The 144179-nt window shown below is 43.4% G+C and overlaps 1 protein-coding gene across 1 annotated transcript; it reads right to left on the bottom strand.

Moving 5' to 3' along the window:
• Positions 1–50074: 50074 nt before the first annotated feature.
• On the bottom strand, positions 50075–107069 carry LOC137532672 (ETS translocation variant 3-like). Its single transcript, XM_068253469.1, has 5 exons — positions 106751–107069; positions 88239–88295; positions 81422–81659; positions 55712–55827; positions 50075–51445 (listed from the first exon to the last, which is right to left on the bottom strand). Exons 2-5 carry the CDS (start codon positions 88282–88284, stop codon positions 50247–50249), a joined length of 1599 nt encoding a protein of 532 aa, XP_068109570.1. The 5' UTR covers positions 88285–88295; positions 106751–107069; the 3' UTR covers positions 50075–50246.
• Between the last annotated feature and the right edge of the window lie 37110 nt (positions 107070–144179).

Below are 144179 nucleotides of genomic sequence, written 5' to 3'. Positions count from 1 at the left end.
ACATGCAGTCCCCTAATGGCTTCCATAAGCTCAGCACCTCCTGTCTGTCTCCCCTCAGGCTATAACTGTTCCTCAGTCTTCCCCTCATTCTCTCTGCCACCTTTAGCTGGTTTGTTTTGCCTCTGAGGTAGGGGATCGGTTGCCTTACCGGCTTTTAAGTCCATATCTGCAGCCTCCGGAGGGTCTAAGGCCGTCCTTTCTCAGTGTGCAGGGTCGCGGTCGGCATCATCTCGGGATGCTCCGTGCACGAATCGCGCCAGTTTTTCTGCTGGGCCTCCCTTCTTAAGGGGACCGTATTTCGGTATCTCTCTGTCTGGCAGGAGGGTCTGTTGCAGCGATCCTCTGTACCGGCAATAGTGAGCGGGAATTGCAGGGATGTGGCTAGATTGTGCTCGGACCAGAGCGAGCAGGGAGAGACACGTCCTCACTCCATGCGCGCTAACCACGCCCCCAGATTAACTCCCTCCAAAACCTTATTGAATAATAGGTGTAAATGAGGTATTAGCAGACTTGCATAAGATTTGTATACTTCAGAATGAAGTCTGCCCATGCCTGGTGTTTCCCAGGTTGCATTTCTGCAATTGCTTATGATATTTTGTCTGTTCTGTTTGCCTCTAGCATGTTTTGGTCTATATCTGACTATCTCACTGATATAAGAGACAAGTTCTTCCTTTATATATGTTGATTTAGAGGTAGTGTTTTGTAATATAACATAAAGTGTCATTAATAGTTTGTGGATCTATTGTAATCTCCCTGTTGATTAAAGGTTATGTTAACGCAATATCAACACCAAACAAAAACAGCCAATCATCTGCAGACATTAAATGAGATAAAAAGGTCAGACTGCCCAGTCATTCAACAGTCTAATAATAGTTCCATTAGCAAGTTGCAGAATAAATATTACTCATGTAGTGTAAGTAAAGCTTACTGCATTAACTAGTTGCATAATACTGCATAGGAACCATTTACAGCTCGGGTACCGGAATGGAGGAGCAGCTCATAGTCTAGGGTCACACCCCAGTGATTCAGGCAGACTGCTTCTTGTGGATTTGAGGAATTACTACACAACTCAGTGAATCAGCCATTTGACAAACACATTAAACTCAGAAGAGATTGCTGATCAGTTCTGCATCCCTGAACAGCGATTGCGTTTCATCTCACCGACTTAGTATAAATGGCATACCTATGACTCAGAATTTCTGCTCAGTCCTACAACAGCAGCTAAAACCTGACAAACATGCTTGGAGATGTATGCATATATGCACATTGAAAACCTGCTAATATTGTTGAAAGGAAAGTCAATTTTCTTCATTCAAAAGAAAAAATGACTACTATTAATTATTGTTAACAATAATAATAATAGTAACTACTACTAATACCGATAATAATAATATAATCGATGACAATAATGACATTGATAATATATATTTATTTTACACTACTGGACAAGAATACCCCCCTTTTTTTTTAAACTAAAATTCAAACAGTTGAAGCTATGCATAGCTTGAAAAGGTAATGGTACAAATGTAAGTGGTAAATTGCCATAGGTACTAAAACAACAACAACAAAAAACAAGAAAAAAGTACAGTTACCACAAACTGGAGAATAATTTCAGAGTTACATAAAACTGATTTTTGTAAGAAACAATAAATGAGTTAACAACTCCAGCCATAGACGTTGATCAAGTCTTTGAAAGCAAATGTTTTTGCTACCAATTTCTACAGGTGTTCCATTTCTTTCTGATTACTGTACAACTCTCTTTCTCTCTGGTTAAAAGTAGTGTTAGAACACCACTCTGTGGTACAATATCCTCTTGAGCATTAGGTAAACAGTAGAACATTACAAAAAGTACTGTATTGCTACGCTGAGCGCCCTTAACGCTGTGAGGGAAACATGTACCTCCATACCTCTACCACCCTTATGTGCCTGTGTGGTCTGTCTCTGCATCTGCAGCCAGTGCAGAGACAACTTGGACTTGGATGGAGTAGCTCCGCTCGCTCTACTAGTCCGTCTCCACCCCCCTCCACAGTCACACTCGCACTTCCCTGCCTGCATGCCTTGTGAATGGCTCTTGAAGGCAGCGGCAGAGAGAGGAGATTTTAAGAAAAAGTAAACGTGGCTGGGCGCCCTTGGGGAGTAAGCGCCCGGGGGTACATGTCCTACCCAGCCCCCACCAAGCTACGCCCATAATTGCTATAAAAATGGTGAGAAAAATAAGTTTTTCACGTTGATATAGAGTTAGACCATTATAACACTTAATGTGGGGAGGAAGGGGTGCTAAATGTTATAAAATATTTAAAACCGATGATCTGTACCATTTGGGTTCCCATTGTTTTCTGTGTGTTTTTCTATTTGAAGGTCCCTGTGACCCATTCTCCAATGTTTTACTATAAAAAGTCTCTCAAAAACTGTGAGAGTCTCAGATAGGCCTGGTGCACACCGAGCGGTTTTTGAAGCGATCCGCAAACCGCTTCCGCCTTGGAAAATGCTTGGTTAGTGTATTTCAATGGGATGGTGCACGCCAGCAGTTTGAGGTTTTTAGCAAACCGCAAATGTGGGTCCTGCAGCACTTTTGCGGTTTGCAGAAGCGTTTCTGCCTCAATGTAAAGTATAGGAAAAGCTCAAACCGCTCTGGAAAATGCTAGATCAGAGCGGATTTCCAGGTGTTTTTGTTACAAAAGCTGTTCAGTAACAGATTTTACTGTAACAATATTTGTAATCTGCTGCACAAAAACACTCTCAAAAACGCTAAGCATGTTTAGAAAATCGCTCTGAAATCTGCTCCAAAACCTCTAGCGTTTTGAGGATCTGCTAGCGGTTTTGGTGTGCACTGGGCCATAGAGAGGCAAGAAGACCCAAAGCCACAACAGCATCAGGAAGCAAGTTTCTGAGCGTCAACAGCTTGCGTGATAAGTGGCTCATAGGACCACAGCTTCAAGCGCAACAGCTTAATGGTTGTTGTCGTAAGAAATTCTCAGTTTCAAGTGTAGCAAGTAGACTTACAGGTTTGACAGGTTGAGTTGCAGCAAGAAAGACATTTCTAAGATGTCAACATAAGAAAATTAGGCTTGCCTGGGCCATTAACACTGACAACGGACTACTGAAGATTGGAAGAGGAGGTTATGGACTGATGAATCAAAATTTGACATCTTCAGGTCATTACAGAGGATTTTTTTATGTTGTTGAGTAGGTTAAATTAGGGTTCCTTAGTGTGTGACATCCACTGTCAAACATGGAAGAGAAAGTGTGATGGTCAGATTGTTTTGCTGTGCCTTGTACAGAGTGACATCACTCTTTTCTCCCCGCTGTTCCCCACCTCCGCTCTGTCTGGGCTATAAGAAAATTGTTGCTAATGTCCACAAATCTGTGGACATCGGAGACCATTTTCTTGTAGCCCTGCTCTAACTACAGATGAAGCGGAGGCAGGGAGCAGAGGGGAGAGAAGAGTGACGTCAGCACTGGAACGCGGGTATCTTGCGAGTAAGCTGCCTCACATGCGCTGCTGGGGGTGCCTATAGCTGAGCTGACTTTCTATACTGAGGGCACCTATGTCTGACTTCCCATATTCAGTGCACCTATGCCTGGTTACCTAGACTGGGTCACCACCTATACCTGGTTACCTATACTGAGGGCAAAACCTGTACCTGTCTACCCATACTGTTGCACCTATAGCTTGCTACCTATACTGAGACACCACCTACACCTGGCTACCTATACTGGGTGGGGCACCTATAGCTCACTATCTATACTGGGGGCACCTGTACCTGGCTAACCTATACTGATGCACCACCTATACCAGGCTACCTATATTGAGGGCAACTATACCAGGCTACCTATATACTGGGGAATCACCTATAGCTGGATACCTATACTGGGGCAACTATACCAGGCTACCTATACAGGGTTGCTCGGGTAGTGCTTTTTATTACCCGCCCGGATCCGGATACCCAGATATCTGGATCCAGGTATCCGGATCCGACCTTGCGGATATCCAGATCTGATCCGGATATCCGACCAAATTACCCGCGGGTACCCGACCTATTCGGGTATCCGGATAGAAAACCCGGAAGTGCCCTTTAAATAGCTTTAAAATGGTTTTTGGGGTAAATGATGCATGTAGCATCAGGTTTTTTTTTTTTTTAAAGGGAAATACTAATTAATTATTTGGTGGACATAAAATGAAAAAAAAAAAAAAAAAAGCTGTCAATTAACATCAGGACTAGGTTCCAGACAACGGTCGTGCAGCCCACATTGTGTCCAAAATCCAATCGCACAACTGGGACATGACAGTTTTCAGCCCAGACACCTCCCAAAAAATGACATCGCAATTGTGTTTTGGGTTGAATATAGGTGGCGGTATCAGCAGCAGTGGCCTGTGGCACTGTGGCGGCCAGATTGGGGAGGTGAAGATTCTTCTGCGGCCTGAATGGGATGCTGTGGCTTTTCTCCCTGTGGCGGTTGGGAGTTGAGTGGTGCGGCTGGTAGTAGCGGTAGAAGGATGTGGTGGGTGCCGCATTCCACGGCCACTGTCTGCAATGCTGATCCTCCGTGCCAAACCCACCGACGCATCCTCCTCAGAGTCAGAGCGGACATCCCCATCCTGTAGATGGTAGTCACGGTCCTTCATCCCATCATCAACATCATACCCCCCTCCTCAAAACCCAGAACATCCTCCTCAAACGCTTTGCGGCTAACAGCCCTGAGTTCAATCGCGGCGCGTGGAGCGAAATGTTCGCTGACTGAGGGTAGGCTGCCCGCTGGGGTCGACACTGACACGGGAGACCTGAGGGTGGCTGTAATGTTGCTCCCTGTCCTCTTGCCTTTGCTGCCCCTCCCCCAGCTGCCGGTGCCAGCAGACATAGTACAACTTATACGTGATGATGTCACCTGATGATGTGTGGTACTCTTACTTTAATAAAATCGGGATTGGACTTTACATCAAATCAGCACGGAGTGACAGACCGCAGAGTAGAGGACAGACAGTGCACACTGTGTTATGGTGGCAGCCTGGCGGGTACACACGGCGCGTTCCTGCACTCGATTTCCCCCTCCATTCCCGTCGACTCGATTATTTCCGACATGTCCGATTTGCGTTTTGATGAATCGTTAGGTCGATTTCGCATACTTTACATCAGGGGTGCTCGGATGTGCCTCATCCACGAATTCGGCAATCCGCGTGGTTGCAAAAAAAAAAATCCGCATTCGGCCCCGCCGCATGCGGATTTTCGTCCGCGTCCACGCAACCACGCGGATTTTCTGCCATCAATGGCGTGATCACGCGTGGATTCCCGCCCGGAGGCTTTTAAAGACAAATCACCACTGTAAATGGGGCTATTAATTGGTAATACGTGGTTTTAAAAAGGGATATACGCGTTAAGCAATCAAAGAGGTGAAGGCGAGTTCCAATGGCACTTGGCGGCGAAGGTACCGCTGGAGGAGGATGAGTGGCTGACGCCAAAAAGGCCCCAGAGAGGTTTTTGTAATTTGTTTATTTTTTTTTTTTTGCAGCAATTAGCAATGACATCGCAGCAGAGTTGTCAGTGGACATGGGCAGTGTGAACGCAGAGTGCAGTGGTGGTAGCAACTGAGTCAGGAGAAGGACTATGTGGGCGGTCAGTTCAGCAGCACAGAAGGACCAAGGCAACATACTGGTAGTAGTAGTAGCAGCACAGCGTCATAGTGCTGGCCAAAAAATTAAATGCACCCGGTGACCCGGGCAGTGTGAACGCAGACAGAGTACATTGGTGGAAGCGAGTGAGTCAGGAGGAGGAGGACAATGCGGGCGGTCAATTCAGCAGCACAGAAGGACCATGGCAACATACTGGTGGTAGTAGTAGCAGCACAGCGTCATAGTGCTCGCCAAAAAATTAAATGCACCCGGTGACCCGGGCAGTGTGAACGCAGACAGAGTACATTGGTGGAAGCGAGTGAGTCAGGAGGAGGAGGACAATGCGGGCGGTCAATTCAGCAGCACAGAAGGACCATGGCAACATACTGGTGGTAGTAGTAGCAGCACAGCGTCATAGTGCTCGCCAAAAAATTAAATGCACCCGGTGACCCGGGCAGTGTGAACGCAGACAGAGTACAATCACTCACTGACTAGCTAACTGTGTACAGTATAAGAGCAGTGTTAGCAAAAAAACGCTTTGTTTTTAACACAATAAATGCACTTGCTCAAACAACAATGGCCTGGAGATAATCCTCTCAGCACCACAGTCTAGCAAGGACAGAGCTTTTCCATCATGGCCGCCGCTTTATATTCAGGAGGGGAGGGCATAGCTCCCCTCCTGTGATTGGTTGCTAGGGCCTGGCTGGGGCCCTCTGATTGGCCTGCAATGTGTCACTTCCGCATAGTTTGACGCATTTCCGCTATAATTTAAGTAGGCCTCAGTTATTTGGACTGAGTTAGTCAAAAAGGCTTGGAGTGCAGATCGGCCCTTTAAGGGGATTTTCTCTGAGAGAGAAAATCTGCAGTTCTGTCAGCAGAACTAGAACATACCAAGAAGCTGTTCTAGTACAAGGCCACAGGTCTCCCTGACCGGCGCATGTACCGCCACTAGAACAATAAACATCAGCCATGTTATGTAAATATCCACATTCCTGCATATAGGTCAGAAGCCTCATTGATTATTAATCAAGTAGGTGTGTATGATGACACCACGAGTGGGTCCACCAATAGTCTGATCTAGGGGGTGGCGAAGATGATGTTATATTTAACTCTTTCCTAGTCAGTATTAAAGGCTGAGGGAGCTATGGGAGCTCATTCTGCTCTTTACTTTCGCAATAGCTCGCAAGGCTGACTGGGACCTCTAAGTATGTGCTTCCTTTCTGTAATCTGATATAATGTATGCTGTACATAGGTAGTCTAGATGTAACATAGAGTAGATACAAGAAGACCTGGGTACCTTCAGCAGGAAGGTACTCACGCAGCTGTAACGCAACATGGAAGTCTGCTTTGCCAGGAGATGATAAACTGTATCTATCTGTATTTCTGTTACTTGAATAAAATAACGTAAACATTGAAGAAGCCTGAGAAAGTCTATCTCCTGCTTGCTGTGTGGAGAGTCAAGTGATCTCACAGTCTGTGAGACGTAACTGTAAGAAGTTACTGGTGTCGAAGCAAGGTGATATAGAAGCAGGTTCTAACAATGGTGCTGAAACCCTTCCCTGCCTAGCAAAACAGGCAGACAGAGGCCGGGGCCGAAGATGTTTTCAAGATATTCCACAGCAAAACAAGCGGAATAGACGCGGACTGTAAAGCTTATCAAGCTGAGACTGATAAGTGGTGTGGGGAGTGTGCGTTGCGTGAGCCAAGCAAGCACACGGGCTGCAATTCGAGGATCAGCGGCGAAACTCTTGGATGTTAAACTTTGACTGTAAGTGCACAGCAGTCAATAGCCTAAACCAGACCGCAGGTGATTGGAATGCTCCGAGGCCGGCTGGCAGCTGCCGCTGGAGATCGATCCGCTGAGCCAGTGTGGGTACACAGAGATGACGCTCAGGAGTTCCAGTATTCCACTCAGTTTCGTGGAGAAGTTGCCAAAAGCTGGTCAAATTGGCAGGCGTACGAAGTCCGCGGCTCAGGCATGTATGATTTACGTTGTTATATGGCGTTATCTGTGTTGTATTTGGTGTTATAACAAGGAGAGGATAATGTGTTAATGTGTACATTCTGTGTTAATTGCAGTGTGGAGGCTGCGGGCTTCTCATCTCTCCCGTGCGTGTTGGGAGGGGTGAGGTTAGGAGCAGCTCCGTGGTAAATACGTGGTGCTGTTTTCAGAGTTTATGTACTTTGATTTTTCTTAGGATTCAATGTTCCTGTGTTGCTAGAGCGTACATAGTATGGGTTTTAATGTTTCTGTACTGTATGTTACGGTTTAGAATGTGGTTACATCCACATTTGTCCCAGGCATGTTTTTTTCTGCTGGTGGTATTTGCTGCGTTTGTTTTTTTTCTCTCTTTCGTTTTCTCAGAGAAGCTGCCTGCGTAGGAGTGGTGACAGCGAAGCTGCAGTCTGTTAGTACTGGATGGGAGGGAGAGGAGAGAGAGATAGCTGAGTAGACAGGAGAGGGGAGTTGAGACAGTTGTAAAACTTAGAAGTAAGTTTTTTCTTCGGTGAGCTGGCGGTTTTTCCAGAGCCCGATCAGTGTGTTTTTTTTCCTCTCTGTCTATAGTGGAAAGCGTAGTGAGATGAGTAAGCTTATCTCGTTCCAGTCAGAGCTGCTTAAAGGCTTTTAAATGTCAGCATATGTCTAATGTTGTTTAGTCAGCTAGGGCTGATAAATGTCTCAGAAGAAGTTCTAGCTGGGATGTTAACAGTTATGGCCGTGATAAGAGGGAGAAAGATTCCTACATTCCTAGTCTCTGGGGATCCTTATGCCTGATTGCAGTTCGGATTACAGCTGAGACATGACGGAATGCTGAGGCTGATCTTTGTGCACTGTGTATCGATTGTGTAATTGTGCATAAAATGTATGTTCTGTGTGAGTTTGTTTTCTCTCCTAAGGTTTATAGGATCGAGAGGCTGCTATGGGAGCAGCCATCTTAGCTGGCAGTCCAGGACTCAAAATGGCGGCAGTGGAGAGGGCCCGCCCCCAAGAGTCATGGCCCCCACACGTCATGGCAGGGGGGAGGAGGGGCTGGGGGATCCACGTCACGTCAGGCTGTGCTCGCGGCTCTGGGCAGAACAGCTGAAAGGGAGGGGGGTAGAAATACAGAGACATGCTACTGTGTGTCTCGGTTCTCGAAGTATTTCCCCAGAGTTTTTCCCTGAGTCCATGGAAAGGAATGCCAGGATACGTGCACCAAGCTATTACTGTAAGATTAGCAGGAGCACGGATAGGAAGTGTGTCCCAGCTAGGTGCAGGGACACACGTAGCAGTGCAGGTCAGAAAAGTGTCTGTACTGAGTTGCTTACGGGATTATTCCTGTAAGTGGGGCACCTTAATGGGTGGTGCAGCATGAGTTCCCAATAGAAGGAAGGGGGGACAGTGCATCAGGGGGGTGCCGGAGGTTGGAAAAAAGGGAGTTGACCAATCCGGGTTTCCGTCGCCGCTGCTGCAGAGCGGTAACGTTTTTTTGTCGTGGATAGGGCCAGAGCTAGACTAAGAGGTCTATGCTGGGCTGGGGCTGTTTTTTTTGTGCGTTTTTTCGTCCACTGATTGGTCAAATATGTTTTTTCCAGCTCCTATCAATTGTAGAACAAGAATTGACAGCAGTTCATGGGGCAATTATACAAATGAAAGAATTGCCATGTGCAGAGTGACAGTGTACCAGTACGGTGTTTGCCATGTGACTACCTGCCACGTGGGCATTCAGGGATCTGCATACAGGCATGTGACGCTGGTATGCTTAGCCCTGCACCCTGGGTAGTTTAAGTGTTAAATTCTCCTTCCTACAGGGAGGCAGCCATTTTTTTTTGCAGTTTAGATAGTGGCACGGCAAACATTGATCAGAGGGTACAACACACAGAACTTCTAGCAGAGCTGGTATCGCGATGAAGTTCTAGATAAGTTAATGCGAAAATGAGTAAGAGCATTGCAGGCTCACCTGCAAAGCAGCAACAGGTGTGGCATCCGTAATCTGTGCATGCGACGGCCGCGCATGGACAGATAGGGGGGGATGTGGAGTGAGCTGCAATGAGGTGAGAGCTTCCAGAGGTGAAGTCCGCGGGAGCATATTTTAAACAGGTAAGTACTGAGGATAGTACTGAGGTAGGGGGGTGAAGTTTAACTCCAATCTACCAATAAGAGTAAACAGAGTTCATGAGAACCATAAAGCAACGAGATCAATTACGATATACAGTGGAGGAAATAATTATTTGACCCCTCACTGATTTTGTAAGTTTGTCCAATGACAAAGAAATGAAGTCTCAGAACAGTATCATTTCAATGGTAGGTTTATTTTAACAGTGGCAGATAGCACATCAAAAGGAAAATCGAAAAAATAACCTTAAATAAAAGATAGCAACTGATTTGCATTTCATTGAGTAAAATAAGTTTTTGAACCCTCTAACAATAAAAGACTTAATACTTAGTGGAAAAACCCTTGTTTGCAAGCACAGAGGTCAAACGTTTCTTGTAATTGATGACCAAGTTTGCACACATTTTAGGAGGAATGTTGGTCCACTCCTCTTTGCAGATCATCTCTAAATCCCTAAGGTTTCGAGGCTGTCTCTGTGCAACTCTGAGCTTGAGCTCCCTCCATAGGTTTTCTATTGGATTAAGGTCCGGAGACTGACTAGGCCACTCCATGACCTTAATGTGCTTCTTCTTGAGCCACTCCTTTGTTTCCTTTGCTGTATGTTTTGGGTCATTGTCGTGCTGGAACACCCATCCACGACCCATTTTCAGTTTCCTGGCAGAGGGAAGGAGGTTGTCGTTCAGGATTTCACGATGCATGGCTCCGTCCATTTTCCCGTTAATGCGATTAAGTTGTCCTGTGCCCTTAGCAGAAAAACACCCCCAAAGCAAAATGTTTCCACCCCCATACTTGACGGTGGGGATGGTGTTTTGGGGGTCATAGGCAGCATTTTTCTTCCTCCAAACACAGCAAGTTGAGTTAATGCCAAAGAGCTCTATTTTGGTCTCATCAGACCACAGCACCTTCTCCCAGTCACTCACAGAATCATTCAGGTGTTCATTGGCAAACTTCAGACGGGCCTGCACATGTGCCTTCTTGAGCAGGGGGACCTTGCGAGCCCTGCAGGATTTTAATCCATTGCGGTGTAATGTGTTTCCAATGGTTTTCTTGGTGACTGTGGTCCCTGCTAATTTGAGGTCATTTACTAACTCCTCCCGTGTAGTTCTAGGATGCTTTTTCACCTTTCTCAGAACCATTGACACCCCACAAGGTGAGATCTTGCGTTTAGCCCCAGAGCGAGGTCGATTGATGGTCATTTTGTGCTCCTTCCATTTTTGAACAATCGCACCAACAGTTGTCACCTTCTCTCCCAGCTTCTTGCTAATGGTTTTGTAGCCCATTCCAGCCTTGTGCAGGTCTACAATTTTGTCTCTGACATCCTTGGACAGCTCTTTGGTCTTTCCCATGTTGGAGAGTTTGGAGTCTGCTTGATTGATTGATTCCGTGGACAGGTGTCTTTTATACAGGTGACTAGTTAAGACAGGTGTCCTTAATGAGGGTGACTGATTGAGTAGAAGTGTCTAACCACTCTGTGGGAGCCAGAACTCTTAATGGTTGGTAGGGGTTCAAAAACTTATTTCACTCAATGAAATGCAAATCAGTTGCTATCTTTTATTTAAGGTTATTTTTTCGATTTTCCTTTTGATGTGCTATCTGCCACTGTTAAAATAAACCTACCATTGAAATGATACTATTCTGAGACTTTTCATTTCTTTGTCACTGGACAAACTTACAAAATCAGTGAGGGGTCAAATAATTATTTCCTCCACTGTATATTGCTCAATTTAAAGTGTACAGAGTACAAGCCGCAGGGCGAATCCCAAATCATTAATAAGAATTGATTTGTTTGTATTTTGATTTCAGGAGTTGGGCAATATGGAATCGAGACAGCTGCAGTGCTGGCAGCAAAGATGGAGATGTCAGTCGGATAAGCGAAAGGTTCCAGATGCCAATCTAAGTTTGGAGAAACACGAGATTCCTGAAATTGGAAATAGACTAAAACACGAGATTCCTGAAATTGGAAAGAGACTAAAACACGAGATTCCTGAGATCGGAAAACGTCTAAAAAAACTGACTGAGCAAAGCATAGTGCAAATTGCTAATGTTTTTCTTTCCCAAGGTGGTGCTTTTATAATGAAGAGTACTGTGCTGATGGTGATCCTAGGTTGCCATTTCGTCCTAGGAGAACGAAGAGAGGACATTCTCGTGTATAATAAGGGGTTAATGAGAACACAAGTGCCAGGTGCAGACAAATTTCATGGCACAATGTGGGTGAAAGATCTGAAAGGTCAGGTGTGCTGGAAGGGTGACGTGAACGGCAGTGTAAACCTGCTATTGAATGTCACACTCCCAGAATCGATGCACCGATCCAAAGGTTTGTTAAAAGGTACATTGCAGTACAATGGGTACGTGCAAAAGGTGGAGTGTGTGATTCAGGGGTACCTTGTCTTGGTTATGCAGAGTGAGATGGTTCCAGATGGGAGAGGAACAAGCAAGAGGCGTCAATTCTCATACCAGAGAGACGCAAGGGACAACATCACACTCTGGAGCTACCAACAGAGAGTGCCTCTGAAACAACTATACACACGTAAAGGCTGGAAAGCCGAGGGTTGGTGGTTCTCGAAACACGAAGTAAAAATCGAGATCAAGCCACATTTCCAGGTGACAAAGAGGGTGGGGAGAGCGATCCCGGGGGAGGGAAAGCCAACACAGGGAACCCCATCCACACTACACGGGTCACAACAGGGGACGATATTACACAGTCCATATGCAGCCGCTTATCCTCATGCTAGGTGGGTAAGTGAAGAAGTACTCTTAATTGAAAGATTGCAGAGAGTACTGTCTTCCCGACCTCAGGTACATATTGTGCCTCAGGACGTAAGGGGGGAAGAGGTCCAATCAGGACAGTTGGGGGCATATTTTGTCAGGGAGATGCTTAAAGATCCTGTCCAACTGAGATTGGACAAGGGGAGGTATATTAATTTTTCTGGAGCAGGATCTTTTGCATGGCAGCTTCGAGATGTTTGGGTGAACAAAGGGAAACGGTGCAACATTCCTTTAGGCACCGCCACTTCCTTAGTTCCCACCTCAACCCGTGTCTCACACCAGGACCTGAGAGGTCAACCTTTTTTGGTGCTAGACGGGGAGGTGTAGCAAGTAGAGTTGTCCTCATGCGGGCAATTCTTGCAGAAGTACCTGCGTTGGCCGGGGCAAGTCAAATTTAGTGAAGAAGCCTGCGGGCTCAATAACGCAGAATGCGAGGCTACTATTCAAAAGATCCACCCTGAAGCCCAACCGATAGTTCCGGTGGCTGAAGGAAAGGTTTGTTTTTTTAACATAGTGTCTAAGGATACATTCAAGGTATATTCTCATAATTGTTCCGATAAAGGGGAGTTTCCAAGGGGAACATATTGGGTGAGCGGAGATCCCATATGGATCCAGTCATCCAGGTTGGATGACGTTGTTTCTCAAATGGTTAAGAGAACTCTAAAGTGCAAAGTTTCACGGGTAGTTCCCATCCTGAAAGAGAACATGACATGGGACGAAGGGGAACAGGGTTTGATCCAAGACGACCACATTTTGTTACAAAGGTTAAACAAACAGTACACTAAGTTAGAGGTAAGATCTCACCATGATACAGGTGATCTTAACGAGGTAGAACACAAAAATGAGCAGGTGAGTGCCAGTCTGACCTGGTGGACAAAGGTTCCGGTGATGTTCCAGGGACACTCGGACTGGGCCTCTGCAGTTCCAAAGTTCTTTCTACACCCACTGGTCGTCTGGATGGGGATGACAACGTTAGGCATCATTATCCAGGTGAGGTTGCGTGTTAAAATTACGTAAAACAAATTAACCTGGTCCAGAGATTGGTGCCTCATAAACAATCTCATGAACCGATATTTTCAAATTAAGGGATATACAGGGTTACGGGTATAGGTTTAATAGTACCGGTGATGGAGTTGATTGTATAAAGGCGCTCTTTTAGAAGGCACCTGGCACTGCTCCATTGAGTAACAAACAAACGAGTTTCACTTTTCTGTGGTCATGCAAGTTTGTGAGTGATACGCAAGTGACGCAAATGCTGAGCATGTGGTATAGAGGGACTTAGAAGTAGGGCCTCCCCAGAGAGCCTGGTTACAGGAAGACCAAGAGGTCTTGCTCTCTCTCTTCCAGGGGTAACCACCTAGAGCAGAGAAGTCGTGTGAGCACGAACATCGAAAAGTGAAACATAAAGGAAAGAAACCAGGTACGGTTAGGTTCAGAAGTGGGGATCTGCGGATCAAGCCTTTTTAGGGGGGATTGTTATAATTTAAGTAGGCCTCAGTTATTTGGACTGAGTTAGTCAAAAAGGCTTGGAGTGCAGATCGGCCCTTTAAGGGGATTTTCTCTGAGAGAGAAAATCTGCAGTTCTGTCAGCAGAACTAGAACATACCAAGAAGCTGTTCTAGTACAAGGCCGCAGGTCTCCCTGACCGGCGCATGTACCGCCACTAGAACAATAAACATCAGCCATGTTATGTAAATATCCACATTCCTGCATATAGGTCAGAAGCCTCATTATTAATCAAGTAGGTGTGTATGATGACACCACGAGTGGGTCCACCAATAGTCTGATCTAGGGGGTGGCGAAGATGATGTCATATTTAACTCTTTCCTAGTCAGTATTAAAGGCTGAGGGAGCTATGGGAGCTCATTCTGCTCTTTACTTTCGCAATAGCTCGCAAGGCTGACTGGGACCTCTAAGTATGTGCTTCCTTTCTGTAATCTGATATAATGTATGCTGTACATAGGTAGTCTAGATGTAACAGAGTAGATACAAGAAGACCTGGGTACCTTCAGCAGGAAGGTACTCACGCAGCTGTAACGCAACATGGAAGTCTGCTTTGCCAGGAGATGATAAACTGTATCTATCCGTATTTCTGTTACTTGAATAAATAACGTAAACATTGAAGAAGCCTGAGAAAGTCTATCTCCTGCTTGCTGTGTGGAGAGTCAAGTGATCTCACAGTCTGTGAGACGTAACTGTAAGAAGTTACTAGTGTCGAAGCAAGGTGATATAGAAGCAGGTTCTAACAACCACGACTTCAGCGCCGGGTTTCACGAGCGTGAATGCGGATTTCTGTCCGCATTCACGCGAAGCCGAAGCAGATTTTCGTGGTTGAAAATCTATTCACGGCTTAGCGTGTCCGAGGCGGAATGCGTCAAAATGGTCGTGAATCCACGCGTAAGCGGGATCACGACCTGGCGGTGAGCACCACTGCTTTACATGCGAATCGACCTAACGATCCATCGAAACGCAAATCGGACATGTCAGAAATAATCGAGTCGACGGGAATCGAGCAGGAAATCGAGTGCGGGAACGCACCGTGTGTACCCGCCAGGCCGCCGCCATAACAACTAACTGCAGTACTAACTGCAATACAATAACACAGTAAAGGCCCATACACACGTCGGATTTTAGCGAACGACCCGTCGTTTGAACGTTCCGTCGTTCGGACGTTTTCGCGTCAAATCCGACGTGTGTACAGACTATCGTTCGGGTGATAAGACTGGTTACCAATGATCCGCCGGGCGGATCGCTGGTAACCAGTTTATCACCCGAACGATAGTCTGTACACACGTCAGATTTGACGCGAAAACGTCTGAACGACGGAACGTTCAAACGACGGGTCGTTCGCTAAAATCCGACGTGTGTATGGGCCTTAATCCTCCTATTCCCTATACTGTCCTGCTGGCCTACACAGACACAGACAGGACCTAACTGAGTGAATGAAAGCAAACAATTACAAGCTAGCTAGCTAAAAAAACAATAGAACAATAGCGTAGTGAAGATGTTTAGCACTCAAAGCTTTAGGTTTATCACTGTATAAAGCACTTGCTAAGCCAGCACTGGAGCAAGTCTGTCAGTGACCAGCCAGCCACACAAGCAAGGATGATCTGTCTCATCATGCCAGCCCTCCTTGCTATACAGGGGGGCTGGCCAGGGTTCCCTTCTGTAATTGGGTGCCAGGACTTAGGCTTGGAGGCCTCTGATTGGCTCAATGAGGTCCGGTGGGGCTGGCCAGGGTTCCCCTCTGTGATTGGTTGTTAGGGCTTCTGCTGGGAGCCCTCTGATTGGCTTAATGACATCATCTCCTTACTAGTTACACTATCCGGATCCGGATATCTGGACAGATACCCGCGGGTATCCGGATTATGCAGCTAACTATCCGGATAGAATACGGATAGTGCTATCCGGATAGTGGCCCAGGTGTCCGGATCCGGATCCGACCCGGATAGCGGAAAAATGGTCGGACACCCGGGTACCCGGATCCGGATGAGCATCCCTGCACCTATAGCTGGCTACCTATATTGGGGGAACCTGTACCTGGCTAGGGCAGGGGGGTGAGCTGACACAGAGGGGGAACAAGAGGTGACACAGGGGGACAAAATCGGCACAGGGAGAACAGAGATGAGACAGGGGGGGCATGAGGTGACACAGGCGCACAAAAGAAGCACAAACTGAGGTGTCACAGAGGGGGACAAAAGAGGCACAGGGAGAACTGAGGGGAACAAAAAAAGAACAGACTCAGGATAACAGACCTACAAGTCTCATCTTATTTGTTACCTGGGACTACCTGTATTTTGCTAGTATTTGGCTTCACCCACATCATGCCATGGTCACTAGAGATGGCCCGAACCTCAGATTTACGGTTCGCGATTTAAGGGCAGAAATCACATTGAATGCTAAATAGCAGGCCTAAAGTGCTTTAAAACATCTTGCATATGTATACATCAATCAGGGAGTGTTATTTGAGTACTGCTTCACACTGACACACCATCACTGTGTAATGCACCGCAAACAGCTGTTTGTGTTGTGACTGGACTGGTGAGCACCATGGCGAGATTGCTCTTCCTCACTCAGTGATGTCAGGTAATGTCCGACTGCCTTATCAACTTTCGATGGTTCCTTCTCTACCATTGTTCAAGCTTACATCTATTTTTTTTAAATTACATTTTCTGCTGGCTGTTCAGTACCTGTAACGAGAATCTGTTATGGAGGGTAAGTCTGCCATTGTGAGTGACCACAGTAATGGCCAGGGAATCAGGGTTAGATTCCGGTCTGGAGTGGGAGCTTGAGAACCGGCTACCACCACCACACATCCAAGTAAGGACCCATTTGCTGTAAAAGTAATGTACCTGCCTTGACCGTGCTTTGCAGACTAGGCATCTGCGGTCAGATGAACCCTTGACCCAATGCTGTGTACTAGAGATGACACCACTTGCCTTTAACGAGAATCTGTTATGGAGGGCAAGTCTGCCATTCAACTTTCGATGGTACTTTCTCAGTAGCATGGTGACCACAGGTAATAGCCGGGGAATCCTGGTTCGATTCCGGTCCGGAGTGGGAGCCTAAGAAACGACTACCACCACCACACATCCAAGGAAGGCAGCAGGTACGCTGTGGGCAAAGGAGCAGGAACGGCTACCACCACACATCCAAGGAAGGCAGCAGGCATGGCATGCACGTCCCAAGGAAGTGACCAAAAATAACAATGCAGGAGGAATTTCAAGGCCCTGCTGTATATGAGATGAAGAAACTTTAAATCCTTTAACGAGAATCTGTTATGGAGGGCAAGTCTGCCATCCATTTAAGTGAAAGGTATGCACTGACTGCCAGGTATAATACAATGTGCAGCAACAAGTTCAAAAAATGACTGGGTCTCCACCTGGATAAATGCAGTATCGCTGAACTTTCTTTATTGCACCATAGTGATAAAAAACACGACGTTTCGGCACACAGGCCTTTATCAAGTGTTACAAAATCAAATGGATACTCACAATTATATATTGCACTACATCATTAAAAATTCACGCCCCTCAAGAGGGCGGGCACAGACTTAAAGAACAAGTGGCCAAAAATATTTAAAGAGACAGCATGGTAAACAAACTCTCTATAAAAAGCATTTTAAATTAAACTCATCATTCAGTCCATTAGGTGTCAAGGTACTCAACCTATTGATCCACCTATGTTCACATCTAAGCAAAGATGTCTGTCCGTCCATTCCCTCTATAACCGCGACTTTTTCAAGAACGCACCATCGCAATTCCCCCACCATGTGATCACAATCATAGAAATGTTTTCCTATAGGGGAATCAAATTTTTTATTAGGATCATCGTGGTACTTTCTATATAAACGAATATTACTGCAGTGTTCATTAATTCTTACTCTGACCTCACGGGAGGTTTGACCAACATAACCCATCCCACAAGGGCATTTTATGTAACACATGAAAAATTACCTCTAATATTAATCTTATAGCCCTTAGTGGGATGTCTAATGTGGTCCCCCCTTATAATACTGGAACAGTTTTGGCAACTCAAGCATGCAAAAGTTCCCCTCTTTTGTGGTAGGAAAGTGCTTTGTTGCACCGTACGTTTCTTAATATCTGCCCTTACCAATTTATCACGCAGACTTTTACCCTTCCGGTAAACAAAAGAAGGGGGAGAGGAAAACACCTTGGACAGTAAAGGGTCTGCATCAATAAGTGACCAATTCTCCAAAATGGTTTTTTTTACCAGATTCGCATGACTGTCATATGTGGAAATGAACTGTACTTTCTTAAAATCTTGCCCCTTGGTGCTTTTTTTTCTCAAAACTTTCCTATCCATCTGTGCCACAGTTTGTGCGACACCTACAACTTCTTTCGTATCATAACCACGTTCAGTAAAATCTTTAACTAATTTCTTAGCTTGATTATCATAAGCCCTGTCATCCGATGTGATCCGCCTTGCACGAATGAATTGACTCTTAGGGAGACCCCGTATCAAGGAACGTGGATGACAGCTTGTTGCCAATAAGGCATTATGCCCTTGTGGGATGGGTTATGTTGGTCAAACCTCCCGTGAGGTCAGAGTAAGAATTAATGAACACCGCAGTAATATTCGTTTATATAGAAAGTACCACGATGATCCTAATAAAAATTTGATTCCCCTATAGGAAAACATTTCTATGATTGTGATCACATGGTGGGGGAATTGCGATGGTGCGTTCTTGAAAAAGTCGCGGTTATAGAGGGAATGGACGGACAGACATCTTTGCTTAGATGTGAACATAGGTGGATCAATAGGTTGAGTACCTTGACACCTAATGGACTGAATGATGAGTTTAATTTAAAATGCTTTTTATAGAGAGTTTGTTTACCATGCTGTCTCTTTAAATATTTTTGGCCACTTGTTCTTTAAGTCTGTGCCCGCCCTCTTGAGGGGCGTGAATTTTTAATGATGTAGTGCAATATATAATTGTGAGTATCCATTTGATTTTGTAACACTTGATAAAGGCCTGTGTGCCGAAACGTCGTGTTTTTTATCACTATGGTGCAATAAAGAAAGTTCAGCGATACTGCACTTATCCAGGTGGAGACCCAGTCATTTTTTGAACTTGTTGCTGCTGATCGTTTCACCCTTAAGGATCCGGGTGTGGACTGGTTGACTCCCTGGTCCCCTTCATATTGTCCAGTTGAGCTCTGGAGACCGTTTGCTACTACCATAATACAATGTGCAGTCAAAGATGCAGTGAAAGGTATGCAGTGACTGCAAACAGCTGTTTGTGTAGTGACGGCTGTGCTGGACTGGTGCGCACCATGACGAGAGTGCAGGTGATGGCAGCTTTCCAGCCCATATAGTTGCCAGGCTGAGGTAGCTGAATGACAGAACAGTGACTGTCCAGCTGATCAAATTTGGTCTGTCCACAATGAAGCAACAACTTTATTATCTGTAGTGTGCCACCCCCCGAGACACTCCTATAGCCGTCGGTCATTGCTTCATTGTGATATGCAAGCCCTTTCACCGCGGCAAGGTAATGATCACGAAGGAAAATTGGCACATGTACATGCCTTTTGTTTCGTTGCTGCAGCTGCAGTGCAGCCAGAAAAATTAGGCAGGCATGTACACGCACCAGAAAAATTATTATAGTGGCCGCTGTTAGCATTAAAAATTCAGGAATCCACCTGGAGTCCTGGACCCTGTTGGTGGTAGCGGAGAAGGCAGTCAAGCAGCCTGTGGGCAGAGTTGCTGTGTGGGGAGCGACTTAGTCTTGGGGAAGCCAGTCACATGGCGTGCAGGCAGAGATGCTGTGTGTGGGGACTGACTTAGTCTTCGGGCGGGCAGTAGCCCTCTGGGATCCATGCCTCATTCATTTTGATAAAGGTGAGGTACTGAACACTTTTATGACTTAGGCGACTTCTCTTCTAAGTGAGAATGCCTCCAGCTGCGCTGAAGGTCCTTTCTGACAGGACGCTTGAGGCAGGGCAAGACAGAAGTTGGATGGCAAATTGGGACAGATCTGGCTACAGGTCAAGCCTGTGCACCCAGTAGTCCCAGGGTTCATCGCTGCTCACAGTGTCTACATACACACTTAAAGGGGAACTGAAGAGAGATGTATATGGAGGCTGCCATGTTTATTTCCTTTTACGCAAAACGAGTTGCCTGGCAGCCCCGCTGATCCTCTGCCTCTAATACTATTAGCCATAGCCCCTGAACAAGCATGCAGCAGATCAGGTGTTTCAGACTTTAACCACTTCCCGACCGCCGTATTGACAAATGGCGGCCGGGAAGTGGACCCCGCAAAGACCGCCGTATTGACAAATGGCGGCGGTCCTTATAGGGGCATGGGCGGAGCGATCGCGTCATCAGTGACGCGATCCTCCGCCTCCGCCTGGCGCCGCTCACCCGCCGCAACATCCCGCCGGCCATACGGAAGCGCCGGCGGGATGTTAACCCGACGATCGTTGCATACAAAGTGTATAATACACTTTGTAATGTTTACAAAGTGTATTATACAGGCTGCCTCCTGCCCTGGTGGTCCCAGTGTCCGAGGGACCACCCCCAGACCCCTGTTTGCACCCAATCACCCCCCTAATCTCCCATCAATCACTCTCTGTCAAGGCACTTTTTTTTTTATCCCCCCCCCCCTGCCCCCTGCTGATCACCCCCCCACCCCTCAGATTCTCCCCAGACACCCCCCCCCCCCCATGTACTGTATGCATCTATCCCCCCTGATCACCTGTCAATCACCTGTCAATCACCCATCAATCACCCCCTGTCACTGCCACCCATCAATCAGCCCCTAACCTGCCCCTTGCGGGCAATCTGATCACCCACCCACACCAATAGATCGCCCGCAGATCCGACATCAGATCACCACCCAAGCGCAGTGTTTACATCTATTCTCTCCTCTAAACACCCACTAATTACCCATCAATCACCCCCTATCACCACCTGTCACTGTTACGCATCAGATCAGACCCTAATCTGCCCGTTGCAGGCACCCAATCACCCGCCTACACGCTCAGATTGTCCTCAGACCCCCCCTTATCAATTCGCCAGTGCAATATTTACATCTGTTCTCCCCTGTAATAACCCACTGATTACCTGTCAATCACCTGTCAATCACCTATCAATCACCCATCAATCACCCCCTGTCACTGCCACCCATCAATCACCTCCTGTCACTGCCACCCATCACCCGCTGTCACTGCCACCCATCAATCAGCCCCTAACCTGCCCCTTGCGGGCAATCTGATCACCCACCCACACCAATAGATCGCCCGCAGATCCGACGTCCGATCACCTCCCAAGTGCAGTGTTTACATCTGTTCTCTACCCTAAACACCCACTAATTACCCATCAATCACTCTCTGTCACTGCTACCTATCAGATTAGACCCCTATCTGCCCCTAGGGCACTCAATCACCCGCCCACACCCTCAGAATGCCCTCAGACCCCAGCCCTGATCACCTCGCCAGTGCATTGCTTGCATCTATTCCCCCCTCTAATCACACCTTGAGACACCCATCAATCACCTCCTGTCACCCCCTAGCACACCTACCCATCAGATCAGGCCCTAATTTGCCCCGTGTGGGCTCCTGATCACTTGGCCAAACCCTCAGATCCCCCTCAGACCCCCTTCCGATCACCTCCCTAGTGCATTGATTGCATCTATTTTCCCCTCTAACCACCCCCTGAGACACCCATCAATCACCTCCTGTCACCCCCCTAGCACTCCTATCCATCAGATCAGGCCCAATACAACCTGTCATCTAAAAGGCCACCCTGCTTATGACCGGTTCCACAAAATTCGCCCCCTCATAGACCACCTGTCATCAAAATTTGCAGATGCTTATACCCCTGAACAGTCATTTTGAGACATTTGGTTTCCAGACTAGTCACGGTTTTGGGCCTGTCAAATGCCAGGGCGGTATAGGAACCCCACAAGTGACCCCATTTTAGAAAAAAAAAGACACCCCAAGGTATTCTGTTAGGTGTATGACGAGTTCATAGAAGATTTTATTTTTTGTCAAAAGCGGAAATTGATTTTTATTGTTTTTTTTTTTCACAAAGTGTCATTTTTCACTAACTTGTGACAAAAAATAAAATCTATGAACTCACCATACACCTAACGGAATACCTTGGGGTGTCTTCTTTCTAAAATGGGGTCACTTGTGGGGTTCCTATACTGCCCTGGCATTTTAGGGGCCCTAAAACCGCGAGGAGTAGTCTAGAAAACAAATGCCTCAAAATGACCTGTGAATAGGACGTTGGGCCCCTTAGCGCACCTAGGCTGCAAAAAAGTGTCACACATGTGGTACCGCTGTACTCAGGAAAAGTAGTATAATGTGTTTTGGGGTGTATTTTTACACATACCCATGCTGGGTGGGAGAAATTTCTATGTAAATGGACAATTGTGTGTAAAAAACAACAAACAATTGTCATTTACAGAGATATTTCTCCCACTTAGCATGGGTATGTGTAAAAATACACCCCAAAACACATTATACTACTTCTCCTGAGTACGGCGGTACCACGTGTGGCACTTTTTTACACCCTAAGAACGCTAAGGGGCCCAAAGTCCAATGAGTACCTTTAGGATTTCACAGGTCATTTTTGTTTCAAGACTACTCCTCACGGTTTAGAGCCCCTAAAATGCCAGGGCAGTATAGGAACCCCACAAATGACCCCATTCTAGAAAGAAGACACCCAAAGGTATTCCGTACGGAGTATGGTGAGTTCATAGAAGATTTTATTTTTTGTCACAAGTTAGCGGAAAATGACACTTTGTGAAAAAAAACAATTAAAATCAATTTCCGCTAACTTGTGACAAAAAAATAAAAACTTCTATGAACTCACCATACTCCTAACGGAATACCTTGGGGTGTCTTCTTTCTAAAATGGGGTCATTAGTGGGGTTCCTATACTGCCCTGGCATTTTAGGGGCCCTAAACCGTGAGGAGTAGTCTTGAAACAAAAATGACCTGTGAAATCCTAAAGGTACTCATTGGAATTTGGGCCCCTTAGCGTACTTAGGGTGTAAAAAAGTGCCACACATGTGGTACCGCCGTACTCGGAAGAAGTAGTACAATGTGTTTTGAGGTGTATTTTTACACATACCCATGCTGGGTGGGAAAAATACCTCTGTAAATGACAATCTTTTGATTTTTTTTACACACAATAGTCTATTTACAGAGTTATTTCTCCCACCCAGCATGGGTATGTGTAAAAATACACCCCAAAACACATTGTACTACTTCTCCCGAGTACGGCGATACCACGTGTGGCACTTTTTTGCACCCTAACTGCGCTAAGGGGCCCAAAGTCCAATGAGTACCTTTAGGATTTCACAGGTCATTTTGAGAAATTTTGTTTCAAGACTACTCCTCACGGTTTAGGGCCCCTAAAATGCCAGGACAGTATAGGAACCCCACAAATGACTCCATTTTAGAAAGAAGACACCCCAAGGTATTCCGTTAGGAGTATGGTGAGTTCATAGAATTTTTTATTTTTTGTCACAAGTTAGCGGAAATTGATTTTTATTGTTTTTTTTCACAAAGTGTCATTTTCCGCTAACTTGTGACAAAAAATAAAATCTTCTATAAACTCACCGTACTACTAACTGAATACCTTGGGGTGTCTTCTTTCTAAAATGGGGTCATTTGTGGGGTTCCTATACTGTCCTGGCATTTTAGGGGCCCTAAACCGTGAGGAGTAGTCTTGAAACGAAATTTCTCAAAATGACCTGTGAAATCCTAAAGGTACTCATTGGACTTTGGGCCCCTTAGCGCAGTTAGGGTGCAAAAAAGTGCCACACATGTGGTATCGCCGTACTCAGGAGAAGTAGTATAATGTGTTTTGGGGTGTATTTGTACACATACCCATGCTGAGTGGGAGAAAGATCTCTGTAAATGGACAATTGTGTGTAAAAATTTTTTTAAAAAATTGTCATTTACAGAGATATTTCTCCCACCCAGCATCGGTATGTGTAAAAATACACCCCAAAACACATTATACTACTTCTCCTGAGTACGGCAATACCACGTGTGGCACTTTTTTGCAGCCTAACTGCGCTAAGGGGCCCAAAGTCCAATGAGCACCTTTAGGCTTTACAGGGGTGCTTACAAATTAGCACCCCCCAAAATGCGAGGACAGTAAACACACCCCACAAATGACCCCATTTTGGAAAGTAGACACTTCAAGGTATTCAGAGAGGGGCATGGTGAGTCCGTGGCAGATTTCATTTTTTTTTGTCGCAAGTTAGAAGAAATGGAAACTTTTTTTTTTTTGTCACAAAGTGTCATTTTCCGCTTACTTGTGACAAAAATTAATATCTTCTATGAACTCACTATGCCTCTCAGTGAATACTTTGGGATGTCTTCTTTCCAAAATGGGGTCATTTGGGGGGTATTTATACTATCCTGGAATTCTAGCCCCTCATGAAACATGTCAGGTAGTCAGAAAAGTCATAGATGCTTGAAAATGGGAAAATTCACTTTTTGCACCATAGTTTGTAAACGCTATAACTTTTACCCAAACCAATAAATATACTTTTAATCAAAAACATGTTTGTCCACATTTTTCGTGCTGCATGTATACAGAAATTTTACTTTATTTGAAAAATGTCAGCACAGAAAGTTAAAAAAATCATTTTTTTGCCAAAATTCATGTCTTTTTTGATGAATATAATAAAAAGTAAAAATCGCAGAAGCAATCAAATAGCACCAAAAGAAAGCTTTATTAGTGACAAGAAAAGGAGCCAAAATTCATTTAGGTGGTAGGTTGTATGAGCGAGCAATAAACCGTGAAAGTTGCAGTGGTCTGAATGGAAAAAAAGTGGCCGGTCCTTAAGGGGGGTAAAGCCCTAGGTCCTCAAGTGGTTAAAGTCAGATATGACAAGACTAGCTGCATGCTTGTTTCTGGTGTTCTTCAGATAATACTGCAGAGAAATAGTCCAGCAGTGCTGCCAGGCAACTGGTTTTGCTTAAAAGGAAATGAATATGGCAGCCTCCGTATACCTCTTCAGTTCCCCTTTAAAGAGAACCTGTACTGAGTAAAATTATTTAAAATAAACACATGAGGTAACTTCAAATGAACATTACATAGTTACCTTGCCATCAGTTCCTCTCAGAAGTTCACCATTTTCTTCTGACAATGATCCCTTCCAGTTCTGACAACATTTTGTCAGAACTGAAATATATCAGTTGCTGTCAGTTACAGCTGAGAGGAGAACTGATATGTCCATGTTTCCCTATGGCTCAAGTAGGCGATGTTACAGTTTAACAGTGTGCTGACCAGGAAGCTGTTATGGGGTAATAGCCATTTTCAAAATGGAGGATGGAGAATTCCATTGATCACAGTGGAAAAACAGGACGCGGGAGAGGAAAAATAGATTGAGGAGAAGACTACACAGGAGGTTAGTATGACTTGTGTATGTTTATTTTAACTTTTAATTTTCAGTTCAGGTTTTCTTTTAGGCCAGGTAGTCTGCTACCTGCCGGTCCAGGCGTTGGTGGAGGGTGGATCTGGAAGGGCTAAAGCGAGGCGTTTGACTAAAGAATGTCCGCATGTCCTACATCACCCATGAGATCGCTGGAGCGTCCTGTCCTTGCCTGCGTGGACATGGGAGAAGGATTACTGGCAGTGGTACCTTTATTGCGTTGTGCTGTGACATCACCCTTAAACAAATTGTAAAGCATAGTTGCCAGCTTGTTCTGCATCCTTTCTGCCTTCAGGTGAGTTGGTAACATGTCCGCAACTTTGTGCCTATACCGAGGGTCTAGTAGCGTGGCCACCCAGTACAGCTCATTACCCTTGAGGTTTTTCTTTTATACGGGGATCCCTCAACAGGCTGGACAGCATGAAAGACGCCATCTGCACAAAGTTGGATCCAGACTTACTATCCATCTCCTCTTGCTCTTCCTCAGTGACGTCAGGTAAGTCCTCCTCCCCCCAGCCACAAACAATACCACGGGAACGTTGAGCAGCACAAGCCCCCTGCGACGCCTGGTGTGGTTGTTCTGCTGCCGCCGCCTCCTCCAAAGAAACACCTTCCTCATCATCCGAGTCTAACTCCTCTTCCCCTCACGACTCTTACCCCCCCCCCCCCTGTGCTGCCGCAGGTGTTGAGGAAACATCTGGTTCTGATGAGAATTGATCCCACAACACTTCCTTCCATAACTGTTCTTGTTCACTCTCCTCCACAGCTTGATGCACCACTCTACACCTTTTTAGAGAAATAATTGCGGCCTGGCATCTTCCACTGCGGTGTCCCAATGGCCACAAATTTACGGAAGGCCTCAGAGTCCACCAGCTGGTATGGTAACAATAACAGTTCCGCCAAGCCTGCTGTCAGATGCCGGGCAAGGGGGTGACTGGCAGAAATTGGCTTCTTCCGCTCAAAGATTTTCTTCACAGACACCTGTCAGGAACCGGCCCGCGGCACGCCTGCGTATACGGTTTCCGACTGCGGGTTTGACCAGATCTAGCGGGGAGCAGCCTTATTCGAGCTACAAACAAGGCTGGGACCTCTCAAAAGCTCCTTACTGCCACCACTAGCGGTTTGCTAGACACATTCACTCAGCTGTCGAGTGCTCAATACGCAATCCGCGTTTTCGTTTTTGGGTCAGCTTTGCGCTTAGGCCGAATACGAGAACGCCACGCACACACACCCAGTTGCAATCTTACACTATAGTGAAGCACAACCACTAACAGTCGTTCCGAACGATACTGTTAGACTTCCCACTCAGCTGTCGAACGCAGAAGTGCCCCATACACACAATGCAATTACAATTTCATATGGTAGTGTTGCTCAAGCATACAATTAGGCATGGACTTATAGCCTAGAGGAGACTGCAGTGTAGCTGTGTATGAGTGTTAGTTTAGTACAGCAGAAGTCAAGCTTATTAAATAATAATGTAATATTCCAGGAAAAAAGTGGAACAATGCAGAACAGAATATATACAAAAGATTACAAAAAACAAAATAAAAAGGTACAAAATTAAGAGTTACAAAAATACACACAAGGATATTTGCATAGAATAAAAATGGGATATAAACGTACCAGCGTATCGATCTGGGCGTTGTTGCGGGAGTACGCACTTTCTGGTCAGGAACCAGGTTAGTTCTAGCCGTGCTATCTCCAAGAACTACGAGTTGTGGTCATCCTAGCTGCTGTTTTATACTGTGAGATATGCCTGGAGGCTGCAACTTCCTTGGGGAGGGGAGGAACTAGTTTTAATTAAATCTCAGACATAATTCAATTTCCAGAGATCTAACTTCCATGTATGAAAAGTGTATTATAGCACATACATGAAAAGACTTCCCTAGTCCAAGTTACAGGTGACAACCCCATTGTTGACAGTATTTCCTAGCTGATCAAAGATAAGGATATAGCTGCTATTGGCCTGATTAGCCATCTCCTAATAGATGTAATTTACAGGATATAGTTTGCACCTCCACCAATAATTTAATTTCCTCACAACGAAATAGTGTTTAACACACAGGAGGCACTTCCTGGCTAGTCTAGAGTTCTTCACAATGCTTTAACAGCCTTCATCAACAGAAGTGTAAATGTTTCAGTTGTCAATGACTTCCAAGCTTCAACTCCAGATAAGGTAGAACAAAACCCTTCACTTCTGCCATTGTCTAATTAACCAATGTCTTTGCTGGAGGCTAACACCCCAGCTCTATTCACTAAAGTCCCTTTAGATGCAAATATAGTACAGCCAGATGACAATCGCTTCAAAGCAGAATACACGAGATATAGCAGACAAAGTAGACATAAAAATAACAGAAATATGATCGTGTATTCCCTATCATCATCAGCACCCCAATATATCACCACAACACCTGTCTGCTGTGGACAGAGGAGCAGGAACCGCTCAAGGGCAGAGGCGGAGTGGAGGAGGGTGGCTGTGAAGGTGCAAGGGAGAAATAGGCTGAAGATGCTGCACCTGAAGGAGGAAGAGGAGGAGGGTGGCTTTTCCTCTGGTGCTCTTCCCATTGTAGTTTGTGCCTTTTCTCCATGTGCCTTTGTAAGGCAGTTGTCCCTACGTGGATGTTGGTCTTTCCACGGCTCAATTTTTGTAGGCAGAGAACAGATGGCAATGCTCTGATCTACGGCAGACACTAACAATTCCAAACCACTGAGCCCCCTTGGGGTGTGGGCACTATGGTGGCCTCAGCAGCTGACGTTGAAGGGCATATGTTGGCTGGCTGTCCATAGGTGGTGATACATGGCGCCGAACACTGCCACCAGCTGTTTCTGACGAGCTCCCCCTGCTTCTTTCAGGAACTAATCTCCTCCTACTCCTCTCTGACTCCCCCTCTGAACTGTCCCCCTGTTCATCTCCTCTATTGGGAACATACATGGCATCCGTATCATCATCATCATCATAATCATCCTGCCCAGCTTAGCTTGCCTCAGACACCTCCAAAACTGCACCAACAGCAGGTACTTCATCATCCTCCTCCTCACATGTTACGTCCATAATGTCGCCTAACTCAGACATATGAGGTGGTGCAACTTGCTTAGCGCCTTCAGCTGGTTGTAGCAATAATGGTTGTGCATCAGTGATTTCCCCACCAAATAACTCCTGCGAACTGTCAAATGGAATGGATGTGGTGCTAGCAGTAGCGCTGGTGGCTGCGGAAGATGAGGTGTTCTGTGTTAAATAGTCAACCACGTCCTGACAATCTTGGGAGGTTATGGGACGTGCCTTCTTCTGAGCACTGTACTTTGGTCCAGGGCCGCACGAAATCACATCAGCACAACCTCGCACAGACCTGCCACGTGATGGGTATTACAAATGTGCACCTGTCACACACAGACAGGTAGTGGTCAGGCACAGCGACACTGCTTGCGCTCGCGTAGGTAGGTGGGTGGGTGCACTGAAGGGAACAGGTAGGTATATACAGTGATGGGTATCACAATGTGCACCTGTCACAGTAGTAATTATACCACCAAGGGGCCAAAGGCCAGCTGCGACTGACTGAAAGGGATGTATATAATGCAAGTGCGCCGCGCCACACACACACACACAAAAATTGACTAATACCGTAGCATAAGAAGAATGAATGCGTGCACCTTCCATCATAAGACTTTGGTTTATTGTTTCAGCGAACATCCAAACTTTCAGCTCTATTGGAATTGTGCAACCAGGTAATCCTCCATATGTGGTGCCTAGTTCTGGAGTGGTGTGCAGAGGTGGGGGTTACAAGCACATGTGCGTGTAGGTGAAGGCTGTTTTGAGTCTATACAGATGCTTGGTCACGCTGCGTTCCATGGTGGAACGCAACGTGACCAAGCGTGCCGTCACTTACCCGCACTCGTGTTCGTAACCCTTACCTCTGCACACCACTCCAGAACTAGGCACCCCATATGGAGGATTACCTAGTTGCACGATTCCAAAAGCACTGTAAGTTTGGATGTTCGCTGAAACAAACCAAGGTGTTTCTTATGACGGAAGGTGCACGCATTCTCTCCTCTTATGCTACGTTTTCATTACCTCTGTACCTGTTCATTACTACGCGGAGCACACCTCAAGACGTTCAGCATCAGCGCAGATCGTCCAGGAGTGGGTGAGACAAACTAGTTTTTTTGCCTTTTTCATTGCATATGTAAATACAGGTGCATTTAGGGAGTGCCACACACTTTTCCTTTCATCTTGGATTTATAAATTGACTATTACCACAGATAAAAAAAAACAGAATTAGAGCTTTAATTTTCACCTGCTTAATAAAATAAACATAATGGAGAAAAATAACAGTCTTCCTTTCAATATCCCTAAATTTAGTTAAAAGCCATGCATGGCAAAGCTCTGTGCAAAGGGTAGAAAAAAAAGGGCATTTTCTTAGGATACCAGAGTCTTGAACTTTGTAATTAATACAGCTTATGATTCCAAAGAGACTGGCCGGCGATTTTTCCATTTATTATTGAATTGGTCACGACGATGGAGTGGCGAAACTAACAGAGAAAGTAAAAAGCAATAGAGAAGGAATGCCTCGTCTAAATGAGATCTGAGATCAAGCAATTAGATGATCAATACCGGTGAAATTGAGTAATCTCACAGATCAATATGGCCGGGCGTGCAGGGCTTCTGATGCTCAGGAGCTAGGCAGCGTGACAGCTTCTCAAGCTCAACACACAGCTTTATTAACAAAACAGCAGCTAAAAGATGGAGACATTCAGGAAAGATTCATCCAGATACTGATACCACAATAAAATATAACAAAAAGAAAAGCTTTTGAGTAATTAAAAAGTTGCATATTGTTCTAAGAGATTGCAGTATTTTTTTTTTTTTGGCATCAATCCTATCAATCGTGTTAAGTATCAGAGGATTTTAACTTTCATATGTTAGGAACATATAAAAGTTCACTTGTAGACTTTTATAAGTAGCAAAGCATTTCATTCTATTCTGTGTTATAAAACACTTTAGTCAGGTGAATTGATTGCTTGTGTGGGTCCTTTCACACTGAATCCATGGCGTTCGTCGCAGTGTACAGTATCATTGCATCGCAATATGATGCAATGATATTACTATGGTATGTTCCCATTGGGTGCGGAGCAGTGGGTTGTGACAGGTAACATGCGTGTTTACAGTAGCAGTGAAGCATACTTTCATTGTACTGTTAGATGTGTGATGTGCCCATACAGTGAATTAAACAGGTGATGCGACTTTTTGGATAGTTGCAATACTCTCATGGAATAGGCATAGTGTGAAAGGACCATGATGGTTTCAGCTGGCAGTCTGCCTGCAGATACCAATGGTCATATTAGGTGGAGTGGCATGTATTATCCTGTGTGCAGAGAAGACTGGTATTACCAAAAAGCACCAACTGCGAGGCTAAAGTAATCAGCAAACAATATTCAGTCCCAGATGGATTTTCATACGTCTATATATTTTAATGGATGCAGAAGATGGAGGAGTGGGGGGGGGGGGGGGGGGGGGGAAGATTCCAAATGGAAAGCTGAATGTACACTCAAACCACACTGCTTTTCAAGCATAGCATCTGTTCTCTTGAGTATAGGGGGTCCAAATGCAATTCACTTTTCCTTTTAAGTTTTCTCCTAGGTGATATTTTCACACCTTGTCAAATACCTTTTAAACCATTTATAAACAAGAAAAAACTCAAAATATTTTCATAGTACTTTTTCATCTACTTTATGGTACTTTATTTGAAAAAGGCTAAAAAATTATTTTAAACAGAAGATGAAAAATGATCTCTTAGGAGAAAAAGTGACTTACATATGGGCCAGAGTCTCTAAAAAATTTTCCTCTTTCTGTATACAGCAACAACCCTAACTACTTATAATAGTGGACCTGGATCTCTTCTTGCACAGAACACAAGAAAAACACAGAGAAATGCAGCGTGTTTTTTAGAAGAGTAATTCCCCCTCATTTTCCAGTAATCACAAGTGTACTTAAAAAAAAAAAAGGGGGAAACAGAGAGCCCAATATGGTGTAGTAAGTCAGATAAGTGGAGATAATGGTTAGTGAGATAGGTATACTCACAATCATGGGTTACCGCATAGGCAACCACTGAATAGGCAGGTGAGGAGATTAGACCTGTCCTCCCTCAGGATTAAGAAGTCGCTCGCTGTAGATCAGAAGAAAGGGGTAGGTCACCCCTCCACCAGGTGTGGACACAGTATCACAGTAAGAGAAGAGGCGCCAGCAGGATAAAAGTAGCTAAAACCTTTAACATTCACTTGGAGGAAGTGGTGGACTTACCTCCAGAACAATGACTCAAAAAACTGTCTAATTATAAACATTATATAGTTGGGGTACTATATAATAAATGTTTATAATTAGACAGTTTTTCAAGTCATTGTTCTGGAGGTAAGTCCACCACTTCCTCCAAGTGAATGTTAAAGGTTTTAGCTACCTTTATCCTGCTGGCGCCTCTGTTCTCTTACTGCGACAAGTGTAATTTAATCTCTCACCTATGTAAGCAAAGAAATGCAGCTATCCTCTGCAGACATAGCTAATATGTACACACAGGATGTTAACCCTTTGTATGCTGACACGAAAGCAGGAAGTAGACATTGCAAAATTATTGCAGGAGTTCTGTAAATTGTAACAAAGACATTTTTTTCTTTAAGACTAGTTACACACCAGGACGTTGCGTTTAGGGGACGTTATAGGGCACATAACGTGGCCCTAACGCAACGCCTGGTGCTCTCTGGTGTGGACGTCGGAGTGAGCCGCGTTGTGCAGCTCACTCTGGCGTCCGTGATGCGTACTCTTGGACGCATGCAGCATCACATGGTCCCGCCCGGCCAATCGCCGCACAGAGCGGCCGCTCCAGGAAGTAAACACTGCACGTCACTGAGTGCAGTGAATATTAATTATCCATGTGCCCAGCCACTCACCCCTCCTCCCCAACATGACTGAGCATGTGCAAACAGTCTAACGTGGCTTAGCCGCGTAGAACGCACAGCATGCAGCACTTTGTGTGAACAGCCCACCTGTGTTACATTGCTGTGCGTTGGGGGAGCGTTACAGGCTGCACTAACGTGCGCCTGTAGCGTTCCTGTGTGCAAGAAGCCTAAAAGGTTATTATGCAGTTTATCTTTTAGAGCAGAGAGGAAGTTCTGAGTTCAGGTCTGCTTCAAAAAGTACCTAAAGGGAGAAAGTGACCCTAGAAGACTTCCAGAACATCAACCAGAAAGCAAACAAAGTGAAAAAAATAAAATATGAAGGTTGTGTGGAGTAGCTCATTAAAGCATACCACATCTGTACAACACGACGAAGGCAGGGTGATGGCTTGGGCGTGCATGGCTGACAGTGGCACTGGGACACTAGTGTTTATGGATGATGTGACAGTACAGAAGCAGCTGAATTAAATCTGAGGTATTCAAAAACATACTGGCCCATGTGCAATTCACTTTTTCACCTGGGTTTTCAAAATGGTCAATAAAATGCTTTTTAACCCACCAAAAAAAAATAAATAAATAAAAAAAAAATCACTCAAAATAATTTTGATAGTACTGGTCACCTACTTTTTCCATTGCAATATCCTGAAACGTTCTTCTAAATGGAAGATGAAAATTATCTCCTAGGAGAAAACTCAGGCGAGAAAGCTAATTGCATATGGGCCACTGTCTGCTCAAATCCAACTAAATGCAGTCAAACTGATTGGGCAGTGTTTCATAATACAGATGGCCAATGACCCAAAACATACAGTCAAAGCAACCCAGGAGTTTAAAGCAAAGACGTGGAAAATTCTTCAATGGCCAAATCAGTCACCTGATCGTAACCCAATTGAGCATGCATTTCATTTGTTAAAGACTAAACTTCGGACAGAAAGACCCCAACCAGAACTGAAAGCTGCCACAAAAAGAGCTGGCAGAGCATTAAAAAGGAGGAAACCCAGCATCTGGTTATGTCCATGACGTCACTTCGGCTGTCATTGTCAGCAAAGGTTTTCAACCAAGTATAAAAATTAACAATTGCTTTCCAGTTATTTGTCGGATTACTTTTGAGCCTGAAAGGTTTGCCTCTTAAGAAGAGGCTCTTGTATAGACAACAAAAACGTGCCTGGCAAATCCATGCATATCCACGCGACATATGGGCTTTTAACGGTTGTGATATTTGGATTTGAGTTTACTGAACATGTATAATCTATGTGCTAGATAAAATGACGTTTTTCCTGTTGCTCACAGTGATCGTTCTTGCAGGTAGGCATTACCATCCGATGTTAAACTTTTTCAATACTTTTACACTGCGTGTTTCCAGGTTATTCCTTTTCTTTGCATACATTTGACAGGAATATATTTTGTCTGGAAGAACTGGCTATTCTTCGCTAGCACAGTAGGTGGTTAAAAACTGTATGGCAACTGAGACCAAGACATAAAACGTGGACCTGAACTCTTGCACAGGACAGAATGAAAACAGAGACATGCATCCTGTATGTATTTAGAGAAGTTAGCCTGTCTAATTCCCCCTCATCTGTGACTTATCAGAAGTCGATCTCGGCTGTCAGCTGGCTACCTCAGTAGAACAGCTAATTTGTAAAGAGACGGTTAATATGTCTGCTTCCATGAAAGCAGGAAGTAGACATCACAGATTTATTGCAGGATTTGTAGCAGCTGTAACAAAGAAATGTTTTTATTTAAATGTCATTATGCTGTTGCTTATGTTTAAGAGCAGAGAGGAAGTTCATAGTTCAGGTCCGTTTTAATGGCTAAATCAGTAATCAATTGGACAGAATTGAAAAGTCAATGTATGCACATGTAGCTTTTCCATCTGGTCCTGTCATTTGCAAGTTTCTGGCTCCTGTGACAAAAGTTATCATTTGTTTGCACATCCGCATAGTCCGACATGGTGAGGGCCTGTTTCCACTAGCCACCGCGCGGCTGGTAGATGCGTGGTGGCACTTCCAGGTCTGCGGGAATGCAGACGAATCCCAGAAGCCAGCCGAATCGCTAGGGCAAGCGACGCCATTATTGCCTATGGCAGAGTTTCCCCGCCCGATTTGCCTGCGGGGAAACTCTGCGGATTCGGCCCAGTTTCCGCCCTAGTGGAAACAGGCCCTAAAGCAACTGATATTTAACAGCCTGTCTGATTACCAAAAAAATTAAACAGCTGATTGGTTATCTGTACAAGAATTTCCTTCTGATCAAAAGGTCCAATAAATTATTTTGTAAGCACAGATTGGGTGGTATGTACCAATGCTAGCTCCTTAGGGGCAGAAAGCATATGCAAGTGAATCAAAATCTTTAAGAGCCCATTCACACTGGGGAAATCGCAAACCACTAGCACATTTTCACTGTACATTTTTGTGATTTGAGCAATTGTGATTCACTTTAACATTGCTATCTCAAAAAAAAATTGCTGCATTTACCGCAATCCCGGCAGCAAGATCACGGCCATATACTTTACACTAGTGCTTTTAAAAGCGCTACCGATCCACGGTATATGCTCGCAAATCACCCCAGTCTAAATGGGCCCCTAAATGAATTGCAATATCAACTTAGGTATTAACTTTCATAGAATTCTTTAGTTTCCTGAATGAAAAAAAAGTAACAACAAAAATTGTATTTTTAAATTAAGAACTTACAAAATATTACAAATGAAACTTTGTGGAGTGCTACCTTCTGGCTGGACTAATAGGTTTAGCTACCTGGTGACTAATAAAATTCCTAAATGACATATTTGCTGTTAATTTAAGACCTCAGGATTCTTAAAATTATCCATATGAATCTATCCAAACCCAGTGACTCACTTATGTCTTGTGACTGGCTGAGTGCCATGCTAGTGTGGGAGTACTTTCTACCAACCAGGAAGTGAAGTGGATGACTAGACTGTAGCAGCAGGGAGACATTAACCCCCACCCAACCACCTAATGTCGATCAGCGGTGGGAGGGCGTTCGCTACAGGACCGCATAATGCCAATTGGAGTCAGGTCCTGTAGACTGGGTTTAGTAGGGAAAGCACACATGCACAATTGTTCCCTGAAGAGACACAGAGCAAGCTCCGTGATCAGTCTGCCAGCCCACAATCGCGGCTGACAGGCTGTTAACGAAAAAAAACAATAAACCTCTTTGTTTACATCTGTACAGCGCTGCAATCTAGGGCAGCGTTGTACAGGGGACACTTAACTGTCCCTCCGAGCGGCTCACAATCAAATCCCTCTCATAGGTTAACGCCCATGAGAGGAAGTGGACGGCTCGCTATCCACGCATTTTTTTTTAAGACGGCGACGCCGTCTTATTACCGTACAGCGCTGCGATCTAAGGCAGCGTTGTACTGGGGACAGTAGTGTGACACAGCTGTCCCCCTGAAGCCTATGACAGCCGATCACGCTGATTGGCTGGCGGGGGGGGGGGGGGGGGGCTGTATACAATAAATTTAAAAAAAATAAGCAAAAATACTAGAAAAACAAAAAATATTGATAACTAAACAAACATCCAGGGAGCGATAAGACCCCACCAACAGAGAGCTCCGTTGGTGGGGAGAAAATCACTTGTGTGCTGACATGTGCAGCCCTGCAGCAAGCCCTTAAAGCTGCAGTGGCCTAATTAGTAAAAAATGGCCTGGTCTTTAGGGAGGCTTAACACTGTGGTCCTCAAGTGGTTAAATCAGAAAAAAGCAAATGTAATGTTTCTTGGAGGATTAGAAGGAAAGAACAGGTTTCCAATGAACAGGAAAATAGTTTGGTATACACCATATTTAGTACAGTATATAGCAGCACTGTACAGAGCAGGGCTGTGGAGTCAGAGTCGTAGAGACGGAGCAATTTTGGGTGCCTGGAGTCAGAGTCGGGAAAAAATGCACCGACTCCTAATGAATTTGTAACTGTAATTAAAATAGAAAATGATAAAATGTTCTATTTCTCAGATAGTCATTAAAGATAATGTATATATACAGTATATATACAGTAATAGCTGTGTTCAGTCCACAAAAATGAAATAAAGCAATCAAAATGAGTTACTTGTGCTGCTTCAATAAAGCAGTCCCCGTATTTTTAAAGTCAGATATACATATCTGATTGTGACTGTATACATGATGTGTACACAGGAATCTCATCTATACAAAATAACATCTATGCTGTAAGTATAAAGCCTAATGTGTAGCCGTGTCACTAATAGAGATGGTCACTGAGATGGAAATTCTGCATTGATGCTGGTTTATGCAAATGTATGCACTCTCTTTGCTCACGAAATCAAATAAATTGATATGTTAAAATTTGGTTTGGTGACTATGAATTAAAGGGTACCTGAGGCGAATTAAAAGAAAAGTTTTATACATACCTGGGGCTTCCTCCAGCCCCCTTCAGTCCTTCGATGTCCTCCTCCGCCACCTGGATCTTCTGAGTCCAGGTAATTCAGCCAGTCAGAGCAGTCTGGCTACGTGCCGCTTCCACAGCCAGGAGCGTTCTGCACCTGCACAATAGTTCTGCGCAGGTGTAGTATGCTCCCGGCGGCGGAGTGTGTGCATGCGCACTACACCAGACTGGCTCAAGTACCTGGACTCCTAGCAGAAGATCCAGGTGGCGGAGGACGACAGCGAGGGACTGATTAGCCTGAAGGGGGGCTGGAGCAAGCCCCAGGTATGTATAAAACTTTAATTTCATCTGTCTCAGGTTTACTTTGTTACACAGTAGTACTATACTCTACATATGCTCTCCCCACAGAGCTGCAGGGAATCCACTGAGAATGTTGTGCACATTGAACACAGAGGTGTTGTCTATCACCCATAAACCTTGTTAAGATTGTGCATGAAGAATGTGTAATAGAGGAAGAATCTCCTCATTCCCCTGCAGAGTATCTGCACATCATTCTTACATGTACCCACACTTACATTGCCTAGGGCCTGATAGATGTTCTTTGTTCCGGTCTGTACCTTTTACAAGTACTCTTACCAAGGACTAGTTTTAGCCTAAAGGGAATAAATATAGTAGTCTACATATCCTTCTTACTTCAGTTGTCTTGTAAAATTCCTAAGCGATGGCAGTTAAAAGACGAATTTCACGTTACATACTGTTAATCAACAAAATTGTAATATGCAAATTAGAGGAGTCAGAGTTGAGTAGTCGGTGGAATCCTTAACTGAGGAGTCGGAGTCGGTGGATTTTTGGACCGACTCCACAGCCCTGGTACAGAGTACATAGCCATATCACCAACTCCCTCAGAGGGACTCACAGTGTAATCCCTACAATAGTTATTTGGTCTTTGTAAACATGTAATTAAGGCACAAGGGACATTTGGGCACAGGGTAAAGTGAAAACTGCTCACCTTGCTCCTGCAAGAGTCCGGGCAGCTCTACTTACTATTCCCTTCCAGGCTGCCATTGACTCGGGGGTAAAATGTAATCTGGCTGCCAGTTATTGCTGGCATCCAAATGACACCGTTTTTATTATAATTTGGTCTCCGTCTTTTGAAGGCACCCAAATTATCGAGTACCATCAAAAGGCTATATAGTATAACCATAATTCATATTATGGCCTATAGTGGTGCCTGGTGTGCCCAAATTTCCAGCGCAGTTTTGCCCGACTTGGTTATATGTCCATTATAGTCTAGGGCCAATTTTAGGGAGAAGCCAATTACCACATCTATGTTTTTGGGATGTGGGGAGAAAACTCACACAGACATGGGGAGAACAAGTGCAGCTTTTTAAAAATTATATATATTTTAGCCAGGTCAACATCAGGAGGGCGTTTGTAGGTTCTCCTGTTTGTGTGGGTTTCCTCTGTGCACTCTGGTTTTCTCCCACATCCCAAAACCATACAGATAAGTTAATTGGCTTCTCCCTAAATTGGCTCTAGACTATGATACATGCACTACATGATACATACATAGGACTATGGTAGGAACTAGACTGAGTCCCTCTGAGGGACAGTTAGTGACAAGACAATATATACCTCTGTGCAGTGCTGCGTAAGATGTCAGCGCACACAAGATTTTAAGCCTCTGGCAGGGTCCTACCTTCCCTAGTGTAGTCTACATGATCGTGTGCTCCTTTCCTATGACAGCCTGTACTTTTATTACTGGGCCTACCTAACCAGCCCATGATTATATCTTGGACCATTTGCCTTGTATAACTTTGTTCTATGATGTATAACCTTGTTATATCTGTCATCCTTGCATCATTGTATATATTATCCAGCGCTCCGTAATAAGTTGGCATTTTATAAATACAATGAATATAAATATATATATATATATATATATATATATATATATATATATATATATATATATATATATATATATATATATATATATATATATATATATATATATATATATATATATAATTATCTAAAATGTATGTCTCGATGCAGACGGCTGTGCGTTCGGAATGCAACGCATACGAACGCACGCCATCTGCGTTTCTATGCCTTGCGTGGATCCCATTCACTGAAAGTGAATGGGACAGCCGCGAATTTTTGTGGAAAATGCGTGCAGCATGCGTTCCCGGACCGCATAGGTCCGGAACGCAGGCAGTGTGACTGAACATCTGATGTCGTGCGTGTCAGCCTCCTGCACGCGTTCCCGAAACGAGTGCAATGTGAACGGGGCCTCAGAAGTATTTAGTTTGCAGAAAGGTATTAGTTGGATGTGCTTCCTGTTTGAGCCATTGTAAAGAGGAAAGATTTTAAAACAAACCGTTGAAAAGTCCTAACTGTGGGGCCGATTTAACAAAACTGTGGCAGCTGCACAGAGCAATCAACAAGGCTACACATTACCGAAATAAGGAATCTGACTGGGTGCATTAGATAATTGCAGATCTGTTCTGTATTCCTTTACACCACGCCGATATAAATACAAACATATTGAAAATGCAAGAAAAAAAACACAAAAACATACATTAATGAAAAGGGAATTTTTATTTACGTTTTTTAAATCTTAAAATTTGAGGTAAAATACTTTACTTCCAAATTTTATACAAAATACAGAGCTATCACATACCCCTGGGAAAAATATGTATATTATACATATATTTCTATATAACATTACATCATATATATAATATATATGCCAAAAAGGTTTTTTTTTTGAAGACTTTATAGAAACTGGAACGTCTAAAGGCACTGCACAGATTAGCTAGTATACAGTTATGTACATAAGACGCCCACCTCAATCTGGCGAGCTAGGCCGGCACACATTAGTCATCTCTCCCCTGTATGAACACTAAACAACCCAGAACACAATAAAATAAGGGGAGAGGAAAAAAAGTGAAGTAACCCCTAAAATATTTCTAGAAATAAAACTAAATATTTTTAAACAAATGCAATGCTGGAATTAAAACTGGGACAATCAACCAAGTGTTAGGCGCCCACAGCAAGTGAAGTGTAGAGAAAGCTGGTAAATGAGAAGTTATGCCCATCTGCTTGCTACTTGCAGTGCTATCAAGTGAAGTATCTGTGGAGGAATGCCTTCTATGGAATATGTATTTACAGATGCAGTTTTCTTTGTTGAGGAGGTGGATATTTTGTGAGGAAGGCAGTAAGACCAAAAGATGGCGTTAACTTTCTTCTTTGGTATGGGCAGGTGTATAATACTTAATTTATGCCAAAAGCCTGTCACTCTTGCATAATAGGGGCAGGGCTAGCTACTCTCCAGTTGTTACTGCTGTCTGTGCCCTGGTTGGGAGAAATTCTCATTTCCTGTACCATGAAAACACGTTGCAATGTAATGCCTAGTGTTCACTAGTGATGAATGAAAATTGTGCTCTTCATTTAAAGGGAACCTGGATTGAGAGGGATACGGAAGCTGACATTTATTCAATTTTAAACAATTGCCTAGCAGTCCTGCTGATCCTCTGCTTCAAATATTAATAGCCATAGATCCTGAGCAAGCATTCAAATCAGGTTAGCCATCGGTAGAGGAAGGGTTCAGCTTAATAGGGTTAGGTTTAGTAAAAATATCGATATCTATTACCAATATTTAATTGTCAGCACTGCAATAGTAGAATATTGGTAAATTTACCGATATTCTGCTATCAGCCATTTTTGGGCAACCAAATTTTCTGGCACCTTTTTCATGTACAGCTTAGGACTGCCAGGCAACTGGTATTGTTTAAAAGGAAATATGGTAGCCTCCATGCACCTCTCTTCGGGTCCCCTTTAAATTTGTTATACTGGCAATGGAAAAATTCTGATGCAAATCGGAATAGGGAACCTCTGATTGTCAGCTTGTAAATGTATGCACCTGCCATGAATGGAGACAGTTTGGGCTTTTTCTAATTAGGCCCTTCCATGCATGGGTTTTCTGAAATGTGAACAAGAATTAAAATTTTCCCTGCTCACTAGTGTTCTCAGGACAGGAAGTGAGGGACAATTTAAATCCGCCTTGCATAGAAATCATGCATGTTTGGTTTTTGTGCTGGCGATAGATAAAAATAGACATGGTGAAGATGTACATGTGTGACTGGGCCCATAGGACTGCATGGATCTGCCCATGCCCATTGGTCTGCTGCCATCCACCCAGGAAACTTCCCAACAGCAGATCTAGTGTGAACAGAGCCTTACCCATTATCCAAATCAAACAATGTAAGAGAAAGTTTGGTTGGAATAGAGCTTTAAATGCTGGGTTCTCACACTGTGTGATGCAGGAACCTACATCTTAAAGGGCTTACGGCAATGGACACTGTGCGTTGTAACACACGTCTATGTCAAGAGTGTGCACACATCCACACGGGGCACACATCCACACGGAATCCAGAAACAGCATACAGAGTTAGGATAACGCAATCCATTATAACCTATAGAGATTTGAACATTCTCATAATTGAATGAGCAGTCAGTCCAGATGCAGAACTATTGTGCAATGCAACACGCATAGTGTCAATCTACCCCAATTTACTCAGCCACTAATTTCAGAAACAGTCTTCAAGAGCGAAAGCCAGCTTGTACACAGAACCTGCATCGCTCTGAGCTGCAGCAATGTTCCCATTCAATAAAAATGAGCGAGACATAGCTGTGCTGTGGAATAAAATGCATGCAGCAGTGCATTTTCAGAGCACTGCATAATAATGCATTATTAGGAATGCTAGGCATTGCCTTCTATGCAATGTTGGATCCCCTTGGGTACTGCACACATATGCATTGTTGTAATTCACACAGTAACATGTATAGTAATAACAAGCCCTAAGGCAGTCACTACCATTTTAGGCCTCTTGCACACTACATGCAATTCCGATTTTTTTTTTTTTTTTAATTATACGATCAGATTTATATATATTTATATTTTATCGGAATCGCATGCAGTGTGCAAAAGCTTGTAGAAGAAATTTGACATGTATAAGTAGGAAATATAAAATGCTGCATTTAACAGAGAGGGATGTGCACCATAGGCTGACAGCTGTGCACCACAATAGACATTATCAGGCACCTTAGGCTTAGTACATATAGTGAATTCTGCTATACAGAAAAAAACAAGTGATAACTGATCACACATACTAGCTAATATATCATACACATCCTGCAGTATCCATGCGTGAGTGATGAATAAAGTGTGACAGGCTCTAACTTGAGAACACAGGATCAGATATAGAAAGCCATGTGTATATATATATGTATAGAAGGGCCAGGCAACCCAGTCTGATTAGAGATCATGAATTTAGTCCAAATGAACAACTGCTTGATAGACAGCTGTGTATCTGGCTATGTGTACTAAGCCTTACTGAGTGCAGAATGCATTTAATAAAAGCTTCTGTGTATAAACTAGTGCAAACAGTCCTGGTGCAGCCCCTCACAGCTGCATACCCACTATCATTTGCAAATGTGTAACAGAATAAGAGCAGCCAACTAGCCGCTATGGGCTGCCATACTTTTTCTCCTACTGCTTAAAGGGAACCCGAGGCGATAGGGATATGAAGGCTGCCATGTTTGTTTCCTTTTAAATAATGCATATTGCGTGGCTGTTCAGCTGATCCTCAGCCTCTAATACTTTAAACCATAGACCCTGCACAAGCATACAGTTCAGAGGTCTGACAAATCCAGCAAGATTAGCTGCATGCTTGTTTCAGGTGTGTGATTAGGACTCTACTGACCAGAAAGATCAGCAGGACTGCCAGGCAACTGGTGGTGTTTAAAAGGAAATAAATATGGCAGCTTCCATTAGTCTCACACCTCTGGTTCCTTTTAATGAAAAGGCTTAGTGAGAATTTGGGATTCTGTTTAAGAAAAAGCAAATAAACCTCCCCCCCCCCCCCCCCCCACACACACACACAAAATATTCAAACACTGGTTGTAAGCTGTGGCCCATTTCACTTGGTTGATTGCACATTTAGTGTTAAAACATTCCGTACATACAACAAAAACAGGTTGAGCAATCGTGCATTACATTATCTCTCCCTTAATATTTGGCACTTATCTGAAGATGAAAAATTCACCTTCAATTTTAATTAGGAGTAGAAGGGACATAGTCCACCAGCAATTTGTACACTCTTGCAACAAAAAACCTTTAACACTAGAGGGGGATCTTTGTTCAAAGCAAGGTTGCTTTTAAGCTCAGAGTCTTTCCACGCATACTTAAATAATGCATTACTGGCTAGTCCAGTGTGTACAAGGCCCTGAGATCTCTCTGAAACAATGGGAAAGAAAAATCAAATTGAAGTGCAAGTTTCACCTTTTATACATAAAAAGGCTCCTGCTTTTAATAACTTCTAAATGTTAATATCAAGTTAATTAAAAAGTAGAAACACACGTTATACAATAGCAAGCCTACACCTGTCAAAGAAGCAGCATCTACATACATATACCTGGGCACTTGGGAAAAGAGAAAGGGTATCAAGCTTTTGTGTAATTCTCTATTCTTCCACTAGGGGTCAATGTCTTCCAAAGTCCAAAAACCTCGCTGACTAGGAAACTGCTCCCACGTGTTCTGCAAGGTCTGTTTATCCACTCCTTTGTTCCTGAGTAGAATAAGTTACTGTGTGAAGTTTACAAAAACAAAAAAGTCTCTCTCAAAAAGACAAATAGGATATCTTAAAGGAGATGTATAGTGATTGGGTTTCCTTTTTGGTTTATTTATAGGCTGGGCATGAAACTGATTAACAGTTAATCCTTGTCAGAATAAAAAAAAAAAAAAAAAAAAAAAAAAAAAATTAACCACGCCAACTGAATCAGCAGGTGAAGCTTGAAATAAAAATGATCACTTATCTACAGCATTCTATATTCCTAAGGAACAATAAAGATTTTAAAACTGTATTTAGTGCTAAACGCTTTAAATGAAATATGCCATAAACCTTTACATTTCCTTAAAAGGGCTTAGCAGGTACAGTGCTATTTTAGTCAAATTTAGTATGAAGGGTTAATTTTTAATCAAACACCACCTGCTGAAGGTGTGAGGTAAACATTAGGATGTACCATCTCACAACTGAATTTTTCTTCATTTTACTTTATAAAACATTTACATGGGGGGGACAAAATGAAAACAAACACTATACATTCCATTTGAAGTGATGTCATTAATATTTTGTTTTAAAGGTTGATACAGCAGTACTTTTAATACTTGATAATAACTTCATACACCAAAAAACTCCAAGTAAGCAGGCAGGCCAGACATAAAAAGCACCGTGTGATTGTTGCAAACCATAAACCAATCTTGAAGACAAAAAAAGTTTCTAATCATGCGGGCGGATGTTTTCCTAATCCTGAAATTCATTTCTACAGGTCATAAATCGGAGAATACAGGGAAGAGGAGCTTTTTATAAGTAAATATCACATATTTACCTGCCTGCGGTCTAAAAACTTACTCCGGGGCAATAAACACCCCCACCACGCACACAGTTCAATATTGGCTTTCACCATTGGTTTGTCCCTAGTCAACACATTTTCACTCTGTTCTGCACAAACTTAAGGCTCCTTCACAATATATACACATTGCGCATCCGGAAATATAAAATTGCAACACAGTGACGTAAAGTCGCAGTGCAGACTGCCACTGTGAACCATATAATGCAGCATACAGCCCAAAAAATCTTTACGCTTGCACCTGCAGGCAGTGCAATTTTCCACTGTGACTCGTCTCACTGGACTGCAAAACAACCAGTGTGCAAAGCCCCATTGGAATAGAATTACATCACGTTTTGATGCGATCATATTGTGCGCAGTGCCGTGATGCAATGGACAGTGTGAAAGGAGCCTAAGGGCATATTCACAGTGAGACGTTGCGCTTTAAAGCGTTTTAGTCGCAACGTGTCTGCATTCAGAGGTAACACACTGTAAGCAGTGGGTTACCACAATGCAACATTTTCAACGCGACGATAATGTTGCACTGTGAACGGCCCATAGGATTATCATTGCAGTGCACTAAGCTGCGTTATAAGACTTTAAAACGCAGCTCCGTAACGTGGCACTGTCAATGCGACCTAAATGCCAGGACTCGGCAAACCAAAGAAGGTGCTAGATCCCCCAGCACAAATAACTGGTTCCCAAATGAAAATATTCACTGAATAAAACAAGTTATGGAGCTCTTACAAACTGCAGAGAATTTCCCAAAACATAATCTTTACACATACCTAGGTGCCTGCAATACTTTGATGTTCTCCAAAGCTTATTTATAAACATTTTATAATTTCAAACTCCTAGGTAGCAAGCATAAACAAAAACAGTGATTATGACTCAAAGAATAAAGCCACATCCAAAGGAAAGCTTCAAGTTGGCAGGCAATTAGAAGAAGTCACTGCACACGCGGAATAGTGGAAGAAGGCGTTCACAGGCTGGGCAACAGGTTGGACAGCATTCCTGGATATGACAGTAGGAAACTGCCTTCTTCAATTCCCCAGAGTGATTGAAGATTCAGTGTCAGCACCTGAGGGAAGGTGTCCCATTTCTCTTTGTGTTAAAAATCAGAAGTGGATGAACTTCACATTTTTATGCGAGGATCAGAATTTTAACCTCAAAAATTTCCAGATGAAATAGAACCCTCCCCCTTTACAGAAAAGCTACCTTCTTCAGCCTGAAACAGAGCTCCCTTCCTCTTTGGCATCCTGAGGTGTGGCATTCTTGTAGTCTGGGAAAGACCACCTCACATAAACCTTGATAGTGCGTTTGCATTACCACCTACATACTTGCCATGATTGTCTGTGCCTATAGCATTATCACATGCAGCACTTTTCAGTGCTTCGGACTGATGCTACAAAAAAGGCACAAGCCTTGTTCTGGAATGCATAACATACTCAGGCAAAGCTTTAGCCTATTGGGCTGCCACATGATCCTTGTACAATGGTGATGGAGTCAATCATAACTTCTTTGAGGAAAATGGAACTCAGCCTTAAGACAGTACTTATTGCCCCCTGATCAAAAAAAGCCCAACCGGTTATGTCCCCTTGATCAGATCCAGGGACACTTTCCTACAACACCCAGTTAAACACACCCACGTTTGTAATTTTCAGCTCTGACAACTTCCCCATATTCACCTGAAAAAAAACCTGCGATGCATATTCATGAAGGAAATCTTTATGGGCACATCTGATCTGTAGGATCATTGCCCTTTCATATCTATGTCTGTGACCATAGAATGGAAGAGGAATGGATATGAACAGCAATGCTCAGATCTTTTCTCCTGATCACAGATGTGCAAGCAAAACATTCACTTGGATTAGCACCTATGAAAGGATGAAAAAAGGCAGGCATGGAAAAGCTGATAAAGCCATAGAGTGGGGCCAACGCAGATTGCTGGGAAATGGGAAGCAAAAGGAGAACAATAAACATCCAGGAGATTAAATACATTCAAGCTAATATTTCACTTATTCTGTAAGGTACCTTTGGCCCAACAAGGCGCCTAGCAGGGCAACAGGCGGAACAGCTAAGGTATGCGAACACCTACTGACTCACTCTCTGCTGATGTTGGGACTGTTCAGACTAACCCTTACCCATTATGTAACTTCCATCAGGTTACTTGTTTACTAGTATTTTCTCTTTAAAGCGGTATTGCCACCATAATACACTCAGACCAGCTGCTGTTGAAATTTGATTTTTAAGTGATAAAGATGCTAATCCTGCATTCAAAACTTGCAAAACTTTTTCTGCTGTTATGGTTTGTAGTTATCACATACTTTAGGAGCACTGGCTCTAGTGCCAAACAGTTGAATTCTGGGAGCTCTTTTTATCTATAATATATTCCTCCTCTTCCATTTATTTCCCTGCCAGCTGCTTATAAGAAACACCATCTACTTGTGTTTACAAACAAGGCTGAGGTGATTGGTTGTGTAAATAAGTATACACCTCAGTGGGAGTTTCTGAAGACTCTAGGAGGAGGGCAGCTAATGAATACACAATAAGCAAGAGAAGGGAGGGGGAAAAACAAGAGTCAGGGAGGATATGATGTCAGCATTAGCTTGGCAAGATGGCCACTGCCTGCCTAGAATAGGGTTTTCTGCCTTTCCTTTATAAAATTCACAGGAATCATCATGTGGATAGCACAATACATTTATTTAAGTAGAAGTAGTATTTATGCTTTGTAGCTATCACATACTTTAGGAGCACTGGCTCTAGTGCTCCTAAAGTGTGTGTGTGTGTGTGTGTGTGTGTGTGTGTGTGTGTGTGTGTGTGTGTGTGTGTGTGTGTGTGTGTGTGTGTGTGTGTGTGTGTGTGTGTGTGTGTGTGTGTGTGTGTGTGTGTGTGTGTGTGTGTGTGTGTGTGTGTGTGTGTGTGTGTGTGTATTTTTTTATTTCTAGGTTAGCATGGATGTCGCTTGTTCTTTAACCTAAAGCTCCCGGTTGGTTTAATTTCTCCCTAAAAAAAACCCACCATAATAAAAATTAAAGGGGGGTGTATAACAGTCTCAAATTATGGTTAACCCCAGCTTGTTGATACTCCATCAGACTGGCTCTATTAAATGGACAGCAGAAGCAGGGCTCATGTTAACACGTCATTAAGTCTTGCTACAAAGGAGAGTTCATAGCTTGGAGCATCTTCCACTGACGACAGTCTCATCCTGTGTACTGCTGTGTGTCAGGGAGATCACATTGCAGTGAGAAATACCTCCAGTAAAAAGGACTATTCAGTGGGAAGAATCTCCCTTTTCACAGGACCTAAACATCCCAGAAAGCATTTCTCAAAGAAAACAAAACAAAAAACAGGGTTTCAATTTCATATCCTATGATAACCTGTGCCAGCTCCCTGCCAGGCGTGACTGGTCTATGCACTACCCATTACCTTGCGGGCTCAGCCAAGCCCCATTGGTTGGATGGATTTTTTTAATGAAATAAGCAGCTACACTGCATTTGCAGTAACTAGATTAAAGCGGACCCAAACCAAACATTTTTTTAATGCAAAACATTTAGTTGCACCACTGACACATACAAAGATAAATAAACACTCCTTCAAGCCTATGAGCATTTCAGTGCATGCTTTTCACCCCTCTTTTTATAACTAGGGTCATACAGGTGGCAGCCATTAGCAATTCCTCCTTTGCTGGACACCATCTACTCCACCAGTTTGCCGGAAAAATCCCGGCAATATGAAAGGAAGGGAGGGGTTTCTCCAATAAATGTAAAATATTTTATATTTGTCATCATGCGGCTGAAAAAAGGCTGCTATTTATTACTATAATTTAAAAAATAGATGTTATTTCTGAAATCTTGTATTTTTAATTTGGGTCCACTTTAAGGAAAGATTTTAAAGTATTTGCTCTTCAGCAAGGGGCTATGGATGTCCTACTATGGGGCAAACACGAATAATCTACTGAATAAATTAACATTTCCCAACTGGTCCCACCCCCCCGCCTTCTCTAGCAGGGTTGGTTTGCAGAAGACAATGGGTGCCTATACAGATATCGCATTTCTTTCTGTCATTTCAGGCAACAAAACTCATGTGCTTGTAGCATCAATCATTTTCTTGGTAGCAGTCTACACCACCAGGCCCAGGAATGCAACTAATCTTCAACAAAAATGATATAGAAAAAGATAAAACTGCACTTAAAGGATACAGAAGGGGAAAAAAAATAAAATAAATGAATAAATAAAAAGTTTCTCACTTGGGACATCTTCCAGCCCCTAGTAGTCTATTTGTGCCCACACCGCTGTACCACTCTTCTCCAGGCTGCCACTTCAACATCTGTAAGATCGCAACCCGTGGCTGGGTCAGGAGCGCTCTGCGCTTGCATAGTTTAATTCTTTTTGAACTGCACAAACAGAATGCACTCACAAGGAGCACATGGTGTGCCAGCTCAGAAGATTCCAACCCAGCCACGGGTTACAATGTTACAACGGGTGAAGTGGCAGCCTGGAGAACAGCAGTGTGGGATCCGACAGACTAGATAGAGGCTGAAAGAAGAACCAGGTAAGTAAAAAAAAAAAAAAAATTGCCTTATGTATCCTTTAAGAACACAGATTAATTCATGTCCTGCCATTATAAGGAAGAGTCAAAAAAACTGGTGAAGACCTCAATATTGAGCTAAATGTGTCAAACCTGTTTTTAAAATCCATTCTAGATGGGATTATCCATTGGAAGGCCAAGCCCATCTAGCAACCATCGTTTCCAATCGATGTTACAATCGAATAGATCATCTGAAGAATCGTATCATTAATGGCCACCTTCACAGATATCATGGACAATTTTTCTTAAAAGTAAAAAAGATCTGTCTCTGCTTATCTCCGTTTAAACAGGCAATTAGACAAAATGTTCTAAAAAGGTTTCAGTCAAACTCAAAAGGCATAGATAAAAAAAAAAAAAAAAAAAAAAAGCAATGGATAATCCAATCCACAGATGCCTCCTGGAGATATTTGTACAGCAATAGCTGATAGCACTGCAATTCTAAATCCATTAAAATCTATTTTTTTTTTCCTCCGGACATTTCTTACCCTTAATAAGGAAACAGAAAAACCTATGTTTTGGTATGCATGAAAATGGTTGTAAATATTTAAAAAAAAAAAAAAAAAAAAAAAAAAAACTTTGGTATAAAGCTGGTTCCTATTAACAGGAATGCATGAGTGACAGAGGAAACATCGTCAGACTTCTATTATTCGAAGAGACAAAGTGACTAACACCAGAAACTTAAGACGGCTTTTTGTTCAACTTCTCTTCACTTCCTGTATTCTCTCAAGTGTGCTTCCTGTAGGTCACCAAACCTCAAGTTCCACATCCTAAAGTTCCTTTGTCAGGAATTTCGATATGTGAAGTGTGTTTAAAACAATAACACAGCATGAATGTCCATAACAAAAAACAACAAGTACAACACAAGCACTTTGCTGCTGTTTGGCCTGACTGAATAAGAGGTAGTAAATTCTGGTGGGGGTTTAGTTTTAGTACTGCTGCTTTAAAAAAACCAAAAAACAACTTTGTGGTGTGTAAAAACAGTGACTCGTTTTGACCATAAAATGTTTTACCCATGACATCACAAGGGAAAAAAGAAATGCATTTGCTCCTACTCCCACTATATCCTCAAGCCCCTACAAGCTATGTTGTAGTGTCAGGATTTCCACCAAACCACCGCCTGCAAGTAAAGATTTTCTTTAAAGCATCTCAATATTAAGTACAGAACACAGAGCATTGAGGGAGTGTTCAAAAGCCTCAATAGGCTCCACAAAGCCTATTCCTTAAACTGAAAAGTCTAGAATGGCAAGATACTCTGAACTGGATATCCTTAGGTTAAGATGCACCTAAAACAGTATTTCACAAAAAAAAAAAAAAAAAAAAAAAAAAAAAAAAGTTTAGATGTTAACTTATGTCCTCTTTGTGAGAAGCATCTTTCCCTGAAACCTTAGAAAACATATTTAAAACAAGCATTAAAGTCTTGGAGGTATTACAACCAAACCTTTAACCTCAACCCTTCCTGCAGCAATGCTACATAGATTAAAAAAAAAAAAAAAAGTTAAATTCAATGTGTTCTGATACTAGGAGTCAGCCGCAGCTACAGCTTTGTTGTCTGCAGGAAGGTTGGTGGCACGCAGGCCATTAATAATGCAGCTCACTTTCCTGCATTCTCGTTCTTCAACCACCTCTGCTTGCCGTTCTCCGTTCCAAAGGCGTTTAAGGCGGAATTTTGGTGGCAGGGAGTCCTCTTTCTTATCTGCCACAACATCGCTTGAAGCGTCCTTTACCATTTTGTCTCTGGTTTCAACTGGCTCTTCTATACCCTCCCTTGGGTAGTTACCTCGAGGTGAAAGAGGTGAAGCTGGTGGGAAAGTTGGCCAGGAAGGTGCAGCCGGTTTAACAAATGTATACCCACCCTTCTCTTCATCTTGTCTTGGTGACAGTTTCTCTGGTTCATCATCACTTTCAAAATCATATTTTTCTGGATTGTCTGAAAAATCTACTTCCTCCTCAGAGATAGGTTCATCATCAGATATTGGCTCCACCTTCACTGGTGGGAGTGGAACTTGTGGAGGAGGAGGCCTTTTATCCTCAGGAGTCTGGGGCCGCTCTCTATTTTTGCGCCCCATTGGCGGAGGCTGCAGCTTAATTGGGAATGCAGGTTGCTCTTCGGGAGGAAAAGCGCGTTTCGGTGGGGGCATCATAAAGGTGGGGAATCTTGGTAAAGTCCGTGGACTAAGATGGTAATTAAATACAGAGCAGGCTTGGGCTTGTAGGTAGTGTTTCATCTCTTCAGGGTTGAAGTTAAAGCAGCTGCCACTTTGGAAAGCTGGGCTGAGTCCTGGTGAGGGACTATAAGAAAAGACTGTTGGAGTCAAGGACAAGGCTGGTGAGATGGGAACATTCAGCAAGCCACCACGTCCTGAGGAGAGCAAAGGGGATACTGTGAAAGGGCTGTGTGGATCAGGGTACATTCCAGCCATTGGGAATACTGGAAGCATGTGATCAGATTTGTGTTTTTGGAAACCATGAGGACCAAGGCCAAGAGCGTTTCTAGAGGCCATGATGTCTGCACTGCGGCGCCAATCTGAGTGCACATCTTCAGCTTCTGAAGACATTGGCTTGCGTTCAATATCATTTAGGGATTCCCGGCTTGACTGTGCTGTGGAGCTTCCAGAGAAACGACTGACATGAGCATCTTCATTAGGAGAGTCTAAAGATGAGAAGTGAAAGTGAGAGGAAGCTGTGGGGACTGGCGGAGCACTCTGAGGAACACCACCTGCAAAAACAAAAATAATGCATCATATAAACTAAAAGCGAAAAAATAAAAACGAACTAGCAACATGCTTGATGGCAACTAAACTAGTCAACAAAAGAACACACCATTATAAAAGTTACAGCGATTTTTAAACATTTTATCTACTTACATGCAATTAGCTTTGAAATGACAATTAAAAAACTGTCTTCGCCAAGTTTGTGTGTTATCACCTAAATTTAGGTGCACTTTCTGAACTTTTTTTTCTTTCTACAGCTCCTTCTGCATTAAGCAAATGGCTCCAATAAAGATAGCATTCACCATTCAATCTCTAGGTGACTACAATGTTTGGATCAGTCAATAAACCAATCTGTCTCACTAGTGGGCTATCTGACTAATTCCCATGGATTTTTCAGAATGCCATCTAGAGACAGATTTAAAAAAAAAAAACAACAACAAAAAAAACAGTTTGGTAGCTTTTAAAGGGCAAACATTTAAAAAAAAATATGAATTATAAAAGTTTCATCTTATTCAATGAACAGGTTTTTTTTTCTTAAAGGGATCCTAAACTAAGGATATGGACTTTTCCTTTTAAAAAAAAATACCAGTTGCCTGACTACTGCTGATCCTGTGTCAGTGTTCTCCCCAGAGCCTATTACCCGGGCGGAGCGCCCCGGCTGGTCTCAGCTTCCCGCCCGCCTTTGGTTACAGCGTGCATCAGATTTTCTTCCTCCACATTCAATGCAGTGAACAGCGGCTGTGTTATTGGAGCCAGCTGCTGTCACTTACACTATCTCCGCCCTCCCCTCAGCTCCTGCATATCCGTGATGTAGAGGGGCGGGGAGAGCCTGGTAACTGAAGTACAGGCACCGCGGGAACTTCAAAGGAGCTGGAGCTAGTGAATCCCATCCCGATCTGCATGACTATTATGCAGAGGACGGGCTCTCTTCCTTCCTCCAGCCAGTCTTCACATCGCAGCAAACTTCCCAGCATGTGTTCCAGCCTCACCTCCAGCCTCGCAGGTCAGAAGTCATAGCACAGGGAAGTGTGGAGCAGCGCTCGCTCATGCCGGGGAGACAGCATTGCAGGGCAGATGGTTATCTGTTAATCCCTGGTAAGGTGGTGACTGATAGCTATTAGCTGCCTCTGCTTGCTGTGCCTGGTGTAGCGTCACCTCTATGGCATGCCCCCCTTTCAGATGCACTTTGTTGCTGGGAGGAGAGGAGACAGACATTTTTACAACTACTATATTGCTGTCCTTCCCCCAACTGCTCTGCTCTGTGATGTTACATTGATGTAAACCTGTCTGCAGACCTCCTGCAGTGTGCTGTGCAAGTTACAGGAGCTGTGAGAGTGCTGCATTCTTGTATTACATTCATATTTAGATGGTACTGCTTGCAATCCTCTCCTCTCTGACCCATACATTGTTTTTTTTATTGCCCCCCCTTCCTTTTCCACACTGATATACATATGTTTTCTTCTACCTTTAGTCTGTCTCTCCCTCTCACACATTTCCCTTTGTCTCTCACACATTCCTCCTTGTTTTTTCTTTCCCAGTCCTTGTTTCCCCCTTCTGTAGTACATGCTGTTTAGCACATAGACAAGCAACAAGCATGTGTACATCATGCTTGTGTGCATGCGAAATCATCCAGTGTAACTCCTCATCAGTAGTTCCCAGTGTGTTTCCTCCTTACCCACTTCCTCATTCAAAAGCACCCAGCATGATCCACCTACACTCCTTCCTACCAAGTAGCACCCAACACGATCCACCCTGCCCCTCCCTACCTAGTAGTGGCACCCAGCATCACCCTCCAACTCCACCCAACGTGACCTTACTTCCCCACCCGGCTACTTTTTCATGCCACCCGGCTGGTTAGAAATTCTGGGGAGAACACTGCTGTGTGTCTAATACTTTTAGTCACAGCCTCAACAAGCATGCAGATCAGGTGCTCTGACTGAAATCAGACTGGATTAGCTGCATGCTTGTTTCAGGTGTGAGATCCAGATACTACTGCAGCAAATTGATCAGCAGTAGAGTCAGGCAAGTGGTATTGTTTAAAAGGAAACATCCATATCCCTCTCAGTTAAGTTTCCCTTTAAAAACAAGCTTGCTTCAAATTTGCTCTTAGGCCTCGTTCACATTACATGCAATGCCGTCCCGTATTTCGGCAACGCATTTAAGAGGCAAACACGCACATCAAAAGTGCATAGACTGCACTGTCTGATGTTCACACTGCATACCAGTGCGATGCGCTAAAAAGCATGTTGCACGTGCATTTTTTTGGCAAAACCTGCAGCTGACCCATTCACTATAGTGAATGGGACGCAGATGGCGTGCTATCGTACGCGTTGGTTTCCGATCGCATGGCCATCTGCGTGTGATGATGTGAACGAGGCCTAAATATTTGTTCGATGCCCATATCAATAGAATTAGTGACTTGCTTACTATCCCTTTTCTTATTTATGGTCTGCAAAGGATTTCAATTTATCACAGACAAGAAGTCTGCAGCTGTCTTCCTCATAGTGCCAGTTTGGAAACGGGCAACAAACACTGCTAAAAAAAAATAAAAAAAAAAAAAAAAAAATGGGGGGAGCTTTAAATATTAATTTGGAGGTAGACAGCAATGAAACATTTGTACAAGCTTCAAGCAAAGTGTTACATGCAGACAGAACAGTGATACTCAGCAGTATTGACACCATCACTGCCATTGCCTGAACTGGACTATGAGTTACGTGAACATGTTCCCCGAAATTTCTTCATCACAATCCACCAACAGGCAGGAACTTTTAACTAGGAAAAAGTACAAATCCCAATTTTCACATGAACATAGTTCACATACTCAGAATTTCAGAAGGGAATTTCCTCTAGATTTCACACTTCTACAAAAAGAGAAGTGTGTTGCTCAATAACACTGATGTGACAGGATGCACACTACATTCAGTCATTTACTATAGTCTTAAGTTAAAACAAACAAAAAAAAGTAAATCTTTATTAAAGAGACTCCGTAACAAAAATTGCATCCTGTTTTTTATCATCCTACAAGTTCCAAAAGCTATTCTAATGTGTTCTGGCTTACTGCAGCACTTTGTACTATCACAGTCTTTGTAATAAATCAATGTATCTTTCCCTTGTCAGACTTGTCAGCCTGTGTCTGGAAGGCTGCCAAGTTCTTCAGTGTTGTGGTTCTGCTATGCACTCCCCCCTCAGGGGGGAAAGAAACACACAAATGATCTCTTGAGATTCAAAAGGAAGGCTGTATACAGCCTGCTTGTGTATGGATGTATTTTCTATGTGTGGACATACTGTACATCAACCTACTTCCTGTTTTGGTGGCCATTTTGTTTGTTTATAAACAAACTTTTTAAAACTGTTTTTAACCACTTTTAATGCGGCGGGGAGCGGCGAAATTGTGACAGAGGGGAATAGGAGATGTCCCCTAACGCACTGGTATGTTTACTTTTGTGCGATTTTAACAATACAGATTCTCTTTAAAGCAGCAAAAGCTTCTTTGCACAACTTGTTTCTGTACCAAATCTTAAATGCACTATCAAATCTCTGCAGATCTTAAACTAGCAACTAGAAGGGAATGGCAAACCAAACAGGAGGAAAGGAATGGCTAGGATTGGTAGACATTGGGCACCAAAGTGTCAGTATTGACTGACTATCGTGATGGGTGAAATATTGTGATATAGGGAGATACATTTGTGCAGTTCAGCCGTGTTTTGCTGAAATGTGAAAACACATGTAATGATTTTCTACAGGGTCGCTGCGCTTTTAGAAGGCATCTACCTTCACGCACAACACATGAGATTTACCACTTAAATCACTGTCTACTGTAAAAAAAAATTATATATGCACATTAAAAACACATTGTGCTGAAAAAGACTTGCAGGGATTTGTGCAATCCCTCCCTAAGTGATTAAGCAGCTCACTCCAACCCTGTGACTCCTCCCATGAAGCCAGACAACTCCTCCAGCTCCCCCAGTGCACCTTTCCTTTACATCAAAGCAGTGTACAGCTCCACATATCCATTAGTATTCTCTACATACTCTTTAGACAAGTTCTTGTTCATTTTCCATCATGACCCTACTGCTAGACTGTGGGAGCTTCTAACTAGCAGAAATAAAAAGCAGTGCCTTTGGGCCTGAGCTCTGTCAATCAAAAGTGCAGTGAAGATTAGGCTGTGACTTCGACTACCTACAAACCATTACCCCAAGACATACTAATAGTCTGCCATAGACACATAATATTATAATTCCACTGGTGACTGTGTGCTTACGTCAGCTTACCATTGGGTGTGAGGTTTATGAAAGGGTAATTGGGCATGACCAGCTTATTGAAGTTGAATTTGTAGGTAAACCTCTTCCCCTTTGTTTTATGTAGGATCCTTTTGTTGTAATAGTATCTGAAATAAAGAAAAAATATGGCAAAATGATTACAATGTGACTGATAACATTATGCAGTGTACTGAACATCCCTACAGCCCACTTGCTATGTTATGGTGGCCACTAATGATCCGATCTTTTTTGCCCAATCTTACCAAATTATGTAGTAGAAGGGTATACAGAGTATATGGAAATGAAATTTTAGGCAGTCCCTTATATTACTGTACATAGAAATAGTAAATTTGGAGAAGGGAAAAAAAATGAAACAGATCACTAGTGGGCACGAGAATCTGTGACTTTAAATAAAAAAAAACAAAACATAAAAACCCTGATACCTCAGGAGGGTGGAAGCCTCTGGATCCCAATGAGGCTTCTCCCATCCTCAGCCAGCCCGATCGAGCGCTGGCACCCCAGAACAGTTAACAATGACACTAGCCTGTTTGTGCAAACGCACTATCGGCTTTCTGCTTGGGCTCTGGTGGAAAGAGAGTCCAATTGGGTCCACTATCTCCGCGATCCACCTGCACAGTAGAGCAGACCCAATCGGGCTCTGCTATTTCCGCCAGAGGCCTAAATAGAAAGCTACTACTGCACATAGCATCAGCAATCTAACTTTCGGGTGCACCACCGCTGGATTGTCTCTGCTGACATCGGGGGAAGCATCATCAGGATCCAGAGGCTTCTCCCTCCTGAGGTAAGTACTTCTAGGGGGCACTTAAAGTCACTTAAAGACTGATCAAACTATTTGTCTTAAAAGGTATTCAATGACAAATGAATTGTAATGGATTGAAGGTTATGGAAGGACACTGGAGTAATCTGAAACCACTAGACTAGTGATAGGCATCCTATACAATGAAATGCAAGTGTCCCTGCGTCATCAACTGAATGGTTGTGTGTCCCTGCTTTTTGTATTGAGCATGTGAGCATCCAGGGCAGTTAGGTCACATGGCTGGATCTGACAGTTTGCTGTGTGTGGTTCACAGGAGGTTCTCATTGCATTGTGGGAAACAACAGCTTTTTCCAACTGTCAATCAAGCAGCTCCCTGTGTGCATATACTTCAGACAGTGGTGGGGAACGAGCAAGCAGGATGTGTATGTGCGCGCATTGCAGGGGGTAGCAGCTGTGACCTAGCGCCGGTTTAACGGGCGGGCCTTTTTACTAGCAATGTTCATAATTTCCCACATCCCAGCAACATTCACAATAATCCCCAAAATGCAATGTTCACATTTGACCCAGTTTAGTTACAGTGCTGCCCATAATTATTCATACCCCTGGCAAATTTTGTCTTAAAGTTACTTTTACTCAACCAGAAAGTAATTTTTTGATGTGAAATGACATTGGTGTCTCCCAAAAGATAAGACTATGTACAAGAGGCATTGTGGAAAAAACAAACATTTCTTAGCTTTTATTTACATTTGAGCAAAAAAAAGTGTCCAGTCCAAACTTATTCATACCCGTCTCAATAATCAATAGAAAAGCCTTTATTGGCCATTACAGCAATCAAATGCTTCCTCTAATTGCAGACCAGCTTTTTGCATGTCTCCACAGGTATTTTTGCCCATTCATCTTTAGCACTGAGCTCCAAATGTTTCAGGTTGGAGATCTTGTCATCACAGTAATATTTAGCTCCCTTCAAAGAGTCAATTGGATTCAAGTCAGGACTCTAGCCAGGAAACTCCAAAACGTTAGTGTTGTCTGCTACCCATTTCTTCACCACTTTTGTTGTGCGTTTTGGGTCACTGTCATGCGGAAATGTCCACTGGTGCCCAAGTACAAGTTTCTCTTTAGACTGCCTGATGTCGTTGAGAATCCTCCTGTATTTGTAAAGATGTACAGAGGCGCCACAAGAATAAAATATGCTAAAATTGTTTAAAACATTCAGGAGGCGGCAGTGGACCTGCAAGTCCAAACACACGATGCTGTCAGTTGAGGTAGTAACAATTTATTCCCATCAACAGGAGGTGAAGAGGCACCCAGTAAATGTATAAAACACTTTAAAAATAATAAAATTTGAAAGGAGGTGGCTTACCTCATTGACGACAAATCACTTTAGAAAAAGGAATTTAATAGTAATACACAAGCACAGGCAACGCGGACCCAGCCCACTTCCTCAGGCCAAATAAAGTGCCGCTCTATCAAGCCGCGTTTGGGGCACCTCAAATGCGGCTTGATAGAGCGGCACTTTATTTGGCCTGAGGAAGTGGGCACACACCTAACCTAAGATGGAACCTCACCACCCCATGGGTCTAGAGTGATTTTTCCAAGAGAGCGACCACCTCCAGGATAGCTGGTATACCTGAGTGGAGTCAGGTCAAGATATTCCACCTGCTTAAAGCGGTCGGTTGCCCCTTGTGCAACCCACCTTTGTGAGTATTCCTTTGTCGAACCCCCCTCTCCCCTATTTTTTCATCCTTTCGTGACATACTGCACCATTTGGGCTCCCTTTTTTTTTCTCCAGTACTCCAATTTATTCACATACTCCTATAAACTGCCAATGCATTTCACGGGCATAATCCCGCTTTATCAGGCAATAAACAGGAGTATCACACAGCTAGGGGTCCAATCACAGCTTGGCACCTCTGGACCCCTAGCTGTGTAATACTCCTGTTTATTGCCTGATGAAGCGGGACTATGCCCGTGAAATGCGTTGCCAGTTTCTAGGAGTATGTGAATAAATTGTTACTACCTCAATCGACAGCATTGTGTCTGTTTGGAGTTGCTGGTCCACCGCCGCCTTCTGAACGGTTTAAACGATTTTAGCATATTTTATTCTTGTTGCGCCTCTGTACATCTTTACAAATCAAGTTATCCACCCATGGTGGAAGGGTGGTACACCCTCCTATCCACAGAGAGCGGCATCTTAATCCTGAGTAGGGACAGGCCTAATCTCCCCACCTGCCTTTACAGTGGTTGCCTCAGGGGTAACCCCGGTTTGTAAGTATAATACTTACGATTCATTAACTCCTTCCTGTTCCAATACATACTACACTATATTGGGCTCTCTGTTTTCTCCTTTTTACTCCTCATGTATTGCTCCTTTTTCATGGTGCAGTTTACTGCGATTAGGTTCCCTGGTCCATTGGACCATTGGCTGAAAAAAAAAAAAAAAAAAAACACACCCCAAAGCATTAGGTTCCCAAAACCCTGTTTGACAGTGGGGATGGTGTTCTTTGGGTTGAAGGCTTCTTTTTTACGCTAAATAAAGGACACATCGTGGCTAAACAATTCAATTTTTGTTTCATCTGACGATAGCACAGAAGACGTATTTATCCAGATGAGCCTTTGTAAAGGCCAAGCAAGATTTTGTGTGCCTTATCTGGTGCAGTGGTGCCTTCCATGGCCTGCATCCGTGGAACCCAGCAGAGCCAAGATTTCACCAGGACGGCCTTGGTGGTGATCCTTGGATTCTTTTTCACCCTTCACTATCCTCCTGGCCAGCACAGGTGTCACTTTTGGCTTCCGACAAAGTCCTCTGAAATTTTCCACAGTGTGGAACATCTTGTATTTTTTTTAAATACTTTGCACTGTAGCCACGGGAGCTTGAAAACATTTAGAATTTGCCTTGTAGCCCTTTCCTGACTTGTGAGCAGCCACATTGCACAGCCACAGGTCCTCACTAAGCTTCTTTGTCTTAACCAAGACTGTCCACAAACCAATTGCAGAAAGCTGCAGTTTTTCACCTGTTGAGTTGATTAAAACAGTTCCCAATTAAGCAGGGTAATTAGGATGCTTTAGAACAGCTTGGACTATTTGGAATAGTAGTAGAGTTTGGAATGGTAGAGTTTGGATTTTCCCACAGACTGACAGTTTGTGAAGAGTATGAATAATTTTGGACTGGACACTTTTTGCTCAAATTTTGCACACAATGACTCTTGTACAGAGTCTTATCTTTGGAAGACACCCATGTCATTTTCCGTCAAAAAATTACTTGCTGGTTGAAAAGTAACGTAAACAAAAACACTTACTGCAAATAGAAACATTTACACTAGTTGATTTTTCAGTGTTCATTTTTCCAAAAACATTTCTTGCAAAATTGTTAAAAACTAAGCATGAACATGGAAAATATCCTGCACTGCTGTAAAAAAAAAAAAATTCTATTTACACATCCAAAAGGTGTTGTGCAATACAAAAACATCAAAGCCAATACATCTGTTGCATTCATGAGAACATTATTACCCACCTGTACACATTGGTGGGGCTGTGGTTTAACAAAGTTCTGCCTGTAAATGTAATTTCTGCCTTGTAATGCCAGCAAGTAGGACTCCACACCATGCAAGCGGAAAAACCTTTATGGCTGCTGGAAGATCAGATAACCCGACCACATGGACTAATTACTAGGATTGCGACAACTGAACACAACTTTAGAAAGGCAAACTGCCACTATACTGTTAACTGCAAATGCTTGTAAATAAATATATGTAAAAGAGCTAAAAAGTAAGAATGGGATGTTAAATATTTCACAACCATTTATCTAAAATTGACTGAACACCAAGGTAGAACAGAAACTGTATTGGTGAGAAGTTATAAAACTGGCAGCCTGTAAATCACCACAAAAGTGGTGTTATTTCTGCACAAATATAGCACTTTTCTGCAGTTTGCTAACTTAAGAATAAAGATCAGTTGATCACTGGGTGTTAAAAGGCCATTTTCAAATGACCAGCATTGATATGTGCTTTTGCCTTGCTTATAAAGGAGCAATCAATCCTGATAGCTACTGCACTGATCACAAAGTGCCGCTCTGCACTTTCACAGCAGCAAACTGCGTTGGCATCAATCCATTCACCTCATGTTATCTGAGGCTCTTTTCAAGTGAATGGAGCATCAGATTGGCACTTTAGGGCAATTCTAGCAGGAGGTTAAAGGGAACCTGAAGGGAGAAGAATATGGTGGTTGCCATATTTAACCACTTTACGATCCTTGGTATGCATAGCTACGCCCCTTTAAACTTCACATGCAGATCAGGGGGGTAGATATGCGTACTGCTATGTTACTGTCGCGTTCACCATCCCCGTACTGTTTTCAGTCAATCCACCGTCGCAGCCCCCTCCATCTGTGATCAGGATGTGAGAATCTTTTTATTCTCAATCCCCATCACCGTTCCTGTGTCTTCGGAGAGCTTGAAAACGTCATGCAAGCTCTCAGACCCAACACTTCCATGTTCTTCTGTGTGTTCTATTAATAGAAACACGGTCTCAGTAGCACCATCTTGTGGTCAAAAAGTAAAATACACCTATTTACACCAGTATACAGTTTTATATAGAAAGTTTATTTTTTTCTTTTATTACCTTTAACCCCTTCCAACCCTGCTCCACAGTTACAGAAATAAAACACTAAAAAAATTACCTTTTTTTTTTTACATAAATGGCTACCTTAGGGACTTTTCTAATATGGATGTCATGAGAGTATATCACTTAATTTTGCAAAAAAAAGCTTGTAATAAGTGAAATAGTATTAACCACTTGAGGACCACAGTCTTTTCGCCCCTTAAGGACCAGAGCCTTTTTTTCCATTCAGACCACTGCAGCTTTCACGGTTTATTGCTCGGTCATACAACCTACCACCTAAATGAATTTTACCCCCTTTTCTTGTCACTAATACAGCTCTCTTTTGGTGCTATTTGATTGCTGCTACGAGTTTTACTTTTTATTATATTCATCAAAAAAGACATGAATTTTGTCAAAAAATGACTAACTTTCTGTGCTGACATTTTTCAAATAAAGTAAAATTTCCTATACATTTGAGCGCAAAAGTTATTCTGCTACATGTCTGATAAAAAAAACAAAACCATTCAGTGTATATTTATTGGATTGAGTAAAAGTTAAAGCGTTTACAAACTATGGGGCCAAAAGTGAATTTTCCCATTTTCAAGCATCTCTGACTTTTCTGACCCCCTGTCATATTTCATGAGGTGCGAAAATTCCAGGATAGTATAAATACCCCCCAAATGACCCCATTTTGGAAAGAAGACATCCCAAAATATTCAGTATTCAAGTTTCCATTTCTTCTAACTTGCGACCAAAAAAAAAAAAAAAAATGAAATCTGCCACGGACTCACTATGCTCCTCTCTGAATACCTTGGAGTGTCTACTTTCCAAAATGGAGTCATTTGTGGGGTGTGTTCACTGTCCTGGCATTTTGGGGGTGCCTAATTGTAAGCACCCCTGTAAAGCCTAAAGATGCTCATTGGACTTTGGGCGCCTTAGCGCAGTTAGGCTGCAAAAAAGTGCCACACATGTGGTATTGCCGTACTGAGGAGAAGTAGTATAATGTGTTTTGGGGTGTATTTTTACACATACCCATGCTGAGTGGGAGAAATATCTCCGTAAATGACTTTTTTTTTTTACACACAAAAGTCATTTACGGAGATATTTCTCCCACTCAGCATGGGTATGTGTAAAAATACAAGGTATTCAGTTAGGAGTATGGTGAGTTCATAGAAGATTTTTTTTTCTTGTCACAAGTTAGCGGAAATTGATTTTTATTGTTTTTTTCACAAAGTGTCATTTTTCACTAACTTGTGACAAAAAATAAAATCTTCTATGAACTCACTATACACCTAACAGAATACCTTAGGGTGTCTTCTTTCTAAAATGGGGTCACTTGTGGGGTTCCTATACTGCCCTGGCATTTTACAGGCCCAAAACCGTGAGTAGTCGGGAAACCAAATTTATCAAAATGACTGTTCAAGTAAGCATCTGCAAATTTTGATGACAGGTGGTCTATGAGGGGGCAAATTTTGTGGAACCGGTCATAAGCAGGGTGGCCTCTTAGAGGACAGGTTGTATTGGGCCTGATCTGATGGATAGGAGTGCTAGGGGGGTGACAGGAGGTGATTGATGGGTGTCTCAGGGGGTGGTTAGAGGGGAAAATAGATGCAATCAACGCACTGGGAAGGTGATCGGAAGGGGGTCTGAGGGTTTGGCCGAGTGATCAAGAGCCCACACGGGGCAAATTAGGGCCTGATCTGATGAGTAGGTGTGCTAGGGGGTGACAGGTGGTGATTGATGGGTGTCTCAAGGTGCGATTAGAGGGGGGAAATAGATGCAAGCAATGCACTGGCGAGGTGATCAGGGCTGGGGTCTGAAAGTGTGGGCGGGTGTTTGGGTGCCCTAGGGGCAGATAGGGGTCTAATCTGATGGGTATCGGTGACAGGGGCTGATTGATGGGTGATCAGTGGGTGATTAGATGGCAGAACAGATGTAAACAATGCACTTTGGAGATGATCTGAGGGTAGGTCTGGGGCAATCTGATGGTGTGGGTGGGTGATCAGATTGCCCGCAAGGGGCAGGTTAGGGGCTGATTGATGGGTGGCAGTGACAGGGGGTGATTGATTGACAGGTGATCAGTGGGTTATTACAGGGAAGAACAGATGTAAATATTGCACTGGCGAATTGATAAGGGGGGGTCTGAGGGCAATTTGAGCGTGTAGGCGGGTGATTGGGTGCCTGCAAGGGGCAGATTGGGGTCTAATCTGATGGGTAACAGTGACAGGTGGTGATAGGGGGTGATTGATGGGTAATTAGTGGGTGCTTAGAGTAGATAACAGATGTAAACACTGCACTTGGGAGGTAATCTGATGTCGGATCTGCAGGCGATCTATTGGTGTGGGTGATCAGATTGCCCGCAAGGGGCAGGTTAGGGGCTGAATGATGGGTGGCAGTGACAGGGGGTGATTGATGGGTGATTGGCAGGTGATCAGTGGGGATAGATGCATTCAGTACACGGGGAGGGGGGGGTCTGGGGAGAATCTGAGGGGTGGGGGGGTGATCAGGAGGGAGCAGGGGGCAGGGTTAAAAAAATAAAATAGCGTTTATAGATAGTGACAGGGAGTGATTGATGGGTGATTAGGGGGGTGATTGGGTGCAAACAGGGGTCTGGGGGGTGGGCAGGGGGGGTCTGAGGGGTGCTATGGGCGATCAGAGGGAAGGGGGGGGGGGCAGGATCAGTGTGCTTGGTGCAGACTAGGGTGGCTGCAGCCTGCCCTAGTGGTCCCTCGGACACTGGGACCACCAGGGCAGGAGGCAGCCAGTATAATACATACATTACAAAGCCTATTATACGGTTTACATGCGGCGATCCGGGTGCTAGTAACCCGCCGGCGCTTCCGAACGGCCGGCGGGTTACAGCGCGAGGGGGGGGCGGAGCCAGTCGCCGGCAGCTGATCGCGTCACGAATGACGTGATCGCTGCATAACCACGCCCGCAGCCGCCCCCGCCGATGGGCGTATTGCTGTCGTTTAGGCCCGGACTTTGCCGCCGCCCATTCGCTGGGGGCGGTCCTTAAGTGGTTAAAAATCCCTAAATGGAAAAATGCTCCTTTATGTACAGATAAAATATCACCATACATTGTACTAGGGACACAATTTAAACGTTGTAATAATCGGGACAAATGGGCAAATAAAACGTGTGGGTTTTATGTATCAAAGCACGTTTTATTTTAAAACTATAATGGCTGAAAACTGAGAAATAATCATTTTTTTCTTTTTTCCTTATTATTCCCTTTACAATGCATATAAAATAAAATTCATAGCAAAAACTACCACCCAAAGAAAGCCTAATTTGTGGTGAAAAAAACAATATATAGATCATTTCAGTGTGATAAGTAACAAAGTTATCGCTAAATGAATGGAGGAACACTGAAATGTGAAAGTTGTTTTGGTTTTTAAGGAAAAAAACCTGTGATCCTGAAGTGGTTAATTTCCATAAAAAAAAACACAACAACAACAAAAAAAAACAACTAAAAAACAGAGCAATTTTCAAACCCAACTCCTCCCATTCATTCACCAATAACTTACTTTTCACACTGAAATGATCTACTTTTTTTTGCCACAAATTAGGCTCTCTTTGGGTGGTACTTTTTGTTAAGAATTATTTTATATTCATTTTAAAAAGGGAAAAAGAAAAAAAAAATTCTCAGTTTTCGGCCATTACAGTTTTAAAATAAAATTTGCTGCTGTAGATAATACCCACACATATTAGCACATTTGTCTGGGTATTATTAACTTTAAAAATTGTGTCCCTTCTAACATTTATGGGGATATTTTATCTGGAAATGAAGGATGAAATTAAAGTTTTATATATACCGTATATACTCGCAAGCAAGCCGACCCGCATGTAAGCCGACACCCCAACTTTCACCTGAAAAAAAACAGGGAAAAATGATTGACCCCCATATAAGCCGGGGGTAGGAAATGCTGGCCGCCTTATTTCCCTAGTGTGTCCCAGTATCGCTAGTATTATAGTGCTCAGTATAGCCAGTATAGTGCTCAGTATAGCCAGTATAGTGCCCCGTATAGCCAGTATGGTGCCCCGTATAGCCAGTATGGTGCCCCGTATAGCCAGTATGGTGCCCCGTATAGCCAGTATGGTGCCCCGTATAGCCAGTATGGTGCCCCGTATAGCCAGTATGGTGCCCCGTATAGCCAGTATGGTGCCCCGTATAGCCAGTATGGTGCCCCGTATAGCCAGTATGGTGCCCCGTATAGCCAGTATGGTGCCCCGTATAGCCAGTATGGTGCCCCGTATAGCCAGTATGGTGCCCCGTATAGCCAGTATGGTGCCCCGTATAGCCAGTATGGTGCCCCGTATAGCCAGTATGGTGCCCCGTATAGCCAGTATGGTGCCCCGTATAGCCAGTATGGTGCCCCGTATAGCCAGTATGGTGCCCCGTATAGCCAGTATGGTGCCCCGTATAGCCAGTATGGTGCCCCGTATAGCCAGTATGGTGCCCCGTATAGCCAGTATGGTGCCCAGTATAGCCAGTATGGTGCCCAGTATAGCCAGTATGGTGCTCAGTATAGCCAGTATGGTGCTCAGTATAGCCAGTATGGTGCTCAGTATAGCCAGTATGGTGCTCAGTATAGCCAGTATGGTGCTCAGTATAGCCAGTATAGTGCTCAGTATAGCCAGTATAGTGCTCAGTATAGCTAGTATTATAGTGCTCAGTATAGCTAGTATTATAGTGCTCAGTATAGCTAGTATTATAGTGCTCAGTATAGCTAGTATTATAGTGCTCAGTATAGCTAGTATTATAGTGCTCAGTATAGCTAGTATTATAGTGCTCAGTATAGCTAGTATTATAGTGCTCAGTATAGCTAGTATTATAGTGCTCAGTATAGCTAGTATTATAGTGCTCAGTATAGCTAGTATTATAGTGCTCAGTATAGCTAGTATTATAGTGCTCAGTATAGCTAGTATTATAGTGCTCAGTATAGCTAGTATTATAGTGCTCAGTATAGCTAGTATTATAGTGCTCAGTATAGCTAGTATTATAGTGCTCAGTATAGCTAGTATTATAGTGCTCAGTATAGCTAGTATTATAGTGCCCCGTATAGCCAGTATAGTGCCCCGTATAGCCAGTATAGTGCCCCGTATAGCCAGTATAGTGCCCCGTATAGCCAGTATAGTGCCCCGTATAGCCAGTATAGTGCCCCGTATAGCCAGTATAGTGCCCCGTATAGCCAGTATAGTGCCCCGTATAGCCAGTATGGTGCCCCGTATAGCCAGTATGGTGCCCCGTATAGCCAGTATGGTGCCCCGTATAGCCAGTATGGTGCTCAGTATAGCCAGTATGGTGCCCAGTATAGCCAGTATGGTGCCCAGTATAGCCAGTATGGTGCTCAGTATAGCCAGTATGGTGCTCAGTATAGCCAGTATGGTGCTCAGTATAGCCAGTATAGTGCTCAGTATAGCTAGCATAGTGCTCAGTATAGCTAGTATTATAGTGCTCAGTACAGCTAGTATTATAGTGCTCAGTATAGCTAGTATTTTAGTGCTCAGTATAGCTAGTATTATAGTGCTCAGTATAGCTAGTATTATAGTGCTCAGTATAGCTAGTATTATAGTGCTCAGTATAGCTAGTATTATAGTGCTCAGTATAGCTAGTATTATAGTGCTCAGTATAGCTAGTATTATAGTGCTCAGTATAGCTAGTATAGTGCTCAGTATAGCCAGTATAGTGCTCAGTATAGCCAGTATAGTGCTCCGTATAGCCAGTATAGTGCCCCGTATAGCCAGTATAGTGCCCCGTATAGCCAGTATAGTGCCCCGTATAGCCAGTATAGTGCCTAGTATAGTGCCCAGTATAGCCAGTATAGTGCCCAGTATAGTGCTCAGTATAGCCAGTATGGTGCTCAGTATAGCCAGTATGGTGCTCAGTATAGCCAGTATGGTGCTCAGTATAGCCAGTATGGTGCTCAGTATAGCCAGTATGGTGCTCAGTATAGCCAGTATGGTGCTCAGTATAGCCAGTATGGTGCTCAGTATAGCCAGTATGGTGCTCAGTATAGCCAGTATAGTTAGTATAGTGCACAGTATAGCTAGTATAGTGCTCAGTATAGCTAGTATAGTGCTCAGTATAGCTAGTATAGTGCTCAGTATAGCTAGTATAGTGCTCAGTATAGCTAGTATAGTGCTCAGTATAGCTAGTATAGTGCTCAGTATAGCTAGTATAGTGCTCAGTATAGCTAGTATAGTGCTCAGTATAGCTAGTATAGTGCTCAGTATAGCTAGTATAGTGCTCAGTATAGCTAGTATAGTGCTCAGTATAGCTAGTATAGTGCTCAGTATAGCTAGTATAGTGCTCAGTATAGCTAGTATAGTGCTCAGTATAGCTAGTATAGTGCTCAGTATAGCCAGTATAGTGCTCAGTATAGCCAGTATAGTGCTCAGTATAGCTAGTATAGTGCTCAGTATAGCACCTGGTGCTGAAATTAAGTTTTCAGGGGCATAGATACACAATACAGCAGTCAGGAAAAGGTTAAACAATTCCAGTTTCCTGGCAGCCCTGCTGATCTGTTTGGCTGCAGTAGTGTGAATCACACCAGAAACAAGCATGCAGGTAATCTTGTAAGATTTGACAAAAAACACCTGATCCGAATGCTTGTTCAGGGGCTAAAAGTAGTAGAAGCAGAGGATCAGCAGGATTGCCAGGCAACTAGTATTGCTTAAAAGTAAATATGGAAGCTTCCATATCCCTTTCACTTCAGGGTTCCTTTAAAGCACTGACTGCTGCTATAAATATGGCAATTTGGTGGAATATAAAGACATGTTTATATCAGACATTCTTTATCAAGAGGCCCTATAGAATATTTTATCTTTTAGGTATAGTTTTTTTTTTCTGATCATAGGTTCCCTACCCTAGTTTGCCAACAATAAACATGCTACCAGTCTTGTCCTGCCTGTGGGCTTATTACAGTTTATAGGTTAGCGATACCTGTCAGAATATAAAGCAACATCAACTCTTACTTCTCAAATAATGGAGTTCACTTTAAGAATTAGTAGTGAGGCAAATCCTCCTGACTCACAGTAAACTCTGATGTAACGAGCCATAAAAACATATCTGTACTGTAAAGACAAAGTCCACACGCCCAGTGTGCCGTGCATAAGACAGATACCACGACTAGCCAGTTAGCACTGTAAGGAAGAGGGAGAGGAAGTGGCTTGTCTGTATTACTGAAACACGGATGCTATCAGCTGCAAACAGTTGTGATTAGAGAAGCCAGAGGCTGCTTAGACAGCACACATACATCAAAATCCGGGTGACTGCTTTGCATTCTGGAAACAGAAACCAGCCTGGGGAATACCACAGCCTCGTACAAAATAACACAGCCCTGTACAGAAGACCTATCCCACAGATCTCTCTCAAAAAAAAAAAAAACACCCACAACCTGATCTGTAAGCAAACCTGGTGACTAACTTAATTGGGTCTTCTTCCAGCCTTCCCAATCCCCCCGACCCCCCCCCCCCCCCCCCCCACCAACCGCAAAAATGTTTAGTAGGTCTCAGCATCCTCAGAGTTCCCACCATTGTCCTGCTTGCAGCTACGAAATTTCTGGAGCTCCATTGCGCATGCATGGTCCTGTCTTTGCATGCTTCACATTTGCACGCATTCTTTTAAAAGCAGCGCACACACAGGCATTAGGAGCTTGAACCGACAAGACAACGCATGCGTAGTTGACGTGACTGGAGCTCCAGTTGCAGGAATTTCAGACCTGACAGCAGAAGAATGAAGGGGGTGCCTTCCACCGACATCTTTTCCAGCATGCTGGCTCAATCACATTAATCGATTCGGATTTGAAGTCTTCCTTTCACTTGATCTCATCTCTGCCACATAACTACTGTTTTGTAACAGTGCTAACAAACCATAAAAGGTGTTGGTTAGCACACCATTAGTTACATGCAGAAGTGTTTATTCTTCAATGCAGGTGTCTTCATTCTTTATTTTTGAATTCAGTGCCTTTGAATGTAATGCTGGGTACATATGATACGTTTTTCCGCTCGATAGATGGATTAGATAGATTTTGGACATGTCCGATGTTCCTTCCGATTGATTCTGCGCTCGATTTCTCATAGAAGTGAATGGAAAAAGATAAGAAAAATAAGCGGAAAATAAGAGAATCGAACGCAAAAAACGATCAGGTGGAAAATAGAGCGGAAAAACATATCGTGTGTACTCAGCATAACAGAAACCCTGATAATCCTCCATAAAAATAGAAGACTAGCCAAAACCTGTCAGTTATGCTAGGTACACACCATACATTTTTTAGGCAGATAGATTGTTCGCTAGATTTCAGTCATGCCTGATATTATTTGATCTTTTTTTCTGGTCAATTTCTCATAGAAGTGAAATGAAACAGATAAAAAGATGAGAATCGAGCGGGAAACCAACCGGAAAAATTGAATCAAATATCCATCGGATGGAAAAACCAACCGAAAAAACGCATTGTGTGTACTTAGCATAAGAGGTTCAGAGTTGATAGACCATAATGCCTGCTGTAAGTAACCGCTACATAGGAAGACATAATTATACAAAGTGCATTTACTCTGGGATAAGTGTACATCTTTTATGCACAATACACAAATTTAAAATGTTACAGTTTATCATAGTGTCCCTTTAAAGAGAACCTGTACCGAGTAAAAATATTTAAAATAAACAAACACATGAGGTAACTTCAAATGAACATTACATAGTTACCTTGCCATCAGTTCCTCTCAGAAGCTCACCATTTTCATCTGACAATGATCCCTTCGTTCTGACAACATTTTGTCAGAACTGAAATATATCAGTTGCTGTCAGTTATATATCAGTTGCTGTCATTTACAGCTGAGGAGGAGAACTGATGTGTCCATGTTTCCCTATGGCTCAAGTGGGCGATGTTACAGTTTAACTGTGTGCTGACCAGGAAGCTGTTATGGGGTAATGGCCATTTTCAAAATGGAGGACGGAAAATTCCATTGATCACAGTGGACGCAGGAGAGGAAAAGATAGATTGAAGAGTAGACTACACGGGAGGTATGTATGACTTGTGTATGTTTATTTTGACTTTTAATTTTCAATTCAGGTTTTCTTTAAGGATTTATCAATGGGTTCTATGGGTAGGTTACTTGGCTTTGCATTATCATACTATTTCTACAAAAAAGGGGTATCTGTGCCAGACAGAGCTGTCTGATGATCCCATTGTACAGCTGTGGAAGTCTGTGCACAAGGAAACCAGCAGGAAACAGATCAAGTAGTTTATAAAGCACCTTATCCGATAGCAGTTAACCAAACAGCCTATCAACAATTAAAAGCATCTTTGCAGGTGAGGGCATACACATGACTACAAAAAACATTTACCGGTATATATTAACCACTTTCCCCACCACTACAGTATATCTACGTCAGCTGTGGCACCCTCCAAGCCACAGCGACATAGATATACTGACCTGGCTGCAGCCCTGCTGTGCACGGTCGGGTGCTCTTTAGAGTGCACCCTCCGGCACTGTCAGCTGCAATACTAATTGGTGGAAGGGAACATGTTCCCTTTTGGCCAATTAGTCCACCCTTCTCCCATGAACGATCACTGCAGTAGTGAACTGCAGCGATCCTTCACTTGTCCCCCTCGGCGCACAAATAGTTTAAAAAATGCACAAGCAAGCAGCCACACTCACCTACCTCGTTCCTGCGACTATCCTGAAGCCTGATCCTCCGATCACCGCTCTGCAGTCAGCCGCATATTGCCGGAAACCTGGGTCCCGGCTTGATGACGTCATCGAGTGAGACTGCCTGCTTGTGCATTTAAACTATCATTAAACTATCTCTGCCTGATGGGGGGGGGGGGGGGGAATATGCAAAGGGGGCATACATGTTTACTGGGGGACATGAGTAACCAAGGGGGGGGGGGGTTACAAATTTTGCACATCTGGGGACCTGGGGGGGCATACCTTAATACTGGGGGCACATTTGGCTATAATGGGGGGCAGCGCTAATCCTGTGGGTACATCTGGCCATAATGGGGGTAATCCTGATCTGGGGACACATCTGGCTATAAAGAGGGGCACTATTCCTGGGAGTGCATCTGTCAATGTATTCTGGGGGTGGCAAACACAGGGCACTCATCTGGCTTTGCTGGGGGGCTGATATTGGAGACATCTAGCTATACTGGGGAGGTGGGGTGATACTGGGGACACATCTGGATATCCATACTGGGGCGACTTTAACTGGTGGCACAGTTTTTATGTCAATCACACTTTTAATTTTTTAACAGAAATTGGTAAAAATTGAGAAATAGTGATTTTTTTTTTCCTCCCCTTTTTCCCATTAACATGCATAGAGAGGAACATTTTACTTGGGACCAAATACCCCCCAATGAAAGCTTAGTTTGTCTTGAAAAAAAAAAAAAGATATATAGATCATTTATATGGCACGAGTACAAATGAAGTTATTGCTGATTAAATAGGGACACAGCTAAAGCGTCAAAACTGCTCAGGTCAATAAGGGGAAAACAAGGTCTGGATGCGAAGTGGTTAAAAAAAAAAATGTAAACACACAAAAAGCAAGAAACTTATGGGAGGTTGCAAGAGACTCCCTAGTATACGGACCATACAAGCCTGCTTTGTGCAGCATGTAAACGCATAACATGGGGCTGCACGCAGATAAGATACCTGATAAAGCCTGTAGCAAATTCCTGGGCTTGCCAGCACCAACTAGTCTGAAAACGCAGATGAAGAAAAACACTTCCTACATCCTCTCTGCTGCGGACGTAAGACACGCAAAGTTGGTGGGAGTAAATGTACCAGAATTTATAAAAAGCATGTGTTTTTATGCTTTGGAGTCACGACTGCTGTACAACATCCAAGTACAAGGCTGTTTGTTGCCCGTGAAGGGGCCTCTGCACAGGTGGCTGTGGGGGAGGAAGGAAAGGTAGCAAAAAGGATTGGCTGGCGCAAACATTTGTAATCAACCCAGCTGCTGGGAGATTCAGTAAATAACCCACCAAGTACTGTTCTTCGGTATTAAATTCTTTCTGAGATAACACTAATTTAAGAGTTATTCCCAGTATATTTTAGTGAAGTATGCTGCTTCAGGCATCGTTGCGTGAAATTCTTAATGATTTCAAATAAAATTGTATCACTTCTGCACAAACGTTTATGCAATTTATACATATCGTATATCCTTGAATAGAAGTCAACCGTTAGTATAGATGGACGCCACTAAAGCTGGATTTTTAAAGGGGAACTGTCGTGAAAATCTTAAAATTTAAAAACACATACAAATAAGAAGTACGTTTCTCCCAGAGTAAAATGAGCCATAAATTACTTTTCTATTTTGCTGTCATTTACAGTAAGTAGTAGAAATCTGACATTACCGACAGATATTGGACAAGCTCATCTTCCCATAGGGGGGGTTCTCAGGGTTTTCTTTAACATTTTACAAAGCCTGAATCAGAGTTTACACACTTAATATCCTATATAGAGGGCTAAAACATAACTTAATAAAAATATTAAAAATGTTAGAAGCCTGCGAGACGGCTGCTAATTTACAAAGGAAACTGAATAAACGCAAAGGCTGTGGGTACTATAATAAGTATGCGAGTCAGAAGGTGAGGTATTAACCACACCTACCCATCAGCTATGCACAATAAAGCATATATTACACACTACCCCCACCAACAACCCTTGTTGGTGGGAGTAGTGTGTAATATAGGTTTTATTGTGCATAGCTGATGGGTAGGTGTGGTTAACCCTCTGGGCGATAATCCCGAGCGGAGCTCGGGGTAAGCCGCCGCAGAGGATTTCTCAGGCCCGGGTGGGCCGATTTGCATAATTTTTTTTTGTTGCACGCAGCTAGCACTTTGCTAGCTGCGTGTATATACCGATCGCCGCCACTCCGCACTGATTTGCCGCTACCCGCCGTGCTTCAGCGAATGTCTTTATAAATAAAGGCTATGCTGAGAATCACCCATGAAGAGATGGACTAGCCCAAAACCTGTCGGTAATGTCAGATTTCTTCTACCTACTGTAAGTGACAGCAACATAGGAGAAAAAGTCATTTATGGCTCATTTTACTCTGGGAGAAATGTACTTATTTGTATGAGTTTTAAATTATGATTTTCACAACAGTTCCTCTTTAAGACAAGTCAGCCCAGGAAATGTATGGCTGCAAGGTGTGACCAGGAGACGGTTAATGACTGCACTGCATAGAATATTGCAGCCATTAACCCCTCCTGGTCCAAATGCAGCCAATAACCGCCGATCTACCGTCAAATTGCTTGCACATATCGGGTTAAAGTGAACCTAAAGCCTACCAAAAAAAATGAGATGAACTCACCTGGGGCTTCCCTCAGCCCCCTGCAGCCGATCGGTGCCCTCGCAGCTCCGGTCCGATGCTTCTGGACCCGCCGGCGACGACTTCCGGTTTCGCCGTCACCGGCCGACAGGCATGGGAACGCGACTGATTGTTCGCGTTTCCAGCCTGTATATCGCCCCCTATGCTGCTATTGCGGCCAGGAGGTCGCAATAGCAGCATAGGGGGCGATATACAGGCTGGGAACGCGAACAATCACTCGCGTTCCCATGCCTGTCGGTCGGTGACGGCCAAACCGGAAGTGTTAGCCGGCGGGTCCTGGGGCGTCAGAGCGGGGCTGCGAGGGCACCGATCGGCTGCAGGGGGCTGAGGGAAGCCCCAGGTGAGTTCATCTCATTTTTTTTGGTAGGCTTTAGGTTCACTTTAAGAGCTACTGTACGCACGCCTGATTATGAGCTGAGGTGGTTGTTATCGGCTTTTTATAGAGTGACCTGCACACATTTTCTAGTGGTGTTCTTGCCAGCTATCAGTTTCTAAATCAAAGTACAAATTGCTCTTAAGCCCCATACACATGCTTAAAGAGACTCCGTAACAAAAATTGCATCCTGTTTTTTATCATCCTACAAGTTCCAAAAGCTATTCTAATGTGTTCTGGCTTACTGCAGCACGTTCTACTATCACCATCTCTGTAATAAATCAACTTATCTCTCTCTTGTCAGACTTGTCAGGCTGTGTCTGGAAGGCTGCCAAGTTCTTCAGTGTTGTGGTTCTGTGATGCATCTCCTCCCTCCAGGCCCCTCTCTGCACACTACCTGTGTATTATTTAGATTATGGCCTCTTTTCTCTTATCTTTTACAAGCCGGATAAATCGTCCTCTGAGCTGGCTGGGCTTTCACATACTGAAGAATTACATACAGGCACAGCTGTCTGCACTCTGCAGGAAGAAACAGCCTGACACTTCAGTGGAAGATAGCTGCAGGGGGAAAGAAGCACACAAATGATCTCTTGAGATTAAAAAGGAAGGGTGTATACAGCCTGCTTGTGTATGGATGTATTTTCTATGTGTGGACATACTGTACATCAACCTACTTCCTGTTTTGATGGCCATTTTGTTTGTTTATAAACAAAGCTTTTAAAACTGTTTTTAACCACTTTTAATGCGGCGGGGAGTGGCGAAATTGTGACAGAGGGTAATAGGAGATGTCCCCTAATGCACTGGTAGGTTTACTTTTGTGCGATTTTAACAATACAGATTCTCTTTAATAGCAGTCTTTTATGCAGCACAATTGTTGACCAACTTTTGTTGTGAAAATTTGAAACCACTAAATTTTTTTTGTTGCTATTGTTCAAAAAGCTGATAAGACTGATAAGAAGTCAATCCAACAGTTGGATTGACTCAGTCTTATCTTTTTGAACAATAGCAAAATGCTCTTTTTTAGCCATTTCAACTTGTTTCACAAAAAAAGTTGGTCAACAATTGTGCTGCATAAAAGACTGCTGTTAAGCGTGTGTATGGGGCATTACTGTACTCAGATGCATCCTCTTCCTACACATCAGTTTCACAAAGCTGCATTGACTTAGCGACTGAAATATGGACACTACTACCATAAGAGTTTTAGGATATTCGCGTTGCGCATGCGTATTTTGTCATTACACTGCCACACAATTTCGTCTTTTCAGCCACAAGTAGTGAGCGCTATAGTGCCTCACTTCCTGCTTGGCCTGCTGCCAGACGGGAATTACCACGTATTTACGCAGAAATCCTCAAAGGCGGTTTTTGGAGTTTCGGTGCGATGCGACCCTGGCATCATACCGCAACAAAAAAAGCTAGTGCACAGTGAGAAGCCAGCCTTAGGACACCTGTAATTTGTGCAATTAAGATAGGCTTATGGAAGTTTGGCAGCTAGAAAAACATTCAATCTCCTGTAGCTGGGATAAGTACATAGTGTGTTTTGAAAAGTGCTGAAAAGCCATTTTTCAAGCACATGTGGGAAAGGAATAGTCAATTTAAAATTTAACTGCAGATCAGTTAAAATCTGTACCATTAATATGGGCACTAGTACATGCGAAAAATATTTCATCTTAGTTGTGATGAGCATAGAAGGTATTATAACCGTTTTCTTTCTGCGCATATTCTCATTTACCATAAGTGAATGTGCCCCATCAGAGCAGGACACACACACACATTATACACAGTACACACACACACACACACACACACACACACACACACACACACACTTGATTACTGAAAACCAGAAATCAGCTGTGGAGCTGTAATCCTTTACCACATTGCAAGCTAGCTTTGTACTGACTGATGCAGTACCTATGTGGCCAAATGACACATACCTGGGGCTTCCTCCAGCTCACTTCACGTTGATCGGTCATTTGCCTTCTTCGCAGGCAACCTGGATCCTCCGGTAGGCCCGGTAATCCTACCACATTAGGGAAAAGATAACTGGGTCTCCACCTGGATTTTGTGCAAATAGCTTGTGTTTTATTCACATCATAGCACAGAAACACAACGTTTCAGCCTCACTTGATAAAGGCCGTGCGTGAGGCTGAAACGTTGTGTTTCTGTGCTATGATGTGAATAAAACAAGCTAGTTGCACAAAATTCAGATGGAGACCCAGTTATCTTTTCCCTAATGTGACAGTTGCTGACATCACGTTGGATCCTTTGTATACTGGTTGACTCCCTGGTGATAAACGCTGTGGATGAGCTGGAGGTCTGCTGCTGCGATTTCCAGTAATTCTACCAGTCAGGGCGTAGTGCACATGCGTGGCCCAGTCACATGTGCACCCACCATCGCCTGGAGAGTTCTGCGACCGCGCGGTACTACTACGTAGGTGCAGAAAGTTTACGGCAGTGGGAGCATGCACGTCAGGACTGCGCCTGCACTGACTGGCGGAGTTAACAGACCACCTAGTAGAGGATCCAGGTGGCCTGGGAAGAAAGCAAGGGACCGACCAGCCTAATTTTTTGCTCATCTCAGGTACACTGATTTAGCTATAATTCTGCATTATTATTCTGGATAGGTTCCATGTATCAACTATGTATTGCTGCCCAGGGGTCAGGACCTACCCCAGAAAAACAAACAAAACACTACTGCACCTTTTGAACTGGAACACCTTGATCAGCACTGCCAGATGTCAGCAATCGGAATCCTCAGCAACATAAACCAGCACCGCAGTTTTAAGAACTGGGTCATCCCTGTTGAACCTTCGCCTCCCTCTGTGCCGCCCCTCTCTCCCCTTCAATGTCTCCTTAGGGATAATAGTAGTAGTAGATCTGGAGTGGCACACCTTACTGTACATGCAGGGTGGTGCACAACCTGGGTGTCAAGCCACACACCTAAGGTTACAACAAAAGTCCAGAATCTGTTTGCACACAATTTGTAAATTGCTGAAGTGGTTTATTCTTCACGTCATATCAACCCAGAAAGTGACAATTTTTTGGGGCCATGGAGAGTCCCCTTCATCGGAAAGTGCAAATACATTGTCTATGTCTGCACTCTCTGATGAAAGGGACCCTCCGTGGCCCCAAAACAATTGCCAATTGTGTTGATATATGACGTGAAGAATAAACCATGTCAACTTAGGAACAATAGATGCAAAGTGCGACTGGTGACTCTGTAGTATGGCAGCCTCGGCTCTTGGCTTTCAGACATCCCACCCTCCCTCCTTCCAGAACCTGTGTGAGCCAAAACCAAATCTGGGTACAACCACCCCTTGGAAAAATAAATGCTTCCGATTCAGACAGCAAGAAATTTTACATAGAAGAGATGCTGCTTGGAAAAAAAAAAAAAAAAAAAAAAAAAGTCTTTAACATGAACCAGAGGTCAAAATAAACTGATGAGAAACAATTGTACTAATCCTCCTATACTCCTAAAGCCGCATGCACACGCCTGACTTAAGTCAGCAGCCAATAACGACCGCCTCAGCTGACAAATCAGGTGTGTACAGCACCTGACAACGCCGGACGTCCAACCCATAAGTGATCCGTTGGATGTACCAAACCTCAGCAATACCGATCGACCCCCATCCGATGGTTTGGACCGCTGCCTTTTGTGACGTCACGCACGCACCGCTTGTCATCCCTCTGTCAACCCCTCACATAACAGCGTATCATCAGCTACACAGCTGACATGCGCGTGTGCAGCAGGGCTCAGCTATGACGCCCAAAGCGATCAACTCCTGATCCCCGACAAGCGACACGTGTTAGGCATGTGTACGAGCCCTAAATACGACTGTAGATATCCCATGGTATTTCATATTTAAACATTTACAAACTAGATTAAACATTTTATGGTCTTTGCTCAGTAGCAGTCTATTACATGTCCTAAAGTTAAAATACATGAACTATTGACTTTTTCTATCCCTCCCCTGAAGTTAAATTCTGCCAGGAAGACTTATGGCTGGAATTTGCTCATCAGTGATGTTTACAAGGTACCAACTAGAGAAGCAGTCACTTTTATGTCCGAAAATTAACCTTCTCAGGAAGCAAAATAAAAAAAGCCTGATAATGAATATGCTTTGCACTGTACATATACATTTCTCACATGTCGCCTCGGTACACATTAAATTGAATTAGAGAGGACTATTTTTGTTCCACTTGAAGCTCAGCTTGACTTTCATTTGTACAAAAAAAAAAAAGAAAAAAAGCCTTGGTAAAAAGCAGCCACAGCGAATGTTAAATACAAAGCTGCTTTTTCTCCACAGGCATTATGTAAGCTATATATCTTCTGATGAATAAGACACTGTAGACAAGGAGCATAGTTAGAACTGACACCTGCACAAGGAATTTAGCCTGGAGAAGCCCCACCCAGCGCCATTATGTGGAGAATCTTCTGATTAATGACAGTCCCTGTGATCAGTTTCCCAGGAAGGCTGTTTATTCTGCGGAGCAGCCGTATGTATTTCACCGTGTGAACAGCATCCTCTGCTTTCAAATGTATCCAGCAATGTCCACTACAACACAACACCCAATCTCACACAGCCATATGTCACCATGATAGCTCAGAGCCCACTCATGCTCTCAGGCAATACTGGTGTTTTCACACAACCATTCTTCACCCTTTACAGGCCACACTTTGATCTCCTGATTCAGGCACATACAACTCTATAGAGAAAGCTGAAAGTAAAGCCAGAACATGAGAAAGAAATATGCTCTGTGAACAGCTTTTTGCTGGTGGCATTTTTCCAATATATTTGAGCCCCAAGCTCGGGTAAAATTTTCTACATGCAGCCAATAGATCTTTTTAGATTGAAAACACTTGTTTATGCATAAGGTATTCCTGACTGGAGGCAACGCTACCCAAGGTAAGCGCAGATGGATCTACATACCTCTGTGCATTGTCTGTTCCTCTCCTCCTCCCATTAAGCACAGCTGGTTAATTGCCTTCTCAGTAACTTCAGAACTTTAGAAATAACCTGGGCTATTTTTCCCCCTTCCTCAGACCTACACAGAATGTAAATTTCTAAATCTCTTCAAACCCACAGGAGTATAGTGCTCCTAAATATATATGGTAAATACATCAGAGAGGAAATATGCCAATTCTGTCCAAAACAGACTTGCAACAAGGTTTGTAGAACAACTAGGACTAAGGCGACATATTTTGTCCTATACGCGTGAGCAGTTATTGCCGATTGTCCATTTGTCCGACATCCATTAAGAACCTTGAAGTCCTCCAATAGAAATATAAAGTACAGCAATACCTTCCTACAAATAAGAGGTAACAGAAGGTCATGACTTCTAGGATGCGTTCAAAAGCATGTCATACAGCATCACTGAAGGACAGTGCGCACTGCCTTGTAAAGCATTCCTAATGGCCAATGCATTAACGCAATACTGTACTAATTGAAAATTAGTATGCACAGGGTAAATCCATTTGATTGCTATGCAATTAGTTCTGATCCACTTCAGCGACTAGAGTTAAACTGGCATAACCATTGGTATTTTTATAAATCTGACCAATTTGATAAAATCTGCCAGTAATTTATTGCTCCAGCATATCTGATGGATTGACTTTAGATCAATTTTGAGCAGTTTATGGATCCATAGCAACAATACTGACTCAAACACCCATGTCCAGGCAGATCCAATTATAGTATTACAAAAAACTTAGGAAACAGAATGTAAGAAGTTAGTAGCAAGCTCTATGGAAGGAACCACTTTTGCAACATGTCGCTTTGGGAACCTCTAGGAAATGGCTGGCAAGGGAGCTCCTGAGCAGATATCTTAAGGCCACACTGCAAAAACACGAGTTGCTTTGTGATTTACTAGCACCTTTATAGGCACTTTCAAGCAGGAGTTGCCTTCTATTGGGATACAGACTTCTTACCGAGGTTAAATTAATAGTCCACCACATGAAAAATTACTGCAGCAGGAGTTTCATTAAAGTAAACAGCGTAAAATTATTTTCAAATTCACACATGTATCTGCAAATGAATACTGCATACTTACCTCACCATCAGTTCCTCTCAGAAGCACTCCATTCTCTTTAACCCAATTACTTTCAGTTCTGACAAGATCTTGTCAGACTTGTCTCTCAGAAAGCGCAAATCCTTAGGGCCCTTTTCACTATATATCAGTTATGACTAAAAGGACAACTGATGTGCAAGGTAATGTCCATATTTCCCTATAGCTCAAGCGATATTACTGGTTAACTAAGTGCTGACCCAGAATATGTTAAGGTCACAGCAGGCAAACTGGACTTGGAAGAGGAGAGGGAGATTGATAAGCAGACTACGCAGGAGGCAAGTAGGACGTGTGTGTTTATTTTGACATTTTTCAGTTCAGGTTTGCTTTAAAGCCAGTACCGTGAACTGGCCTCATTGAGCAAAATAGGGCTCATATTATACAAGAACTTTGTTACAGCTGCAGAGCACAAATTAATGTCAGGAATAATTCGCTTTTGAATTAGCCTAAAACCGCACGTATACATCAAACTAGCCCCAAATGAGCTTCAGACATCAGGTAATTAAATGACCTCACATACTGATATATAGATAGATCTCTATCTATCTATCTATCTATCTATCTATCTATCTATCTATCTATCTATCTATCGGGCACCTACAGAGGACTATGGATATGGATCAATGTATAATAATAATAATAATAAAATGACATGAGAAAGCCAGTTAGGGCTGCTCAGATCTATTCATTCACAATTTACAGGAGAAGTTGGGGAGAAAGCTTACACCATGTATAGTTTACAGCAGTTTTTGGCTAACTACAGGATCTAATTAAACCAGTAGTAGCTCAGTCAACTACAGTTGTGTTCAAAATTATTCATTGAAATTGAGTTTTTGGCCAATTTGACATTGATTTTGATCATTTCAGTCATCTTGTTTGCAATTAAATCAAAGGGCACTTGTAAGTCAGACAAATAACAAAATTTATAATGAAATAACCACAAATGTCTTTCCTGTGCTCACATTATCAGTTTTATTCAACCCCCAAGGGACATGCATTTTGAGTAATTAGTACAACATCCTTTTCCAGCTATAACAGCTTTTAAACGTGAAGCATAGCTTGACACAAGTGTCTTGCAGCGATCTATGGGTAGCTTAGCCCATTCTCCATGGGCAAAAGCTTCCAGTTCAGTCACATTCTTAGGCTTGCGCGCTGCAACTGCTTTCTTTAAGTCCCAACAGAGGTTCTCAACTTCAATAAACAATTTTTAACACAACTGTAGTTGACTGAGCTACTACTGGTTTAATTAGACACAAGACACTTGTGTCAAGCTATGCTTCACGTTTAAAAGCGGTTATAACTGGAAAAGGATGTTGTACTAATTACTAAGAATGAATGTCCCTTGGGGGTTGAATAAAACTGATGATGTGAGCACAGAAAAGACATTTCTGGTTATTTCATTATAAATGTTATGTTATATTTGTCTTTGGTTTAGCATGGCCACACAAAAAAAAAAAAAAAAAAAATCCAAAACCCTAGACAGATGCAAGCACTTTATTAGACTTTGCTGAAAGATGTCAGCAATGTTCAAGTAAGGCAGTTGTCAGGTTCACTACAGATGTCTCACCTGAGTGCTCGGCTGAGCTTGTCATAGTTCATTTGCGGTTTACACTTCCGCCGGCCCCACAGCCTGGCCACTTCATCGGGGTCCTTGATGACAAATTCCCCATACTCCCCCTGCTGCCAGGCAATGACATGGCGGAACTCCTCCTTCTGCAGCAGCTCCAAGATGAAGTGCCACAGCTGGATCTGACGAGAGCCCGGGCTGGACTCTGCCTTGTATGCCCAGTCAGGGAAGTGATAACCTGAAGATTGTCAAAGAAATCAAATAAATGATAAAAAGAAAAAAAAAAAAAAACAGACAAATGATCGCAAAAGAAATGATCAGACAAAAACATGGGAAACTAAAAAAACACATTTAAGCAGAACATGTACACAAAAAAAATAGAGAAGAGCAGAGATAGATTAGAATTGCCAGCATTAGACAGAAGCACAACAACCTACACACAATGAACATCAAGAGACATGGTTCTCTGCAGAAGACACTGGCCTGCTAACAGAGTGTGAGCTATAGATTAATATACCGTAATGTGGTCTGTGTACGACACATGGCTGTAGAGTGATAGGACCCTTAAAGGGAACCTAAACTGAGAAGGATATGTATTTTCCTTTTAAAATAATACCAGTTGCCTGACTCTACTGCTGATCCTGTGTCTAATACTTTTAGCCACAGCCCCTCAACAAGCATGCAGATCAGGTGCTCTGACTGAAGTCAGACTGGATTAGCTGCATGCTTGTTTCAGGTGTGCGATTCAGCCACTACTGCTAAGGGATAAGCAGGACTGCAAGGCAACTGGTATTGTTTAAAAGGAAACATCCATTTCCCTCTCAGTTAAGGTTCCCTTTAAAAAGGGATTAACTTTTTTAAGTTTCACTTACCTGGGGCAAAGGCAAAAGTTCTACCGTCTACTCTGCCACCATGCTGCTCTTAACATTTTGTACTTTAAAATCAAACCTGGCTGCCAACTTTGTTTTTAGGAGCAAGTATTGCTAAACAAGCAGGTTAAACTCATGAAAGATATTTTAATACATATGCCTCAACGCTTCAAGCTTTTTAGTAAACCAAGGTGCGATAATCTGGTTCACCAGTTATAATACAGGGATCTAGAAATGGAGGAATGATTACCTTTATCCAAGATCTCAACATACTTTGCAGACATCATGGCTGCTCACTACATTAAAGTGATAACTCAAGCATTAGTGCAAAGTCTAAAATCTTACTCGCTACCCGTAGTCGCTATACATTACCATTTAAAAATATATAAATACAGCAGCACTAGCACTGACCACTAGAAACTTTTGTCTTGGCGAATGGTTTTGTTTTGTGCAATTTAATCTATTCTGTGAATATAGATGGCATTCACCCAAAATTACAAGGCTTGCTCCTTACCTAGAGGTCAAGAGCCAGAGGGAAAGAGAACAGTGGTCCTTTGACTGCTGACCACTAAATGTTTTCCAAATTCTAAAGCTATGTACTGCAGTTAAAGTCAGTGTGGAGTGCTAATAACTACTGTAAAGCTTCCACTAATACTAGAATTTCAGCTTTAGTGAGCGGGAATTAATGGTAAAATGACATGCAGAGTGTTTTAGGTTTTAATGCATTTTTTTTTTTTTTGCATTTGGACAACTTTAGGGCCAGCACATTTCTTATGAATCATGGCTCATTTTTGTACTTCTTATAACATGACTCTTTTCAAACTTAGGTGTGTGCTTTACAAATGAAAGTGTTCAGAGCCGGGACAAGGTCCTCCAGCACCCAAGGCTGAGACACCAAAGTGCGCCCCTCCATCCCTCCCACCCCAGCTGCCACACACTGATTGCTATTAGACTAAGAGGGCCACAGGGCCCACAACCTCCCCAACACCTTAATATCTAGTTATCTAGCTTGCAGTCACTGCTATGTATCCCCTTTTCTTATTTCTTTCTGCTTCTTACACAATTAGGAATGACAGCTGAATGAATTGTGCGCCCCCTCCTACACTGCGCTCTGAGGCTGGAGCCTCTCCAGCCTATGCCTCGGCCCGGCCCTGAAAGTGTTTACACCTGTTGTCTTAAAAAAAAAAAAAAAGACATAAATGAAAGTGCCGTCACCAGCACTGAGTGTTATACCATCAGAAACATTGTCATACAGCACAGAATATACATGTGCAACAAACTGGAAAAGCTGTGTCAACAAAAGCAAAGAAAAACAATGTGTAAAAATATCAAGCGAGAAAAACAGAAATCACAGCAGTGAAGGAGCACAGAGACAATTTGGCAGTTTAAGTAGACATTGAATGATAACAGCAGGAACATTTTATATATCATATACTGACAAAAGTAGGCATGTACTCTATCTTTACTTTAACCTCCCTGGTGTTATGATTATTTACAGATTCCGGGTCTAAAAGCCAAGCAATTGTTTTCCACAAGCTTTTAGACCCTAAAAAAACAAGAAAAAAAAAAAAAAACACAAACATACCAGAGAAAGATTTGCAGCAGCTCCTGCATATAACTCACTCAGGAACGGAATTTACCATTCTGTGCTGTGGATTTTCGTCCAGAGCCTGACGCAGGATTACTGCTAAGGAGCTAAAGCAACGCTGTGATTGATAGCAATAACTAAAAAGGTGAGCAGAAGTGGACAAATAAAAAAGGGAACCCGGGGTGCGAGGACCATGAAGGCTGGCCTCAATTTCCTTTTAAACAATGCAAATTGCCAGGATGTCCTGCTGATCATCTGCCTCTAAAGGTGTCCATACATAGAGAATGTATGGGCTGATCGACCAAGTGGCCAATCTCTCTGATCGTAGAGAGAGATCAATTTTCTAACCATACACCGCAAGGTGATTCTTGATCGATTTCAGCATGATCTTCTTGATAAATGGATCATTCCCCAGTTTACCTGACTTATTTGGTACACAAAAAGGAAGTTGCAGGGCATGCTGGGTTGTCCTTTTTTGTTTCTGTAATTCCCCACAGACTTAACTAATGCAGCCTGATTGTCTGAAGCCTCTCTCTTCTGTTTTCCACAACTCTGTTCCTCTCTGATTGGCCAATATTTCTCATGTTGAGACAATGCACTTTCTATAGCGACAGGCAAAGGAGACTAAGGGAGGAAATTACATCAGAATTGGCTTCAAAATAGCCTCACTTAAATTTGGAAATGCTAAGAAGGGTTTTCTTTTTTTTTTTACCTTAGAAAGTCACTAAAATCAAAACGTGGACAGTGCAATACATATGTTATGTAAGTAGAGCAAGTATTTATCTACTTTTGTGTTTTTTTTCCTGAGATAGTATAGCTGACAGCTCCTCTTTTAAGAGTTTAGCCTGTGTAATACCCCCTCATTTGTGTTTAATCACTAGTTGTAATATGATCTTCCCATGTCACATGACTGCCTATGGCAGATAAGCCCATTTGAAAGTACAGGCTGTAAACAATTTGTCTGCTTCCAGGAATAAGAAACTGCAGATTTATTTCAGGATTTGTATCAGCTATAACCAAGAAATGTTTTTTGTTTAAAGGTTATTATGCTGTTGTGTATCTTTTAGGAGCAGAGAGGAGCTCTGAGTTCATGTCCACTTTAGAAAGCTCTTGCAGCGTGAACCAGGCCTAAAGGTTGTTGGGGGAAGCTGTAAAGACAGCCTATACTTTTCCCATACTATAAAGAGGCCAAGCACACCTGCGCAGATGAAATGGTTACCTGAACTGACCAAAATAAGTGCCCACTAGCCGTACTATTTTCAGCAAAGACTTGCCCACATGATCAGAAAAATTTGATCGGATTGGCAGAAAAACCTTTATGTCCCAAAACAACTGCACCATTCTAATTGGGATTGTTTGACGACAATTTAATCAATCGGAAAACTTTGTGTTTTGTTGAGGTTTAATAAATGTATTATGACAGGTTATTTCCGACTGCTTTTCTCAGATTGCTTGGGCGACTACTTGATGAAAATTGTACTGTTAGTGAGCACCTTAACATAAATCAGGCAAAATAAATTGCATGTCTGTAGCAAGCTTTGGCATCTGTTTATGGTCACATGCGTTCCTTTATACCCTCTGAGGTCAACAATCGCCTGGTCAAGAACAGAAGGGGAGATCTCCTCACTGTGCTCCCAGGCCACAACAACTAAAAGTAAAGTGTGCGTCATGACCAGTTCCCTGGTACTGTAGGGGCCACAAATCCAATATGATGAGCAAAAGGGGTGGTACCACACAAAATAGTTCTAGCTCAAAAATATGTCTGTCTCTATGCTGTGATAGAGATAGATATACAGATAGATATTTGAGCTATAATTAGCTCTGTGTGGTGCCGCTCCTTCCTCTTATGCAACAAAGACCTGACAAAGCTCCAGGTCTTACCCAAAGTACATCTGTGAGGCACAATATATCAGCATGCATTAAGGCCCAATCACATGACCAGCCTGCAGAAATATATTTGTGATAAGTCAAAAAGCGGATCTGAACTCAGAACTTCCTCTCTGCTCTATTAAATAAATCTCCAACGTTTCTACTTCCTGCTTTTATGGAAGCAGACATATGGTTAACAGCCTGTGCTTTCAAACTAGCTTATCTGCCGTAGCAGTCAGCTGACGCTATGGAGAGATCAAACTACAACTTGTTATTAGCCACAGATGAGGGGGAATTAGACAGGCTAAACTCTCTACATGCATAGTGCATTTCTCTAGGTTTTTCTTCTGCCCTGTGCAAGTGTTCAGGTCCACTTTAACATGAAGTGTCTAATTATAGTTTATAAAGTGAATCCGGAAAGTATTCATAGTGCATCACTTCCACATTTTTTTATGTTACAGTCTTATGCCAAAATAGGATTAAATAGATTTCTCCCCTTAGAATTCTACACAAATACCCCATAATGGCAACATGAAAAAAAAGTTTGAGGTAACAAAACTTTTTGAGAAAGCACATGCAAGTATTCACAGCCTTTGCCATGATGCTCAGAATTGAGCTCAGGTGCATCCTGTTTCCTCTGATCATCCTTGAGATTTTTCTGCTGCTTATTTGGAGTCCCCCCTGTGGTAAATTCAGTTGATTGGATTGATCGAGAAACAAAATCCTGGCCTTATGAGACAAAGACTGAACTCTAGTATGAATGCCAGACGTCACGTTGGGAGGAAACCAGGCACCACTAATTACCTGGCCAATACCATCCTTACAGTGAAGCATGGTGGAGGCAGCATCATGCTAAGGAGATGATTTTCAGCAGCAGGAACTGGAAGACTAGTCAGGATAAAGGGAAAGACTGCAGCAATGTACAGAGTCATCCTGGATGAAAACCTGCTCCAGAGGGCTCTTGAACTCAGACTGGGGCGACTGTTCATCTTTCAGCAGGACAACAATCCCAAGCACAGAGACAAGATATCAAAGGAGTGTCTTTAGGACAACTCAGAATATCCTTGGGTGACCTTGCCCCTTGGGCGACCTTGCCAAAGCCCAGACTTTCTGGAGAGATCTTAAAATGGCTGTGCACAGACGCTTCTCATCCAACCCGATGGAGCTTGAGGTGCTGCAAACAGAAATGGGCAAATTGCCCAAGTAGAGGTGTGCCAAGCTTGTAGCATCATATGTAAAACGACTTGAGGCTGTAATTGCTGCCAAAGGTGCATTGACAAGTATTGAGCAAAAGCTGTAAATACTTATGTGCATGGGATTTCTCAGTTTTTTCTATTTTTAATACATTTGCCAAAACCTCAAGTAAACTTTTTCCCCTGTTGTCATTATGGTGTGTTGTGTGTAGAACTGAGGAGAAAAAAAATGAATATAATCCATTTTGGAATAAGGCAAAAAAAAAAAAAAAAAAAAAAAAAAAAGAAGTGGAAAGGTGGTGCACTGTGAACACTTTCCAAATGCACTGTTTGTCAGTGAAATGCAGCCCCACACATGCACGACTGTTACCAGCAGGGATGGGAACGGCTGTAAAGGTCACAGTGACGGAGCACTGCTGGATTCCGAGTAATACTTGGTCCATGGAAGGGGGGGGGGGGGGGGGGCAGCTAACTTACCCTTGTCGCTGCCTATAGCTGATGGGCTCTATGTTGCTCCAATACTTTTCTCTTTCCAGATTTGAAAGAGGAAGCATAGGAAAATTGGACCACCATGTGGAGCGCATCAGCTACAAGGGCAAGGTAACTGTCCCGTCGCAGCCCGTAAATTTTATTTGTAATCTGAAGGCAGAATCCTGCCTAACAGTGACCACAGGATTTTGAAACAACATTAGACAACAGTGAACGAGAGTCATACAAACAGGCTTTTGCAACCTAGTAGCTTACATCAGTTTTGTCAAAAACTTGACCTCGGGGACCATTAAAGGAATCATCAAGCATAATAAAACATAGCTGATTTACTTACCCGGGGCTTCCTCCAGCCCCTTGCAGTACACATGTCCCATGCTGCATCTCTGATCGCAGCCGCCAGCCCGGGATCCGCTCAGTGTGCAGAGGCTGACCTCCGCTACTGCGCCTGCGCCGCTATCAATCAGGTCCACGTTGTCCACGCCTTCGCAGTGCGCTGCGGACGTGAGCGTGATTGACAGCGGAGCTCCACGCAGGCGCAGTAAGGACGACCTTGGGGTTGACCTCCGCCCCGTGCGGGGACCCCGGGCTGTCAGCTGCCAACGGAGCTGTCAGCGTGGGACAGACAGCTTCAAGGGGCTGGAGGAAGCCCCAGGTAATTAAATCAGCTATGTTTTAACTTGTCTGATGACTCCTTTAAGAGATTAGACGTGCATTTTTCTAAACAGATCTGCAAAACAGTTCTCATTTAAAACTAAAATTAACACCTGTAAAGCTTGGATGACTGGAAAAACATAACACCAGTAACTTACCTCCCCCTCCTTTTGGCTTTTCCACAATACTGCAACCAGTTTTCATTGTTCCACTTCCTGCAAAAAAATAAAATAAAAATAAATAAAATCGGTTATAAATTTAAAGAAAAAAAAAAAGTATAAGCACTGTGTACAGAAAGCTGATTACATAAAATGTCAACCCTGACTAGTGTCACCATCTCTGCCTATCCAAGTGTTGGCTTTAGGAAAATCATCTTGTACCTGCAGCAAAGTATACACCCCATAGTCATTACCCTAAACCAACATTCATCTTTCTGGGTAGGAGTCTGCCAGAGACAATGCAGTAGAGAGGAAGACGGATCAAGACTATCAAAAGGGCACCAGGTGGCCGAGCACATTTGGGCATCGCCATAGGCCATTATGAATTATGGCTATAGCGGAGCTCATTGAGTAATTTGGGCGCTGGCAAAAGAGAGCCTAAATTATGATAAAAACAGCGCAATTTGACCATCTAGTGTGTATGAATGAAGCCTTAGAAGCAAAGAAGTTTATAACAAAGCAGAAATATTGTTTTTGAAATGTTCAAGTATACGTGTGAAAACAAACAACCACACATGTACAGTATTTGTAATTTATTAGAGGTATCATATTTTAACAAATCAAACTTTGCTGCCAAAAGGCACCAACAGACCACAGCCAGTCCAATTCTCAGTAGTGGAACTAAATTGCATAGTATACTGTATATGCTATGCAAAATAGATGACAGCATTGGACTTTAAAAAGAACCTTAGGTCTAGGACCCATTAGCGCGCTTTCAGCAGCAAGTTATGCTTTTAAGGAATTGCCGGCGATTCCATAAGATATTTGCTACGGAAAGTGAAAGGCCATGATCTCGCAAGAGCAATTCCAATTTGCTAAAACTGCAATTACACTGCTGCTGCATTTTCAGAGCGATTTAGAGGCAACATCGCTCTAAGCATCTTGCAATTGCAGGTGGCTCTCAGTCCTTAAGGTGGCCATACATTAGCAATTTGGCTGTACAATCAACCATTCGATTAGATCATTTTATAGACTCTAGAGAATAGATTGTGTTCCAGAATTCCCAGTCGATGAAAAGTGGCCGATTTCATGTCAAATTGACCAGCTTAAGCAAGACACTGGTCAACTGCACAGGAAGCGGCTACTGTTCACAGGTCATTCGATCGACAATTTCTGCATTCAGAGTATGGAGGTACATCGTTCAGATCGAATGTGAAAGTGAATCGCATAGGATATCACTTGTAGAGTGTGAGTCACTAGTTGATCGGCTTTTAATTATACTATAGGTATTAAGTCGATACCTTAAAGTCGACTGCTTTGTCAATTGAATCAGAATCGCTAGATGTATGGCTAGCTTAAGGGCTTTTACCCGAGACAATACTACCAACTGATGAACTATCAACAATTGGATTGTACATTAATCAGGAGTTTGCTGACTGGTCAGGAAGACTGATAGGTTTTTCTCTACTTAAACAATTGGATGCAGTGCTATTTATATATATTTAAAGAGACCAAGCAATAGAGCTGAAACAAGATAGGAGCAATTGCTGGACCATAGCTTTAATATGTAGCTAGAGTTTGGTCTGTTGATGGATTCCATTACACTTGTCAGTCAAAACGAATAGTCAGCTGTACAACTGACATGCATTTGTATAGTTTGGCTCAGCAATGCTGCCCGAGGGATCGGGTCCCTATTCGACAGGCAACAGTCAGCCCATGTGTATGGATCTTAAAGGACAACTGAAGTGAGAGGTACAGTATATGGAGGCTGCCATATTTATTTCCCTTTAAATACCAGTTGCTTGGCAGCCCTGCTAATCCATTTGACTGCAGTAGTGTCTGAATTACACCAGAAGCAAGTATGCAGCTAACCTTGTCAGATCAGACAATTATGTCAGAAACGCCTGATCTGCTACATGCTTGTTCAGGGGCTGTGGCTAAAAGTATTAAGCCTTATCTACACGGTACAATTTTCCATCAGATAGACGGATCTATCTAAAGCCTCATCTACACGCGTAGATGAGGCTCAGATGTTACTTATCAATATCAATAGATCCGCTGATGCGGCTCGATTGATAAGATCCGACAGGTCGGATCTTACCACTGCCGATTCCCTGCTCATTCCCCGCGAGGGGACAATGGCAGGGAATAGAGCGGAAGATAAGTGGCGCCGGCACGGAATCGAATCAGACGGACGCGGTGGGTACGCACGGTGATGCGGAAGAGGCAATCCAGCGGCTAATCGAGCCGCCGGATTGAAGCCTCATCTACGCGTGTAGATGAGGCTTAATAGATCAATAAGAAATTGCTTCATGCGTAGACGTCCAAATTGTTTCAGATCAATTTTGAAACAGATTTTGCTTTGATAAGTACCCAAGAATCTATTGCAAAATCGAACACATTTTTTTGGAGCACAATTCTCAAACAACTTTTGTTGTAAAACAAATTGAACCACCCAAAAAGTTGCTTACTATTCACACAACTGATAAGGACGTCAATCCAACTGTTGAGGCGCATACACACTCCGGATTTTTTTTAAAGTACGGGTCGTCAGACCCGCCCGTGGGGGCACTCGTTCTGACGAGTTTGCATGAGAGTACAGGCTGCCATCAGACTGATAAGGCTGGTTTCGACCGATCCGCTCGGCGGGCGCTGACAACCCGTAGTCTGGCATGTGTATGCGTCCTTGGATTGACGTCTTATCAGTTACGTGAATAGCAAGCAGCTTTTTTGTTTGTGCAACTTGTTTCACAACAAGTTGTTTGATAATTGTGCTGCATAAAAGACCGCTGTTGAGCGTGTGTATGGGGCTTCAGAGGCAGAGTATCAGCAGGATAGCCAGGCAACTGGTATTACAACTGGTAATCCTTGCATGCTATAATGTCTCCCCAAAGCAAGCAGTTTGTCACTCATGCCAGGAACATTGATCTTCTGTCTAAAGGCCCATACACGTCTGATTTTTTTTTTTTTTTTTTTTTTTAAACGATGGGTTGTTTGGACGTCCCATCGTCAAATCAGGCGTGCGTCATTCAGGTGATAAGACTAGTCTTGAGTGATCCGCCTGACCAGTCGTCAGTGTGTATGGGCCTTAAAGCTACATTCAGATATCATGAAAACCCAACAGCTCATTCACTCCGGACACTGAAACCATTACTACCACTGAAATGGGTGCTTTGACAGCCCTGCTTAGAAAACAGCATTTTATAGTCAAACTTTTCAGCCTATTTTAAAACTGCATGAAAAAAAAAAAAATTGTTCACAGCCAACAGAACAAAAGTAAAACCAACAGAATTAGACAGGACAAGCCTGACAAAATGTGCAAGTTCGGAGCTCAAACCCCATCCACACAGGTGAGAGATGTTTGAGTGATCTGTGGGTGACCCCTTTGTCTCACAAACAAAAAGGAAACTGCTTACATACTTCCTTCCTTGCGGTCATAGCTGCAAAAAGCATTTTACCGTCCACACACATCCCACTGCTTGTGGTGACAAACACAGGTTTACTAATCAAGCAGTCTCACTAATCTCACAGCTGGAACAATTCTGTTTTCTTTTACATAATGCCACTCACGTGGACTAAAGAAAACCTAAGAGGACAAATGGCCAGGGTAAAATATAAATCATACAGCTACCTCAAAGCTTTCAAATGGATATGAACTCTTGCACAGAACAGAAGTAAAACAGAAAATGCACTGTATTCAGAGAGTTTAGCCTGTCTAATTCCCCCTCATGTGTCTAATCACTAGTTGTAATTTGATCCTCCTGTGTCACATGACTGCCTATGGCAGATGCACCCATTTGAAAGCACAGGCTGTAAATAAGTCTGCTTCCATGAATCCGGAAGTAGAAATTGCAAATTTTGGAATTTGTATGAGCTGTAACAAATACGTTTTATGGTTTAAAGGTTATTATGCTGTTTAGTATCTTTTAGAGCAGAGATGAGTTCAGGTCCACTTTAAGTGCTCTGGCAACTAGCTGAAACTAGATTTCTGCCTGAAAAAAACAACAAAAAAAACGAGTCCGGTTGGGAATTCTTCAAATGAGAATGTACGTCTACCGGCATCTCAAACATTGGGGGCTTCTGCTGCACGTGTCGGTTATCCCCTGCACGTCCTTCCATTTCCACTCTATATAAATCAAGTGGACTCCTCAGCAGTGACCAGTGCTGAACTGTCACCTATAGGGATAATGAACAATCCCTTCGGCAGCATTTATCCTGCATGTGCAGACCACTTCAGCAAGTGTGACCAGTCTATTACCATTGAATTATCTGCCAACATATTTATAATTCTGTACAGTCAGCCCTGTGCTTCATCTACTATAGTTGTAAAGAACTCAAATCAATGACCTCACTTTCCTCCACCAGTCTTCAAACGCTAATGCTGGGTACACATGATCAGATTTCCCGCTCGACAGATTATTGATCGAGCAGGAAATAGCATTGTGTGTACCCAGGATCAGTCTGCTGAATTGACAGGGAAGAGTGTAGCATAAGGATTATATTATCTCTGGTCTAATGGGGCCCATACACAGAAATCAATTCTATCGATGCAGCCAATAGATTTGATCTGACTGCATGAAAAATCTAGGTCGATCTGCTGCTGGCAGCAGATCGATGGCCCATAGAGTTGCATTGGATCTAATGGTCCAATAATGCATTTAGATCGATTTCCAATAGAGTTCATTTTTAAATCACAGGTCACTAGGAGGCCTGTGATAGCACCCATCTAGCTAACCTTTACTGAGTGTGCCTAAGCATAACTATACTGGGGGCACCTCTAAGTTTTTCATTTTGACCCTTTGTCTATTTGAGTTTGACACCCCTGGTCTAGTTAGGCGAAAAATTGACTGGTGACGACAGCGGGGAATGGCGGATCGTAGAGGTCGGCGCAGGCACATAAGCTGAAGGAGGCAAGTAGAAGCCCCATGTAAGTGTCCGTTTTTTTCAAAATCCCCACAGAACCCCTTTAATTGACCAACTATGGTCATATCAATCAAAAGGGCAATTGGGCAAACTTTGTCAAGCCAGCGGTGGGAGCATTTTAGGTAGGGATTTATGGCCACATGGAACTGTCATCCATGGAGTGGTAACACTCCAGCAATTAGATCAATTCTCAGATTTCCACTGATTTGGTAATCAACAAAGGGGTCTATTCTCAATCACACACACGCGGTGAGATTTTTTACCGCTATATATTACTGCCAGTGATAATTTCCACATTCACTAAAAAAGGTTTTGCATGTTTCCCGCATGCGGGAACAATGCGTAAAAATTGGGAAACATGCGTAATTACATAGTAAGCATGCGGAAACCATGCGCAAAAAAGTTGCATAAAAAAAAAAATTAAAGTCCACCAAACACAGTACTCAAGGCTCCAGACTCCATTTAAGTCAATGGGAAGCTAAATATATCACCAAGTACTAGTAGGTGATAAAAATTCGGTCGTTAAGTCAGAAATAAGGCACCTCTTTTGTGAATTTCGTTTTTTTTGCGGAAACGAATGACTTTTGCGGACTTACTGCATTTTTTATGCATGCGGGTAATGCGTAAAATTTTACGCATGCGGTAAATATTCATGCGTAAACATTTGTAAATGTCAAGATGGGTTTTTTACAGTCGGAATTTACCCCAAGTGCATTTCCGCATGCTGTAAATCATTGAGAATAGAGCCCAAAGTAGAAAAGTGGTAGAATCTATCCATGCTATTCAAATGATTTTTTTATTACTATTCTGAGCAGTTATTGACTAGTGTATGGCTGGCATTAAAATGTGAGGCATGGATCTCAGTTATCTGAAACTGGAGTTCTTTTTCCATTTACAAACTGGATACAGGACAAAAAGGTTCCTGAACTACACTTGAAGAAATGACCAATTGCTAACTGATACAGTATGTGAACTGTGAAACGTCAGTTTTATTCTGCTGAAAGTAGGACTTTTAAATAATGAAAAAAGGAGGAAGCAGAGTTAAGCCTGTGAAGGATGAACTTCCTACTTTATGACCTCTGCTTTAGGACTACTGCTCAAACATTAAGAATAGAGCAAGTTACCACTAGTGCTGTCATCTGTCTCTAATGCTGGGTACACACTATGCGTTTTTTTTTGGTCGATTTTCCTTCTGATCAATTTCCGATTCAATTCAGTTATCCTTTCTTATCCATTTTTATTCACTTCTATGAGAAATCGATCAGGAAAAAAAAAAACGATAGAAAATAAGATCGGACATGTCGGATATGATCTATTGAACCATCCATCTAACACAAAATTGTATGGTGTGTACCTAGCATAAGGGCCTGGCCCCAACGCAGTTGTGTTCACTTCTCAGCAGGGCTATGGAGTCGGAGTCGTGGAGTCGGAGTAATTTTGGGTGCCTGGAGTCGGGAAAAAATGCACCGACTCCTAATGAATTTAAACTGTAATTAAAATAGAACATATGATACAATGTTCTATTTCTCAGATAATAGTCATCAATAATTTATACATACAGTAATAGCTGTGCTTAGTCCACAAAAATGAAATAAACCAATCAAAATTAGTTACTTGTGCTGCTTCAATAAAGCAGTCCCCGTATTTTTAAAGTCAGATACACATATCTGATTGTGACTGTACAGTACATATGATGTGTACACAGGAATCTCATATATACTAAATAACATCTATGCTGTAAGAATAAAGCCTGATGTGTAGCCGTGTCTCTAATAGAGATTAGGGCTGTCGCGATATACCGGTATCGCGATATATCGCGGTTTCAATGTGCATGGTTATTATACCATGCACATTGTCAAAATACCGTTTTTTTCCGCTTCCGCCGCCCGTCACCACTCAGCGAGTCGGCTCTCAGACGCCGGATATGACGCGCGTCCAGTGAGGACGCAGCTGCTGGAACGCACAGACTGCCTCCCAGGCTCCCACCAGCGGCACCCTATGCAGAGCACTTCTCCTGAGTCCTGGGCTGGCGTCAATGACGCTCGTTCCCGCCAAGCGTCTTTGCACTCTAAGTGAATGAAGCACTTAGGACTGAGGACTTGGCTGCTGACAAGTGAGTATTTGTCCCCTGACTCCCCTCTCCCTCCCTCTGGCTCTCCACCTAATTCTAGTTACACGTCTCCCTATGCTGCGGCCACCTACCACTGGCTACACCTATCCCTGGCTGCCTATGCTGCGCCACCTACCACTGGCTACACCTATCCCTGGATACCTATGCTGCGGCCACCTACCACAGGCTACACCTATCCCTGGCTACCTACTACGCTGCGGCCACCTACCACTGGCTACACCTATCCCTGGCTACCTATGCTGCGGCCAGCTACCACTGGCTACACCTATCACTGGCGGCACATTATTTAATGTAAGGGATTGGGGCCCAGGTCCAAATAATTGTTTAATATTGTATACCATAATACCATCATACCGTGGTATTTTTTTACGGTTATCATACCGTGGAGTTTCATACCGTTGCAACCCTAATTATAGAGATTGTCAATGAGATGGAAATAATCCTGCGTTGATGCAGATTTATGCAAATGTACGCACTCCCTTTGCTCATGAAATCAAATAATTTGATATGTTGTTAAAATTTGGTTTGGTGACTACGAATTAAATGGTACCTGAGAAGGATGAAAAGAAAAGTTTTATACATACCTGGGGCTTTTTCCAGCCCCCTTCAGGCTAATCAGTCCCTTGCTGTCCACCTCCATCACCTGGATCTTCTGCTGAGAGTCTTGGTAATTCAGCCAGTCAGCGCAGTCCGGCTGCATGCCGCTTCCACAGCCAGGAGCGTTCTGCACCTGCGCAATAGTGCTGCACAGGTGTAGTACGCTCCCGGCGGCTGAGTGTGCATGCGCACTATGCCACACTGGCTCAAGTACCTGGACTCCTAGCAGAAGATCCAGGTGGTGGAAGAGGACAGCGAGGGACTGATTAGCCTGAAGGGGGCTGGAGGAAGCCCCATGTATGTATAAAAAAAAAAAAAAAAAAAAAAAAAAAAAAAAAAAAAAAACTTTAATTTCATCAGTCTCAGGTTTACTTTGTTACACAGTAGTACTATACCTCTACATATGCACTCTCCACAGAGCTGCAGGGAATCCACTGAGAATGTTGTAAACATTGAACACAGAGGTGTTGTCTATCACCCATAAACCTGGTTCAGATTGTGCATGAAGAATGCGTAATAGAGGAAGATTCTCCTTATTCCCCTGCAGAGTACCTGCACATCACTCTTACATGTACCCACAGTTACATTGCCTAGGGCCTGATAGATGTTCTTTGTTCCGGCCTGTACCTTTTACAAGTAGTCTAATCCAGGGCCACTTCCCTATGGAGTTCCACAGGGTTCTGTACTATTACCATTACTCTTTGCAGTCTACATGCTCCCACTGGGCAAAATAATCCAGAACTATGGTCTAGGATACCATTGTTATGCAGATGACACACAACTGTATCTGTCCTTCAAGCCTGGCACCCAAGACCCATCAGCATCCATAAATGAGTGTCTAGTGGATTTACAAAATTGGATGAACACCAGCAGGCTGAGGCTGAACTCTGACAAAACAGAGGTGTTGGTGGTAGGTGGTCCACACATGATGGATAAAGTTCAAAACGCTCACCACCTCAAACTAGCAATTGGGGGAGATACTGTACAGTATAAAGACTGTGCGAAACCTTGGGGTGATCCTGGATGGAAATCTAACACCAGATATCAGCTGTCAAGCCTTCCTTCTTCCATCTAAGAAATATAGCGAAAATCAAACACCTTATCCCAGATGAAGACCTACCTGCCCTGGTTCATGCATTTGTATCCTCCCACCTAGACTACTGGAACGCCCTGTTCATCGGATCTACAGAAAAGGTTCTGCGCCCCTTACAGCTAGTACAGAATGCTGCAGCCAGACTCTTAGCCAATGCCCCCCGCAGCTCACACATCACCCCAGCACTGCAAACTCTTCACTGGTTGCCAGTAAAATGGAGAATCAATTTTAAGATCTGCCTGCTGACATTCAAGGCTCTACACCACATGGGACCCAAATACATAGCGGATCTATTGGAACTTTATGCCCCTCCACGCACCCTCCGCTCTGCCAACAAGATGAAGCTGATTATTCACAGGATACACTTAACATTTGGTGCTTGGGCCTTTTCCTACGCAGCCCCCACTCTATGGAACTCACTTCCACAATCAGTACGAGCAGCTCACTCTCTGGACAGCTTTAAAAAAAAAAAAAAAACTCACCTCTTTTCCTGAGCCTTTGAGACTGCATAATGCAGGGTCACAGCGCTTTGAGTCCCCAGGGAGAAAAGCGCTATATAAAGATTATAGTTACTCTTACAAAGAACTAGTTTTAGTCTATGACTAAAGGGAATAAATATCCTTAATCCTCCATATCCTCACTTCAGTTGTCTTTTAAAATTCCTAAGTGTTGGCAGTTAAGAGACGAATTTCATGTTACATACTTTTAATCAACAAGATTGTAATATGCAAATTAGAGGAGTCGGAGGAATCCTAAAAACTGAGGAGTCCGAGTCTGTGGATTTTTGTACTGACTCCACAGCCCTGCTTCTCAGCATCTGTTAACATTGATGTGTAACTGAGAAGCGGACACAACAAGTCTTTATACGGTGTGGCATCTCCTCCAATTGCTAGTTTGAAGTGGGGAGAGTTTTGGACTTTCTCCATCATGTGTGGCCCACCTACCACCAACACCTGTTTTGTCAGAGTTCAGCCTCAACCAGCTGGCGTTCATCCAATTTTGTAATTGCACTACACAGGCATTGATAGATACTGATGGGTCCTGAGTGCCAGGCTTGAAGGACAGCTACAGTTGTGTGTCATCTGCATAACAGTGGTATCCTAGGCCATAGTGCTGGACCATTTTGCCCACTGGGAGCATATAGACTGCAAAGAGTAATGGAGATAGCACAGAACTCTGTTGAACTCCATAGGCAAGTGGCACTGGATTAGAGTAGTGTGAGCCAAGATATACTTGCTGTGTCCTGCCAGATAAGGGCTGAAACCAGCTTCAGCCACAGTAATTCTTCAATCTCTGGATTAGCATTTTATGATCCACAGTATTAAAAGCTGCAGACAAGTCAAGAAGAATCAGAATTGAGAACTTGCCCTTGTCTCTTGCTTTAAGTAGATCATTCATTACTCTGACTAGTGCGGTTTCAGTTCTGTGCCTTTTCCTGAATCCTGACTGAAAGGTATAAAAAAAGGTTAATCTGTAAGCCTGGCTTCTAGCTGGTTGTCAACGGTTCTCGATAACTTGATAAGAATGGAAAGTTTGCCACTGGCCTGTAGTTAGTCACAGAGTCCGGAACCAGTGATGGTTTCTTCAAGAGGGGTTTTGTGATTGCTTTCTTTAGTTCTTCCGGGAACAGCCCACTTTGCAAGGAGCACAGAGTTATTTTGTGAATTGCTGGTCTGATCAGCTCTGGGCACTGCATTAAGGATCCAGGTCGCAGGTAGTGGGGTGGAGACTTTGGATGATAACACCAAAATCTTTTTCACTCAGCGTGTCAAAGACTTGCCATGGTTGTACAGTAGTAGGCATATGCAAAGTCCAGTGGTTCATTGATGTTGGTGTAATGCTGGCACGGATGGTGGACACCTTGTTAATGAAGAAGGCAGATAATTCTTCACACCTTTCCCTGGAGAATGTGGTTGGGGGTTTTAGGCAAGAAGGATTGCAGAGTGATTTCACTATGTGAAAGAGTTGAGCAGCTCTGTTGGCTGTAGATATTTAGTGCGAGATGAAGTCTGATTTTTTTCTTGGTTATTGCTTCTTGGTAATGCTTGAGGTGCTGGGCTAGACTAGATTTGTGCTCCTCAGACCCTGATTAATGCCACTGTCTTTCTAGTCTGCGCCTTTTTTTTTTTTTTTTGATCCATGATGGTTTTGTCAAAACCAATTAACTTTCTGTTTTTGGTTGCTGATTTGACGTGCCAAGAGGCGATATTGTCAAAGGTTTCATAAATCATGTTGTACTGGGTTACTAGGGTGTTGGGGTCTATTGGGCAATGGAGCAAATTGTAAAATCCAGGTTGGCAGTTATCCTCTCCGGTGTTAATTTATTCAGTATTATTTGATGATCTGACCATACCACTGGTGTTACCGTCGTTACTAATGCCCATCCCTAAATGGAACAGTAAGTCTAGGGTATGTCCTCCTCTGTGGGTAGCAGATTTTACAACTTGTGTGAAGCCTAGTCCACCCATGAGGTTTATTAGTTCATTTGCATCTTGTGATTGAATGTCATCAGCCCAGATATTGAAGTCACAAAGGATAATCCATCTCAGATAAGACAGTGTCAATGTGGCCAGTAGTTCTGAGAATTCCTGTAGGAATGGGTGAGCATCTCCGGGGGGCCGGTAAACCAGTAAAATTTTGATGTCTTTACCAGCTGAGATCTGAATGCCTATACATTAAAAAGACTTTGTTGGGCCAGCATTCAGGGCTCTGAGCTGTAGGGTTGTTTTACCACAAATTGCTACACCCCCTCCTCTGCAGTCTCGTCTTCCCTCACTTAGGACTGAGTAATTGTTTGGGATGGTTGCTTCCAGTGTGGGGCCCGCATTAGCATCAATCCAAGTTTCGGTGATACATTGGAGAGAAAGGAGAAAAAACAAAATTTGCATGCTGATTAAGGTCCGCAATAATGGCTATCTTATTGTTCACAGAACGGGCATTGCAGAGCGATGCTATGAATGAATGTGGCTTAGCAGAAATGTTTAATGATTCTGTTATCGCAGCTATTAAAAGCAGCAGCTTTGAAAGATCATCTGAAGAGAGCCCAACAACTCTTCCAATGAGGTTACAGACCATGTGATCTAAAAATTATCCATTCCTACGTTCAAATTTTTGGGCACAAAGATTATTGCCAAATTTGGTTTGAATTGAGTAGATTCCAATACCAAGTCAAACTTTTATAGAAACCATTAGAGATCCAGTATGTTCTTAAAAAGAGAACCTGAGGTGTGTTTCTGTTTAAAAATGCAATCAGGAATAAAAGGGAACAAATTGGATTCCAGGAATCAGTTTTTTTAATACAAAACGCCAAAAGTAAAAAAAAAAAAAAAAAAAAAAAAAAAAAAATTAGTAGCTAGCTTCAGTCATTTAATAAGCAGAAAGAGACTTATAAGGACAACTGACCTGAGGGGAATACGGAGGCGGACATATTTCATTTTAAACAGCAGTTGCCTGCCAGCCTGCTGATCTTTCATGCATCAGTAGTGTCTGAATCACACACACACCTGAAACAAGCATGTAGTACATACAGCCAAACTTAAGTCAAGCTTCTGATCTGCATGCTTGTTCAGGATCTATGACTAAAAATATTACAGGCAAAGAATCAGCCAATATCAAAACCAGGGCTGTGGAGTCGATACAAAAATTATCCGACATCCGGTTTATGAAACCACCAACTCCAGGTACCCAAAATTGCTCCAACTCCACAGCCCTAATCAGAACAGCAGAATTTCAAAAAAAAATAAATTAATAAACAAACATTGTGCAGAAAATTTTGATGAGACTGCCAAGATCAAACAGCCAGTCTCTATAAATCTGAAATTGCAAATCTACTGCTGGGAACACACGTTTTGTTTTTGTGGTAGAAAAAAAGGGAGCGGAAGATAAGAGAACAGAGCAGAGAATCGAATGGTAAATCTATCGCGCGGAGAATCTACCTGCAAAAACGTATTGTGTTCCCACCATAAGATCTACGGTTTTATAGAGACTTGATCAAGCCTTCACAGTTAACATACAAACATGTTGCAAGCATCTGGCTATGGAGGTGGACAGCATGTTTATCATCACCTGTTGTCTAGACACGTGACAACTGTATCTACCCAGCACAAAGGCACAGAACATTGAAATGTTACTCGAGAGCAAAAATCATGAACTAGGTTAATATTTAGCATTACTTTCCAGGTACAAGCCATTACCCCAGTGAATGGAAGTGTTAAATACAGCACACAGGAGACATTGATAACTGCAAAAGAAAAAAAATATCCAAGGATAAAGCACGCAGAGATAAGAAAATAAACTACATATATGGCTCACTGGCTCCTAACTTTTCCCATTTATTGCGATGCAAACACTAGTAATGTTAAACAGCTGTCAATGTAAAATGTTATCTGAGGCATGCAACAACGAACAGAAGAACCATAAAAAAAAAACAAAAAAAAAAACAGTAAAGCTAAACACGAAACTCTCATAGGAGGAAATTGACAGCTGAAACAAAACAAAAACACATGCCCTAACAAGCACCACGGTGCATAAGCTGCCTCTCCTTACTGGCAGTTACTCACAAACCGGCTAGCTGAGAAAGCATCATATCCTGAGACACCTTGCATTACAAAAATACTAAATACAAACTTGGCAGGGGTCACACTTGTCTTTCAGTTTTCTGAAAACTGTAGAAACTGAAAGACAAGTGTGACCTCTACCTTACTGCAGCTAATGTAATTTATAGAGAAAACTGACAAATTGTGCAAGATGTCAGTTTTTTTTCTGCATGCGAAATCTGCATTAAAGTGTGACCTTGCTTATTGATTAACATGAGTTCTCAGTTGGAGTCAGTTTTTCTGTGCAGAAAACGCGTACGAAAGCCGGTAAGTGTGACCCCTGCCTGAACTTATTAACGGGGTTACTGCCTGTTCTATTCTGTAAACAAACCACTAGGCCAAATTCAAGATACCTGTAGAGTACTGTCTCCTGCCTCTACAAATCAACCACTGAAAAGAAAAAAAACAAAAAACAAAGTGGAATCGTAAAGTTTTGTATAAGCTATGAATGCAGCATTTTACAAAATCCTAAAGTGGACCCGGACTCTTGCACAAGACAGAAGGAAAACAGAAGGAAATGCACCCTTTGTGAATTTAGGGTTTAGCCTGTTTAATTCCCCCTAATTTGTGTCTAATCACAAGTTGTAATTTGATTTCTCCCGTGTCACATGACTGCCATGACATAAGATAATTTGAAAGCACAGGATGTTAATATGCTTACATAATTCAGGAAGTAGAAACACTGCCGATTTATTGCAGGATTTCTATCAGCTGTGACAAATGTTTTCTCTTTAAAGGTTATTGTGCTGTTGCGTATCTTTTAGCACAAAGACGACATTCTGAATCAGGTCCGGTTTAAGTCAAATCATCCCTTTAAATCATGCAAATTCCAGAACATGGGTCCTCCATTTACACACCTAGAGCTCTCCACTAACTTGGAGAAAGAACAGCATAGATGAACTATTGGTTGGAAATGTTTTTTGTGACAGTACCACCTTTCATAAATCATAAGAAGCCACAGTAGCCATTCTTCTGGGTGACCAGCAAATAACCCCAGGGTCAAAAAGCTCTCAAGAGCACAAGTACATGTGTGTTTATGTGCAGCTTGTAAAGGTGAACAAAGACCAATGATGCTAATTGCACTGTAAATGGGGAAAATAAAAACAAGGGCCACAGAACAAAGAAAACAATGCTGACATATTGGTATAGTTCCCCCTAAAAACAGCCCAGTGATATATTAATTGTATTTATAAAGCACTGACATTTTACTGTACACAGCGCTGGACAATACATACAATGGTAGAAAGAATACAGAATGTAACAAGGTTATAGAACATAGTGCAAAGTTATACAAGGTAAAGAGGGTACAAAATACACGATCTTGCAATTTTGGGCTGGTTAGGTAGGTCCAGTAATTCAAGTAAAAGGCAGTCATAGGAAAGCGCCACAATGACAGGGGCACACAATCATGTAGAATGCAATAGGGAAGAAAGGACCCTGCTAAAGGCTTACAATCTAAGGGGAGGGAAGATGGACACTAGGTTGGGCTATAGAATAAGTACTCCACTGAGAGTTACTGTGTGGTAGGTAGGCCATCTTGAAGATGTGGATTTTGAGGGCTTGCTTGAATGTGTTGAAGAAGAAGGCAAGTCTTATGGGCAGTGGAAGGGAGTTCCACAGGGAGGGAGCGGCTCTTCAGAAATACTGCAGACGTACAAGGGAGCGGAAAATGTTCCGGGCAGTTAGGCAAAGGTTGCTGGAGGACCGGAGGGGTGACAAACACTTATATAGCGCTTTTCTCCTGGTGGACTCAAAGCCCCAGAGCTGCAGCCACTAGGACGCGCTCTATAGGCAGTAGCAGTGTTAGGGAGACTTGCCTAAAGTCTCCTGCTGAATAGGTGCTGGCTTACTGAACAGGCAGAGCAGTTTCAAACCCAGGTCTCCTGTGTCAGAGGCAGAGCCCTTAACCATTACACTATCCAGTCAGGTAGGTAGGGCACAAGTTTTGTGCTCAGATTTACAGGCCAGGCACAAAATCTTAAAAAACTTTTATCCTGAATCGGATAGGGAGCCGGTGCAAGGATTTACAGAGAGTGGGTGTGTGCATTTGAAGCGGTGAGAAGAATGGAGTCTGGCAGCCGCGTTCATAGCTGATTGAAGGAGGGCAATGCGGTTCCAGGGGAGGACAGACAGAAGGGAGTTGCACAAATCAAGGCGGGAGATAAGAGCATGGATGAGCAGCTTAGTAGTGTCATGAAGTGGAGGATCTTGGTAATATTGCAGAGGTGGAAATTGCAGGTTCTGGCAATGTTTTGGATGTGGGGGAAGATGAAAGGGCAGAGTCCAGAGTAACATCCAGGCAACAGGCCTGGGTGGTAGGGTGAATGGTCGGGTTATCGATTGTAAGGTGAAAAACTGGGAGGGGTGTAGCAGCGTGGGGTGGAAAGATCAGGAACTCAGTTTTGTCTAGCTTAAGTCTCAGGAACCTAGCTGTCATCCAGGAAGAAATAGTTTAAAGGTATGAGGAGACCTGGTCCGTGGTGGTACAAGAGAGATCAGGGGTATGAAGGTAGAAGGGGGTCCAGAACAAAGCTGATTAACCATCAAGATGCAGAAGACACACCTCCCAGAATACCAGAGCATTGTATACAAATACTACCAGGGCTGTTGAGTTGGAGCAATTTTGGGTACCCGGAGTCAGTCAGCGATTTCATAAATTGAGGAGTCGGATGATTTTTGTACAAAATCTACAACCCTGACAAGTATTAGACTAATGAGTCTGAGTCGAGGAGTCGGAATCATTTTGGGTACCCGGAGTCAGAGGTTTCAAAAACTGAGGAGTCGGAAGATTTTTGTACCGACTCCACAGCCCCGATTACTACATCTAATGGATACAACTTCTCCAGCTATACATGTCTGCAACTAGAACAATCACAATAAACTAATCACTGCTTTAACAGCTTCGTTATTTAACTTATAGAAAACCAGACAATGCTGCTAACCATAAACGACAATGCAAGCTGCACTACATAATACATTGAGACTTGACTTGAGAGTAAAACATATTGGAGATAAAGAAAAGACAGAAATGGACTAATTCATTATAAGACTAATGATAGACAAATACTAGGAGGTGAATCCATATTCTTTTACCAGCTGAACATATGACAGCACACCACACAGCTTACATAAATATTGCAGCTCAAATGCTAGTTATGAACGCTAGGTTCAAGTGTGGATCCAATGGGATATGCAAAGGAGACTAGATTTGAGATAAGCCAGGATGAAGATCTATGCATCATACTTGAAAGTTAAAAATTAATACTCGATCTTAGATCCGACTGTAAACCAGTCCCCACAAGTAGCATTCTTCTTAGGAATGAGGAGATTGTTAGAACCCAAATTGGATGAAAAATTACTGGGTGTGTAAAATGCAGAATAGAAATGGTCACTATGGTACACCCAGCATGGAACGAACAGGTTTTATGTTCACTGAATTTAAATGAAATCCTGTCATCAATTACATTTAGTTAACACAAAACTGGTTAGTAAAATGCTAATGAAAAAACAGACGAACTGACAATGTGTGGGCCACTTTGGACAGCTCTCATCTGGAAGCTATACGTATAATTGTATTCCTTTTAAACACAACATATGCACCCCTCAACATTATGTGAAATAATCAAAATATGGACAACATATAATCCCCTACTACAATCCTTTACTTAAACATACACGAGCTGAATAGCAAGGGACCTAGGCTTTAATCACGGAACCTGGGATTTAATTCGGAGTACATCCTATGTGACAGGAAGCTGAAAAAATGAAAAATATTGACAATGCCACCACATACTGGATAGGCACAGAACAAAGTCACAAGGTAAAGATGAAGGCTCACAGAAGAGATCCAGAGAATCAGACTAAACTCAGCCTTGCAATACTAGAGCCCCAGGTTCGAATCTTAGCCAGGACATTTTCTGTTTGGGGGTTTACTCCCAGCATTCTTTTTTCCCTCAATACGCCAAAACCATACTGAAATAGTAAATCCCCAAAACAAGCTTAAATTTTGCTAGCAATCTAGAAAAACGGATTGTGAGCACCTTTCAAACAGTTAAAACTAATATAAGCACTGCTGAAAATGTCAGCACTATAAGAAAACAGTTACCATTAGGCGCTAAGCAAGTCGATCGTATTTAATTCATGTGACATTACCGATATTCTATTTATCTGCAATACTTGGAGCCCAAATTTACACACAGCGATTTTGAATAAACCCACTTCATGAGTGAAACAATTGTCCTAGGTGGGTTTTACCTTTCTCTGCAAAATAATGTAAAATCTCTAACTTTTGTTTACCTATGTTTCCCATTTAGCAAAATAATACACTGAATACAACATGGCTGAGACTGCTTCCTCCTCTGTTGATAGCTTCCCCTGCCTTTCCCTCAGACCTCCAATCTGCCACTGTGTAGCCAGGTTTAAATCATACGTATCTGATCAAAATCCCCACTCTGCCATCCATAGCTTACAAATTATGGCTGGTACACACCATGCAATTTCTCATCAGATCAACAGGTCTAATCAATATTCTCTGACAGGTCAGATCAGTTTTCCAATCACTTCTGCACAAAATAAATCATAAACCTTGACCTGTCAGGCTCAGAAATGCTCAATTTGACCCATCTTTCTGGCGGGATACTGCATGGTGTGTACAAGGCATTGAGTTTCTTCCACATAGTCAGGAAAAGGAAGGAGGAAAACAAAGGCCAGAGCCAGGAAAGCAAAGTGAGCAAGCAGTTAACCTTTGAGTTTCTGTATAACCATTACTAACAGAACCAGATTCAAAAATGTCCTACTGACTCCTGAAAAACTTAGTTTGTCACCTCTAGAGCGCACTAGCCAGACATTATTAGTTATCACACATAGCCGAGGTTAGCTTGAAGAGCAGACGGAGAGGCACAAGATATAGGATCCAGTAGAGGTTATAGACACATTAGCCTTTAATGACAAAGCCAATTGACATGAAGATGATAAGTTCCTTTTAAAACCCCAGGTGACTATGAAAAGTATGCGGAAGAACCGAGGCTGCATTCCCAGGCACACAACTCTAGTGCCAGCTGGGTCCGGTCCGAAGGAATGAGGCCTCCAGTGAAAAGGGTGGCCTGGCAGGTCTACAGCCTATGGTCCCAGTGCTTGGCGGAGTAAGGCTGGGAAGGGAAGTGTGAGAACCTACCAGTGGCAGCCGCTCGCTCACAGCTCCGCCGCTTCTTCGCCTCCTTCCTCAGCCGCCTCCAGTCTCCTCATACGAGCAAGCAGGAAGTACCAGCCGCCTTATTAATCCCACTTCCGGCTTACGTTTCCTCCCCTCCCTGCGCGGGCGGCTGCTACTGAGGACGTAACCAGGAGACGCAACGTCAACCAGGAACCCCTCCTAATTCGGACAGATACACCAGAAAAAAACAAAGTTTACGTCGCGACGCTTGTCTAACCACGCCTGTCAAGCGTCTTAAGGCACGCCCAATTTTCTCTCGGATCAGTCCTGCGTCATACAAAGATTCCCCGCCCCTCTTCACACCTCCTACAAGGGTTCGTGTAGGCGCGAGTGACTGAAATTCCCCTTAGAAGCGTGAGTCCACGCCCTCTTTACGCGTGCTGTAAAAAAAAAAAGGGACGTGACAGAAAAACGCGTGAGGTGAGAGGAGGAAGGACTTCTATTAGCGCCGCGGGGCGCCATTTTGAGTACTGGCGTATATGCTGAAAAGCCATAAATAATCATGTAATTCATGTGTTATTATAATAAAATAACGACGTCATATTTTTATGAGAAAAACGTAAACGTGTGTGGTGGTTTGGGTACCTGGAGGGAGAACGTTCTTCACTGTTTACCTTCATTACTGGGAAGGTTTGATGGAATTGTGGGGTGAAGAGAAGCATTCTTAATAAGGACATAATTCCGGATGGAAAACACAGTATCTTGCCAAACATTTTACATCAAAGTGTACCTGCCATTAATGGACTTTGCTTTACAAAATACTATATGTAATATATGAGGTACGTAATTATAGGGTGGCCACTTGCTAGGGTTGCCAGGTCGGCTGATGGAGAAGACCGGACAGGGGGTGGAGTTAGGGGCGGAGTCAGAAGCGCACTTTTATGTAGAGTGGGGCTAAGCAATGGGCTTTTTAAAAAATGTTTTTTACAGTATTTATATCGCACTGACATCTTCTGCAGCACATTACAGAGTACATAGCCATGTCACTAACTGTCCTCACCAGTACATGCACATAAGAGACCACTTTTCACCAGTAAATGCACATAATAAGAGACAGCTTTTCACCAGTAAATGCACATAAGAGACAGCTTTTCACCACTAAATGCACATAAGAGACATCTTTTCACCACTAAATGCACATAAGAGACATCTTTTCACCACTAAATGCACATAAGAGACATCTTTTCACCACTAAATGCACATAAGAGACAGCTTTTCACCAGTAAATGCACATAAGAGACAGCTTTTCACCAGTAAATGCACATAAGAGACAGCTTTTCACCAGTAAATGCACATAATAAGAGACAGCTTTTCACCAGTAACTGCACATAATGACAAACAGCCAGTTGTCCCCAGTATATGTAGCCAGGGATATATGTGCCCAGTATATGTAGCCAGAGGTATATGTCCCCAGTATATGTAGGCAGGGGAATATGTCCCCAGTATATATAGCCAGCGGTATATGGGCTCAGTATATGTAGCCAGGGTGTATATGGGCCCAGTATATGTAGCCAGGGTGTATATGGGCCCAGTATATGTAGCCAGGGTGTATATGGGCCCAGTATATGTAGCCAGGGTGTATATGGGCCCAGTATATGTAGCCAGGGTGTATATGGGCCCAGTATATGTAGTCAGGGGGTATATATGCCCAGTATATGTAGCCAGGGTGTATATGGGCCCAGTATATGTAGCCAGGGTGTATATGGGCCCAGTATATTTAGCCAGGGTGTATATGGGCCCAGTATATGTAGCCAGGGTGTATATGGGCCCAGTATATGTAGCCAGGGTGTATATGGGCCCAGTATATGTAGCCAGGGTGTATATGGGCCCAGTATATGTAGCCAGGGTGTATATTGGCCCAGTATATGTAGCCAGGGTGTATATGGGCCCAGCATATGTAGGCAGGTGTGTCCCCCCCCCCCCCCAGGAGGGAAGCAGTCAGCGCAGAGAAGAGGGAGAGCGGTGAAGAAGGGGGCCATCTCCCCCCCTTCGCTCACCTTAGGGTCCTCTCCCTCCCTCGCTGTCTCCTCCGATCGGTGTGTGCGGTGGCTGGCAGAGGGGCGGAACTTACCTTCCGTGTCTCCTCCGTCTGGTGACTGGTCTCGTCGCAGGCGCCGCGCGGGATGAGTTGCCACTACTCTGGTCTGATGCAGACCAGAGCAGCGGCTGCGGCACCAGAACTTCCGGCCGGCGCATGGAGCGACACGGAAGGTAAGTCCCGCCCGCTGCCAAGCGCCACCGCCAGTCAGCCACACACAGATCGGAGGAGACAGCGAGGGACGGAAAGCATCTAAGGTGAGAGAAGGGGGGGAGATGGCCCCCTTCTCCGCCGCTGCCCACCGCTTTCCCTCCACTGCGCTGCTCTCCTCCTGCTACAGGCGGCTGTCAATACTGACAGCCGCCGGAAAAGGCATAAAACCGGACATCTTAATTGTCCGGTTTAGCATGCCTTTTTGCACCGGACACAGCGGCCAAAAACCGGACTGTCCGGTCTAAAACCGGACACCTGGCAACCCTACCACTTGCAGAACCCCAAAAAGGAGGACATCACACCCTGAAAAGGAGGATATCGTAATGAGCGTGCCACAAATGGGCGTGGTAAAGTATACAGTGGGCGTGGTCATGGGTGTGGCCAAATGTACGTGACCTTAGCAGGGGTGTAAAGGGTCTGCCGGGGAAGTTTGAGCTCTGCCGTAGTATAGCCCCCAAAAATAGATGTAATCTGACAGCATTTCACCAAAAAGACACTTCCTCCAAAATACAGATAATATGGCAGTGGTTCCCCCAAAATAGACAATGTGGCAGCAGCAGTTCCCCCCAACATACACATAATCTGGAAGCAGTTCCCCAAAATATGCAAAACCTGGCAGCGGATCACCCAAAATACACGTAACACCCAAAATACATATAATCTGACAGCAGTGGTCCCCCAAACATACACAATCTGGCAGCAGTTCACCAAAATATGCAAAATCTGGCAGCAGCCGTGCCCCTAACATACATAATCTGGCAGCGGTTCCCCAAAATACACTTAATCTGTTAATAACGGTTCCCCAAAAATACAGATAATCTGACAACAGTTACCCCAAAATAGGTACCCCCAGCATAGGTAGCCAGGTCTATAGGTGTCCCCAGTATATGTAGCCAGGTGTTTAGGTGCCCCCAGAATAGTTAGCCATGTGAAAAGGTGTAACGTTTGCAGGTTTCTATTTCCATGGTCAGCGCACAAGATGTGCGCTGACGCAGCAGAAATCCTCCACAAGCGTATAATTACTCAGGCAAGGAGGATCCACCGCTGCTACCGCTAGAGCAGGGGTCTCAAACTCGCGGCCCGCGGGCCATTTGCGGCCCTCGATACAATTTTTTGTGGCCCTCGCTGGTAAAAGCTTCATTATAGTTCGCTTCAGTGCTTCCAAGTAATCCGCCGCATCCCCGCCGCTAAACGAGGGCTGCAGAGCCCCCAAATCGCCCGGGGGGCAATCCGCCGGCATTTCCTGGAAGAGGCAGAGCTTTCAGCTTCAGCTCTGCCCCTCCTGACGTCAATCGCCGCACGGATCGCTGTCTCTCCCCGCCCCTCTCTGTGAAGGAAGAGCGAGAGGGACAGGCAGAGGCGGCGATGCACCGCGATTGTGAAATTCCTTATGCGGCCCAGCCTCATCCTGACTTTGCCTCCTGCGGCCCCCAGGTAAATTGAGTTTGAGACCCCTGCGCTAGAGCGAGTGCGATCCAAACAGAGAAACAGATGGGGCTACCAGTAGCAACCTCTGCTCTGGTTAGCACCCCTGAGGCAGAATACAGAAGGAGGCACTGCCACTACCACTAGGGCAAGTGCGATCTAGACAGATGGAGCAGGCAGTAGCAACCGCAGCTCTGGCCTACACTCCCAGACAAACAGAACGATTTCCTGTTGACCGCCGCTGGCGGCAGGACAATCGCAGCAGAGAGACAACACAGGCAAAAAAGATAATGCAACCTGACTGCACTAGAAGAGCTGCCTAGTGCAGTCCCAAGGAATTACTCTAAGATAAACTTTAACAAACAAACAGAGCTGATACTCTAGGAGAGTTCATCAGTAACAAACCATGAAGATGACCAGCAAGGGATTCTGGGAGAACATGGTATTTATACTGCCAGCCTTCAAAGGAGGCAGCTAGGCAATCTGCATAACAAATATATGCAAATTCCTCAGCAGCAGAGCAGGTCTGAAACTTACAAAGTAAAGACAGGTCTCTTTTCCAGAGACCTGCAGCCCTCAGACTTAAGAAATGGTCAAACAGCTGTCTGTCTGTGCAGACAGCTGAGCGGATCATTACAATAGGTGTCTCCAGTACAGATAGCCAGGTGTATAGTGTCCCCAGTATATGTAGCCAGGTCTATGGGTGTCCCAAGTATATGTAGCCAGGTCTATAGGAGTCCCCAGATTAGTTAGCCAGGTGTCCCCGGGCAGGAGGGGCAGGCTCAGTGAAGGGAGAGCGGTAGGTACAGCAGTGTGAAAGGGAGGACATCTCCCCCCCCCCTTTCCTCACGTTTGGGCTCCCCCTTCCTCGCTCTCCCCTCTAGAACTAAAGTTTTGGGGTGGCTGGCAGCGGGCAGAACTTACCTGCCTCCTTCCACGGGGAAGCAGTAGTGATGTTCGGTTCATGAGTCATTTGAGCCGGTTCTTTCCTGTGAGTTTAATGATCCGACTCATCCACTGAACCGAATCAGTTCAGTGGATGAGACAGGAACTGCAGCTTGGGGGGGGGGGGTGTCAAAGCGCACCAAGGCAAAAAATGGGCGTGGCCATAACATGGTGGGGCGTGGCCATAACATGGTGGAGATGGGGCTAACTAATGTGACAGAGCTAACTAACGTAACTGTGTAACTCTGAGGCAGTGGGCCAGAGTTACCAAAATGCCAACAATAACCTTAAAGTACCAAATACAGCCATTATGACCATCAAAGAATAAATGTAGCAACCGTCAACTCCGACACATGGCATGCAAAAAATGTTTCCCCCAACCAGTTGAAATGCGACAACCACTACCTCCAACACTTTAAATGTAACCACCGCTACTTCCGACACTTGAAATGCAACCCCCATTACCTCCAACATTTGAAATGCAACAACCACTACCTCCGACACATGAAATCAGTGCTGGGCGTAATGGAAAAAACTACGCTTACGGATCATTACGCGTAATTTTACGCTATTACGCATTACGGAATTACGCTTACGGCGTAGACATTTATCTACGGTTCATGTCTGTAATTACGCATAGCCCTTACGCAATTACGCGTAAGAATACCGTAATGCAGGTTGTTACGCTATTGCCTTACGCATAATTTCCTACTAGCAATTAATGCGTAAGGCAATGCTCCCAAGCGGAAAAGTTGACGCATGGATCAATGTTAGGTAGCCGCCGACTTTAAGCGTAAGTGTATGCGGCGGCCGGCGGGTGAGCGGCGAGAGACGTCGGGTGCGGTGGAGTTACAAAGTAACAAAGTTGTTACATTGTAATAACTTTGTTACATTGTAACTGATTAGCCAAATTCCGAGGATATTGCGTGGGAACTGGCTTTTAAAGGGACAGGTAAGTATTAATGGTTAATTAAGAATATTAAAGGACTTTTTTTGTGGTTATGTTTTTTGTTCAATTAAAATACTTTTTCTAAGTGTTTGTGTGTTTATTTACTTTTAACTCTTAAAGGAAATGGGTAAGGGGTACAAGTACCCCTATACTCATTTCTCCTGGGAGGGGGTGTGGGCATCTGGGGGACCCCTTTTTAAAAGGGACTCCCAGATGCCACCATGAACCCCCCCCCCAGGAAATCGCGGCCTCCACCTCCACCGCCCATCGGAGGTTGAGAAGAGCCCCTTGTCCTTGGATTAGACAAGGGCTCGGAGGGGGAGGGGAAAGCTTGGCTGCCCCTCCCCTTCCGAGACCCCCCAATCCATGGACCATGCGGGCTGGTATAGTCAGGGTGCGGAGCCCCACGCGGCCGTTGCTCCGCATTCTGGCTATCCCAGCCTGCATGGGGGACAAGGGGTTAAAGAGGTCTGAGAGGGGGGACCCCACGTCTTTTTTTTTTTTATATTTCCCACACTCAGAACGAAGTAAGTAAAACTCTTCCCACTTGGGGGAATCTATGAAAATAAAACACTATTGTTACCTGTGCAAAAAAAACTGACATTTTCCGCATTTAAAAGACATTTTTGCCCTTGAAACTTAAAAATCGATTTTCTCAAAAACTATAAGGTCTTTTTGAAAAAAAAAATTTCCTCTTATTCCCACTGATCCCCTTAATATACCCTGGGAATTTGGTGTTCCTAAATTTTAAGCAGGCTTTGCTATTAACCGTTAAAGTCGGCGGGTTTTTAAATGTATATATTTTTCCTTTGAAACTTTAACATCGATTTTCTCAAAAACTATAAGGTCTTTTTGGAAAAAAAAAATTTCCTCTTATTCCTTCTGATCTCCTTAATATATTCTCCAAATTTGAGGCTCTTAGCACTTAAGGGGGCTTTGCTATTAACTCTTAAAGTCGGCGGCTTTTTTATATTATACGGGAGCGTAATATTACGCGATTACGGCAGACTGTGTAATTTCAATTGGAGTTTACTGTCTTACGCGTAATTTGTTACGTGTAATAACGTAACCTACGGTCTAAACGTAATTAATTCCGTGTAATACCGTAACCTTACACGTAACGCTTACGGTGCATTTGTAGTGATGCGTAATTTCGGCCCAACACTGCATGAAATGCAACCCCCATTACCTCCAACATTTGAAATGCAACAACCGCTACCTCCGACATATGAAATGCAACCCCTATTACCTCCAACATTTGAAATGCAACAACCGCTACCTCTGACACTTGAAATGCAACCCCCATTACCTCCAACATTTGAAATGCAACAACCGCTACCTCCAACACTTGAAATGGAACATCCGCTACCTCCGACATTTGAAATGCAACAAGCGCTACCTCTGACACTTGAAATGCAACAACCGCTACCTCCGACATTTGAAATGCAACAAGCGCTACCTCTGACACTTGCAATGCAACAACCGTTACCTCCGACACTTGAAATGAAGCAAACAGGAATGCAATAAACATTACCTCCCACACATTAAAATGCAGTAAATGTTACAACCTATACATTAAAATGCAGTAAACATTAAATGTAGCAAATGGTACATGTGAAAAACACGTTACCCCACATATGTTAAATGCAGCAAATGTTACCTCAGACTTAAATGCATTAACAACAACAAATAACATTTGTAAAGCGCTTTTCTCCCGTGGGACTCAAAGCGCATAAGCATGGCTCCGACCATCGTGGTACAGGGGAAGAATTATAAATCTGGAAATGCCAGGCTAAACAGGTGGCTTTTCAGTCTGGATTTGAATAGCTCCAGGGATGGTGCTGTCTTTACTGGGTGTGGTAGGGAGTTCCAAAGAGTAGGGGCAGCATGACAGAAGGCTCTGTCTCCAGATTTTTTGAGGTGCACTCTGGGAGTGACCAAGTTTATAGAACTTGCTGATCTGAGGTTGTGAGAGGTGTGGTGCAGCTTCAGCAAGTCCTTCATGTATCCAGGGCCCAGATTGTGCAGGGATTTGAATGTCAGCAGTCCAATCTTGAAGAGTATTCTCCATTCTACTGGTAGCCAGTGCAGTGAGCGAAGGATCGGTGTAATGTGACAGTGGCGAGGCTGGTTTGTTAGCAATCTGGCAGCAGCATTCTGCACTAATTGCAGGCGACGCAGGTCTTTTTTGGGGAGGCCAGCATAAAGGGCATTGCAGTAGTCCAGCCGTGATGTGATGAAGGCGTGGACTAGGGTTTGAAGATCCTCTGGGGGAATCACATGTTTAATCTTTGCAATGTTCTTCAGATGAAAGAAGGAAGATTTAACTACAGATGAAATTTGGTTTCTGAAACTCAATTCCCCATCGATTAGTACGCCAAGGCTACGCACAAGGTTGGAGCTGTTTATGTCTGAATTCCCAATCCTGATTGGTGTTGCTTTAGGATAGAGCTGTTTTGATGGCGAGCACTGGCTTTGGACAAACAGGACCTCAGTTTTGTCAGCATTCAGTTTCAACCAGTTATCATTCATCCATGCCTGAAGCTCAGCTAAGCAAGAGTTTATTTTTGGGGTAGGGTCTGTTCCACCAGGTTTGAAGGACAGGTATAGCTGTGTGTCATCGGCGTAGCAGTGGTACGTCAGGCCATGTCGTTGGATAAGTGTACCGAGTGGCAACATGTAGATTGCAAACAGCAGAGGGGATAGGATTTATCCTTGTGGCACTCCGAATTGTAGAGGTGCAGGTTTGGACATTATAGGTCCTAGGGATACTCTCTGTGTTCTGTCAGTCAGGAATGATCTGAACCACTGGAGGACTGATCCACTGATGCCACAGTACTCCTGCAGTCTGTTAAGCAGGATTTCATGGTCAACTGTATCAAAAGCAGCTGAGAGATCCAACAGGATTAGGATGGAGCATTCCCCTCTGTCCCTTGCCATGAGCAGATCGTTGCAGACTTGGATGAGGGCTGTTTCACAGCTGTGGTGTTTCTTAAAGCCAGATTGTAGAGGGTCCAGGATGTTGTTTACTGACAGCCTGGTTTCAAGTTGCAGATAGACAGCCTTTTCAATAACTTTACCTAAGAAGGGGAGGTTGGAGACAGGTCTGTAGCTGCTCATAGCATCTGGATCCATGGAAGGTTTTTTGAGAAGGGGCTTGATGATTCCTTCTTTTAGAGAGGTAGGAAACCTCCCTGCTTGCAGAGAGCAATTTACTATTTTGTGAAATGCTGGACCAAGCAGGTCAGGGCATTTCAGCATATGTTTAGTTGGTCCAGGGTCCAGGTCGCAGGTTGTCTGGCGGAGACGACAGAGGGTGTCTGAGATCTCTTCCTCACTAATACTTTTGAAATCAGTCCAGGGTGTTAGGTTGTTTTTGCAGCTATTTCCATTAGTTGCATGAGTCTTGGGTGCTGTGGACTGAATGAGAGACCGAATAGAAGATACTTTGTCAGCAAAGTAGCAGGCAAATTTCTCACATAGCTCCTTTGAGGGAGTTATAGTGGGTTTTAGACAGGATGGATTACATAGTCTATCAACTGTGCGGAATAGTTGGGCTGGTCTGTTGGCGGCCTTTGCGATCTCCTGTGATAGGTAGGAGGATTTTTTCTTGGTGATCGCATTTTGGTAGCTTTCGCGGTGAGAGACAAGGGTGTGTTTATCTTTTGAATTCTGAGATTTTCGCCACTTCCTTTCTAGTCTGCGCACTTCTTTCTTTAGGTCCTTTAGTGAGCTGTCAAACCACCGTGCATGGTGAAGTGGTGTAGATCGTTTGATGCGAACTGGAGCGAGGGCGTCATAGGCAGATGACACTGCATGGTTGTAAATCAGGACCATGGAGTCTGGGTCTGCGCAATGATTGGTTAATGCGTCGAAGTTGAGGATATTCTGAACGTGCTGGGGTGAGACATCTTTCAGTGAACGGTATTTTATGAGTTCTTTCCCTCTGTGTTTTATCGCTGGTGCTGTCAGAGAGAAGTGGATGGTGTGGTGGTCTGACCATACCACTGGGTTTATATCCATGTGTGATATTAAAAGTCCGGAATGAAATATAAGATCCAGGGTGTGCCCCCTCCCACTGGGCGCTGGTGGGATGGGAGGGCGATACTGGGTGGGGAGGAAGGTGACAGTGAGGAGGAGGAGGGTGACAATGGGGAGAAGGAGGGTGACAATGGGGTGGAGAGGAGGGTGACAGTGGGGTGGAGAGGAGGGTGACAGTGGGGTGGAGAGGAGGGTGACAGTGGGGAGAAGGAGGGTGACAGTGGGGTGGAGTGGAGGGTGATAGTGGGGAGAAGAGGATGGTGACAGTGGGGTGGAGAGGAGGGTGACGGTGGGGAGGAGAGGAGGGTGACAGTGGGGAGGAGAGGAGGGTGACAGTGGGGAGAAGGAGGGTGACAGTGGGGTGGAGAGGAAGGTGACAGTGGGGTGGAGCACAGGGTGACAATGGGGCAGAGAGGAGGGTGACAGTGGGGAGGAGGAGAAGGGTGACAGTGGGGAGGAGGAGGAGGGTGACAGTTGAGAGGAGAGCAGGGTGACAGCAGGGAGGAGAGCAGGGTGACAGTGGGGAGGAAAGGAGGGTGACAGTGGGGAGAAGGAGGGTGACAGTGGGATGGAGAGCAGGGTGACAGTGGGGTGGAGAGGAGGGTGACAGTGGGGAGGAGAGGAGGGTGACAGTGGGGAGAAGGAGGGTGACAGTGGGGTGGAGAGGAAGGTGACAGTGGGGTGGAGCACAGGGTGACAATGGGGCAGAGAGGAGGGTGACAGTGGGGAGGAGGAGGAGGGTGACAGTTGAGAGGAGAGCAGGGTGACAGCGGGGAGGAGAGCAGGGTGACAGTGGGGAGGAAAGGAGGGTGACAGTGGGGAGAAGGAGGGTGACAGTGGGATGAAGAGCAGGGTGACAGTGGGGTGGTAAGGAGTGTGACAATGGGGAGGAAAGGAGGATGACAGTGGGGAGAAGGAAGGTGACAGTGAGGTGGAGAGGAGGATGACAGTGGGGTGGAGAGGAGGGTGACACAAGGTGTGGAGAATGGCTATGCTGACTGGGTGGGGAGGGTGACACGAGGTGGCGGGGTGGGTGACACTGGCTGGGTGGGTGGGTAGGAGGGTGACATAAGGTGAGGAGGAGGGTGACACAGACTGAGCCAAGAGGCCGCACCCTCATGCGCTGCGCACGGTGGCCAGAGTCCTGCTGCCGAGACGTCCCACGGCTAAAAGCGGGACGTTTCCTGGGACGCTAGCCAGCCTGGGAAAGGGGACCCTGAAAGCGGGACATGTCCCGGCTAAAGCGGGATGTCTGGTCACCGTAGGTAACATAGATGATAAATAAAATAGGTTCAACGTTTTATGACAGCTTCTTTTATAAAGTGGCATTATAAATGTGAAATGTCACACACAAAAAATGGTAACATGGTATTTTTAGATGTTATAAGCACGCTTCTATGTTAAACACATTTAAATAATATTTGTTAGATTCCAGGTCTTTGGGGTTAGGATCATCAAGCTCTAAAATCTAATAGACCTAAAGAAATTCTACCTAAAGAAAAATACATCTACAGGTGTTAGACCAGGGGCATAACTATGGTGGTCTCTCTTGTTTTATTGACTAACCTTGGAAGATGGGCCACAGGCTGTGATGGTCACAAAGGGGGAGGGGGGGGTGTGAACACTGGGGGGCCCCATCAAACTTATTCTCTTGGACTATAATGACTATACTGATCCACCTACTACTTTAAATTGAAGAACGCTGAAGGCCTTATCTATGCTAGCCATAATGACATTTATATTCTGAGAAATGTAGAAATATTATTCTTCCATATAAATTATATCAAGAAATGGAGGACAAAAAAAAGGAAAGTTTTATCAATTCATAAAGCTATTAAGCAGACTGTACCAAAATAAGCGGAGCCCAAACAGAACTTGATTTTGTCCAGGGCAGTTAAAAAGTGGGTTTGGGAGAAGAATTGTGAACTTTGGGATTGTTGTAACTAACCATTTAGATACTCCCTTCTCATGGGTTAAAGGACACCTGAACTGAGAGGGATATGGAGGCTGACATATTTATTTCCTTTTAAAGAGAACTGCACCAGCTGTGATTTATGGGGGGACAACAGAGCGCAGGGAGAACTTAGGGGGGATTGAAATACCAACAGAGGCTGGGCAGTATAGGCAGACCCAGCCTCTGTGTGAAGATATCATTCTTAGAACCCCACCTCGGGTTCTCTTTAACCACTTCACAACTGAGGGGTTTTACCCCTTCAGCATCCGAGCAATTTTCACCTTTGATTCGCCTATAACTTTATCATTACTTATCACAACGAAATGAACTATATCTTGTTTTTTTCGCCACCAATTAGGCTTTCTTTAGGTGGGACATTATGCCAAGAATTATTTTATTCTAAATGTGTTTTAATGGGAAAATAGGAAACATTTGGAAAAAAAATCATTATTTTTCAATTTTCGGCCATTATATTTTTGAAATAATGAATGCTACTGTAATTAAAATCCATGTAACTTATTTGCCCATTTGTTCTGGTTATTACACCGTTTAAATTATGTCCCTATCACAATGTTTGGTGCCAATATTTTATTTGCAAATAAAGGTGCATTTTTTCAGTTTTGCATCCATCCCTAATTACAAGCCCATAATTTATAAAGTTACAGTGTTATACCCCCTTGATATAAATATTAAAAAATTTCAGTCCCTAAGGTAACTATTTGTTGTTTTTTTTATTGTAATTTATTTTATTTATTTTTTATTACAAAAAAAAATGGTAACAATTGGGGAGTGTGGGAGTTAATAAGTTAACCTCCCTGCCGTTCTAATTATTTGCTGCGCATGGCAGCAGGAGGTTTTTTTTTTTTGCTATTTTATTTTTTAGCATGTAGCTAGCCTAGCGCTAGCTACATGCTTCCCCCCTCCCTTCGCTATTCCTGCCACCCCTCCGATCCCTTCCGGCGCAAATACCCAACAGGAAATCCCGTTCTGAACGGGATTTCCTGTATGGTCTTCCCCCGTCGCCATGGCAACGATTGGACTGACGTCGTCGATGTCATTGATGTCATGACGTCAGACGGAGTCCCGATCCACCCCTCAGCGCTGCCTGGCACTGATTAGCCAGGCTGCGCAAGGGGTCTGGAGGGGGGGGCAGCGCGGCGGGTAGCGGCGGATCGGCGGGAAGTGGTGGCGATCGGATGTTACACGCAGCTAGCAAAGAGCTAACTGCATGTAACAACAAAAAATGATGCAAATCGGCCCAGCAGGGCCAGAGCAATCCTCCGCGGTGGGTTACCCCCAACCTGAGCTCAGGATAATCGGCAAGGAGGTTAATTTATATTGTAAAATAATGTATTTGTATGTCAAAAAATGTTTGTGGGTGTAGTTTTACTTTTTGGTCACAAAATGGCCACAGCACATTTTTGTGAATGCATCCTGTAAGCGTCGGAAGTACGTTTACAGGATGTTCAGGGAGGCTGGGAAACTTTTTTTTTTCACAATGATCGCGCTGCTTCTTATAGAAGCAACCGATCATTGCTGGGGGGCAGAGATCAACGAACGGGAATGGTTTTTCCCGTTCATTGATCTCCGAGCGGGCGGCGGCGTGCACGATCGCGGACGCACGCGTACGTGCGAGCGGGAGCGCGGACAGCGGTGGGGGGTACGTATATCTACGCTCCGGGCGGGGAACTGAACTCCAGAGGAGCGTAGATATAGTGTACCCGGGCGGCGAAGTGGTTAAACAATACCAGTTGCCTGGCTATCCTGCTGATCCTCTGCTTCTAATACTTTTATCCATAGCCTCGAAACAAGCATGCAGATCAGGTGCTCTGAGTGGAGTCTGACTGGATTAACTACATGCTTGTTACAGGTATGTGATTCAGACACTAGTGCAGCTAAGAAGATTAGCAGGACTGCCAGTCAACAAGTATTGTTTAAAAGGAAATAAATATGGCAGCCTCCAGTTCAGATGTCCTTTAATTACCTAACGACCACGTCACACCAACTGGCGTGAATGTGGCGGCAGCCCCAGGACCGCTTAACCCTGATTGGCGTGATGTCCCAGAGCTGTAGTTTACCAGGGAATGCGTGCGCATGCGCAATTGTTCCCTGCTGGTTCACGGAGCCACGATCGCAGCTAGCAGACTGTTTTCAGCTGTAAGGAGAAATAAATCCCTTTTGTTTACATTTGTACAGCACTGCAATCGCCTGTAACGCTGTACGGGGGACACTCGGCTGTCCCCCAGAGCAGCTCCTAATGCGTGCCCTCTCATAGGCTGATGCCTAAGAAAGGCGGGGAAGAGAGCTGATCACCGTCCTTTGGCGATTTAGGATGGCAAAGGGGGAGGGAGGAAGGAAAGCCTCTTTTTTTTTATAAAAAAAAGAAAGAAAAAAAAACAAATCACAGCAGCGATCAGACAATCTAAAGAGTGTCCTATTAAGGACAAGAAAAGGTAGTTAGATTCATTTGTGTACTTAATTGTAGGGCTGTGCAGCATGCTGACAAAGCTGCACAGCCCTGTATTGTGAAAAATGGCTTGGGCAAACCAGGTATTCAACATACCCACCGCTCTCCGCCTCTCCGTCACTTTTGACCTCTGGGGTCACAACGCTGGAAGGAGAGAGAGATTCTCTCCCAGCGTGCAGGGAGGCGGGGGAGTGGCAGGGGGCGTGGCAAGGGAGAGACAGCTGCACAATGGCAGCTGTGAAAAGCCTGCAGGAATGCCTCCAGTGGGCATTTTGAGCAGCCAATCCCTCTCCTCCCATTACCCTGAGGAATAGCAACAATTATTGTCGCTATTTTTTTGGGGGTGATAGCGGGGGGTGGGGGTGGCCAGAGAGCAGCATGGGGGGGGGGGCACAGAGGCATGTCATGAGGCATGTCATGAGGCAGGGAACATGCCTCTGTATCCCATCTGCCCCCCTGCCGCACCGCCTCAGGTTCTGATTCAGACACTACTGATGCCAGAAGAGGACTGCCAGGCAAGTGGTATTGTTTAAGATGAAATCAATTTGGCACCCTCCATTTACTTCTCACTTCAGGTTCCTTTTAAAAAGGCAATGTAGTGACATAACGTTGAATGTAGTCAATTATTCAGGATACCAATTTTTAGTCCTGGGACAGACTAGCAACAGTTTTCTAAGCGCTTGTGACTTGAAAAACTCTTGCTAATGTAATGCTGTGGGGAATTTTTTAAAAAAATCACATCCCTCAAGTCTCCAACCAATGGGTCGGAGACTGCTCTCTCTCACACTGCGGAAGGCTTCAGCAGTCTTCGGAGCCTACGTGCTCCTAAAGACAGACCGCTCCACACTGCGCATGCGTGATTGCACGAGAATGCATGCTCATGCATGCACAGTATGGAGCGGCCTGTCTTCAGGAGCACTCCGGCTCCTTAAAGGGATACTGTAGGGGGGTCTGGAGAAAATTAGTTGAACTTACCCGGGGCTTCTAACGGTCCCCCGCAGACATCCTGTGTTGGCGCAGCCACTCACCGATGCTCCGGCCCCGCCTCCGGTTCACTTCTGAAATTTCAGACTTTAAAGTCTAAAAACCACTGCGCCTGCATTGCTGTGTCCTCGATCCCGCTGATGTCATCAAGAGCGCACAGCGCAGGCCCAGTATGGTCTGTGTCTGCGCAGTACACTCCTGGTGACATCAGCGGGAGCGAGGACACTGGCGTGCAGGCGCAGTGGTTTTCTGACTTTAAAGTCAGAAATTCCAGAAGTGAACTGGAGGCGGGGCCGGAGCATCAGTGAGTGGCTGCGCCAACACAGGATGTCTTCGGGGGACCATTAGAAGCCCCGGGTAAGTTCAGCTCATTTTTCCCTGACCCCCCTACAGTATCCCTTTAAGACTGCCAAAGCCTCCTGCAGCAGAAGAGAAAGCAGTCTCCGACCCATTGGTTTTGTAGACTGCTAACGGGGGACACAGTGGTTGAACGCAGGGACCATAGGAGGAACAGGAAGGCTCTATAAGACCCAGAGCCTTCCCTCTCCTTAGGTGGGTATCTTTTTTTTTATGACACTTCACATACCCTTTAATTCTGGTTTTAGCATCAGGAACACCTATATATATATATATATATATATATATATATATATATATATATATATATATATATATATCCCAGTGATGTTTAGCCTAGGTCGGTAAGAAATACAGAATTCTCCCAGAGCATTCTGGAAGACAGAGTATTATTTGTGCTGGCTCTGTCTGTAACTCTAAGTAAACACACATTCTGCAGAGATCACCTGACAGAACTAAATATGTTTCCACCTATGATACATTTCAGAATGTAAATCGGAGTGAGGAAAAAAATTTACAATAGGACAATACTGACTAAATAGTTAGCCAGTATTAATTAGAGGTCCAACAATTGAAGATTGTGATAATAAACTGTATTTTTCACTCCATAAGAAACACTAACCCCCCCCCCCCCCCCCCCCCGAAGTATGTGTGTATGGGGAGGAGTCTCAATTCTGGTAGCATTTAGTAAATAATTACCTCATGGAATTGGGTTTACCTCATGAGGGAAATCAACTTTTGAATTCTGGTAGTTTAAGTAAAGTTTTACCTCATGTAATTTCATGAGGTAATTCATGTGGTAATTTTCTACTAAAAATGTGTGGTATTTAGTAGTTAAATACCTCACACTTGAATTCTGAAGTGAAATAAGGTGTGTGTTTGCATGTCATTTACCTCACATAATTAGACCTACCTCTACCACATGATAAGTGCAGTGTTGTGATAGAATTGTGATATCTGTCACATAACATGGAGCCTTTTCAGCTTGTTCTGTGTTCAGGGCCCCCATATTTTGGCTGAAATAAGTAAAAGTGATCTGACTAACGAATCCCCCCCTCCCCCCCTCCCCCGCTTCCATTTTAATTTAAAAAAGAAAAAGTGCTCCAAACCCTGTACAATCCTTCATCTGCCGCTCCCCCCTCAACATTGCCATTCCCCAACCTCTGGTTGGAAAAAAAGTAAAAATGCTCCAAACCACAGCCTGTATTTTTTAAAAAATTAAGTAAAACTGCAGCAAACACAGATTTCCCCTCCCCCCCCTCCTCCGGTTAGAAGTGCTCGAGGCCCCCCCCCCCCCCCAGCAGCCTCTAAAAGTAAAAGTGGTGTAACCCCCCTTCCAGACCCCCAGCGTCTAAAAAGTAAAAGTACTCACACCCCCAGTCTCTAAAAGTGCTGACCCCTCCCCCAGCCTCTAAAAGTGCTCCGACCCCCCCCCCCCCCTCCAGCCTCTAAAGGTAAATGAGCTGGATTTTTTTTTATAATGGATGCCTATAAATTTACTTTTCATAGGTTGCTACATAATCAAATACACCTTCCCTAAAAAAAAAATTAAAAAAAAAAAAAACATCTTCCAAAGACTATCCTAACTTATGGAAGACACTTAAAGACATTACTTATTTGCTGCAGGCTTACCACTGAAATACCACATGTTTTACCTCACTCTATGCATTTACCACATGTTTTACCTCACTCTATGCATTTACCACATGTTTTACCACATGGTTTGCCACATGTTTTACCACATGTTTTGAAATGGAGAAAAATCTTTCAGAATTGATAAAAGAAGAGGAAAATACCTCATGAGGTATTTTACCTACAAAAAAATATTTACCTCACATGGCTACCAGAATTGAGCCCTTTGTGTCTTATGGATTGAAATACATATTTGGGCCAGGACCAGATCTCCCCCCATGCCGTTTCTCTGCCACCCCCACAATAATTGTAATCCCCCTTGCAGAGTATAATGTGATGTAGTAAATTGAAGCTGTAATTCTGAAAACGTTTTCATTCAGTTGCATTCTGTAACTGTGTTGAATTTTTAAGCTTTAGAAAGCAGTTTTGAGTTCATAACAACATGTAAACATAACCCATGTAAGTATGTAAAAGGAAACCATGAAATATACATTGGAAATTGTGTAGTGGAAAAAATGCAGCTTACAGACGTCAGTTATGTACGGGTTTCTAAATTCTTGTATACCTGTGTGAGCGTAAGACACTGCCTGTCAAGTTTCAATTTCTTTTTTACACGATGGAATTAACATGAAATATTGCCACCAAAATGTTGTCTTCTTACTTTTATGTATGGTATACATCCTACAAAAACTGCGGTCTGACACACAAAAAAGATTATTAATATTATTATTTTATATAGTGTCATCATTAAATAATGTCAGTGTTACATTAAATATGTAAAGTCACATGTGTAACCATGGAAATGCAAATAAACATTTTACTAGTACACCTTGATATTGAAAGCAGAGGTTAATCTAGTTCTGGAGCCCAAGTGCAGCAATACCAAAAACTCAGGGAAAGAGAGCCTTACCCAAACAAGCTTACAATACAAAGCTATACTTACTGGTGATCTTGAAGTTGTGGCAAATATTTGATCTTTATATGAATAATTTGCCACATTGTCCGACTCAGTATTAGTCCAGATATCACCAGATATCTACCAGTAATTTAATATTCCTCTTTCTGCCACACACTTAGTGCAAAAGCTGTGGAACCTCACTCTCCTTGCCCTCCTGCCCCCTGATCTCCAAGCAAATGGCATTTTCCTATCAACCTTCATTTAATGAAATTATAGAATAATGATCGAGGGTGCCTTTTTTTTATTTCGTTTTATTAGACTTGATTTTTTTTTTAACAAATCTAACATCTAATATAAAAAAAATTATTTTGTGTAATTTGTGCTGGCATAAGTGAATAAGGAAAGAAATAAGGGGTAGGGTAGGGAATACAACACAGATGTGTGTGATTTAATGGTTATTGGAGGATGACTTCTGTACTCACCAACTTTTGGAATTTTCAGTGCAACTCTCCTTCTCAGAAAAACATATACCATCATTTTCGGAATATAAGACACACTTTTTCTACCCCAAGTGTGGGAGGGAAAGGTCAGTGCGTCTTATATTCCATGTCCCCTCCACAAGTTCTTACATATCCAGTGGCGCAGTCCGAGTCTTCTGTCCATCTCCTCCATTCGTTTAGTGGCGTATCTACAGGGCTGCAGGCATGGCTTATGCCATGGGCACCATGCCTGCCCCTGGCGCCACTGTCTTCAGCCAGGTCTGCAGCCATTTACTCTCATGGGCGCCTCCTCCCTGTTATTAGTGCTGCAGAATCAGGGCCCACCCCCCTCACCTGACAAAACTCCACCCACTTGCAAAGCTCTGTCCTCTACTCGTGTGTAAGATCATCAGGGCACTCATGGCGACGGAACGACGAGACCCGGGCTGAGGCGCAAGCTTCCGGGTCTCGGCAGGCCTCTGACGTCACTGGATCACAGCCTGGCGCTCAGCTCCCATTGGTTAGCTGGCGGACACGTTCTCAGTATGCGCTCTGCCGCTGTAAACAGTAACCACGTGTGTGTGTGTTGCATGTCAGCTGATCAGCTGATATGCTGAGCTTCTATTGGTTGTTTTCAATTCTGTTTGTTTCTAATTGGTTAGTCCTTGTATTTAAGCATGGTGAGTGCCCCCAAACTTTGATAACATTAGCTTTTGGCTTGTTGCTGGGTATATGTTCACAAACCATTTGACTCCTGTTGCTGATTCTGCCTTGTATCTTGACCACGCTTGCTCTAGATTGATTCCCTGGTGTCAACTCTGCCTGTATTCTGGCCACGCTCTATTGGATTACCTGTTGCCGACTCTGCTATTGTACCTGGACTTTGTCTGTTGGCCGCCTGGATCGACCTCTGCCTGGATAAGGACTTGCAAGAACGCTGCCTGGACTGACATCTGGCTAGTACTGATCACGCTATCTCTTATGCTGGGTACACACTATGAGATTTTCTGGCCGATTTACTGTCAGATCGATTATTTCCAACATGTCTGATCTGCTTTCCGATAGATTTCCGAGCATTTTCCGATCTATTTCCTATTGAAGTGAACAGAAATCGATCGGAAAATGCTCGGAAATCGATCGGAAACTTCTGGGTCTCGGCAGGCCTCTGACGTCACTGGATCACAGCCTGGTGCTCAGCTCCCATTGGTTAGGTGGCGGACACGATCTCAGTATGCGCTCTGCCACTGTAAACAGTAACCACGTGTGTGTGTTGAAATCAAACGAAAACAAACATGTTGGAAATAATCGATCTGACAGTAAATTGTCCAGAAAATCTCATAGTGTGTACCTAACATAAAGTGCATGAACTGCATAACCATTCCTCCTGCTTGCAGTCATCTGATGACTCTCGTCTGGATTGCCTTATCCTCCAGGCCTCAGGTGACTATTATACGTGTGATACTGTGTCTTGTATGATTGTTATTGGTTCTGTTTGGTGGATACTATCTGTCAGTCTGTATGCTACATCTACCTGCAGGGTTATTGTAGTTCTGTGCTAGGTAGGAGTTTGTGCAAGTGTTACAGGCTGGGCTATAGGTCAGTCATATAGGCATACAACCTGACCTATAGTCATTGACCAGACAAGCCTGACATTGTGAGTACCTGGCTTTACCAGTAAACACCGGCTAAACATAGCCTTGCTGTCTCTGCAGTCATGCAGTTTCCCACCCCCACGCATGACACAACAGCAGCCAGGAGAGAAAGTGGGCTTGCGAGTCTACACAGTATTGGACTCACTGTGTGTACCACAGATAGAGCTTCTCCGGGTGAGTTTCTGATGTGGGTGGTTTCGGGGTTGTAGGAAGTTTCGTGACATCAGGTACAAGCATTCCTGAAGGGTTGGATTTTATTTCAGACAGTGTGTGTGTGTAATGTGTGTGTATGTGTGGTGTTTGTGTGTGTGGTGTGTGTGTGTGTATGTGTAGTGTGTCTGTGTGCACCGTCCCCTTCCTCCATCGGTGCAGCTTCTGACCCCTTCACCCTCCCAGAGTTTGCAGAGTAGCGCGGCAGCGGAGTTTACTTTACGTAGTTTGTGGCCGGACAGATGCTCTTCACTTCCTCTTCAGTGTAGCTGTGCTGTGCAACCTATCACCTTGCGGCTCCAAATGCATGTCAAGACATGCAGCGTCCGGAACCACAAGGTGATAGGTTTCACAGCACAGCTACACTGAAGGCGAATTAAAGAGGACCTGTCCCGCTGCAAACGAGGTAAAGAATGTAGCTCTGCTGCTGCGCTGCTCTGCAAATTTGAGGAGGTATGCTGTTATTCAGGGATTCTGGGTTGTGACGAAAGGGGGGGGGGGGGGCGCAATTTCAGCATTTGCCATGGGCGCTATTTTACCCAGATACGCCACTGCATCCGTCTCCACCAGCAGTAATCAGAAGATGTCGCTGCTGTACACGATCGTCTTATGTGGCCTCTGTACTTCATACATAAATGAGCAATAATAAAGTCCTGGATGCAGTTGGAGTGTTATCACTCTGCATCATACCAGCATTCATTAGAGCTGTCTCAGCATGTGGCTGGGGTTGCTCCTCTGCGGCTGTGCAGGACAGAGCCTTCCAACCTGGGAAAGTCCCAGCAAAATCGGTGGTTGGGAGGCATACACCAAGGGGTTACAATGTGAATACCAGTGGGGACAATGCGAGTACCAGTGGGGACTTGTGCCGTCAAATATCAACTTTTTCCTACAGGTTTTACTTTAATATTTTCACGGAAATGTATTTTAAGCATGGGTGGGAATGATGGCACATGGTACTAGTTGTATCTTTTGTAATGATGTAGCAGATGTTGGTGATCATGTGGTTTTTTTTTTTTTTTTTTTTTTTAGTAATAGTCAAACTTAAAGCGGACCCAAACCAAACATTTTTTGTAATTCTAAATATTTAGTTGCACCGCTCTAACACATACAAAGATAAATAAACACTCCTTCAAGCCTATGAGCATTTCAGTGCATGCTTTTCAGCCTTCTCTTTTCACAACTAGGGTTATACAGGTGGCAGCCATTAGCAATTCCTCCATTGCCAGACACCATCTACTCCATCAGTTTGCCGGATTCTGTCCCGGCAATTTGAAAGGAAGGGAGGGGTTCCTCCAATAAATGTAAAATATTTTATATTTGCCATCATGCAGCTGAACAAAAAGGCTGCTATTTATCATTATAATTTAGAAAATAGATTTTATTTCTGAAATCTTGTATTTTTAATGTGGTTCCACTTTAATGGAGCAAATCACGCTAAATGAGGACTCCAGATGGATTTTTTGCAAAGGAGCTTAGCCACGCATTAATTGCCAACCTGCCAAAGTCTTGACTGGGACTACATTTCCCAATGTGCAACGCTACAATCCTTTCTTGAATCCTGCAGTAGCAGCAACAAGACTGAAGAGGGGCGGGCTCATTTAAAAACATGCTGGTTATACAAGGAATTAGTATATATGTGGGGAAAACATTTAATTATCTATACTCTGTGCCCTTCAAAAATTATGAGCTTCAAAAGTGCTAACCTTCCTGAAATGCCTTGAGAGATTTAGTAGAAGCTATAGAAAGAGAGAGAAAGAGAATAAAGTTGTCTTTAAAGACAACAGAATGACTGATCTGCCTGGAAGAACCTGCTTATCATTGATCACGCAGCAGGAAGTATAAAACACCTTATGACAGTTCATTTTAAAATGGACCTGAACATTTGCACAGGACAAAAGGAAAACGGAGATAAATGCACCCTGTATGTATTTAGAGAATTTAGCCTGTTTTATTCCCCCTCATTTGTGTCTAATTACAAGATGCTGGCGCTAAATAAATCAATAATAATAATAATAATAATGTTCTCTCCCCTGTGCCACCTGACTGCCATGGCAGAAATGGCAGATAAGCTCATTTAAAAGCACATAATGGTAACAATATGTCTGCTTACATGAATCAGGAAGTAAAAACACTGCAGAATTATTTTAGGATTTGTATCAGCTGTAACAAAGAAATGTTTTCTGTTGAAATGTTATGATGCTGTTGTGTATCTTTTAGAGCAGAGAGGAGTTCTGAGTTTAGGTCCACTTTAAGGTACCCATACATGTAGCAATGATAGGCAGATTCGACCAATAGACAGATTTATCTCTGATCCAATCTGATGAGAGAGATCTATCGGCTGCCTGTATACCGCAGGCCGATTCCCTATTGATTTTAGCATGAAATCTCTGGGGAATCGGCGTGTGAAGCGCAAATGGAAGAGGAGGAATCGGAAGACAGATGGGCACCTCACAGTGGGCAACATAGGACAGGTAATGTATACATGCACACACAGGGGGCACATTTATACACTAGGGGGAACAGCGCAAGGGGGTTCGCCTCGTTGGTCGCTTTTCCCGATATCACTTAACGTTACCACTGTGCGCCCGATTGACCATGACGGCCTGACATCTTGCAGCACGTCCGATCGATACATGTGACCAATTTCGGCCCTAAATTGATCGCATCATTGATTGGGCATGCATTTGGTGGCACCGATTTTCATCCGGTTCGATAATATTTCTCCAGTTGGATGGTCGATCAGACGCCAAGTGGAGTGGTGTATGGCCACCTTGAGTCTCTGGAGAAAAACAATTTCTTTTAGAAATCCTTCAAAAAAAAGTGTATATGCAAAGGAAATGTATTGCCATACTTTCTATTAAAGTTATCTTTAGATTAAAGCAAACAGGATGCAAATATGAGCTGGCCAGCAGAACTATAATTTTACAATTAAAGCAGAATGAAACCCAGCATTTCTTCTTTGCTCTAAAATATTATTTACAGCATATTATATACTACCACCATTTTTTTTTTTTTTTTTGCTGGAACAGCATTCAATTAGTTGAACACAGAAGTTACAAGCTCAGTGCAGAGAAAGCTGGATGCATCATTGAACTGGAGATAATGTTATCTTTTACTTAATTGTATTAAGTGAGGAATGTGACACATTCTCTGACTGTGCAGACTCTCCTGAACACAGACACTCAAAAAGCATTTCTGCCTTCAATACAAGATGAATAAAACCAGTTATGTCTAAAATGCAAAGGCAGCTCTCAGAGCAAAAAAAAAGTACTTTGGGAACTTGTAATTTCTAAATGGATAATAATACTTATGCACAAATGCAAATATGATAACTGTATGGCATATAAAAAGTAGGAAAACATGTTTTTTTTTTTTTGGGGGGGGGGGGGGTCATACTTTCTGACCACCCAGCATAACAAGGCTAAGAGCTGGATAATGGAAGAGGTTACACAGGCTGCCCAGAGCAACTGCAGCTCTGGGCTTCCGATATCGCTACAAATAAAACACAATGGCAGCGCAGTGCGATGTTGAGCTGCCTTAGTTCGCACTGTGCTGCCTTAGCGATAGCAATTATTCAGACAGGGACAAGACAGGACTACAGATTGGAGCGTAACTAGTAGCAACTGCAGCTCACAGTTACGTCCACAGAAGCAGAGTAAGCTGGCTAACAACAGTGACCAGCAAGCATCCACCCAGGCAAGACTACAGGATAGAACTTAACTAATAGCAACTGAAGCCTATAGTTACGTTCCCAGAAACTAAAGTAGCAGGAATACTACCAGTCACCAACGTGGTGATGGCAGAATCCAAGCTATCAGGATAATGGACTTCACTGACCCACCACGGATGCAGCGAACGTCCATCAAGCATGGAACTAGGCAATACACAATGATAAGAAAAATAACAAACGGCTCAACTAACGGATAAATATATATTAGCAAGTCTGCATATATATTTATCAAGAACTAGCTAAAGCACAAGTAATAGGGTCGCATAGAACTACAATAACAGAACTATACAGAGTAACAAGGTGCCCAGTAGATCAGCGTACTGATCACTATGGCGGGCGGGTAAGAAATGGGAGGCAGACTTTTATGCTGGGATCAGCCAATGGATGCAGGTATGCAAATCTCCACACAGCTGAATGGTAATCACTCAATCCTGAGCTGGCTTGATTACCATTTGCTAGCTGGCTATGAATGCAAAGGAACCCCATAAGAAATACATGCAGTATTATGTAACAACATGCATGCAGGAACTCCATGGCTATCTGGCCGCAGCTAAGCTGCAACAAGCAATTGGTGGAATGATGACAGCCTGAGCTGAGCTGCCCAGAACTGCAGAGCGATTGCAAATGACAATGAGACCCATTGCAAACGCACAACCGAATGCAAGCAGATAAGCCAGAACTGTCCGTTTGCAGCTCCACTGCAATGGACAGAATACACTACAGGAGGGATCCTTACAGTACCCCACTCCTTTAAAGGTGGATTCCAGACGCCTATAGAAACTGGCATAATTCTCCTGAACCACCCAAACCGGAAAATCAGATGTAGAAAGTCCAGCAAACTGATCTGACTGATAACTCATGAAAGTCGGGTTAGCCCGACAAGACCAAATTCTAGAATCAGGCACACCGAGACTGATCCAATGGGAACCAGAACCTCCAGAACCATGCCCATCAGTGCTACAAGCCCCAGTGTGATACCCATCAGAACTGTGATTTTCAGGAAAAATCCCCCTGAAACTCTCTAAGCGATACCCACCACCTTCCAGGGACTGTCCAAAAATGCCAGACCTTTTAATGCAATGCCCACCGGAACTGTCCTTTCCAACACAGTACCCACTGTCGAACCAGTCCAAGGCACCAGGACAGGTTTCCTCAGAAATCCCCCAGAACACTTTGAAACTCCATAGAGATCCCAAGAGGTTAGAACACCCTGTAGGCTGACATAGAAAACTATCAAGAACTCCTATGGAACCTAGGGTAATTCCAGAGTCAGGGTTACAAGGACAAGCATCGAGATCAGGGCTTTCAGGGACCAGAACAATCTCTGGGCATGCAGGCAGACTGGCAAAATCAGAACATGTCACCACTAAGGAAGCATCTGAGCACGCTGACACACAAGACACACTTGGGCATTATTGCACACAGAGCACATCTGGGCACACTGGTACAAGAGAAACTTCAGGGGAAAACCAAGGAACTGCGGACTTCAGAGTCAGTCACAATAGGACCGAAACCAGGACTGGGCATAAAATCATCATGACTAGACCCCACAGTTACTGGACTCTCACTAAAGAATACAGAATCAGAATTAGGGGTTACTGATTCCACCAAGGTTATTAGCAAGTCATGTTCAGGGGCATTAACAGGACAGGACAAATCTTCTGATGTATGCACTGAACTAGATAGAGTCTCCACAACTTCCTCTGAACTGGACAGAGACTCATAGCCAACTACACTGGATTGGAGCTCCAAAAGAGCTGCCAAACAAGTCAGTATTGCAGCAGCCCCCACTGAACTGGGCAAGACTGAGAAACTCACTGAACAGGAAGGGGACTCCGGAACCTCTGCCACACTGGACGGAGAACCAGAATTTTCCAAGACACTAGGCATGATTTCAGGATTTTAGCTCAAGAGATCTACCAACATTTAATATAGCCAGGTATAGGTGCCCTTAATATAGGTAGCTAGGCATAGATGCTCCCCATATAGATAGCTAGGCATAGGTCCCTCCATATAGATAGCTAGGCATAGGTGCCCCCCATATAGATAGCTAGGCATAGGTGCCCCATATAGCTAGGCATAGGTGCCCCCATATAGCTAGGCACAGGTGCTCCCCATATAGATAGCTAGGCATAGGTGCCCCCCATATAGATATATAGGAATAGGTGCCCCTATATATATAGCTAGGCATAAGTGCCCCCCACATATAGATAGCTATGTATAGGTGCCCCCCACATATAGATAGCTAGGCATAGGTGTCCCCCACATAGATAGCTAGCCATAGGTGCCCCCCCCCCCCCACATATAGATAGCTGGGTATAGGTGCACTCACAAATACATAGCTAGGCATACATGCCTCCCATAAAGATACTTAGGCATAGGTGCCTGCCGTATAGTTAGGCATAGATGCCCCCCTCCCTTCACCAGCAGTCGCTCTGCTCCAGTGACCCTGCATGCCCGGAGGAGCATGCAGCACTGAAACATCTGACAGCGGCGACCAGCGGTGGAGAGGAGAGCAAACCAGGCAGCAGGGATCCGGACAACATATTGAGGAGAGCGGCGGACAAAGAGGAAGGGGGAGGGCTGGGGAGCAAGGAGGTGGGCAGGACACGGCTCTTCCTTTGCCTCTCCCTATTGGCTGTGTGTTGCTCTGCATAGGGCAGCGGAGCAGCACAATCAGACGGTACCCCGGCGCTGCATACTCAGCGTCTGGCGTACTATTTTAAAATGCCGACGCGATCTACCCTGCAGTCCTTTGCGATCTACTGGTAGATCGCAATCGACGCATTGGGCACCCCTGCAGTAGAGTTTCAGGCTCAATGAACAAATTTACCAGCCTGCCAGGGTTTTTTATTGTAACGTTTCTAAGATGGCGTTGGTTAGGGGATTTTATGGTGACGCACAAAACTCAAACTTATTTTTAGCTGGTACATTATGACATTTTGTGGCATTTTAAACTATTGGGTTATCTGAGCAGGTGCGTACATATGTAATGCTACTTTGATTATTAACGTAAGCAATCTACGTCTTTTCTAATCAAAATTACATCAATAACATTTTAATTAGATCTTTTGACCCAAGTGGTGTCCTGATGACATCTTTCTGAATCTGATGGATGCCAAGATACATGCCTATGTTCTTAACTTATCTTATGTTCCAAAGATATGGGATGTTCTTTGGTACATCATTAATTAATAGGGATTTCTGAACGCCCCCTGGAGTCACAGGTTGTACGGTCTTGTTCACATGGCTTATTGTTTTGGTTTGGTATTCATAAAACAGCCATCTACTTATATAGAAAGCAAACTTATTTACCTTAATATATAAGTCTATAATTGATCAACTCATTAATTAATAACGCTATGATCACTATACATGATCTCTATACAGGATTAACCACTTACGGTAAGTTTATCTGGACAGATATATCCGTCTAGATAGACTGTGCTGCTGCCGCTGAGTGAGCCCACGCGCGCCGTTACCCCCTGATCAGTGAATGGGAATATAATTCCCATTCACCGATCTAAGTCCCCCGCAGAAAAAATGACGCTTTCTAATCAGAGAGCGCAGTATTTCTGCCCCCCCCCAAAAAAATTACAGCCTCCTTATAGTTCCTAGTAGCGTGATCGTACGCTCCAGGACTTTTTTGACTGTGGCCATCTTGTGTAAAATTGTAAAAATGCAACTTTATTTCTAAATAAAATATCGGCGCCATAAATTGTGATAGGGACATAATTTAAACGCTGTAATAAGCGGGACAAATGGGCAAATAAAATACATGGGTTTTAATTACGGTAGCATGTATTAATTTTAAACTATAATGGCCAAAAACTGAGAAATAATGAATTTTTTCCATTTCTTTCTTAATCTTCCTGTTAAAATGGATTTAGAAAAAAAATAATTCTTAGCAAAATGTACTACCCAAAGAAAGCCTAATTAGTGGCGGAAAAAACATGATATAGATCAATTAATTGTGATAGGTAGCGATAAGTTATTGGCGAATGAATGGGAGGTGAACGTTGCTCGGATGCATACGATTTTCGACACTGTAGGCTGAAGTGGTTAATAAATCAGTGTATAACAGGCTTAGCTTCTGCAGTATATATCTTTGATGGGCAAGCCTTGCTAAGCAGGCATTACAGCCAGATCTGAGTAAAGTCAGTACATTTCTCCAGCGTTATCTTAATATAAACATAACCTTGTACAGGGAACAAACAGCTTACTGAAGAAAAATGACATTAAGGACATTAAGGGTTACTCTAACCAACAATCTAACTGAATAAAGAATAACTCTGCTTATAATTGTAATATCTTGAAATTCACTCAAATAATCTGCAAAACATTTTAAAACATATATAATCAGCTTAAAGCAAGATGGAGATAATTTCTCTGCATTAATATTAGATTTTCTGACACCCGGGGGATGCAGGGAAATGATAGAATCTTGCTTGTCTTGTAAGTAGTTAAAGTGGACCCAAATTAAAAATACAAGATTTCAGAAATAAAATATATTTTCTCAATTATAATAATAAATAGCAGCTTTTTTCAGCTGCATGATGACAAATATAAAATATTTTGCATTTATTGGAGGAACCCCTCCCTTCCTTTCAAATTGCCGGGACAGAATCCGGCAAACTGCTGGAGTAGATGGTGTCTGGCAATGGAGGAATTGCTAATGGCTGCCCCCAGTATAACCCTAGCTATGAAAAGAGAAGGGTGAAAAGCATGCACTGAAATGCTCATAGGTTTGAAGGAGTGTTTATTTATCTTTGTATGTGTCAGAGTGGTGCAACTAAATATTTTTAATTAAACAAATGTTTGGTTTGGGTCCGCTTTAACTCTTAGCATAAAGTCTATAATCAAAATTCCTTTCATGCAAATCTTTGTTCATTGAGTGGCATTGTTTGTGGTGTTGTCAAATTGACAATAGATTCAGTAGTAAGATTAATAGCTTCTGCAATAGATGTATTTTGCTGGTCCAGATTTGGTTATAGTCTTTGTATATGACGCATGCATAGATTCATCCTTGAATCTGAAGTTTCTATCACAGTGGTAGCTTGTGTAGATATGTAGGGAAGTTCTAGGCAATATGTTTCCCATTTCAAGTCAAGTGGTAAGACTTAAAGTTCAAAAAGTGTTGACAGGTATTACACAGTTCATGTGGCCCCTAAGTTTTTTGTGGCACAATGCATTCAAAACATTATCTGTTAGCTTTCATCAGGTTAATTAGTTACTTAGTATTTATTAATAGGGTTTATAACACCTTTTTTATACCACAAGGTTTTTCGCAAATGGGATGTAGTAGAACAAAGTGTGTTTAGTTCCCCAGCAGGATACCATGTTGTGATGTCATCTTTCCATTTGATGTAGATATCATATTGAGAGCTTAGACATTGAAAAGTTCTTGGCAATTCAAATTGTAAAAGATCCAGTAGTAGTAGGCCATTTTCAAATAAGTTCTCCATGAACCAAATGTATTAACTTCACATTGTTGATGGTGCTTTTCCACTTCATGTTTCATCTTTCCAGCATTATGGAGTAATTCTTTCTTTTGAATTGATCATGATCTTTAACACTGATTTGAAAGTCTTTTGTCACTTATGATGTAAATTGCGAGCATCCTTGTATGTGAATTTTGGTATGTTACATAGGCGTGTTTTCTCCAATGATGAAAATAATGGTATGGTTTAGAATCAACTTATTTGATAAGAACAGAGTCACTGGTTTCATAAACAATTTCTTCTACTAGCTAGCAAGGCTGTCTCTTTCTGATAAGTTTGCTGCTACATTTGTTTGAATGTCTCTTAAAGAGAACACGAGGAGTGTTTAAAGAATGTTATCTGCATACAGAGGCTGGATCTGCCTATACAGCCCAGCCTCTGTTGCTATCCCAAACCCCACTAAGGTCCCCCTGCACTCCGCAATCCCTCATAAATCACAGCCACGCTGTGAGGCTGTGTTTACATCTGTAGTGTCAGTCTCAGCTTCTCCCCCGCCTCCTGCATAGCTCCGGTCCCTGCCCCCGTCCCTTCCCTCCAATCAGCAGGGAGGGAAGGGATGCAGGCGGGGACTGGAGTTCTGCAGGAGGCGGGGAGAGCAGCAGACTGACACTATAGAGATAAACACAGCCAGCTCTGACAAGCTGTTTGTCAGCAGCGTGGCTGTGATTTATGAGGGATTGCAGAGTGCAGGGGGACCTTAGGGGGGTTTGGGATAGCAACGGAGGCTGGGCTGTATAGGCAGATCCAGCCTCTGTATGCAGATAATATTCTTCAAACCCACCTTGGGTTCTCTTTAAAGAGAACCTGAGGTGGGATTTACTTATGCTAGTGGGGCACAGAGGCTGCTCCAAACAGCGGGAGGGAAGGGACGCGGGTGGGTAGCGCCGATACGGAGGAGGCGGGGGAGCGGCGCTAACAGACAGGCGAGAGGTAAACATTGTGCTGGCGACACGCTGCGTGTCGCCAGCACTGCGGGGGGTATAGGGGCGCGCAGGGGGGTCTTGGAGGCACACCATGGGGCAACAGAGGCTGGTGTTAGTGTGCACAACCAGCCTCTGTGCCCCACTATCATAAGTAAATCCCACCTCGTGTTCTCTTTAAGATATTTTTCTTCATCTGATTAAAGTAGTACTCCGCTTCAATCTACTCTGTTGCATTGGAAGCAGTTGTCATTTTACTGATGCAGCAAAAAAAAAAAAAAATGCCTATATATATGGCGATTCCAACGATGATAATGCAAAGAAGTGTATTTAGCATGTTTCCAATCCATCCGGAAAACCAATTAACTGGGTTGAGAAACTCCAACGATACTTTCTCTGAATATCTCTTTCTGAAGGCGGCTTTCACATCTGCCATATATTTCAGGTGCCCTTCTATTATTTCGCTGTAGTTTTGATGTATGAAGTTACAACAAGCAACTCCTACGATTGCACATGTTCCTCCTTGTGCTGCAGTTAAAAAATCTAACACTAAAGAATGCTGAGCCAACATTTTAGTATGCCATTCATCAGTAACATTATCAAATAGTCCAGCAAGCAATTCTATATTTTGCGAGTTTATTAGGGTTAGTCCTCCTGTTCCAGTCAGTCCAGTATACACACCAACTTTTGCATACCATGGTACTTGAAGGAGTCTTCCTTTCTTAGTTCCATCAGCACTTCTCTTGTACATATGATGATTGGAAATTTGTTCTATGTTTATCTGTTCTTTCTCAACAAACCAAGTGGCGGGTGCTATTTTAATGATTGTACACCTTCCTTTTCCACCTATAGGTAATAGCTTGTACGCTGTATTTCCACAAGCCCAGAACCAGTTATATGGCAGGTTGATTTGTCCCAAGATGCTTCCTTGAAATGCATAAGTGAACAGTGGTTCTCTCTCTTTTATTTTCAAAGAGATTTTCATATTGTTTTCCTTTTTCAGTCAACTTGTAAGTTAGTCCCTTTTCCCAGTTACAATGTAGATTTAAGATGGTTCCTCTTGGAGTATATCCCAAATGATGTAATGAATCAGTAGATATATTTTTGCAATTTTTAGGGTTCAAACATATGTATGACTGTCCTATTATTTAGTTGAACAGCATTTTCTCTTTCAATTGACCACCAGGGTGCATACATCCATGCTGTCAATTGTAATCCATGAATGTAGTAATTGAATTTTTCTGTAGAAAATGTCCCATAACTTGCATATGTAGTATTTACCAATTCTTCTAGTGGTACTGGAATTGCTAAGTAAGGCATGATGTTTGTAGATAGTGGAGTGTGTGAACAGATCCAACAGTCAGTCTTGTTCAAGCGCTGAGCATATTGTTGATGCATCAAGATCAATTTATTTTGAAGTTTTCCTTGTAGATTATGCCGTAGTAGTGGCATCTTTATGCATTGTAGAGTAGGATGTCAGTTTCAGCACCTATTAAAAATATAAAAATGAAAAGAGAGGCAAAACATATATAATATGCAATATTCTTGGTGACCTTCAGCATAAAATAACTACCTTCTCTCATGTGATTCTGAAACAAAAATATTACATTTTGATGTTACTAGGTGCAGGTTGTATTCTTTCTAGTGTGGTCAGGTATTCAAGTTATGACAGAAAGTTCAATCTTTCCTTGCTGGTGTCTCCTTTATCTTTATCGTGGTTCATCTGTAAAAATCAAAGTAGTATTTTCTTTTTCTTCTGCAGAAAAAATTACATGCTTCAACTAGTGCCTCAAAAATAGCATATCACTTATGTCTTCATATGTGTCGTTATATGTCATGGCTTGTCTTAGCTTGACTTCTATCTTGTTCTTTGTAAGGTATATTAACAGAAAAAATAATGCTCTTTAATCTTCAATACACTCTTTATTAGTATACTATCTGATACAATTCTTCAATTGCTTCAGTGTACTTCACATTTTCTCCTTTGTGTACCTTTAAAGGATCATTGTCCATCCAGGCCTTATTTTCACACTAGGCCTTTGCTACTTTTACATTCAGAGCATATGTTGTAGTGCAGATGTTGTAGTGCAGATTTCTGCAGAACTAGCTTGGTTGCTGTATATCAGTATTCTAACAGTCATCTTCCTGTTTCAACTGTAGAAATCTCTCTTCGGTATCTTGGTATCTGCTTCTTTAGCTAGAGCATGTCCATGTATCACCGCACAGGTAGATAGTTCCCTATCTTCACAAGGCTTCTTTATGTATGGAATCAAAAATAAAAACATTCATCTATGTTTCAGTCATCTTCTTAAGATATTATGTAGGCTATCTTCTTGCATCACAAGATAATCTTCTTCCAGATCTTGATGTAGTCTCCATCTCCATGTCTTCAAATCTCCATCTCACTTCTTGGGCCATATGCAATTCACTTTTTCACCTGAGTTTTCTCCTAGGTGATATTTTCGCAACTAGTCATAAAATGCCATTTAAATCACTAGCAAGAAAGAAAATGCTCAAAATAAATTAGATAGCACTTTTTCACCAACTATTGGGTAGTTTTTCAATTGTAAAATGCTGAAAAGTTAGTTTAAAGAGAAGATGAAAGTTCTCCACTAGGAGATAACTCAGGTGAAAAAGTTAATTGCATATGGGCCTCTGACTCTGCTTTTATCTATAAACCCAATCACCATCTTCATCTTCTAATGTCTTTAGTTTTTTCACTCACCTGATAATTTACTTTATCTTAATGCCCTTCCTCTTCTGTTTATGTTCGGTTCTTGTCTCCCAAGTGGCCTAACCCCTCTTAGTGCTATCTTGATCTGTTATCAGCCAGTGTTTCAAACCAGTGGTTAGAGTTGTTAAAGAAGTAAAAGTCCTTCTCAGTCCTCACACTTTTTTGGTACTCCATCCAATTGTCTTGAGCGAACTCTGGAGGAGACTTTGTTTATCAACCGCTGCTCTGCGGCTCTAAATGTGTCCGCTAATTTCTGTGTATTTTTTTTTCTTCTGCAAGATGCTTACACAAAACTATTGGAATATGAACTACTGTTGTAGAGATACAATGAACTTTATACAACATAGTGGTTGGTGAAATGTCATGTAGGTTGCGTGGTTGCTTGCTTCAAGGATTATCATCGTCTCTTTTTTTTTTCCAACTTTCAGCTGAAAAATATCTGTGAAACTTGGTTTCTCCTTCGAGCTGTGAGTTGCTGAAAGACAGTTGTGTCTTGTAGGACAGTTCTGATAATGCGCGCCTTCTGACACAGTAGAGACACAGAAAAAATGAATAACAATCCACTTGTATTCAACCTTGTACTTTTTAAAGAGTCGTTGCATTATACTTGCTTGAAGAAAAAATAGGAATTTACTTCATCACAATATGTGTTCACATGTCCGTTATAAAGTACTGTACTTCTCATAAAAATATCTTGTAAAAAAAACAAAAACAAAAACTGTTTCTCCTCTTCTTGTTAAGGAATACGGTATGTCACTTTTGCTAAAATCATCTATTGCGCACAATCTTCCTTTTCGTGTCGCTAAGTTCAACTGAGAAATATAAACATTGTCCGTGTTTCTCAAATATTTCCTCTGTATTCTGAGATATCAACGGCATGTTGTATTTGAACAAAAAACTGCTAGATTCATCCTGTTTTAATCTCTTGTCAGAGATATATAAGGATATGTAGGTAGCGCTTCACTTCTCAGATACAAATAACTTCAAGTATTACTTATTAAAGTCTTCTATAGACCGTAGCTTGAGTGTGCTTGTAACAAAAAAATCTCCTCTCTGAGATAAAAAATCACAAGAATTCTTCCTTCTTTGCTTCAGGTTATGGTTGCAGTTACATGTCAAACCATATAAAAACTTTTGCTAGCTTATTTTCCTGTGTTAAATTCACCATGATCTATGCTTCCATCATGTGAAAAATTTTAATTCCAGGGAACATGTTAACAGATCTGGGGTGCCATCTGTCAAATATCTTAGTGATATCTGCCTTAAATGATTATAAACTACTTAAAAGGCAAGCCTAAAAAATCGTCATAATCACGATTAGTCAGTAGTGGGTGCGTAGCTCATTATAAACAGAATATTTATAGGTTAACAGGTTTACCTCTGGAAAAAATACGCAACACTCATCTGTTGAATTTTATAAAATTATATTGATATAAAAAATTGATAAAGCATATATACAGGAATATACATCTCTTCAGTTGTTGTCCATCATCCAAAATACATTTTCAAAGTTCATTTAGTGAAACAAGTCCATATCAATATAGCAATTCTTCTTCTGTAGATTTTTAACTTCCATTGATAATTGTTATCTTGAGGTTGTACAGTGTATGGTACACACAAATATAGCTTTATCCTTAAAAAAGGTATATGGAGTTCTATTCTTGTAAAAGTGCTTTAAGTAGATATATCTTAATCAATCAAAGCTAGGTAGTTGTCACTAAGCTTGCAATTGCATTTAAATAGTAATGCGTACTGATAGCATAAAAAGTTATCTAAAAAAACTTACAAAACTGCTGAAGTTTGAAATGACAAGTCTTTAACGTTTATATAGGTTATTGTCAATAAATTCACCAAGAATAATGAATATTACCTCTCTTGGGTTCTAGAATCACAGTGGAAGGTAGGTAGTCTCTAGGTCTCAGTCGATCTCAGTAGAGTTTCAGGCTCAATGAACAAATATACCAGCCTGCCAGGGTTTTTTATTGTAAAGTTTCTAAGATGGCGTCGGTTAGGGGATTTTATGGTGACGCACAAAACTCAAACTTATTTTTAGCTGGTACATTCTGACATTTTGTGGCATTTTAAACTATTGGGTTATCTGAGCAGGTGTGTACATATGTGACACTACTTGGCTTATTAACGTAAGCAATCTACGTCTTTTCTAATCAAAATTACATCAATAACATTTTAATTAGATCTTTTGACCCAAGTGGTGTCCTGATGACATCTTTCTGAATCTGATGGACGCCAAGGTACATGCGTATGTTCTTAACTTATCTTATGTTCTAAAAATATGGGATGTTCTCTGGTACATAATTAATTAACTGGGATTTCTGAATGCCCCCTGTGGTCACAGGTTGTACGGTCTGTGATTGGCTTTGATTGTCCCGTGATTGGCTTTGATTGTCCCGTGATCGGCTTTGTCCCGCGATTGGCTTTGATTGTGCCGTGATTGGTTTGATTGGCCTGTGATTGGCTTTGATTGTCCCGTGATTGGCTTTGATTGTCCCGTGAATTGAGTGCCCTGTGATTGGCCTGCGATTGCCTTTGATTGTCCTGTGATTGTTTCTGATTGCCTCTGATTCCCCACTCACCACCACCCCCCTGTCACTATCCTAGTGATCTAAAAACAGTGATCAGTGAAAACTGTCACTTTTTTAGTATCACTAGTGTTAGCAGTTAGGCCAGTTAGCTAGGCCCCTTTGTAAATGTCAGTTAGTGCTCAGCCCACTGCACCACAGTCACTAATTAGCGTCATCACTGTCGCTAATCAACATTGGTACTATATAGTATCTGTAAGTGATCATTACTGATCGCAGTCAGATCTATTAGGGTCACTAGGATCCACAAAAAAAACCGCAGTGTTTGCCTGATCAGGCCTGATCGCTCGCCTGCACTTGCGTTCAGCCCGCCCCACCGCAGTGACAGAATTTTTTTTCTGATCACTGCAAAAAACACTGTACAATAGCTGTGGCACTGTAAACCTCAGTTTTGATTTATTTTTTTTATCAAAACTCAGTGACCACAGCTTTCTACCTCTCAAATACTCCCTAAATTTAGCAGCCCACCATGGCAAGAAAGGGGTATTCCGATGATGAGGTTCTCAGGTACATGGCCCAGTCGGATGAGGACGATTGGGACGCCTCATTCGACGAATCTTCCGGGTCAGAGTTTGAACCTGAATTGAGCAGTGGCTCACTGACCGATAGTGATGACGAGGTTGAGGTCCCGGCTAAAGCCAGGCGTACCACACCCCATGTTGTTGGACCGCAGGTGGCGCAGGATCAGCCTCAAGGGCAGCAGAGTGGTGTTTGTGCTGGTCTGAGATTTCATGGTGGGGCAGGCACCAGCAGCACAACATCTCCTGGACCTAGCACCAGTACTTCCGTAAACCCTGGTGAAGTGGCGAGCACCAGCATGGAAGTTGAAACTGGTTCGGTGGCACGTGCAATAAGATCCCAGTTGCAGCCACCAAGAAGACGGGCCCGTACTACCCCTAATTTACCAGAGGTGCTGGCAAACCCAAATTGGCAATCCCCTGATTCCGCCGCACCCGTACTTCCCCCTTTCACCGCCCAGTCTGGAGTCCAGGTGGAGACAGATAATCTAGAATCGGCCCTAGACTTTTTCTATCTGTTCTTCACCCAGGATCTCTTGGACTTAATTGTGGCAGAGACCAACCGTAAGGCCACACAATATATAACCGCCAATCCGGAAAAGTTCCTTGCCCAGCCTTTTCGGTGGAAACCAGTCCAAGTTTCCGAAATGAAAATTTTTTTGGGCCTTCTCCTTCACACGGGACTAGTAAAGCAGAATGTGTTGCGGTCTTATTGGTCTACGGACCCAGCACATCATGTTCCCCTGTACTCTGCTGCCATGTCCAGGACACGATTTGAGAACATCCTGCGCTTCCTGCACTTCAATGACAACGAAACCTGTCATCGAAGTGACCACCCTGCTTTTGACCGGCTCCACAAAATTCGACCCCTCATAGACCACCTGTCATCCAGATTTGCAGATGCTTATACCCCTGACCAGGACATCTGCGTAGACGAGTCCCTCATACGCTTTACCGGGCGCCTTCGCATCAAACAGTACATCCCAAACAAGCGCGCCCGGTATGGGGTGAAACTGTATAAGCTCTGTGAAAGGGCCACAGGCTATACATCTTATTTTAGGGTCTATGAGGGAAAAGACTCAAAATTGGAGCCGGTCGGATGCCCTGACTACCTGGGGAGCAGTGGAAAGGTTGTGTGGGACT

The sequence above is a fragment of the Hyperolius riggenbachi genome, chromosome 9 (genome assembly GCF_040937935.1).
Source record: "Hyperolius riggenbachi isolate aHypRig1 chromosome 9, aHypRig1.pri, whole genome shotgun sequence".
Taxonomy (NCBI): Eukaryota; Metazoa; Chordata; class Amphibia; order Anura; family Hyperoliidae; genus Hyperolius; species Hyperolius riggenbachi.
The sequence above is the reverse complement of the archived record's forward strand: the minus strand, read 5'-3'. Positions and strand labels throughout refer to the sequence as shown.

Excerpts from the sequence above, each read along its gene's own strand:
- LOC137532672 (XM_068253469.1), bottom strand. The coding sequence starts at position 88,284 with ATGAAAACTGGTTGCAGTATTGTGGAAAAGCCAAAAGGAGGGGGAG. Across the intron at positions 81,660-88,238 it reads AAAGCCAAAAGGAGGGGGAG|GTTATCACTTCCCTGACTGG; the intron begins GTAAGTTACTGG and ends GACAATCTTCAG. Across the intron at positions 55,828-81,421 it reads AAGCTCAGCCGAGCACTCAG|ATACTATTACAACAAAAGGA; the intron begins GTGAGACATCTG and ends TCTTTATTTCAG.